The 107,393-nt window shown below is 43.5% G+C and overlaps 1 protein-coding gene and 1 long non-coding RNA gene across 5 annotated transcripts; one reads left to right on the forward strand and one right to left on the reverse strand.

Annotated features, from left to right (window-relative positions):
* Positions 1-4,233: 4,233 nt before the first annotated feature.
* WIPF1 (WAS/WASL interacting protein family member 1) lies at positions 4,234-101,379 on the forward strand. Of its 4 annotated transcripts, XM_072980321.2 has the most exons (9): positions 4,236-4,670; positions 38,279-38,384; positions 75,218-75,305; positions 85,447-85,576; positions 86,097-86,270; positions 89,152-89,931; positions 91,555-91,779; positions 93,643-93,756; positions 96,614-101,379. In XM_072980321.2, the coding sequence occupies exons 3-9, from the start codon at positions 75,255-75,257 to the stop codon at positions 96,667-96,669; spliced, it is 1,530 nt and encodes a 509-aa protein (XP_072836422.2). In that variant the 5' UTR covers positions 4,236-4,670; positions 38,279-38,384; positions 75,218-75,254; the 3' UTR covers positions 96,670-101,379. The 4 variants fall into 4 exon arrangements, with proteins under 4 accessions (XP_072836441.2, XP_072836422.2, XP_020660814.3 ...); XM_072980340.2 differs by lacking the exon at positions 86,097-86,270 and having other exon boundaries at positions 4,234-4,670; XM_020805155.3 differs by lacking the exons at positions 4,236-4,670; positions 38,279-38,384 and adding an exon at positions 69,431-69,629.
* On the reverse strand, positions 60,984-69,339 carry LOC140702107 (uncharacterized). The gene is made up of 2 exons (XR_012081159.2): positions 66,270-69,339; positions 60,984-62,030 (listed from the first exon to the last, which is right to left on the reverse strand). It is a non-coding gene; the product is annotated as an uncharacterized LOC140702107 (long non-coding RNA).
* Positions 101,380-107,393: the final 6,014 nt, after the last annotated feature.

The following is a 107,393-nucleotide window of genomic DNA, read 5'->3' on the forward strand; positions in this document are numbered from 1 at the left end:
TCTGCAGCCTTTGAAGCCATCCACCGCTGTATCTTTCTGTCTTCGGTGGTTCCCATCCTTCCTTGAGGGTCACTCTCAGAGGATAAATCTTGGGGAAGTGATGTTACAAGGTCCCTCTGTTGCAAGGTCCCTCAGGGATCAACTGCTTCCCCAACGCTTTTAAACATCTACATGAAGCCACAGGGAGATGCACCTGGAGATCAGGAGTTCGCTGTCATCAATATGCAGATGACACTCAGCTCTATCTCTCCTTCTCTTCATCTGCAGGTGGTGCAATAAAAGTCCTTGATTGCTGTCTGGTGCCGATATTGCCCTGGATGACGTCCAAAAAAACTCAAACTGAATCCAGACAAGATAGAGATCATACGGTTGGGAGGATTGCCAGACTCATTAGAGGGATTTTTACCTAGTCTTGGTGGGGATACACTTCCCCTGACGGATCAGGTTTGCAGTTTGGGGGGTACTCTTGGATCCAGCCCTCTCCGTGGAGGCACAGATATCTGCGGTGGCCAAAAATGCTTTTTATCAACTTTGGTTGATTGCTCAGTTGCACCAGTATCTGGAGAAGAAGTGCCCAAGTTCATGCATTGGTAAGCTCCAAAATAGACTACTGCTTTCTACACTGGAAGGCCAGATCCTGAAGCTGAGGCTCCAATACTTTGGCCATCTCATGAGGAGAGAAGATTCTTGGAAAAGACCCTGATGTTGGGAAAGTGTGAAGGCAAGAGAAGGGGACGACAGAGGACGAGATGGTTGGACAGTGTCATCGAAGCGACCAACATGAATTTGACCAAACTCCGGGAGGCAGTGGAAGACAGGAGGGCCTGGCATGCTCTGGTCTATGGGGTCAGGAAGAGTCAGACACGACTAAACGACTAAACAACAACAACAATGCTTTCTGCATAGGGCTGCCCATGAACTCAGTACAGAAACTTCAGCCAGTCCAAAATGCAGTGGCCAGAGTGATCACATGTACCAGGAGATATGAACACAGATCTCTTGTCTTGGCATAGCTCCATTATCTTCCTTTTAGTTCCCATGCCCAATTCAAGGAGCTGGTGATCACCTATAAAGCCCTCACCAATTTAAGACAATACCTGTTTTATAGTGGGTTTTTGTATATTGTACAAAAGATGTACAATATATTTTAAAGATGATTTCAAAATGACTATGACATCTTTGTGACTTTCCTCTTTTTTTGCCATTGTGAAACACGTTGTGAAATGAATTGCTCCTTTTCCCTGTGAACCACAACATATCCTTCTGAAACATTATTGGCAGCTCTATTTTTCTACCCTACATCAAGGACAGATAGCCATAAACCTTCTCACACCTATCGGTGTGCAGCGTGCCAAACGTATGCTCCTCTGAAGGGGTCACTGAAGGTGCCTATTTCTTCAAATTCTGACACTGAGGGGAACAAAATTATGGTTATATTTCTTCTCCCAACGATACCCCAGCTCCAGAATTGTAATTCTTGGGCTCCAGTCGCACCTACAGCAAAGGTTACTGTTTTTATTTAACTCATAACATTCCTTAGTGACTCCCAGCCTTGGGTAACCCAAATGTTCTTGGACTACAACTCCCAGAAGCCTTCACCACTAGCTGTGCTGGTCAGGATTCCTGGGAGTTGCAGTCCAAGAACATCTGGGGACCCAAGGTTTGGAACCACTGCTTTAAGATGTTGCTATTAATTTATGGGTGTGTGTTATATTAAAACTGGCTTAAATGAAATGTCCAATTGTTAGCACAATGGAACTTCCCTTCCCTTCCCTCTCTTCCTTGCTACAATGCTACACACCACTCTCCCCACAAATGACTCTAGACGAGTGGTTCCCAACCTTGGGTAACCCAGATGTTCTTGGACTACAACTCCCAGAAATCATGGCCAGCACAGCTAGTGGTGAAGGCTTCTGGGAACAGCAGTCCAGGAATCCCTGAGTTACCCAAGGCTGGGAACCACTTTTTAAAAGACGATTTCCCAGCCCTCCAAAGCCTGTTTGGGGGTACTTGGGTCTTGTCTGGGGAATGGGATACAACCCCCTCCTTCCTCTGCTGATGGAAGCAATTCTGCCCTTAGAACCTCCCCAGTGGATTCTCCTCATCGTTGTGTTGTTAGCTTAAGATGATATCATCATCATCATTATCATCATCATCATAGGAACAGCAAACATACTGCGCTGTATTTAACAGATATTGTACTTAGGTTTTTGTATCTGTTATCTGATATCAACCAGCCAATGTTTTTATAATATTGACTGCATCTGGCGTTTCTTAATAATAATAATAATAATAATAATAATAATAATAATAATAATAATAATAATAATAATAATAATAATAATAATAATGAAGAAGAAGAAGAAGAAGAAGAAGAAGAAGAAGAAGAAGAAGATGATGATGATGATGATGATGATGATGATGATGGCAGCGGTAGCTCCTATGGATCATTGAATCTAGCTCCTCTCAAGGATGCCCAGATGCCTTAAATTACTGAGCTACCCAGCAGTTCTTTTCAGTAACCCTGAAGATGTATTTTGCATATAAAAGTAGGATACGCATTTTAATAAAATTAAAATAAGCCAAGGTGCCATATTCTGACATGAACCAGGGCTAACGGCCCTGCTCTGTTGAGTCAGTCCGTAGCTGACTGAAAACATGGAAGATTCACTTTCCTTATACATATGAACAGCCCCGGGTCAATGCCAGAGACAGCTGGACAGAAACATTGCCCCTCTTTATTTTGACCTCCTGGCAGCCATCTTATCTTTGACAGCTGGGGGAGAAAGGACAAGCCTCCCCCCCACACACACACTTCCTAGCCCCATACCATCCATCTGGGTGTCAGGAGAGGCCTCAGCTGTTATCTTTCCATCCGCCATGCAGCTGCGAAATTCTTCTTCCTGGCTTCTTCTTCTACTTCTTCTTCTACTTGGCGAGCATAATAATAATGCCACCACTAAGGCACATTTTTTTAAAAGTCTGAAAAACACCACATTTCAGGGGGTGATGTACTTTTCCGAGGGCAGATTCGTGACAGTTTTAAGAATTTGCCACAAGGGCAACGACAGTCCCCGCTTTGGACGGAACCCAAGGGGCGCCTCAGTTAAAACCTGGTTCAAGCGAAAAGGTGGCCCTTGGGCTCGCCACGAAGTCCTCCGCCGGCCTCCCTCACGGGGTTGCTGTTAGGATAATGGAAGGGGGGGGGCAGAGGCACCGACCGCCCTGAGATCCCAAGTCAGTCACGAAGGCAGATGCCGGCTGCGACTGACACCAAGGCATGGCTGAGAAGAGCTTGGGCAAGTTCTTTTGACTCCCAGGACTTGAGACCGGGAGTCCAAAGGAAGGAAGGAAGGAAGTTTTGGAAACTGTGGTGCTTGTTTGGAAACACCACCCTCCGTCCATTGGGGGGGGCAACTGAGGGGAGAAAAAGGAGGCCGAGCTGGAGGGGGGGGGCGTAGGAGAGACGGTGTCCCCGGCCCTAATAATTAAAACGCCCCCGCGCTCCAGTCCCGTTACACCCCGGGTTTCAGGCTTTCTCTCGCCCCCCCCGCCGCCACCCCTAAACTGCCTGGCAAGGCGGTCTCAGCCGGAGGGCCCGACGGCCGCTCCGACACTCCCCCCCCCCACGGTCCCTTCTACTCTTCACCCCCCCCGCGTGCGCTTTATCTTGTGGGCGCCTTGCCAAGCGCGCCCCCCCCCGACATCCCTGGCCAAAGCCCTGGGCGCTGCTTTCGCCTGATCCCGGTGCCTGGCAGGGGAGCGCCTGCCCGCCCGTCCTGCTTCGGGGTGCTGGGCGGGGGGGGGGGGGCGCTGGGCCGGCGGGGCGCATGCTCCGTGGGCGGCAAGGAGGGGGTGGCCGAGAGGGAGGGGGGTAGAAGCTGGGCCGGGACGAGGGTCAAACAGTGAAAAGCGGCTAAAGAGTACGTTGGGGGGGGGGCAGGACTCCGACCGCGGAGCAAGCCCCTGCGCGCTGCCAGGGACCTTCCGCTCCTCTTCTTCTATACTTCGCCTTTCTCCTGCTCCTCCGGAGAAGCGAGATGAGGGCAGGCCCTTTAAAGAGCAGGACCCCCGGCCACCAAGCCCCCCCTCCCCCGCTTTCGTCCCAGGAGGAAAAGTCCCATCGCCCCCCCCACCCTCACCCCGACCCCCGTTTTCCCCGCTGCCGTGAGGAGGTAGGGGCGGCGGAGCGAAGGCGGACCCCGGGCCCTTCTCGCTGACTCCGCCTGCCCGGCCAGCCGGCCGGACCGCCCGCCTTTTTCCTGGCTTGACCCCCCCCCCAAGCTGGTCAGCCCGAGCGGCAGGGGGAGGGGCAGGGGGGCGACCGGGGGGGGGCAGGGCAGCTCGCCCGCTCCGGGAGTCCTGGGCCGCCGCCGCGCTTCCCTCCTCCTCCTCCTCCTCCTCTTCCTCCTCGCCGCCCTTCTCTCCTTCCCCCCCCCGCCCGCCCGCCGGCCCGCCTCCGCCCCACAGTCGCGGCAAGAGTGAAGAAGGCAGCGGCCAACGTCGGCAAGCCGTGTCCCTCCACATCTGGATCCGGGGCAGGCTTTGAGGCGCTCCCTCGGCCCGGGGCGAGGGCTCCGGTAGGCGGCGCGGGGAAGGCGAGGCGGCCCCCTGGCGCTCCGGGCGCCCCCCCCCCAGACCCCGAGCGCCGCATTCCGGCTTAGCATGCGGTAAGTGGGGCGGCGGCGGGGGGGAGGGGACGCTGGACTCCAGCCGGTGGCTGAGGGGGCGCCCCCTCTTTGCTCCCTCCCCCGCGGCTTGGCTTCCTCTGCTCGCCCCCCCCCAGGGAAACTCGGAGCGGGAGTGAGGGCTACCCCCCCAACCGCAAACTGGAGGGAGGATTCCCCCCCCCGCCCGATCGCCTGGAGGCAGCCCTTGATGCCCCACTTCGCCGGCCGGGATCCCCCGCGGGTCAAGGGCCGGTTGCCCCCCCCCTCTGGTCCCTACGTGGCTCCCGGCGCGCCCGCGAGCGGCCCACGGGAAAGGCTCTCGGTTGCGAAACTGACCGGGGGGGTCGCCGTCCCGGCCGGGGAAGAGAAGGCGGGACAGGCGCCAGCCTGAATCCCCAGGAGCGAGCAGGCAGAGTCCTTTCCGTTTGCAGATCGATCGGGGTTAGCCTTCTCCTTGCTCCTGCTGTCATTGGCCTCCTCGCTTGAACATCCCTGGCTTGGTCTGAGTGGGGAGTCCTTTGGCAAGGGCCGGCTAATGGCCGGGTTGCCCAACCCCTCTGGGGATGGCACCCCTCTGTACTTCTCAGAGGGCAGGCGTGCTGTTCATCAGGGGGATGCCAAACCGAACCTTCCCTGATTTGGGGGATCCTGCCCAGTGTTGTGGCCTCCGATAACCCTCCATGATGTGGGTACCTCCTTGCCACAGGATAGGACTTGGCCAACGATGATGGCCAACCATCGTTATCATTCTTTAAATCTCATCCAGGGCAGGCTGTCCCAGGGTCCTATTCCATAGTCAAGGAAATGGCCTTCTTTCATCAGCAAAAGTTACCACCACCACCACCAGTTTTGTGCCTATTTAGGAAGATGCTTTTTCTGAGACCTTCTCCAGACTGGCTGCTCTAGATGGAAGAGGACTTGGATGTCTGGAGAGACGTGAGAGAGAAAAAGGAGAAGGAGGGACATGTGAGGGATGGCTAAGACAAAGGCTGCACGTCGCTTGCCCCGTTCAGGGATTCTGTTTCCCTTTCACTTGATCCTGACTGCCCCCTTTCTCCTCTTAGAGCAATGCCATGCTGGAGGTGGGTGTGGGTGGGCCCACAACCCTGCAGCCAGAACCCTGAACTCTGTTCTTTCCCAAGAGCAGGGCAATCTAGCGAGTTCTAAATTGCTTAGAAGGCAAAGGAAAGTGAGCAGATTTCCCAGAAATAGACATTTTGTAGAATTCAACTTCTTGTTGCTTGACTTGTCTGAAAATGCCTTAGATTTTCTCTGTTCAGTAGAAGTCTTTTGAAATTCCTCATTTTCGTTTATTTATTTATTTGTTTGATTTATATCCCGCCCATCTGGTTGAGTAGACCACTGTTGTTGCTCTTCAAACATGCTCTCCTGAATTTTAAGTCTAGGCTTTTCCCCACCCTGCCCTATTCAAATGCCCAAGGTTTTCTGTTGTCTTTCTCTTTTCCTTTTCATGAGCAGAGAGTAGCAACTGTACCCTCAGCTGAAAAAGTAAAAACCTGATGACTGCTGGATGTCTCTCTCAGTTTTGTTCACTTTCAGAGCAAAAGCTAAATATCTTCCTGTTTGTACGGCCATGGGTTTAAATGCCAGGACTCAGCTGGAGGTTTGGTGTGGGAAGGCCCTGAGCATCACCAGCTGAGAGAAGGAGAAGTTCCTGTCTCAAACAGGCAGTCGGGGGGGGGGGGGGGACATCCGTAGCCTTCCAATTGGTGGACTCCCATTTCCCGGTTCAACACCAGCCAACATGATCCTTGGCCAGAGATTATGAACATTGTAATTCAACTACATCTGGGGGCTTCAGGAGGTCTCACTGTTTGTCCTCACCACCAGTGTCTCAGCATGCAGCAACTTCCCCTCTGTAACAAATCTACATATGTTGATGACTATCCATCCAGTGGTGTTATTCCACTAGGACAGGTGCTCATATACTCAGAGACACCTTGTTGGAGGCTAGGGCTAGGCAAAGCCGGCGGGGGGGGAACTAGAGTAGTCTCCAGTTGTGCAGTGCAGCATAACTGACTGATAAACACTAGCATGTTTAATTCAAGTTAGAGGTGGTTTTAAAATACTGTACATATTTTAACAAGTAAATAATAACATTGTGTTGCTGCTTCACACAACTGCAGATACCGGTGGAACTCCATTTGTACCCTGCTTTTGGTGGTGACATAGCTGTTGGATTTAGGACAGTGTGAAGTTTGTGCCGTGAGGTCTCCCAAGGGGTGGGTCTCATTGGCATCGACTGGGAATGGTCCCAAAATGAGAAGGGCAGGCAGGTTACTAGCTGTCTATTGTAACTCTCACCTTTATTCACACTCAAGAGATGAGCCAGGGCCCGGATTCTGACTGGGTGCAAAGCTTTGCTATTTGGGAGAGAGAAAGAGCAAGAGAGCGAGCGAGCGAGCTTGCTCCTAAACCTGAAGTAGCAACGCAGTCTTGGTGGGGCAGAGCATTAACAAGTACCCAGGAGACTTACACTCTTGGTGTGGTGAAAGCAAACCTGATTGAAATAATCGTATGTAGGCATGTGATTTTAAAAATGGATGTGAGATTTAGGGTGTTGTTAAGGAGGAAGTTAGTTGTAATGTGGTTTATACATGTCTGCTCTGAAGTAAGTCCCAGTGTGTTCAGTGTGTTTAGATTTGCTGCCTCCGTTTTAGAGTGCTCAAACAGAGATCTGAGGATTTTTTTAAAATTATACTTCTACTGTTTCTGGCCTTGCTGGGAAGTGTAGTGATAGAAAAGAATTTATTTGAATTCAGCTCATACAAGCTTATGCCTGTAGGAGCACATTGCCTCTTGTGTTCCTCATAAGGATGATTGATTTTCAGGAATAAGATGCAGAGAAGTTCTCTAGTAACACATTTTAGAACAAGAGCATTGTCAGCCTATGTTTTATAGGGACCTCTAGGGACGTGGTGGCGCTGCGGGCTAAACCGCAGAAGCCTCTGTGCTGCAAGGTCAGAAGACCAAGCAAGTCGTAAGATCGAATCCACGCGACAGAGTGCGCGCCCGTCGCTTGTCCCAGCTCCCGCCAACCTAGTGGTTCGAAAGCATGCAAAATGCGAGTAGATCAATAGGGACCACCTCGGTGGGAAGGTAACAGCGTTCCGTGTCTAAATCACACTGGCCATGTGACCACAGAAGATTGTCTTCGGATAAAACGCTGGCTCTATGGCTTGGAAACGGGGATGAGCACCGCCCCCTAGAGGCGAACATGACTGGACAAAAATTGTCAAGGGGAACCGTTACCTTTACATTTTTAGGCCCCTCAGTCTCCAGATTTTCCCCAAACCTCACAAGCCCTTCTGAGTTAGTGACACTATTTGCTCCACCGTACTCTGTCCCCTTGGGATTGAATGGGTTGGAAGAACGGAAATAAATGGGCATAAATGTCTTTGTTCTTAAGGCTTGGAGGAAAAATACTCTCTCTCTCTCTCTCTCTCTCTCTGCACTACAGTTTGTTTGTTTGCTTGTCTGTTTATTCATTTATTTATTAAATGTTTGTACTGGCCATCCAGTGTCATGTCACTACTCTGGGTGTTTTCCAACATAACACATAAACATAAAAACCCACTCCTTACCCAACCCACAGTCATATAAAAATAACTCCGTAAAGAACGCATGGTGGCAACAATGGACCCCAGAATACGATCAATATATCATGTGAATGGCAACAGTTTATAAGGGGAGGATATCCTGAAATGCTTCCCTGAAAAGCACTGCTTTTATATGCTCTCTGAACGTGGTGGCGAGGGAAGGGGCCTGGTGCACCTCCACTGGTAAGGTACTCTACAAGGAGGCGGCCACCACTGAGAAGGCCCGGTTCCTTCCTGGCCTCCCTCGGGGTGGCTGCCCGCAGCATCAAAGCTTGAGAAGTGCGGTGGTATGGGTGCCAGGTCTCAGGGAGAGAGGCCTCTCCCTCTGACAGGCCACAAGGTTGCAAAACATTCAGGGCTTTGCAGATCAACATTAAGATCTTGCATTTGTCATGGGAGCATATTGGCAACCAGTTTCCAGAATCCCACAGTCCACATGTGTGGTGGTGGTTGTGGTTGTGGTTGTGGTTGTGGGGTTGTGTGTGTGTGTGTTTAATAAAAAAGTTACCTTTCCAAACTCAACTTTTTATTTTTGTACGCTGAACAAAGTTGACATTCATATCAACTCTCTCTCTCTCTCTCTCTTTCTCTCTCTCTGTGTATTTGGCCTGGTCCATTTTTTTCCTGGCCTCTCTCTCTCAGTGATAAATGCACAGACAGACACAGTGGCTAGGAGCAGAAAAGACCATATGCTAGTGCTGTTTGTGTACCTGACTTCAAAGCCTCAGCCATTGGGCTCCCTTTGTTTGTGCTTGACGCCTGCTGTTTTTGTACCTGAGTATCTGGGAACAAGCAGCTTCCCTTCCTAATAGTGTTGTGTCTGCCTTAGAGATTGTGTGGCCATCTTTAAGGCTAGCAAACGTATTTTAACATGAACTTGCATGGATCATATAATCTCTTACAATCACCAGATCAAACTGATTTGGGCCACTTTATATGGCAGCATGGATCAAAACAAAATGGCCAGATGTAGTTTCAGGGAGAAGGGAAGTGAATTTATTTGTTTGTTTGTTTGTTTGTTTGTTTCCCGCCTATCTGGTCGATATAACCATTCTTGGCAGCTAGATCTGGATCACAAATTAAACCTGTTGAGCTTTTTTTTTTCTCAAAACAAATTGTGAAGGTATCAAACACACAAGCCCCAGAAGGGTAGCTGTCTGAAATATTGTACTGTATGTTTATTCGCCTCTTTAGGATCTGCTATGTCTTTAAATTTCATGTTTTTCAAAGGCAAGTCAGGCTTTACAAATAGGTTTTGATCTGGGGCACAGATTGTTCTGGATTGAATTGGAATCCATTTTAAAGCTTTGGATTGCCCTCCTGGCTGAATTGTGCATAGCCTTGGTCAAAAATCTTCACTTTTATAAATTTATCAAGGCTTATCCTAGAGCAAATAATAGAAAAAGGGAAAGAAGGAAAATGAACCGCAGAGGACAAATTTGCTCCATTCTCAGTGTGCCAGCCACCTCCAGGTATCTGAAAGGCTATTGTATCACCTGTTGTGGTGGTCCTTTCTTGCTGTGGCTAAACATTCCCAACTCCTTTGACCTTTCCTCCAAGGACCTGTTATCCTGCTCTCTCACCGCAGTAATCACCCTGCTTGAAACAGTCTCTAATTTATCTGTATCCTTGTGCTACCCAGAAATGGAGACCGTATTCCACGCAAGATCTGACCAAAGCAGATCCGGATTATGCAACCCAGGTTTTTCTTGCATTTAAGCCAATGATTCACATTTAGTTTGTAAAATCCTAACTGTCTGGATAGCTCAGTGGTTTAGGCAGAGGTTGGGGTTCAATTTCCCACTGTGCCTGAAAAAGGAGAACCAGCCTGGGTGGCCTTGGGCAAGCTCCGCAATCCCAAGAGGCTCCCAGGAGAAGGGGGTTCAACTTGTATGTTTGTTGGGTAGGGTATTCCTGCAAGACACAAGACCAGGGTTGGGGAACCTGTGGTTTTTCCAACATTGTTGGACTCAGATCTAGCCAGCATAATGAATGGTGAGGGCAGCCGGGCACTGGATTCTTCCAACATTTGAAAGTCTACCCCTTCCCCACCCAGAGGGCACATCACAACCTCCTGGTTTGATCCAGCTGAGGAGGAACATCTGCAGCTCCTCTTCAAATGTCACAGATTATGAAAAACAAAACCCACATTGCACTGGAAACAAAACAAGTCTCAGTGTTGGCGCAGGGCCGATACACACTGTAAGTTCTGGGCAAACACTCGCTTCTTGCGGAAAGCCGTTGGGTGCTTCTCTTCCCTTCCCCCCCCCCAGCTGGTCTTTAGTTTTAAGTTCTTCTGTTGCAACAGCTGTGAAGAGTAGGGTTGCTGTGCAGCGGTAGCGAACAAAAGCACTTTTGCTTCACTTTCCTTCTGGTTAGAGTTGCGTAGGTTTCTTGAGCCAGTGATAAAACTTGCAATGTGGAATAAATCAACTGTGCTGTTGTTGCTTTTTTTAAAAAGGCATCTGGGAACAGCAGGGGCCAGGAAGAAACTGGTAACGAAAGAATATAAAGACAAATGCTTTTATACTTATAGACTGAAAAATGCAAAATCATTTAAAAAGTAGAAAAAGCTTGGGTGACAAGGATGTTCTGAGGGTGGGGAACGCATTAAATAGAACTATTTTCATGCCCTGTTTGCTGTTTTCAGTCATTGTTAATGCTTCTCTGGTGCTTCAAGTTTTGGACAAAAAAAGCAAGCAAATGGAACATTTCCAGGGAAGTAATAATATATTACTACTACTGACTAGCCATTTGGGCCATACTGAAGTTCCTGTACATAATCATTTCAGATAACTAGGAGAGAACCTTTTACTGCTGTTCATGCAGAGCTAGCATGATGCCACAGGAAATAATCAAGAAGGACTGATCCACCAACCTTAATGTCCTTTGGCACTGATGCTCCAGCTCTCCCATTGAAATGCATAGGGCTTAACATTCAAGCATTAAACATTACTTCATTCCTTGGAGTTTAACTTTTTCTCTCAATTTCATTTCTCTTTCTTAAATCTTTTCTACAAAAGTTGTTACAATGCTTGCAAGATTGCTGAATAAATATGAAGAACTAAATTCCAGAAGGATTGCTTAAGGCTCACGTGTAACTCGTATCATTTGAAAGTAAATGAGCAAAATCACAGTGTGGCTCTTCTTGAAGAATGGAACCTTCCCCCCACTAAATATCTGTTGAGTTATTCACCTTTCTCATACTATTTTTCCTGCCATGAGCTCCAGGAAGGGTACATGGCTCTGCTCTCCAGTTTACACTCATCATAACAATTCTGGTAGATCAGGTTGACAGAGGGGAAAAGAAGGAATCAGGCAGAGATGCTTCAGAACAGACCCTGAATAGACATGAAGGCTTCTTCATGTGCTACCTGTATTAATAAACTTCCTCTATTTTACTGGCATGAATAGTTGTCTCCTTTGACAGACTCTTATCTCTCTCCGAGAAACAACTCTTAGTATTTCTGTGACAATCAAATCTACTTGGCTTACAGCTTATCATCCTGCGACCTCAGGTAACAAACAGCTTGATAGTCCCATTCCTGTGTTGTCCCTATGCCTGTTATCTATGATATCTTCACTTGGCCATGACCTTCACCCCCACTGGTCTTCAGACACAAGGAGTGTGTCTGAGGAAGTAGATTTTATTCCATAAAAATTCAAACTGAAACAAATCTGGTAGTCTTTAAGGTGCCACGATATCTGGCCTTTTTCTCAATCTCTCCCCCAGTCCCCGTTTTCTTTTCCCCTTTAACTTTGCTAACATACTGAGACAGACTGACTTGGTTACTTCTTGGGAGATCAGAAATGGGTGACTAGAATGAACATGACTTCAATCTCAGATGTGGATCCCCATCATGTCGTCTCTTTCAGATTAAACATCAGTTGATTTTATGTCAGAATAAATATTAGTCAGGTGTGATGCTAACCAGGAATCCCTCATAAACAGGGTTTATTGCCACTGATTAAGAATGATTGGCTGCTTCTCTTTAAGAAGGCAGACTCTTTAATATTAACTATGACTGAAATATGTCATAATTGAGATAATGGTGTAATGCACTGGTTCCCAGCCTTGGGTCCCCCGATGTTCTTGGACTATAGCTCCCAGGAATCCTGGCCAGCACAAGTGGTGGTGAAGGCTTCTGGGAGTTTTAGTCCAGGAATACCTGGGGACCACTGGTGTAACGGAGGCACTCTGTATGACCATCTCCAAAGCCGTGTCCCTAAAAGACAAGGCCATTCTATAGATCCGTACCAACAAACTACTTCGGGAGGAAGCTTTTTGTAAACCTAATGGTTCTTCATTGCCCGCTCAGGTCCAAGCCGCACCAAAATACTTGACGCCACAGGAGTAGCGTACATGAAACAGAAGGTTGTCCTGAAAGTCCATTCCTCGCCCCATTCCACTCCAACCAGGACACGATGGCAGCTAAGCTTAGAGGGAATGGAGGAGCTTGTGTAAGGTTGCAAGTGGTGTCCTCATCCATGTTGAGTCGAAAGGCCTTGAGTCTTTGACTCCAGTAACCTTAGTTTCACGACAGTGCTGTGCGTACCTCTCCCCCCATGGTGAAGCCCCATGGGGAGAATTGGTAGCAAAGTCAATAAGCAGGCCATCCTGCAGCCCAGTTCTGATCTTTTTTAGGAGGTATTCAGAGCTGGAGGGTATGATGTGGACTTTGGGTCTTGAACTTCTTTGGCCTGAATCACTCGCTGCAGTTAAGCGACAGGGTGGGAGACAGCATTTCTGCTGTTAGCGCTCATGAAGTTGGACTTCTTTTCTTACACACGGCTCTGTCATTGTATAACACTCATTGCATCACGAGGAGGCTTATTGACTGCTAAGGGAGCTATCAACCAGATATTGTTTCATTTCCAAGTGGAAGTAGTAGAATTGAGCTGGATCGTTATGTCAAGATGTTTCTTCCAGAAAACCAGACAATGAGAGAAGTGTTTGGATCACAGAAGTCTTTGTGTCATGTGCTGGGTAATTAAATCATGGAAACCTCTGTAAAAAATTCAGTGGTTAAAAACTTGGCCACTGCTGAGAAGCTTTAAAAAGCAGTACTTCGAACAGGAAGTTGCTGGAGTAAGGAAGCTTTAATGTGTCTAAGGAAGCTAATGAGGGTTTTTTTCTTTTCTTCTTCTCTTGGATAAAAATGTGCTGGATTGCTTTCCCTTCGCCTTGACACCACCGCCTCAGGCCTCAGCCCTATCAGGCTATAGGGTGTAATAATCCTGCTTCTAGCGCTCAGCTTGGGAAAGTGGGTGCTTTTATAAACCGGACCCCAAGACCCACACTCAAAAGTATGTGTGTGTGTGATTTGCATGGCAATGCGACAGTGGGAAACCTTGGCCATTTCAGAAGTTATCCATACCAGACAATATATGCTGATTAATTTTAGAAGTTTATATACCACCCAGCTGGCGAGGTCACTGAGGCAGTTTACAAATGCAGACTTCTTACTTGATTAGTTCACCTGGCATTGGACTCCTGCATCTTCTGGTAGGACTCTGCTTCTGGCCTTCTGCCTGGAATATTTTGGTGAGGGGAGTCCAGGGTAGAGCCTAGATCAGGCACACTGAGTGTCTTTGAAGGCTGGGGGCTCTCCCTTCTGAGGGGTGTGTATTTAGATAATGCTACATCTCTAGAAACTGTGACATTTTGCAGGCTCAGCATCTGCTGGATTATCCTGTAAGATAGAATCAGATTCTAATGTAAATACAGAAACCATGTAGTAGCCAAGGTTCCTCAAAGCATTACACCTACATAATTTTTAGGATTGAAATTCCAGATTCACAGGCATGATTTGTTTCCAGGGAATAAAAACTAGGTCTCTCTCTCTCTCTGTCTCTCTCTTTCTCTCTTATAGAAAGCCTGATCTAGTACTGTTCAGCACTGTCACTTTTTGATGTAGTTGCTTTTCTTCTGCAGTTCTGCTTTTTAACAATTGTTCAGTAAGTAACTTGGCATGCACTTATGCAGATCATCTGCTTAGCTAGCAGTTAGACAATTCAATTATGTTTCATAAGTATGGCTCCAAAGTCTTTATGTTAATAGAATATATATTTAATTTGAGCCTGTACCCTGTCTTGCACTCAATATTTCAGAGCAGCTTATAAAGCAAGTGTAATATTGGCTATGTAGAAGTAATTCATATTTTGTTCAGTGGACATCAGAAAATCTCAAAGGCAGTTTAAGGCAGTCTAAAACATACAGAGTATATTGGAATAAGCAGGTCTAAGTGAATGGCATAAAACAGCTGTTGTGGACAGGGGGAAGTCCAATCTTTTAAACCCTAGAAACTGGATATAACAATGAAATTCCCCAACTGCTACAGTGATAAGAAAACATATTGCAGTGAGAGACTACAGAGAGGGCTCTATGTCTCTGTAGTATTCGCTAACAGCTGTGTGCATCGCAAAAGGCCCCATTGTCTGGATAACCTGGCATGGAAGATGAACCTGGAACTTAAGCCAAATTACTTATAGAAGAGGAAGAACGTGGTTCCTCCCTTGAGGCCAGGCTGGTGGTGTGACAGTGGAGAAATGCACTCATTACAACAACGAGTTGGACAAACAGAGATTAAAAGTTGTAGTTCTTGTTCCATTTCATTGTTCGTTACTTTTGCAGTCTCAATTGTAAAAGCAATGCCAATTCCTCAGATGGAACTACATTTCTTATTTTTAGTTGTTGACTAAACAACTAAAAATAAGAAATCTAATTCTATTTTAATATATATCCTCTTGCTGCTGTATGAAAAATAAACCTTAATAAGGTTTATTTAGCTTAATAAGGTTTATTTTTCATACAGCAGCAAGAAGAAGCAGCACAAGCCAGCATTTGATATTTGTGCTCCTACTTTAGCAAGGCCATAGCCTGTAACTGTAAAACAACTACAGAGTTGGTTTCACTGCAAATTTATCCAGCATTAAGTTACAATCCTCATTTAATATATTATTGAAAAAAAGGAATTCATTGCAAGCAACCTGTGGCCTTGTATATGTCAACAGCCTGCTATTCCTATCGTCCCTTGTTTTTGGTCCAGGTGGCTGCATTTTCCATTCCTGGTTGACCATGGCTGATGGCAGCTCTCCACGGGCTTGGGTTTTCCTGATTAGGTTAACTAAACCAAGAGTCAGCTGAATCACTAATATCCAAGGTGCTGATATTGTATATTTTCAAACATTGAATAAAGACAGCTAGAATAAAGATGACGGTACACCAACCTTTGATTTTTATTTTTTTATTTTTTGCATTCTCTGCAAGAACATGGGCTTGTCCTCCTCCCACCAGTTCCAATTCATTCCCTCTTGCAGCAAACTATTCTCCCTAAATAGGCAAACCATGGTTTACAGTTCCTGCAAAACACTAACAACAAACTATGATTATACATTAGGACCCCGATATCCATGGGGATCTATTCCAAGCCCTGCCATGGATACTGAAAAATGCAGGTTATAGCGAATGCTATACATAGCATGGTATCTGACTCCCTCTAGTAGCTAGTTCTGGTAATCTCAACTTTAGAAATATACTGTATATTTATATTTCTAGGATTTTTCTTTTAATATTTCTAATATTTTCAGACCAAGGATAAGTGAATCAGTGGACACTGACCCCGCTGATAAGGGGGTCCTACTGTACGTATACTGTCATATACTTGCTCAAAAAGGGGGATCATAACAGGGCACACGTCAGCCTGAGGCTCTCATTACACCAAACTATGGCTCAGAGGTTGTTATAGGTTTTCTTGGGCTGTTTGGCCGTGTTCTGGAGACTACGGCTCAGATTTGGAAAAGTTCCTTTTCTTGGATTACAGCCCCAGAATTCTCTAGCTGGCATGGCCACTGGCTGTTTTAAAAATAGGATTTAGATTTTCAAGGAATATATGAGTTGCTTTTTATTCTCTCTCTCTCTCCCCCCAATAAGTAATTTAACATCTTTTAAAGTAGAGTGAGCAACTCTCAGGCATCGGTTGGCTACATAGGTACCTGTCTGGAAACCCCAGGAAGTATACCATATCCTGCCAGTGAATTTGCTGGTGTGAGAGCAGCAGCCTCCTCTATTCCCCCTCCCCTTCCGAATTCTCCTTCAGATTAAGCATATGGGGAGCATGTGCCTGCTTCTGAAGCAGAATCATCCTTCCAGGAGGCTTCTGGGAGTGAAGTCTGGCTAGAAAACAAAGGACGAACTCCTAATGTGAAGCCAACATTATTCTTAAAATCAAAGCATCCCTTTCTGAGTGGGTTCTGATTACTTAAGAACAGTCAGCCTTCTTTCTAATTTGTTTTATGTTTCAAGTATCTGAGTGAGCTTTCCATTCGTGGCTGAGGTCAAAAGCAGCAACAACAATCTCAAATAGCCTTGTCAGTTAAATTTGAAGAAGTATACAAAATAGCTGGAAATTCCCTCTGCTCCCATGTTGTTACGTTGTGCTGTTAGTCACTGGAGGGAAGAAAACAGCCATCTCCAACTCTAGAGAGTCAGTCCCTAAAAACCATAACGTATTCTGAATCTCAGCTCCCTTCTGCTCTTGTGCCTTGTAGCTTTAGACCAGACCTTTAGCATGGATATACGTAAAATTCAGTTGCTCTTGACTTGTAATTCCGATGTGGAAAAAAAAATCAGCTAATTAGAATTATAATTATGTGGCTTCTAAAATGGGAAGTTCTCACAAGCAAGCACATTCCTCTTCCGTGGTTCACATGTCATGTACTTTGCCGTTTTTATGGATATGTGAGTGTGTGGTTGCTTCAGAGCTTTAATTTTATGCAGGTTTTTCTTTGATCAGTGCAGGAGTCCATAAAAAGGATATCCTTCCTGAACTAAGAAAAAGTAAGGCTACGGTCTGGCTTTGAATTGTCTCTCAGCTGTGCCTTCTGCGGATGTCTTGACTACAGTTACCTGTACATAAAAAATTATTAGCGTTTTCTATACTGTATTCTAAGCCATATGGGTGGGGGCTCATCGTACAAGCAAAGCTGGTGTGTCCTCACACCAGAGCAAATTTTCCTCCTTTTAAAATCTCCTAGCAGGTGCAGGCAACCTTGAAAGGTCCAGAGACCCACACACACACACACCCATAGGCTGCAACTCCGAAAACGAGGAAAAAATAGCAGCCGCTGTTTTCTGGAATTCTCCTTCCAGTTTTGTTTAGGGGTCTCGGTTTCTTAGCAAAAGTGTTGTTTCTGGAAACTTGGAGGAGCAGATTTTGGTGCTCCATAATGCCTGTGGGCCGCACTTTATCAGGGTTTGGTACCTTCTCTCTTTAAGAGTGTTAGAACTATTGTAGAGGGTATAGAATTTGCCATAAAACTGCCCTAAAAGTATAGTAATTTTAAACTTGCAGCATCAGAACTTTTCCTGCCCCTAATGTAAAGCCATCCTTCAGTCTCAGACAACTGAGAGACACATGAGGGTGACCTATTTTCTTGTCTAATCGTAAGTCTAAGGACTTATCATAACTAAGGCAACAGGTTTATTTCATGGGCTAAAGACAGGTGCGTTGCTTCCCCAGTTCTGGCCACCAACAGAAAGGAACAAGAAGGAGATCTTCCCTTTGCTCCCTCCAGCACTGCCTTCCTCTGTCCAATGGCAGGGCTGGCCCATCTCAGATGCGAGGGGTGAAGAGCAAATGAGATATAAGATGTGGTAAGAGGATGCCTGAAGGTGACGGGAAAGAAAAATCAAGATGGATCTGTCCCACAACGTTGGATTATATCTCTATTGCTCTTTGCAGAAGTGTAACTAGCAATTTTGGCCCCCCAGAGTTAGAGGCACTGTTTCTCACCACCTCTGCCCTGAAGCATGGGCCCAAGCCCCTCCATAGAAAGATAGGAAGAAAATCATTTGTTCCCCCAAGGAAGAAAATGTTTATCCTTTCAAAGTGAACATTGTTCATAATGGCACCTGGGAGGAGCCAAAGAAGTGAGGATTTTACAAGGCAATTTTATCCATGTCTGTGCAGATGTAAAGTTCACTGGACAGAATCCTATGTGGATTTTTTCCCCAGAGTAAGTGAAACTACATTTGTTACAGTGGTGAATTGCAGCTAATTAGCAAAGATAACCAGTGGAGTGGAGTGGCTTGAGTGGCCAACTAGGGCTCAGGAGGCCTGCGTTTGAATCCTGGCTCTGCCGTAAAAGTTCACTTAAGAAATGGTAAAGCCAATTTTTAATATCTCACTTATCTTGTAAGCTCTATTAGGGTGATTATAAGTCAGTTCCGACTTGTTGGCACATGACAGTGATGACAAGGTGTTGGTCACATGCCTGATCATGCAACTTGTGTGTGACTAGGCATGCAAGCAGCACCTCATTAATTAGCTGCAGTTTGCTGCCATCATTTGATTTACTTCGGCCTACAATCCCAGTTGGATTCTGCCCATTGGCTACAATGAGATTTACTCCCAGATAAGTGGGTATGATGCTTCAAGCCTCACAAATTGCTCTTGTGTAGATTTCTAAATTGGGATTATATCATTCTGGATTATTTAGAAGACTGATGGAGAGGAGACCTAACAGAGACGAGGAAAAAGTAAGTGGGTCTCCCGTGAGATAATCCTCCAGGAAGACCCTTGATGCAGTTAAGTTTTAAAAGCTTCAAGAGCAAAAGATTTCAAAGGAGTAGCTGTGTTAGTCTTTTTCAGCATGTTGGCAAAAGAAAAAGGGTGGGTGTGAGAGGCAAAATATGACAGCACGTAAAAACTAGCAGTTCTGTTTCAGTGCGAGATTTCATAGATGAAAATCCACTTCTTCAAACACAAGAATACAAATGTATGTCCCCTGTATATATTTATTTATTCCATGGTGGTGAGATTTCATGTCCAGGTGAGGAAGCAGGCAACAGACACCATGACAGTGTTTCTCTTTGTCCAATGTGGCTAACCTGTAAAGATAGTCACCCTAAAGACAACAACAGGTGGCAACACAACATGGAGACTAAGACTGAAACAAAACTAGATACCAGTTGTGCCCCATATTTACATTGGAGGCAAACTTCAGACCCCAAAAATGCCAGCCACAACATTGGGGGCTCATTTGCTTGTTTGTCTTCTAATGTTGATTTATGCCCCTCTGCTTTCTGTGGAGAACGAACAAGACAATCCCTGCACAATAGAGTGAACAGATACCAGGAATGGCAGCACAAACAGGCCAGTTTCATAACACTTCGACCTCCCAGGACTGTCTGTTATAGATCTCAAAAAGTGGCCATTCAAAGGCGGGAGAAGGGAGACGAGAGGGAGACAGAATCTGCCTACATTAGTCAAGTCCCAGGGCATCTCTAATGGTCCCAACAGAAATCAAGACTTCTTAGCGCACAATGTGTATTAATGATTCAGATGTCTGCAATATCATATGAGTCGAAAATAGTTGGCTCCCTTGGTGCACAATGACCTCTTTCCTAGTATAAACAACCCTTAGCATTCCTGTGACAGCCACGTCTGCCTAGCTTGCCAGCCCAGCTTGGATCTGCTAAGTAGCAGCTTGCTTTATTTATTTAGTTAGTTAGTTAGTTAGTTAGTTAGTTAGTTAGTTAGTTAGTTATATTCTGGCCACTTTGAAGTCACATTCCTGTGTTAACTGGACCACGATCCCATTGTCTGTTATTTGTTCCCTCATGAATCGTGTCATCACAGAATAAATATAGAGGACATGCTTTTGCACTCCTTGCGTCTGAAGAAGTGGATTTTGATGCATGAAAACTCACACTGAAATAACACTATTAGTCTTTAAAGTACTACAGTATTTTGCCTCCAGGATAAGAAATAGGGAGAGAAATAACGACTTTCCCCCCTTCCCCTAAGGCTGCAGCCACTGAGTACATCATCTGGCTTGCCGCGACTGGGGAAGAGAGTTTAGCCGGGAAGGAAGGAGCTGAGCTCAGCTGAAAATCAATATATGTGGAGAGACAGAGACAAAGCTGAGGTTGTTAGTGAAGACTCGGAGCTTTGGACAGGGAGCTGCTGGCTGTTTGGCCCCGTTATAGATCAATACACTGTCTTCTCAGGACTTTTGAGGCACCTTCTGCATTCAGTGCAAAGACAGTATTGAACCCATGCATGGATAACACAGATACGCGTGCCATCTTAAAGCGGATGCCTGGCTGTAACCGGGGCCAGCAGAGTGAAGAGCCCTTTGATAGCTGCTAACTTGCCCATTGAAGGGCAAACTAACCCGGGGGGCAAACTAAGGAGATAGGTCTGCCTGTAAGCTTCCAGAGGCTGCTACATAAGTGAGAAGAAGGGCCTAATAAACTCTTACTCATTTTGAAAGATGGCTTTTGCACCACAGCTGTGCAGATAGGTGCTTTTGGACTACAGCTCCCAGAATTCCTCAGGCAACAGGGCCAACCAGCCTTTCTTCTCTCCTTACATAAGTGTCCGAAACCAGGACTATGTGCTTTGGGACTGCTTCTCGGAGTGCTGCTTACTGGCTGGGATCCTTTCCGCTCATGTGGTGTTTGCATTGTCCCTACAGTAAAGGATGGAGAATCTTTTCCAGCCTGAGGACCCAATGCCAGTGTGGGAAGCCCCTTGTTATGTTGCAACTGTGGGCATTGCTAAAAGTGTGGGGCAGGGCTGTGCCATAGCTTCATGGACTGCAGACCAGAATTCAGGTCCATGCAGCAGCTTTCCGGGATTTAAATAGCCTCTTATCTCCAATCAAACATCAGGCACAACAGCAGAGGAATCTAGCAATCACGTGAGAAACTGCCATGAGCTGCATCTGGCCATAAGTTCCCCATCCCAGTCAGTCAAAAGTGAGCTAAAAGTTACATTTAATTGTCAACTTAGTTACGGTTGTAATTCTGAAAAATAGCTATTTACAGTTTTGTTGTTATGGGCCGTCAAGTCTCTTCCAACTTATGGCCATTTTATGAATGAGCCATCTCCAAAATGCCCTGTCCTCAACAGCCCTGCTTAGCTCTTGTAGACTCAAAGCTGTGGCTTCCATTAGGGAGTCAGTCCATATCATATTTAATCTTCCTCTTCTCCTGCTGCATTTGATCTTTCCCAGCCTTATTGCCTTTTCCAGAGAATCCTGCCTCTCATGATGTGCCCAAAGTAGCACAGCCTCAGTTGTGGTTATAGTTACAATTTTTAAAGAACAAATCTTTTCTGTTTCTCAGAAGTAATAAAGGTAGTTACCTCTAGTTGCTTTTATAATATCTGAATGCAACAAGGCTAGCAACTGAATCATTTTATATTTCTCCCCACTCCTGTAACTATCAAAATAACAAAAACTGTTCCAGTTAGAACTCTAATGAGGGAAAGTTATCTCTTCACAAGTTGTAACTGTAATAAAGCTTAGTTACACATTCATTATCGTGGTAAGGAATTCATCATGAGTACCATGTTGTATATGTAAGTGCTTCCAAGCTCTGCCTGCAATAAAAGGTACCCCTTAGTTCCAGATGTTGCTTGGCTGTCCTGTGTAATTTGTTAATAAAATCTGTTTCTTTAGATCAGTGTTTTTCAAACTGGGGTCCCCAGATGTTCTTGGACTGCCGTTCCCAGATGCCTTCACCACTTGCTCTGCTGGCCAGGATTTCTGGGAGCTGCAGTCCATCTGGGGACCCCAGTTTGAGAACCACTGGGCATTACTTAGAATTCTGTGTACTGGGACAGAGGAACTTATTTGAAGGCAAGGATCTGGAATGTGGGTCAGGAAAGGCTTTGCAGTTCTTCTTGATCTGTTTGGACCAGTAGACTGACCCTTCCCCCAAGCTGTTTATGCAGTTCTTCCGATGTTCAATGACAACAGTGCTGAGCCTGTTTTTCAGACTGGCGCTATCACATGAGCCCTCGTGCGGCAATAGGCCTTTAAATAGCATCTGTAAAAATTCCCAGGCCTCTTTTTCTGTGAGCCCTAAAGGAAGCTTGGTGACCAAAGAAAAGGAGGTGGGCTGTTTTTCCTAGAAGTACGTTGTTTGGATTCAAGGTTCCCCCTCATCTCTAAGGGGTCACAGCCAACAGTCCTCTTAATAAGTAGAATCAGTGAGACTTTGATCTAAAAGAGCCTTGCATGCATAGGTCATTAAGCTAAACCCCACTCACCTAATTAAGAACATTTTGCATTTCCTCCGTGGGACAGAACTGCCTCTAGTTTTGGCACATTTTCAGAGGAGTAGAAAGCCGGCACTCCAAAGCAGCTATCATAAAGAATGCTGTTTTGAGAACATGCTGGGTTGGAAATGTTGTGAATTGTTGAGCATCATGTACTATGACTTTGTGCAGGAGGATGTGCTGTGTTAAGGTCATGCTAGCTGAACAGAGCTGTACAGCAGGATTGGTCACAAAAGTTTATCGATAGATTAGCAGAGCAATGTGGTTCCACCACTGGGTTGCAGCATTAAAATGGGCTCCATTGTGACCTTCTCATTGTGAGACACACATTATGGAGTGCCTCATTGCACTCAGTTGCTGCCACCTCCTCCTTGAAGGAGGTCCACTCTCTCCACCCATTGCTTAGTAGACTGTCTGGACCACCCTCATGAATACTGTCAAATGCCACCCAGTTTTTAAAAGAGCTATTACTCTTCTCATTTTTCCTCCTCTTTTGTTTTTTGTTTTTTTGGTCCTTTTCACTGAAGCTTCAGGCTCAAAAAAGCAGAAGCGCTCAGTAATGCAAATCTGGAATCTGTTACCTAATGCGTAAGCAAGATGGGTCTCATGAGGATTCTTGATATCCACAAAGGTGGAAGTTATGGGAGCTGAGGCTGTGTGCTCACACTGCCTCAAAGCCCATGGGAGGGTCATCCTTCTGGCCCTCTTCAAAACTCAGTTGGGTAGCCAAGGCACATGGTGGCCATGGGTCAGTCCCCAGGCAGCTCAGTCATCTCCTCCTCTGCCGATGACTCACATCAGGAGCCTGGGCTGGCCAGTTGCCTACTTATGGTGCTTCTTGCAACTTCTCTTGGTAGCAGCTTCCTTTCTCCTTCAGGTGGCCCTTCCCCTGTGGCAGAAAATGCTGGAGCTGCTCAGGGGTAACCTTCCCCTCTTTTGTCCTTTCTCATACTGGCTGGCTGGCTGGCTGTTTATGGTCATGGTCATACCTGGATCAGGTTGCACTTCCTACCCGGGATCTAGTACAGCCTCAGTGGCAGCTGAAGTCTGTAAACCACCCCAGTGTGGGCAAATTCATGAGCTTGCTGATGGTATGGCTTGCATTGACCACTTCCTGGGGACAAGTGCTTCTTTGTCTGCTAGTTATGGCCCCTATCCAAGAAGCCTGATATGCTTCTTTTTTTGGGCAGTGGTGGTGATATTCCACCTCTTTCAGGAAACTTACAAATGATTAGCCGGTGAGCCTTAATTGCTGAGTATTACTCACCTCTTTCATTCTGTCATTGCTGTTGCTGCTGCCATTGTTGTTGTTGTTGTTGTTGTTGTTGTTCTGGACTCCCCCCAAAATCCTTTGCCCTGCTGCATATAAAGTGTGTGCTCCAGCCAGCTAATGATCCTTGGTCAGCTTGGGTCAGGCACAGGCCTGCACCAGGATGCCTGTCTCTGATTTCTGTCTCTGCCAGCTTTTCATGATTACTGACATCAGCACAAGGTTGGTCAGGGAGAACCAGAACAGAGTGACAGAAGTACAGACCTCTTTGGAGAGCTGGCCCGTTTAGCAGGTGGCTACACAGCCCTTCAACCCACCACTCTCCTTTGGAGCTGCCAAAAGGTGCATGCTCAACAGTCTGTAGCCCAGCCCAAATCTGCCTTGGCATTCAGAGCAATGGGACTGACCTCCTTCATGTTCTTGGCACAACCAGTCTAGCCTTCCATTGATTTCAGCTCCTCTTGGGAGAACCTGCCTGCCATGGTTTGGGTCCAGCTGGCTCCAGCAAGATTCCTGCCACAGCAGTAGCTTTCCTGCTGAAGCAGCTTCTCTTAACATTCCTGTGTATTAACACTTGTCTTCTGAGCTGCATCTTCCTTCTCTGTGATTTCTTTGCAACATTCTTTTCCTGCTACTTTTGTCAACTCTATGGAGCTGTGACTACCTCACCACCACCAACCACTTCTTCTGGTCTCTGGTCCTAGTTGTCTTTATCTGAAGAAGGTCAGGCAGAGGCAGGCTGGAGCAGCACAGCCAGTGGGGGTTCAGAACCACCCTAAGTGGACCAGAGAGGAAGCTTCTCCTCCAACAGCTCTTCAGAGTCAGCTCCTGATTGGCCAGAGTGTGGGGAAGGTGACTCATATCTGTACCTGCCGTGGAGGCTCCTGGTACCCCTGCTGGTGTTCTCACACGACTCGCTGCAAACTGAGTGAGATTAATGCCCAGATGCCGGCATGTGTTTTGACCAATAAGTAATGTCATCAAGCTAAGCCCCACATGGCGCTATGAATATTATGCATTTAAGTTCACAGAATTCCCACTGAATTCAATGCCTCTTACTTCCAGATTCATAGGATTGCACCCTCCATTGTTCAGACCAAATAAATATGCCTTACCTTTAAATTCCTAAAGAGGAGTGGTAGGATACTGCTATTTCACTCAGTTAATTCTTTGGCTCTTGAATACCAGAGAATGGTGGTGGCCAATGGTTTCTACGTCAGTAGTGCAATTAATCCACTCCGGGTTTTCTTTGAACTGTAATAGAGCTGTCCAAGGTGCTGAACCTAATTAGAGGGTTGGGTTCAGTCTCTTGGGTGGCTCACATAAAGCTTGTACCAAAACCTGGAACAATTTCACTGCTCTGTTGACACTGGATCCATCATCTTCCACTGCCACAGAACATCTTCAACCATTCATTTGTCCAACTATCTAACTGGATATCATTATACCATGATAGTTTATTAGTTTGAAGTTTAACTATAATCTGATCATTCAGTCTCATTTTAATCATCCGATCCTTCAATCTGGCAACTTTTTTATCCTTAAACAAATCAGCTAAACCCTTCAGGTTTGCTGGGAAATTTTCTATTTCAGTCACTAATTTTAGTGGTGAAGTAAAGGGACATAACTTATTTTTATAACTGTTCCAGACATTTAACATGTTTCTTAAAAAGGGGTTGTTCACCTGATTTATTGTATTTCTTTTTACTACATTAAACAAATATTTTTCAATATTCCCATTTATTTCTGAGGATTCCATATCCCACCAAATTAAACTTCCTTTGTTATATATAATATCTCCAATAAATCTTAGTTGATTCACTATATAATAATTTTTATATTAGGAATACCTAAACCTCAATTTTTTGAGCCTTATACCATTACATTTTATTTATTCTTGATTTTTTTACTTGATTACAAAATCCATTAATTAATCCCTGCCAATACTTAAAATCTTCTTTTAATTGTATTGGGAACATTCTGAATAAAAGGGTAATTTTTGGTAATATTTTCATTTTGATCATAGCAATTCTCCCAAACCACAATAGTTTCAATTTAGAATACCCCTGCAATTTATCTTTAATATCACTTTTTAATTTGTTCAAATTTTGCTCCTTTAATTTTTGTGTCACTTTAACTATATTTATACCTAAATATTTAATATAACTACACATTTTAAAACCATATTTATTTACAAACATTTATTTTCATAATTAAACATCATTATTTATGTTTTAGTTAATCCTGTTATTTCCCCAAATTTTTCTAAATGATTTTTAATTTTATCCATGCTTTCTAATGGGTTTTTTATAGTTAATAATGAATCATCAGCAAATGAATTAATCTTACTTTGTATCATTTTTACCTAATCCTTTAATTAATTCATCATTTCTTATTGCATTAGCTAACAGTTCTATAATCATACAAAACATTATTGATAAAATTGGACAGCTCTGTCTTGTACCTCGGCCTCGAAAAATCCACTCTGTTAAACCATCATTAACTATTACTTCTGAAGTCTTATCTGAATATAATTGATCTATAACCCCAATAAATCTTCTACCAAATCCCCAACCCTTTATAAGCAGCTTTAATGTTGGCCATTCCACACAATCAAAGGCCTTAAATATGTCTGGTGATAAAACAGTTGCCTTTGCTTTTTCCTTTTCTACCTCATATATAATGTTCAAAACTTGCCTGGTTAAATTATCCATTTGTCTTCCCTTTATAAAGCCACATTGATCCTCTTTTATATAATTTGCTATAAATCTATTTAATCTATTTGCTAATATAGCAATAAAAATCTTAGCATCTTGATTTATTAGAGATATAGGTCTATAAGATCCCAGATCTGTTAGATCCTTGTTGGGGTTTGGAATAAGTATCGTTAATGAGTGTTTCCAAGAAAGTGGCGTTGTCTCTCCTTCCAATATTTTATTATAAATGATTTTTAGCTTAGGTATCAAAATGGAACTAAGATCAATAGTGAAAAGAAGAAGAATAAAAGCATTATTGAAGAAAAATAAGGTGGATATTGCCTTTTTTCAAGAGATTCATCAGTCAGAAGATGGAGTCAATGAACTTAAGATGAATAATATAGACATTTATGAAAAAACTTTGGAACGTCTAAATCTAGAGGTGTGGCAATCATGATTTTTAAAAATTGTGAATTTACAGTGAAACAGGTAGCAAAAGATTGTAATGGTAGATTTATAATAATACAGAGTAAAATGAACTTGGGAGAGTATACTTTGGTTAATGTTTATGCACCTAATATTAAACAAGGAGATTTTTATGACACGGTTATTAAAGAAATGGAGAAGGTAAAGAAGGGTTATGCAATTATGGCAGATTTCAATATAGTGATGGATAAGATAAAGGATAAAACTTTTTATGATCACCATGATGTTCTCCAAAGAAACACAGTATTGAGAAAGAAGGTAAAAAATAACCACTTGGAGGGTAATGAACAGTGATGAAAGAAGATATACTGATTTTTCAGCAGTATATAGTAGTTAATCCAGAATAGATTTCATATTCACATCTCAAGATTTAATTCCTAAAATAGTTATACTGAGATTAATTCTATAAAATAACAGATTATGCTTTGATGTCAATGGAGATTGAGATTTTAAAAGATTATAAAGACTCTAAAAGATGGAGAATGGATATTAACATTTTCCAGTACCCAGAGGTAATAGAAAAGATAAAGAAAGAATGGTTAGAATTACGGGCAATAAATGAAGCAGGAGGTATGAAATTAGGCCTGTTGTGGGACACGATGAAAGCAATTTTAAGAGGAATAACAATAAGGAAATCCTGTAAATTAAAAAAATTAAGGAGCTAAACGTGAAAAAACTGGAAGAGGAATTGAGAAATTTGGAAAGCAAGTTTTTTTTAGAAAGAGATAGAAGGATACTGGCAGAAATTCAGGCAAAGAGAAAGGAACTAGAAAATTTAGAGACAGAGAAAGTTCAGAGGGATTTGATGTATATAAAGAGGATTTTTTTGAATTTAGCAATAAAAACTCAAAATTATTAGCTAGAATGTGCTAAATAGAAGATTAAAAACACAATTGGGGTAATTAAAGATAGAACAGGCAAGAAGTGTAATACAATGAAAGATAAATTGAAGATTTTTCAAGAATTTTTATTGGAAATTATATAAGGGAAACAATGTATTGAAAGAGGATATAGAAAATTATATAAATGAGAATTTAAAAACTAAATTATTGGAATGTGATAAAATAATATTAGAAGAAGAGATTAAAGAAGAAGAAATTGCTGAAGTCATTAATAAACTGAGAAATGTTAAAACACCGACAGATTGCATCCAGAATATTATAAACATATTTTCAAAGAATTCTAAAAGGTTTATGAGGCAAGACTTACCCTTACAGAAGCCATGCTGATTTTCCCTCAGCAAGGCTTGTTCTTCTATATGTTTTAAGATTTTATCTTAGATGAGGCTTTCCACCATCTTCCCTGGAACAGACATTAGGCTAACTGGCCTGTAGTTTCCCGGGTCCGCCTCCTATCCTTTTTAAAGCATGGTGTGACATGTGCTATCCTCCAGTCCTCTGGCACTGTGGCCATTTTAAGGGACAAGTTGTATATTTTAGTTAAGAAAGCCCTCTTAAGGTTGCTATAAATCCATTCTGACTTGACAGCACAGAACACAAAGAGCCATTTTTATATGTATGTGTCATGAGTGCAGCCGAAGACCAGAAACCAGAAGGGTTAACTGAGGCTGAAGAGAATGCTGAGAGATCAGAAACACCTGAATCGCCTCCAGATTCTCCTTCCCCAGCAGACAAGCTTCGGTTCAGGCTTCGGGAAAGAGGACAAAAAGGTCAGAGGATCACTCAAAGGCTGTCCACAGAAATATCAGTTCAACTAGCCCTGAGTATTAACAGGATGGAAAGGTTTCCAGCAGCTCAAGGAGCTGCTTTACTATAAAACAGCTCCTAGCCCAGGGGTGTCAAACTCAAATTCATCGGGGGCCGCATCAGCAGTTTGGTCCCCATCAAAGGGCCGGTTGTATCTGTACTGATGGCCTTGCAAGGACCCCATCCGACTTGGTGGGAAAAGGAAGGAAGAGAAAGTGTGTGTGTGTGTGTGTGTGTGTGTGTGTGAAGGAAGAGAAAGTGCCTGTGTGTGTGTGTGTGTGTGTGTGTGTGTGTGAGAAAGAGAGATACAGGAAGAGAATGTGTGTGTGTGTGTGTGTGTGTGTGTGAAGGAAGAGAAAGTGCCGGGGTCTCTGTGTGTGTGTGTGTGTTTCTGTGTGTGAGAGAGATACAGGAAGGAAGAGAGCGTGTGTGTGTGTGTGTTTGTGTGTGTGTGTGTGTGAAGGAAGAGAAAGTGCCGGGTTCTGTGTGTGAGAGAGAGAAAGAGAGAGAGAGAGAGACAGAGAGAGTTACAGGAAGGAAGAGAATGCGTATGTGTGTGTGAAGGAAGGGAAAGTGCCGGGGTCTGTGTGTGTGTGTGTGTGTGTGTGTGTGTGAGAGAGAGAGAGAGAGAGAGAGAGAGAGTGTTATTTAGTATATGCAACTCTGCTTGGATCTCGCAAAAAAAAACGCATTCTTCGGTCCTTTCAAATCCTCAGGCATTCCAATCGAGCAAGAGAGAACGGAACGTCAGGGAAGGGAAGGGAAGCGAGCAACCAGCCAGCCCTCCCTCCCTTCTCTCCGCGGCTGGGTCGAACGGCCGCCTCCGACGTTACCCAACCGGGCCGGCGCATCGCTCCGCGTTCCCTCTTCTCTCCCTCTCCTCAGGGCCGCGCTGGCCGCTGCCTCCCGCGTCCCCCCAGCATCTCCTCCCTCCGCCTCGGAGCCCGGCCAGGAACTCCCACTGCTCCCCTTCCCTTCCCTTCCCCTTGGGGCGACAGAGGCGGCGCGGAGCCCCCTCCTCGCGCGGCCTTGGGAACGGCTCTCGCCTCAGGCCGAGAGTGAGCGAGGAACAGGCACGGGAGGGGGAGCGGGGGGCGGAGGGAGAGGAAAGGAGTGACAGCACCACAGCCAATCGGAAGGAGGATGTAGCCTTGTTAACTTGAGCCATTTTTTCAATGAATTTACTCCGTGCAGGCACGGAGTAAATTCATTGAAAAAAAAGGGGGGGGAGGCTGCAAGGCTGGCGGCGGCTCCGCGGGCCATCAGTCGAGGTCTGGGGGGCCGGATTTGGCCCGCGGGCCTTGCTTTTGACACCTGTGTCCTAGCCAGTCAGAATTTCTGTGGAAGCAACGAGTCAAAACCCCTGGCTTGCATCCACGCTTCCTGAACTGTGTTCCTGACTCTGACCCTGGACTACGCTGTGTATTGGACTCTGGACTCTGACCTTGGACTGCATTCTGTGAGTTGGTTTATGGACTTTGGCTTTGCATTCTTGGTATTCCTGACCTTGGACTGGTTTATCGGACTTTGGCTGTTGTAACCCCTGTGAACGTGACAGTATGTTAGAATTGGGTGAAATCTATATAGCAATCCTTTGGGGTTGGGACATGCTCAAGGTTCCCTCTAAGATGCACATGTGCACAACTCCACCTCCCTCTGTGCAGTGTTTTTCCTTCTCTGTGCAGTGATCATTTTCAACTCCTTTTCTTGTTGCAATGGAAGCCTGCACGCGGGGTGGGGTGGGAGCCCTGGGTGCATGCAGGGCCAAAGTTGCACAAGAGAGAGGCAGAGCCCCACCCAGCAGGGCTGAAAATTAGAGGGTACGTAGAGCATGCCGATCAAATAGCATGCAAATGGCTATGGGTGGGGTTGTCCTGCCTGTTCTTACGTTTTGATTGTTTTTAAAGGAAACCACTGATAGGATCTTCATTTCTCGGGGGAGGGGGGAGAGGATGATAGCCTGAGTCAATTTTTTTCCAAATCCAAAGCACAGTCCTGCTGTTGGTATGCTGTAACCATTTTGATTTGGGGAAATAAGACATATTAACCCCAAATGAGGCTCGGACTCTGGAGTTAATCAGCGAAACAGGGTTGCATCTGATTCAGTGACATTTCTATGTGGTATGTTAGCTTTTTCTAACAAAGAAGTGTTGGAGAGCTTAGCTTCAAATAATAAGACATGAACAAGACTTTCCACTGCTCAAACACAACCAGATGGCTCCGTATCCTACATTAGCTTCATCTTACGTTCTTTCCTCCTGCATTGAGCATCTTGCTCCCACCCCACCCTCCACTTTTTCTTTGCAGATCAGAATACTTGGATATTTAATGGCTGGCAAGCAGAGCCACAGTATTCCACGCAGTGTTGTGCTGGCGATTCCAGATATCCTAATGTTAATTCACTTGAAATAGGAGGCAACCATCTGGCCTTCTTTCAGTTAATCTTGGCCCGTCATCTTTGTGGACTTATTCCTACATGCTGATTGAAACTCCAGCCTTCCTTACTGTCATAGTGCAAGTTAAATCAGGCACTTCAGAAAACTAATGAGAATATTTTACATTTATATAAACAGTCGGAAGGGCTTTAAAAGCCCCCTCTCTGGTATGCCCAGTTTGCAGGAAAGAGGGTGAGGCTGTGAATGAGGGGCTTGCTTAAGGCCAACCAGTGGTAGAAGTGGTTTGGAGAACTCCCTGACCCTGGCGTTAGTTTTCGTTGGTATGCTAAAATGGAATGAAAGTTAAGTCCAGAGCAGCCCAGGCACACCTTGATAGAAGGGACTGGCTTATTGTCCTTGGCTTTACCCCTCCTCACCTTCAATGTGATACAGAGTCTTGCTTGTTTTTAATCTTCATTGTTTTTAAACCAAGTACTGTATATAGGAATTCCTTTCCTGTCACTGGCAGCAGTAAACTCTAACTACTCATGTACACAAGAAAGTTCCAGAATGTTTTGCTTTCTGCCCTGCTCTGCTACTTTGTTGGCTTTTTTGATATTTTTTTTTTCTCTTCACAAGTCCGTTAGAGGTGAATTATAAATTTAGGCCTTGCCTTCCATGGGTTGAAGGACTCAGCTTGTGGAAAGAGGACTCTGACCACTTCTCTAGGATCCCACCCCCAAACTAGGGTTGCTCCATTTGCACTTGAAAATTCTGCCCGGCCTTTTTAGGGGGCTAGAAGGGCTGCCAGAATAGCTAGATAGCTGAGTGACTTGAGTATCTGACTGCAGAGACAGAGTTTGGGAGTCTGATTCCCCATTGGGCACACCGGGATAACAGCCACTCTGGGTGGCTCTGGGCAAACTGCAGTCCAAAGCTGCCCTCAGAAGAAGGGAATGAGAAGCCATTATTGAGTGCTTTATACCTGAAAAAAAAACTTGGAAAGGGCTGCCATAAGTCCAAATGGATTTAAAGGCAGTCACTTATTATTAGAAGAGTTGCTAAGAACAATGAAGATGGCTTCCACTTGTCTAGTTGTAGGCATCTAAATTGGAATCCAACCTGGTAGGTGGGCTATCCTACCTGGAGATGTACCCTGTTTCCCCAAAAATAAGACCTAACCCTGAAAATAACCTGATTTTTTCAGAATGCTCGTAATATAAGTCCTATTCCAAAAATAAGCCGTAGTTAAGTGAAACCCCGCCCTCCACCATCGTGCAGCAACCAGAAGAAGATGACATGACTGTATTTCAATAAATGTAGATTGTTGTACATGAAAAAAATAAAACATCCCTTGAAAATAAGCCCTAATGTGGTTTTTGGAGCAAAAATCAATATAAGACCCTGTCTTATTTTCAGGGAAACACAATAGAAGGGACCTTCTCTTGTACTCCCAACGCTTTATTCATTGTCACCTTCAGTGGGATATGAGATCTTTTTTGCTTTGCTGTTTTCAAGCCAAGTACAGTGGTGCCCCGCATAGCAACGTTAATCCGTTCCGGATTAATTGTCACTATCTGGAAACATCTCTAAACGGAACTAAAAACCCCATAGGAACGCATTAAACTTCGTTTAATGTGTTCCTATGGGGCCCAAATTCACCGTTCAGTGAAGATCCTCCATAGTGCCGCCATTTTCGCCGCCTCAGTAAGCAAGGGCAGCGTGCGAAAATGCTTGCGGTGGCCATTTTGGGTACCCGGTGGCCATTTTGGAACCGCCGATCAGCTGTTCTAAAAACATCGCAATGCGAAGATCGGTAAGCGAAACGCTTACCAATCATCACAATGCAATGTTTGCCCATCCAGAACATTGCAATGCAATTGCATTAGCGATCCCAAAAAATAGATCGCTATGCGGATCCGTCGTTAAACGGTGCGCTCGTTATGCAAGGCACCACTGTATGTATTAGTATTAAAAGATAGGAATGAGCTAGCTGCTCCCATCCCTGACATGTGACAACTAGTCTCTAAATTTGCTTGTAGTGTTGTATCATCTTCATTTCTGTATATCTGAGGAAGCAATAAAGCTGAAATCAAAGTCAGCTGCATCAGTCCAGAACAGCCTAGGCACACCTTACTCTGCATTTCAAATGCTTGAGAAAAGAACTTTGTTGAAGAACTTTGTAACTTTGTTAACATGGCTGCTTTTTTCAGAGTAGCCTAGAGGAGGTTTTTGTGTTGTGAAATCAGGCTTTCTGGTCACTAGTGACACAAGCTTATTTGAAACTTTGCAAAACAGTTCCTTTAGGTATGCATTAAATACGCGTGCCAACGGGAGACCTGACCTATATCACACATGCTCTAGTTCGCCTCTGATAAGTAGCACCCACTGTTTAGTAATTTGCAGCAACCTAAGGCGCTGATAATTAACAAAAGGCAATCGAAAGAGCCACAGGGGTCATGGGGATGGCAACAGCAACCCAGGTCTTGCGATACAGCACATCATGTCTGTACTTCAACATGTGCCTTGGTTGGAAATGTTATTCCTTCCGTGAATTTACCTAGCAGAGGGCATTTTTAAAACTTACACTAAGTATATACAGTATGTCCTAATAACTTGCTTTTCTTTGTAGTGGAAACTTCTTTGTTATTTCTGAATTATGATATCTCTTCTATTCTAGAGGCCAAAATACATAGGTTGTTGTCATTAATCTTCCTTTTAAACACTTTTATTAAAAGAGCAGATACATTTTAAAGAGAAAATAAGTTTTCAACATTGAATTTCAGGAGGGTTATTGTTGTTGTTGTTATTGTTATTGCTACTGTTGTTGTTGTTGTTGTTGTTGTTGCCTAAAGGCCAGATTGCCACATAGGAAATTTCCAGGGGGGGGCATATCAGCTCTCTGCCCTGATGCGGAGCACTATACTGCTGGTCAAACGAGAGAGAGCTTGTCTAACATCTAATTTGATATGTACAGATCAGCTTCCTGTGTGGGCCGCCTGGGGGGGATACCAGATCTGAATAGGACTTCTAGAATGCATCACTCTTTCCACCAATCCTCAGTGTTTAAGGCTCTGTAGAATTACTAATGCCATCCAGTGGACACCATATGGGGAACGACCCTTGGCAGAGCCCTTTGCTGTGTTACTGAGTCATATTTCTCTGAGTAGGGGCACATACCAGTCCTCCTCCCTAAGTGTGTCCGCCCACTCCTCCCATTGCATGATATGCTCAACTCGTATGGACTTGACAATTATGGCCTGTTTGGGTTTGAATACCCCTACTATCCTTGTCCTGCCACTGAAAGAGAGCCGTTTTCTCAGAGAGGCCTTTGCTGGATCTATGGGGTGTTGTAGTTTAGGTTTCTCTCTCCTGAGTAACTCATGTGAGGGCTGTGATGTGGGGGAAGCTATAGGACTTCCAGGAACACCCAGCAATGAACAGTTTCTGAGTATTAAAGCAGGGGTTCTCCGGGTTGAACAGCACATGTGGCAATGAAACTAACTCGCTTTGCCCCAGAAGGCTATATAGTGCAGTGAGGAAACGCCTTCAAATCCTATGTTGCCTAGAACAGAGATTCCCCACGATAAGACTGGGGGGGGCGGGATTTTCTGCCTTCCAGTTGTTGGGCTGTAACACCTATCATCCCTCTTCACTGCAATCTGGAAGACAAGGACATCCACCAGGCCAGGAGATCCACATCAGTTCAGCAGCCTTCAGCCCCTGTTGCTTCCCAGCTGCTTTTTTAGCCTAAGAGTTACAAGTAGCCACGTACGTTAGCACCTGCCCTCCATAAATTTATCCTAACCCCTCTTTCAAGCTGCGTGTCCTGTGTTAATAACTACAGAGAAGTTTGGACATTACAGAGCACATGGGGATAAAGGAAGCACACGGGCTTTGGCGCTTCCTGTTCTCGGCACTTCTGGTTCCCATTCAGAATGGCACTCTCACAGCTCCCCGACACTCTCGTCCCCAACAGTAGGGAGATGACATTTTATGAAGGAGGTGCAAAGGCCTTATTTAGGGCGTGGGGTGGAGCTGCATGAGCCAGGTGTGGTTGCTGCTCCTGCGCCCCCCCCCCACGCTTTGCTCCTGTACTCCTAAGGGGCTGAAGCTACCACACTCATGCTTATTGTGAACAGGCCTGTTGACTTCTCCTCAGAGGAGGTCTGCCTCTGCCTTTTCCTCTACGGTCTTTTAAAGTTAGATCAGTTCTGAGCTGAATGCGGAGACAATGGGGGCAGTGTCTCCTGAGCAAACATCAAGTAATTTCCTGAACTCTTCAACTTCCCCTCTTTTCTTTTCTTTTTTTGCAGTGGGGTCTACCACATAAAGTTTTTTCCTGCTAACTGAAAAAGATCAGTTGTGTGTGTGTGTGTGTGTGTGTGTGTGTGTGTGTATCAATAAAAATAACTGGTACAGTGGACCCTTGACTTAACAGACGGCTTGACTTACAGACTTTTTGAGTTACAGACTTCTCTGGCCACAAAATTTAGGTTTGACTTGCAGCCTGAGAATTGACTTACAGACCAGAAAAAAACCAAAATGGAACAAAAACGGCCTGTTACGGGATTAATCGGTTTTCAATGCACTGTAGGTCAATGGAGACTTGACCTACAGACTTTTTGATTTGAGAACCGCCTTCCAATACTGATTAAGTTCTCAAGTCAAGACCCCACTGTATTTGCATTCTCATATATATTTCAATAAAAATAACTGGTATTTGCATTCTCAGCTTTTGGCACAACTTTCTCATGAGGTTGTGTGTCCTCAGACATGAGTGCACCCTACACAACCGTGGCTGCTTTGGGGTTTTTTTTGGTCTGCTTGAGTGGGGTCCTGGTACAAATAGGAAGGGGTATAGGAAGAAGTAGTCATTTGAAGCAGTGTTACCGGAGGAGGAAGCCCCACCTGGTACTGAATGCAAATCATGACTATGGCTGGCATAACCACTTGGGGAGAATGGTACCAGAAATGGTGCTTTTAAAGAGCAGGGACTCTTTATTTTTCTGATTACTGTATTTCCCTCCCCCAGTGACGGAAAGATATGCTGATGAGATTTTCTACCACATAGACCACAACACCTTGGCTGGCTTTGGCTTCTGTGCTCTTTGAACAGGCGAGTAGGGGAGCCACGGACCAATCTGCCTCAGGCATCAGGGCACCTTGAGCTGGCCCTGGGTGATGATACCTCCAGCTCAACAGCAGATGGCTCCGCCTGTGTTGCAGGTGGCAGTGACCCTAAATTTCTTTGAAGACGTTTTTGTGAGGCTGTCTGTCTTTCTCTCACTGTCCCGGTCAAAGAGAGCCACTTGGCAAACTTGTCTGCAAACACTGCCCACATTTTATGTGTGGTGCTGCTTGGGGAAGCCGCCGCCGCCGCTGCCACAGTTCTCTTGCCCCGTGCATATACGTGGGATGACCTTTAACACGGTACAATTGTGAATAACCCAAAATTATGGCAAGATAGCCAAAACAGTGGTTGTCACTACCTTAGGAAAAAGAAAGATGCTACACTACTGCCAGCTGCTAATGAGATTCCTGGAGACCTTCTTCTGTCCCCTGAATAAATTTGGTTCAATGGTCATCCTAATGTCTCTACTCTCAAGTAGGGTTAAGAAGGTAGAGAGGCCCTTTGCTCCTGCTTCTAGTGGTACTTTTGGGAAAGGTCCTTTTCCTGGATAACTGCTCCCATCAGAGTTGATAATCCTGTACCTAAAGGGGCTGTGATATAGGATAAGCTTAGTGCTAGTTTTGGAAACATGCCAGGAAATGGTCCTCCTCCCTGTATATCTAAGGAAAATAGATTCGTGAAGGCTTTCACGGCCAGGATCTGATGGTTGTTGTGGGTTTTTCGGGCTCTTTGGCCGTGTTCTGAAGGTTGTTCTTCCTGACGTTTCGCCAGCCTCTGTGGCCGGCATCTTCAGAGGACAGCACTCTGTGCTCTGGTGTAGTTGGCTTGGGAATGATAACAGATTCAGATTAAGATGTGTCTGCTTTGGGGGCCAGTTGCAGTAACATGCTACAATAAAAAGTGAGATCTCTTTTCAGGACAGGTTTAAACATGAAGAGGAACCCTGATTTGCCGTATGTTGTGTGTTAGGCGAAGCTGGTGCCGTGGCAAAGCCTCCCACTTTGAATCAAAGTTCTCAGAGCACGAGTTGAGAAGCATGTGGGGGTCTCCTTTTAATTAGCACTTGTTTGGTTGCCTTGTGAATCCAGCATAGCTGAGCAGAGAAAGGTGGTTGGCATTCACGGAGAGAGAGGCACTTGTATTCAATGACGAGGATGAGTTTTGATTGTGAAACTTACATTTGTTGTAGCTGCTACATCTTTGTCATCATCACAGACAGCCTGCTTTTCCATCCAGGAGTGTACAAAACCGCAGATGGTTCTTCGTCCCCAAAATGACCAAAATGAACCTTGGGAATTAGTTCAGACTGAGAATAAGAGGCTGGGCCAAGGTGACCCGGTGACTTTTGTAGCTGAATGGGGATTTGTGTTTCTAATGCAATGTTCTATGCACCGCACACAGAATCTCTAAGTCTCCTCCAGGCCTCGGAAACTGAGAAATGTAAACTAACGGCAAGTCATCTTGAAACTCATATTAAAGCACAGCCCCCCCCCCATCTCTTCTGTTGCAGATGTTCTCATTTGACATTGGCTCCATCCCCTCTGTTTGTCAAAACTGGACTTTGTCTCCATTTCTCCTCTCCCTTGTAAGGTCTGGAACTGTCTCTCTCTCTCTTCTGGAAGAAGTGAGCCTGTTTATGAACATTTTGCTGGTTCTTCCTACTGCACCGGCCCCTTTCAAAACTTCCTGTGGTTTTCAGACTTTCCTGTGGTACCAGAGTTGCTGCCAGATCCATAATACGGTGGTATGGTAGTTGTATTCCTGCGTGTAGAAACCTAGGAGCCAAGCTAATGTGAGTGGGGGGAAAAAAGAAATAAACTCTGTACGTGGTAAAGTTTTGGAGAGAGGATGGAGTTAATAGCGGGAAGGAATGTGTTTTGTGTTCATGCTTATTCACTTTGGTGTAGTTCTGTCCCTGTGGCCCAGGGCTGGCTGAAGCGACAGCACGCTTCATATGAGTCAGCAGTGTAGCATCAATAGGTTTCAACACATGCACAAAAACTCACAGACTAAGCTTTATGGTGGACCTGAACTGGCCTAAGAGACATTCCTATACACTTCTAGTTGCCTCCTTGTATTTACTCTTCAGCTTTTGTGAAACCCAACAAAGCTAAACGAAGTGCAGCGGGTGGCCGTTTGCAAAAAGTGAAATACAGAGATGTATACGTGTCTAAAGCATTAGTATTCTCAGTTAGAAGCAAAATAGATGGAGGAAGATTTTTGAGTTTGATTTCTTTTTTTTTTTAAAGGTGCTGTGCGGAAGTGTGGTGTCGCAGGGTGCTTTCACAGGAAACGAGCAGAAAGCTGAAGTGAACTTCAGAAGGGAGAGACCGCCTGCTGCTGAAGACATCACAGGTCTGTGTTCTTGCTGTAACTCTTTGTATCATTTCCAGACAGGAACATTATGCATGTTTTAGGGTTGACATGGCTGGGCAAGGTTAAGATGGGTGGCATAAGACTTTTGAAAGAGCTGCATAAACCTTCTGAGCTCACGTCCATCCAAATGGAACGTCTGTAGCTACACAGATACATATTATTTTTAGATGTTTCCGGTGAATATGGGAGGAACTGGCATTCAGATTGATTCATTCTACTGTGTTTATGTACGTGTGTTGTGCTGTATCCCGCTCACATGTTTAAAAAAGGTATATGTTATTGTTGAGGTAGAGATACAATAAATAGGCACCTGAACTTTATAATAAATGCCCAATGTACCGTAAATGTTGCACCTTGAACCTAGTCGTTTCTGGAGTAAAGCCCCTTCAGAAACAAAACAGGGCTTCTGAGTGGACATACGTTTGTGCTCGTATAGGGCAGTAAACTTATGCCCTCTTACTGCGAGGAAGCCTCCTTAAATTGAGTGGGATTTATCTCTGGGTAAACATAAAACATCTTCAGCTGCGTGGCTGCAACGTCAAACCATGTCGAATGGTAGGAAATAACCATTGCTGAATATTGTCCGTGGGGTTGGGTAGCCCGATGGGGTACTGCTCGGTCCTTGTTCTGAAATGTAAGACTGCGTAATTTCCCTTTCTTCTTCTTTGTCTCCTCTACTGTCCCCTTCTGAGCCTTCTTTGGCTCAAGGTGTGGTTGCTTTGTTGAGGATGGCAAGAGCTGCTTAGTGTAACATAAGGGAAATCTAACTCTTCCCCCCACCCACCCCCTCACTCACAGCCCTCAGTTTTGAACAGATAGGTCTGACACCTCCCTTCCCCCCCCCCCAGCCACCCGAACACAACCTGTTTGCTAAACTCCGAGCAGCTTGCGTTTCCATTTGCCATGCTGTCATTGGGTAGCCAGGGGTGTCTTGTTTGAGGGAAAACCTGTTTAGAAGACACTGGGGGAGCCACAGAACCAGTTCAAGGGCTATTTGGACTTTTGTGAAGAAACTGCATGTTTGCAAGGTCCAGCTGCAGGTGACATTTTCTACTCTAGAGTAAGCATGGGCAGCCCAGCTTCAGGCTGGAAGCAGCACAAGTGGGAGAGGTTTAAACAGCACACCTCCCACCTGTGACCAGCTTGCAGAAACGTGGGGCCTAAATGTGAACACCCATAAACCAAGACTAGGGACCATCTGAGGGGCACTGAATGCTTTCAGAACTGAATCTGAGCCATGCTCTGCACCATATTCAGCGCCCAGTGTGCTGCTGCCTCTGATATTTTCTACTCTAGAATAAGTCTGTGCAGCCATGATCTGGTCTGGAGCCTGCCACAAATGGGAGAAGTCTAAATTGGTCCACCACCACCACCACCACCACCATCACAAGGCATTTTATTTTGAAAATGTAACCCAAGAGATTTAAAAGAGAGAGGGCTTCATTTGCATTGATGAAGTCCTTTTTTTAACCCCTGCATGGAGGAGGGTTAAATTAAAAAACAGATGGGAATTTTTAAATCCCCAACAAAAGATAGGGTAAATTTAAATCCCCAATACTTAATCCAGATTGGGGTTGTGCACGCTTAGTCTAAAACAGGAAAAGGTCACGGAGAGCTGCATGAACCATACTGAGTGTATCACCAGTTTTGATCCACAGTGTCTCTGCTGCAGATGTACTGAAATCTGTCCCAAATACACAGACATTTGGGTTTGGAATGTTTATTTTGTAATATGCTGACTTTTGTCATTAAAGTTTGGAGAGTGTTTTTTCTCTTGCCTCATCCCAAAACCTCTTATTTCCATAGGACCACCAAAAAAGAGAAAAACACAAATTGTCTTTGAGTTTTGCTCCATGTGACCCAATGAATAACCAGTATTTCCTGCTGTAATACAAAACTGCAATGTCCTCCGGAAAATTATATGAGTAATATGAATAGATGGATGGAAATGCTCTTAGTTATATACAGTGCTCACTTTGTGATGAAAGGAGATAAAATGTCTCTTTTGCATGTTGTATGTAATGAAATTTGTGAGGTTGGATGGAAGAGTTGATGTGATAGCACAGAATGTTCACAAACACTCCTAAGTTCATTGAGAACGAAATAGTCGTGCCCCGCTTAATGATTACCCCGTGTGACAACCCCAGACCTACTGGAGTATACCACCCTTTAACTAAGCTGCCACCAACCATTCCCTATAAGGAGTCACACAGACCAGGAATGGATTTTACTAAACAAAAGAACAAGGTTTATTTAAATAACAAACAGGGTAAATAAAAAGATCAAGTAAATAAGATACTGTAACGTGGCAAAGTCCCAAACATATACATATAACAGTTTGGTTCCCACAGAACCCTTTAAAGTAAAGCACAGACCCTGAACCTATCAGTTCTGGCTACCTATATAGAAACCTGAACCTATCAGGTATGTACTAACTGACACACAGTTGTACCCAGTCTGACACACAGACTCCAACTCCTCACTCTCCACACAAGCTCCAAATATATACACAGTACAGCTCCTCCCCCTGATGTCCCGCCTTCCACTCCCCATAGGATGGAACTTTCCCTCCAAACCCATGACAGACAGGTACCATCAGTGCTGTATGTGACACCTCCCCTCTTTGTAAGTTGTTTTGCAGGGGAAAAGCTAAAGTGCTTTTCTCCAAAAAAACAACCAGGATCAAAACACACAACAACAGTTATACAATAACATACAATCCCATACTTACACTCTAGGTTAAACATATCAATTAGGCATTTAAACATTAACATTTACAATACATTAAGTCACCTTTATTAATACAAACCAAGCATGTTTAATAAACAGGTACATTTAACTTTTGGTCACTAAAATATATACATAGTCCATGGTTTCTTCGCCGTCTTCACTCTTCGGGTCTTCTTGACAAGGCGTCAGCAACACAGTTCATTGACCCTCTGACCACCCTCACTTCAAAGTCATAATCTTGCAGGTTTAAAGCCCACCTCATAAGTTTACTATTGTGGGTTTTCATTGTCTTTAACCACTGCAGTGGTGAGTGGTCAGTGCACAGAACAAAATGTCTTCCCCAGATGTAAGGCTTGGCCTTCTGAATCGCGTATACTATGGCCAGGCACTCCTTTTCCACGGTTGCCAGATGTCTCTCACCTTTCTGGAGTTTCCTACTCAGGTAGGACACTGGATGCTGGTCACCATTTTCATCCTCCTGGCAAAGAACTGCTCCTACCCCGCTGTTAGACGCATCGGTGTAGATGATGAACTCCCAGTCGAAGTCGGGAGCACGCAGCACTGGATAATTGATGAGCGCCTCCTTCAACCTCCGGAACGCCTCCTCACAGTCGCTGGTCCACGGGATGCGGTCATCAGTCTTCTTCCGCGTCAGATCGGTCAGCGGAGTCGCCATCTCGCTAAACCTCGGGATGAACTTTCTGTAGTAGCCCACCAACCCAAGAAATGATTTGACTTTTTTCTTGGTGTTGGGTCTGGGCCAATCACGAACGGCTTCTATCTTGGCCTCTAGGGGTTTGATCACTCCTCCCCCTACTATGTGACCCAAGTATTTTATTTCTGGGCTACCCAGCTGACACTTGCTGGCCTTTACTGTTAGCCCTGCTGCACTTAACCTCTGCAGCACTAACTCCAGGTGTTTCAGGTGATCTTCCCAGGTATTGCTGAAGATCCCTATATCGTCAATGTAGGCCACAGTAAAGTCACTGAGCCCTGCTAAGGTCTGGTCCATCAGCCTTTGGAATGTGGCTGGTGCATTTCTGAGACCAAAACTCAGGACTCTAAACTCATAGAGACCGTAAGGGCTGCAAAATGCGGTCTTTTCTTGATCCCTGGGATCAATCCTTAATTGCCAGTATCCCTTTACTAGGTCAAACGATGAAATGAACCGACAACCCCCTATGGTTTCAATCAGGTTGTCTAGCCTGGGCATTGGGTAGGCATCAGGAGTGGTTACGCGGTTTAATTTCTGGTAATCTACACAAAACCTAATGCTCCCATCAGGCTTGTCCACCAGGACTATCGGAGAGGACCAAGGACTAGAAGAGGGGACGATTATATTCTCCCTAAGCATCTCGTCCAGCTCCTTCCGCACCTTGTCCCTATAGGGTCCCGTTACTCGGTATGGGGATACTGCTTGCGGGGTTGCATCCCCTGTGTGGATCCGATGCATCACTCCCTTCACTATCCCCGGCTTATTTGAAAACACCTTTTGATATTTGGTGAGCAGCACTTTTAGTTCTTGCTGCTGGTCTTGGGTGAGTGCAGGACTGATATTTACCTCATCTGGGTTGTATTTTACTTCCCCTCTACCCTCCCAGAAGGGTAATTCAGCTTCCTCACTCTCAGCTGCTTTTATTGCAAATAAAACCCTCTGTTCCCCTCTGTAGTAGGGTTTCAGGGCATTCACATGTACCACCCTCCGTGCTTGGTGTTCCTCCTGCTCTATAAGGTAGTTCAGGTCCGACATCTTGGAAATGACCCTATATGGTCCTGCCCATTTGAGCTGCAGTTTGTTCTCTTTGCAGGGCCTAAGCCAAAGCACTTCCTCCCCTGGGTTAAAGTGCCGCTCCCTGGCTTTCTGGTCATACCAGGTTTTCTGTCTAACCTTCTGAGCTTGCAGGTTCTCTGCTGCTAGCTCTAAGTTTCTCTTTAAGTCATTCATTAAAGAGTCTATATATGTCACAACATCTTGTGGGTCATCCTGGGTGATCTGTTCCCAATTTTGTTTGATTAAATCAAGTGGCCCTTTCACCCTTCTCCCAAACAAAAGTTCAAACGGACTGAACCCGGTACTGGCTTGTGGCACTGATCGATAAGCAAACAAAAGGGATTGCAGCTTCTGGTCCCAATTGTTTGGATTCTCTGCCAAGTAAGCCCTAGTCATGCGCATCAGAGTCCCATTGAACTTCTCCGTTAACCCATTACTTTCGGGGTGATAGGCAGTGGTTTCCTTGTGTTTAATTCCACAGATTTGCCATAACCGTTTCATGAGCTTTGATGTAAACGATGTGCCCAAATCTGTGATTATTTCTGAGGCAAATCCCATCCTGGACATATACCCCACCAAGGCATCTGCCACTGTGTTAGTTTCGATGTTAGTCAAGGGAATGGCTTCGGGGTACCTCGTGGCATGGTCCACAATGGTGAGAATGAACCTGTTCCCCCTCTTTGTGGCCTTGGGCAAAGGTCCCACAATATCCACTCCTATACATTTGAACGGGGTGTCAATCACAGGCAAAGGGCACAACTTCGCTTTGGTCCTGTCACGGTTATTCCCCTGCCTCTGACACACATCACATTGTTTACAGAACTCCTTGATCTGCTTCCCTATTTCAGGCCAGTAAAAATTTTGTGTGATTCTCTGCTGTGTTTTGTTCACCCCTAAGTGCGCAGCAAACATGTCAGAGTGCCCCCTTTGTAAGATCATGGGGCGATACTTTTCAGGTACCACTAGCTGACTTCTGATCCCATCTCCCCCTTTTGAGATATTCATCAGGGTCTCTCTATATAAAATTCCCTTTTTCTCACGAAATCTCGCTGGGGTTTCAGGTGTTAGCGGGGTGTCTGTCACCTTTTCAAAACACTTTCGGAGAGTGGCGTCCGCCTTTTGCTCTTGGCCAAATTTGCTGTCTGTGGTTAAGGTTTCCACCACAGCTTCGGAACTACCCTCATCTGCTTCCGCCTCGGGCCCTTCAGTACCCCCCTGAACTGTCCCCGTGGTAGCTTGTGAGCGTGTAATCACTAGCACCCATTTCACATGTTCAGCCAGGTCATTTCCCACGAGCACGGCTGCTGGCAGAGTCGATGAAATCGCTAGCCGCCAAACTCCCCTCCAGCCTTGAAAGCTCACAGGTACCTCAGCTACTGGCAGTGAGATCACCTGCCCCTCAATCCCTGCCACCTTCAGGCTCTTATTTGGGATTATATACTTCCTAGGAATAATGTCTGGATGGCACAGGGTCACCTGGGAACACGTATCCCTTAGCCCCCTATACTGATGGTCAAGTATTCCTACGTCCACCCCTGCGGTCTCAACCAATTGTGAATCTGTTCTCACTAGTAAGCAGCGCTTGACCTCCACAAGAGGACCATTTTCCCCAGCCTGATCAGCAGATGTATCTGTTCCAGATTGAGTAGCCATGGCAACAGGCTCCCTCAGTGGCAAGGAGCTTTGCTCTTTCTGGACACATAACACAGCTTTTGGCTTGGTTCCACTCAAATCATGAGGCAAATTTCCCTTTAGCTGCTTCCATTTCTCACACCCTGAGATTAGATGGCCCTTTCCCTGACAGAAATAACATTTTCTGCTGTACTTGGAGTCTTTCTCCTCTGGTTTTGGTTTTCCCTCCAAAATCTGAGGTCTTTGTGGTTTCATGTCTGAGGGCTTCCCTTCACCATTATTGTTATTCCTATTTCTACTCATTATTTCCATCTTCTTCAGCTCAAACACCATTTTGTCTACTTCCAACAGTCTCTGTTTCACTTCCCTTTCAAACGCCAGTTCCCTCACCCTCAGTTCATGCAGTTGGGCTCGGAGCATTTTTCTGAGTTCTGGGGTCAGTTCTCCCGTGCTCTCATCCCCCATTTCTGCCATTTGGCTTCGAGTCAAGGGCATAATCTCCCCAGAACAGGCTGCCTTCAAAAGTCAAGCCTCAAAATAAAGCAACGACTTTTTTTCTTTTGCCTCAGAAACAGCCTTCTATAGATTGCTGCTGTTCCTTCAGCACCAACTTGCAACTGTTGCCAGGCAGAATCCACCCCCTCTGCTAGGCCTCTCAGCAGACAGGCTAGATCACTGTTACTTCACACAGCTTTGCCTCAGCCCTTTCCTGCCAAAACTGGTTGCCTCAGAGCTCCCTAATCTAGTCCCCAATCTGAGTGTGCACGTTCTTCCACTAGCCTACCTCCCCGTGAGGTAAGCCTAGAAGATTACCTACGCGCTCTCAGATTTTCCCTGACTAGACCCCCCTTGCTCTGGGCACACTTGCCAAGGCTTTGCTGGACCAGTCGTATCCCACACGCTGGACACCAATCAATGTGACAACCCCAGACCTACTGGAGTATACCACCCTTTAATTAAGCTGCCACCAACCATTCCCTATAAGGAGTCACACAGACCAGGAATGGATTTTACTAAACAAAAGAACAAGGTTTATTTAAATAACAAACAGGGTAAATAAAAAGATCAAGTAAATAAGATACTGTAACGTGGCAAAGTCCCAAACATATACATATAACAGTTTGGTTCCCACAGAACCCTTTAAAGTAAAGCACAGACCCTGAACCTATCAGTTCTGGCTACCTATATAGAAACCTGAACCTATCAGGTATGTACTAACTGACACACAGTTGTACCCAGTCTGACACACAGACTCCAACTCCTCACTCTCCACACAAGCTCCAAATATATACACAGTACAGCTCCTCCCCCTGATGTCCCGCCTTCCACTCCCCATAGGATGGAACTTTCCCTCCAAACCCATGACAGACAGGTACCATCAGTGCTGTATGTGACACCCCGCATTACAACAAATCCGCTTCACAACGATGTTTTTGCGATTGCAATTGGTCTAAATGGGTTTTTTTCGCTTTGCAAAGATCGGTTCCCTGCTTCGGGAACTGATTCTTCGCATTACAACGATCAAAACAGCTGATCGTCAGGTTTTCAAAATGGCCACCGGGTGCTCAAACTGGTTCCCCGCTGTGCTTAGGGACGGATTCCTCACTATACAGGCACTGAAAATGGCCGCCATATGGAGGATCTTCGCTGGACAGTGAGTTTTTAGCCCATTGGAATGCTTTAACCGGGTTTTAATACGTTTCAATGGGTTTTTAAATTTTGCTTTACGACGTTTTTGCTCTACAGCGATTTCGCTGGAACGAATTAACGTCGTTAAGCGAGGCACTACTGTAGTTAAAACACAGTGTAGCTCCTATGAGGAGAGTGAAAAATGTCAACTGGGATGCAATTTAAGCCTCTCCCAGACTTAAATAACAACAGCAGCTTTGTCACATTTTTCTTCAAGAGTGGAAGGGTGTTTGACCTCAGAGACAATGTAGCTGAATCAAGGATGCAGAGTAGACAGGATGAAAGTTAGGTGAAGGAGCAAGAGGCAAAGGAGAAAAAGAGTTGAGGCAAAATCTGTCTGTCTATCTATCCATCCATTTAGCCTTTCTCCCAACAGAGAGGCTCAACGTGGCTTAAAAAGAGTTTTCCAAAAAAGTATTAAAACAATTTAAAATGTAACAAATTATAAAATTAAAAAGCAATTAATCATATACAGTATACCATTAACAAGTACGTACAGGGGAAAAACTCATTTAAAACAATCTAAAACCATATTTAAAAGATAAAGAATACATTTCCCCTACTAAAATCCTTTCTTTAGCAGCAATTGACTTACTTAAAGCTGACCTGAAAAGACACATCTTTGCCTACCAGCGGAAAGACAGCAGGAAAAGGGCCAACCTGGTTATCTGTGGAAGGGAGCCATCAAACCGACCTCTCTCATATCTGCATCAACGGTGCCTGTGAGGGTTGTGGAACCAAGATCTTAAAATGTGGGGCAGCTTAGAGGTGGCAATATGGTTCCTTCAATAGCTTGGGCCCAAGTTTTTTAGGGATTTATAGGGGAGCCATTAGAGACAGAACTCTGAATAAACCCCACAGCAGGTATAGCTACACTGCACATTTAGCAATTTGATCCCACTTTAATTGTTATAACTCCATCCTATAGACATCTGGGATGTATAGCTTGATGAGGGACTTAGAAACCTCTGCAGTAGTTCAGGTGGGCTGCAAAGAAGTCTGAGTCCCTCATGAAAGTACATATCCCAGCACTCCATAGGATGGAGCCATGGACTGAAGCTGCTACAACTGTGTGTAGCACCCTTAGACTGAAGGGCTGTGTGCAGTGAGGGGGAGAATCGGGGTGGGCTTATGCAGGTGGTCCAAAAGGCAAGATAGCAAAAGGGAATTGAGCCCAAATAAGCCACTCAGGCATCCATGGACTGCAAGAAGAATAAACGAAGCAGCAAGAGAGATTGTGGCCTAATTTCACAAAGGAGCAGCCGGCCCTGTTGTTTGGCAGAGTGACACAAGCAGTGCAAGGGAGACAGCTGTCATAATCCTTAATCCTCTGAGATCCTGGGCCATTCATTTCCTTCTCTTAAAGGAAAGGGCTGTGTGGCACTGTGAACATATGAGAAGAGTCAGAATCCCAGGCCACTCTGGGCGGCTAACAATGATATCAGCAACAATATTAAAACACAATAAAAAATTAATACATAACCAAATAGGGTAAATTAAAAGAGATGGCAATAAAGACGGTAAAAAGGGGTGATGGAGAGGATGTCAAAAAGGATGGTAAAAGGGAGGCCAAGATCTTAATGCTCTGGGAAAGCCTGGCAGAAGAGCCAGGTCTTCAATGCTCTTTTGAACCCATCCAGTCGAGGGTGCCAGGCGGATCTCAATAGGCAGGTTGTTCCATAGGTGGGGGGGCAACTGCTGAGAAGGCCCTGTTTCTTGTTCTTTCCCTCCAGGCCTCCTTTGGGGTCAAGACCCTCAACTGCCCTGCCTGTGAAGAACAGGTGTTATGGACAGACCTGGCTGGGAGCAGGCATTCTGATAGGTACCGATGTCCTAAACCATTAAAGGCTTTGAATGTTATCATCATAACCTTGAAGTCGATGCAGAAACCAACCGGTAGCCAATAAAGGGCAGACAGAGTGGGGGAAATCTGCTGGAAATTTCTTCACCCCAGTTATTAATCTGGCCACCAGATTCTGGACCAATTGAAGTGTCCTCATCAGCCTCAAGGGTAGCTCCACGTAGAGAGCACTGCAGTAGTCTGTTCTTGAGATTATGAGGGCATGAATCAGCATCATGAGTGCCCACACGTCTAGTTAGGGACGCAGCTGGGCAATCCTCTGAAGATGGAAATGGGCTGCCCGGACCACAGATGCCACCTGGGTTTCCATGGTGAGATCCGGGTCCAGGCAGATGCCCAAGCTGCGAACCTCACTCTTCGTGGGAAGAGTCACTCCTCCAAGGGAGAGGGTTTCCCAACTCACTGATGCCAGGGTCACCCATGTGCAAGATTTCTGTCTTGTCCGGATTCAACCTCAGTCCATTTGCCCTCATCCACTCCAGAATGGTCCCCAAGCAGCGTTCAAGGGTAGGAACAGCATCCACTGCAGTAGGATGACCTCAACCAGCAGCCTCATATAGATATTAAATGTCATTGGAAAGATGGAACCCCACAACTGAGGATCTACAGGGTGGAAGTCATCTCGCCAAGCTGTACTGTCTGGGGACGGTCCCCCAAGAAGGAACAGAGACATGCCAAAGTGAGGCAACCAATCCCCAGCTCGGAGAGCCTCCCCAGGAGGATACTGTGGTCAATGGTATCAAAGGCCAATGAGATATCGAGGAGGATCAACAAGGACATATTGCCCCTGGCGGCCTCACTCAGGAGGTCATCCTGCGGGGTGACTAATGCTGTTTTTCTACCATGCCATGGCCTGAAGCCCGACGGGAACAGACCAAGGGCGTCAGTTTCCTCCAGGAGCTGATCAGCCACCACCCTCTTGACCGCTTTACTCAAGAAAGAAACATTGGCGATGGGCCTATAGTTCCCAATTTCATCTGCTGCCAAATTAGGTTTCTTTCTAATGGGTCTAATGAGTGTCTCCTTGAGGGCAGGGGGAACCATGCCCTCCTAGAGAGACCCGCTAATTATTGTGGTGGCCCATTCTGTTGTTACTGGCTTGGCTGCTTTGATGAGCCAGGCCAGGCAAGAGTTTATAGGTGAGGTGGTGGTGGCAGAACAGCACGCAAGAACCCTGTCCACCTCATTAGACGTCACAGGTTGAAAGCAAGTTAACCTCGCCGGGCAAGACGATGCACTGGACATCTCAGCTCGATCTGCTGTCTGTAAAAAAGGATCAAGGCCCCGGCGGAAGGTCTCCACTTTAGATTTTAATAATGCCACACACTGGTCACAGGAAATAGAAGAGGGAGGCCTCTCACTGTGGCCAACTCCGGATAGATCGCGTACTATACGGAAAAATTCCGCCTGCTGGTTGGGAGTTTCGCTTATCTGGTCAGCGAAGATTGTTCTTCTAGCAAACTTTACTCTAGCTAGGTAAAACTTAGACACGATCCTGGTGGTTGATTTGACGTGACTAACCAGCTGACTCCTTGGCTGCCAACTTTCTCACATTGTTAACAGGCTGCTAATTTGGGGGCAGAGCTGGAATGGGGTCCTGTATGAAGCATAGAAATGAACAGGAAAATTAATTTTTTTTAATGACTTCATTTGAGCATTCAGAACTCATTCAAAGGCAAAACCAGTGCATGAGCAGCTTATTTTGAAACCGAACAATGTTGCCTGATGAGAAAAACGGAGAAGTTAGCTAATAAGAGGAAGTGGGGTGGTCAGGGTATTGTGGCAGAGGCGAAAAGGAAGAAGCAAGAAGAGGATTATGCAGAAATGTTTTTAAAAAACAAAAAGTTATTGGGGGAAAAAGAAGGGGGAATTTATTTCCCAGCTGAAAATGAAGGGAGTCTAGGAAAAGAGCAAAAAATTACATATACTGAGTTCTCTGGACATGGAAGAACAGAGAAATCATTCAGGCTAAGTAGAAGGGAAAGAGAAACTAACATAGGTGGGGATTTTTTTTTAAATTGAATTAGTCATTTTAAAAAAATATCTATGGTTCAGAGATTGTTGCTTCCAAGAATTATGTGACTGACTTGTTCCACGTGAAGCTGCTGCTAGGAGGTAGAGGAACCCCCTTGCCTCCATGCCATCCCCACACAGCTAAAATGCCCTTCTATACCATGTGAGTCCCGAGGATTCCCTGGGATTCACAAAAGCGCAGGGGGGAACATGTTCCGTACAGTGGCTGGCTCTGTCGGTACTCATTCCCCCAGGCACCTTAGTTGCAGGGAATCCTCAGACTTCCACTGTGTGGAGGGGTACTCTTGCAAGGGCATGTGCAAGCATCATGGGAGGTGATGGGAACTCCTCTACCTTGTGGATGCCTGCCCAGCGATAGGACCGGGAGTCCTTTAATTCTGAAAACCCCATCCCTACTGCCTTCTCCCTGAAGGACCAGGTACTTAGCTTGCAGGTAGTTTCCTGGATCCATCTCTGTCACTGCAGGCCTAAGTGAATTTGGTGGCCGGAATACCTGAGGCCAACTTTAGCTGAGTCACCAGCTAACAGCATAACGGATGATATAGTGAAATCTGTTATGCAGTAATAAACAGGTGATTGCCTGCATAGATTACTTAAATGTGCTTTTTGTAGGACTGCTCTAGAAGATGACGTGGAGGCTGGAGCTAGAGAGATACAGAGCAGCTAAGCTTCTGTGAGGAGGTGATGATTTTCAAAGGCCCAGATATCTTGAGACCTAGATTTATTTATATACTTGCCTGGTCACTACGATCTGTTGGGAGGTGGAAGGGTCCTCTGTATCCCCTTCTTTGGACCAGTTAGACTGAGGAGAGGTTTTTCACAGCTATCGGCATTTTAGTTCTGGTGTGGCTAGAGTGCACATTGTCGTGCTTATGGCGCCAACTTAAAACCAGGCTGTTTGTGTGATTTTAAAAGTTTGCAGTGTTTTACATTGTTTTAAGATGATTATTGCATGCCACCTGATAGCTGATGATTTAGGACAAATTAGAAATATTTGCATACATATTTTTTTCAAAAAAAAAAAGTTGTACCAGTGTTTGATACAAGCATCCGATTCCTGATCATCACAGGAACCGTTATTTAACAACAGAGTATCCTGTAGCACCGTATAAATCGACAGGAATATTATAGCCTGAATTTTCATGATCTGTAAAACCTGTTTCATCAGAGTTATGTAATACATGTGGTCATGGCGTGCAGCTGCAGGCAGCAGAAGTGCAGAGAAACTGCACTCAGAAAATACTGGCAGTGGCAACTACATTGTTAAGAACTGCAGGACAGGCTGAGTGGTTTAGGTATCTAGGCTGAGAGTTCAATTCCTCACTCTGCCTCCCTGGACAGAGGATGGACTCAATGATCCACAGGGTCCCTTCCAGCTCTGCAGGTCTAAGATAATGGTGATGATGAGAGAACATTGTCCTTTCCTGTTACTGATCATACAAAAATCCTGAAACTACAGCAGATCAGTTCACACATACTGTGTGATAACAAACCACTACAGAGGTAATTCAATCTCTTTTTTGTTTCAGTAGGTCTCCTGTCCTAAAGTCCCATACAAACATTACTAACATTCATTGTGGATAATACGATGCTTCTCCCAATTGCCTCTTCTAAAAAGTTTTTGCTCTCTAGCATTTGCTCCTAGTTTGGCCATGAGTATGTTTTTCCTGTTGCTGTGCCTACTCTTCCTGGCTGCCTTGCCTCAACAACCACTCTTGGGTTTAAATTTTTCAATCTGCCTTTGAAGGTCGGCAGCTGAATAGGGAAGCAGACGGCACAGAATTATGTGTGAAACAGCGGTGTAAGAGATTCCAGATGGAAACTCATTGGTCGATCCCTGGTTTAAGGCCATGATCCACTTATCCACAGGATTTTAGCCAGGGTTCCTAGAGCTTCTGATTGCTGGGTAAGGCGTCCTCAGCCTTTCTACAGGCGTGGCTGAACAAAAGCTACTTTGAGGACCAAGAACCAAGGAACATTTTCCATCGAGGCATTAAGTGTACACTGTTTTTGTTGACTTTTAAAAGCTTTGGGTTGTGGTTTCTGTTATTTTGGAGTGTCCCCATGAGCACATACCCATTGGTGCTTACCCCCCAAGTGGAGAGTGGCTCTTGGGGCACTCCCCTTTCCTGTCATAGTTTTCACTTTAATAATTTTGTTTACTCCAGAGGGTTTTAATTGTTGTTAAGCAAGAGAGGCTCTTATTCTTGCAACAGGAGCATTCCAGGGGGCTGATCTTCACCATCCCATCCCCAGCTCTTGCCCAGGCTGCCAGAGTACGAGCAAAGGCTTTCAGCCAGTTCAGGGCACATATTAGATTTCTCATCAAAGATAACTGCACTTAAGAGTGTAAAGTAGTACAATGGACCCTCTACTTACGGAAGTAATCAGTATTGGAATGGTGGCTGCAGGTCAAAAAGTCTGTAGGTCGAGTCTGCATTGACCTACAATGCATTGAAAACCGATTAATCCCGTAACCGGCCATTTTTGTTCCATTTTGGTTTTCTTCTGGTCTGTAGGTCGATTCTCTGGCTGCAAGTTGAACCTAAATTTTGTGGCCAGAGTAGTCTGTAACTTGAAAAGTCTGTGAGTCGAGCCGTCTGTAAGTCGAGGGTCCACTGTATCTGACACCAAGAGAGTTTGGTTGTGTTTGGTCAGATACTGTTGATGTATTTTGCATTTCTACATGATTATATCTCTTTTATTATGCACTCTGCAACTCTGTGGGATAGTTTCAGTTGCTAGTAGGCAGGCTCCAAAATCCTTTGGTTTTTTTCTTTCACATAGAAACTTATGTATGGTCTTAGACAACGGGGAAAAAAACCATTTTAAATACTTGGCTAACATTTTAGCTTTTTTGTGCCTGCATGTTACTTACTTGTTTTTTTTCTGCTGACTACTAACTTGGGAAAGTATATTTCCTTTGCTGTATTAATGAAGTAAAAGTTTCATAGGGTATCCCCTCCCACATTACAAAGTCTTTAAAAAATCACAGTTGAGTAATTCTTGACTTTCCACTGAATGAGATGTGTAGAGAATAGCAATTGTGGAAAGGGCTTTATTATCATCTAAACCAGGCTTGTCCAACCTGAGGCCTGAGGGCCGCATGCGGCCCAGATCGGCTCATAATGCGGCCCAGTGCAATTTTTTAAAAAGAAATTCCAAAGTTTCAAGTTACACTGCCGGCGTGCGGCTGGGGCACGTCACGACGATGGGAGGGGAGGAAGGAGTGGGAGGGGAGGGGAGAGGGGGGCTGTGTGACTGCATTGCGCCGTCCCCATCAATAGGTGGACCCCCTCCCAGCCCCATAAAGCCACCGGAGTTGAAGCTGGCAGCCTCTGCTGTCTGAGATTGCAGCTGCCGGTAAGCGCGTTTGGAGCGGGGCTGCAGAGGACGGCTAGGGCTGCCCCCCCCATGCGGCCCAAACCAAATTTTCATCTTCTAATGTAGCTCAGGGAAGGTGAAAGGTTGGACACCCCTGATCTAAACTAAGAATCTGAGAAACAATGGCTGAAATCCTGTTGCTTCTCATAATAAGTTGTTGTAGAGTCAATTCCTCCAGAAATTCCATTGATTCCAATGGGGCCTACTCTAGTTGCTACAGTAAGTTGCAGCTAGAGTAGGCTGATTTGAATCAATGCCACTTCTGGAGGAGTTGACTCACCATTGATCCAGTGGACCTATTCTAGTACGACTTGCTAGGCTAAGCAACAGGATTTCAGCAAAGGTATAAACTGGCACAGATGCATGAGCACAAATCTTGTGAAAGAATCAGGATTCCAGGTTTATTACAGTGAGAAGGAGGCGTTTCCTTCCCCCACCCCCACCCCATGACGTTTGGAATTGCAGTTTTCCAATGTATTAGGGACTGAAATTCAATAAACAGAAAGTTAAGTCAAGTCATGGACAAGCTTCAAACAAATTTGTCCTTTCTTCCTACAGGCAAAATATCCCAACTGGCAGCATTACACATCCACATTATAAGACTTGGCAGTTTAGCTGACATTTGGAATAAAATGTAAAGTTTCGAGAGGAGGGGCTTTTTCATTCTGTGCTTGTGGTTTTTAGCAGGTGCTGAAGCTATACAGGAAACAAGTAATTTTTTTTGCTTGTATTAAACTATTTCTATGCCTATGTTTTCCCAGACTTGTGACTTCTGATGCTCATCTTTTCTCCCCCCCCAAAAAACTCTATTTGAATTAAAATTAGATTCACATGCCTAGGGAACAGAAAAACAGTCTGACAGAGCTTGGAAATGACATGTTATAATTAATGCATTAGCATTAATTGTATTATTTTTGGAGCCAACACCACAAAAAGGCCTCTAAAAATCATGTTTTTTTTAAAAAAAGAAAGACATAATACCCTCCGCAGAGAGCACATGTCAGTCCATACTCCCCAAAGGAAAAATTACATCTACACTGTATTTCTATTTTGAAATTAGAATTATACTAGGTCACTCAACCTCAACCCAATACAGTAAATGTACATGCACTGCAATATTCAGGAGCCAAGAAGTTGTGTGTTTCTCAGGATTTTGGGATTTACAATCCAACACCATCAAGAGGCCCAGGGTGGGAGAAGCACTGCTGTATAAAGAGGTGACTGACCATAACGGTTCTTCTTCTTCAACCTGTTCATTGAAAGTATAGTCTTGATTTCAGTTTTGACTAGAGCCCCTTGATTTCTAACCCCCAGTCAGCTACTGAGATTGTAGTGACTAATTCTTGCTGGAATGAATATTCCAGTTTGGTCATAGAGGCTCTAATCAAAGTTCATGCCAAGGCCTATACTTTTAATCAAGGCATCTTGTAGTGTTTTGCTAAGGAAGTATAACTGGAAGTAGCTCATCGGTTCTTTTTAGAATAATGGTTCCTCATTTTGGGCTTCTTGTTGTGGTCTTTAACTCCCAGAAACCCTGAGAAATTCTACAGACTCTTAGTTGCATGAGGTAAGACTTCTGGGAGTTGTGGTCTAAATATAGTCATGGGACTAAAGTTATACTATCTAGTAACAATCTAGTTTTCAAAGGGAAATATAGCTACTTTCCCCTTTGGAGAGTAGGAGTATGAGCCGACTGAATTCAGTGGGACTGCCTGAGCAAAAGGTTTTAACCTATTCATAATCTGGCAAACTATCCAAACGTATTGTGTGGGATGTCATTTGTCGACCCAGGCCTTGCTATGAGGCAAACAAAAGCTACAGTGGTGCCTCGCTAGATGATGATAATCCGTTCCACTGAAATTGCTGTTTAGCGAAATCATTGTCTAGCAAAAAACATTTCCCTATTGGAATGCATTGAAACCTGTTTAACGCGTTCCAATGGGGAAGAATCGTCGTTGCCTAGCGAAGATCGGCCACAGGAAAGCCGCTTTGTGAACCGCCAATCAGCTGTTTAAATACGTAGCTGTCTTGCGAAGCTTAGGTCCCAAAAACACCCGTTTTGCGAGCATGGAGGGAGCTGTCAAAATCGTTGTCTAGCGAAAATTGGTTTGCGAAGCAGGAACCAAACATTGTCCAGCGAAATTCCCCCATAGGAATCACTGTTTTGTGAATCGCTATAGTGATCGCAAAAAGTCAATGTCTAGTGAAAAAACTGTCATGCGGGGTAACTGTCTAGCGAGGCACCACTGTACTGTGAATTATTTAAATACAGTATTTGAGTTTTTGCTGCCATTGAAGAGTTATTTGTGAACATATCTGCCTTGGGTGCCAAGATAACATGACTGCCATCTGGCACTTGGTCCCAGCCATAGCCCTGTTCTGGCATGCTGTGTGGGAGTAGTCATAGGCCAATATCCTACTGCTCATCCCAACTAAGGCAGACCCATTAAATCAAATGCTGAAAAGTAAGTAAACACTTGTATAAATCCCACTGAGTCAATGGGTCTTGAGACTACCAATAAGCTACTGGCTAGTAGGGTTGTTTTTGTGTGTGTGTGAAAATGTTGGACATGAAATTGGAACTATATTTCAAACAAGTGGAACTTGTTTCTCTGCTGCTGCCTTTTGGGGGTGGAACAGTTCAGAGATGGTGCTCACATTATACAGTGGTACCTCGCAAGACGACGACCCCGCTAAATAACGAATCTGCATAACAATGACTTTTTGCGATTGCTATAGTGATTCGCAAAACAGTCATTCCAATGGGCAATTTTCGCTGAACGATGATTTGGTCTGTGCTTCGCAGACCGTTTCTTCACAAGCCGACAATTTTTACAGCTGATTGGTGGCTTCGCAAAATGGCTTCCCTATGTTTTTGGGACCTGTGCTTCACAAGCCGATGATTTTTACAGCTGATCGGCGCTCGCGAAATGGCTACCCTATGGGCGATCTTCGCAAACCGACAAGGTATTTTTCCCATTGGAATGCATTAAATGGGTTTCAATGCATTCCAATGGGGAAATGGTTTTCGCATGACAATGATTTTGCTAAACAGCGATTTTCATGGAACGGATTATCATAGTCATGCGGGGCACCACTATATATTAAAATCTTGGGTTTTTGAATGGTTTCTGAGGTCACATCTTACTTATGTTCCTGAGGCTGTGTATAATTTCTGGGTGGTTGATATTCTGTTGCTTAGAGAGGTCAGTTGCACCAGACTAAGCCTGTTGACTCCATGGGGTAGGCCAGGCTGACCCCATTTCAGCTGTCCTTCTGCTACCAGGTGATGACATTTCCCTTCAAGCAGGCTTTTCCTTAGTGACTGACTCTCTAAAGCTGACAATAAACAGAACAGTTTATATTTTGTTGCTTCCAAATCTGTTTTCATAATGCCTTTACCTAGCATTTTAATACAATGTTATTAATTCTTCTTTAATATTTGAACAACGCACTGTTTTTAGATTTTAATATTGTGCTTTTAATGATGCAAAGCACCTTGAGTCCTTTTTAAGGAGAAATGTGGAGTAAAAATATTTTTAATAAAATAAGTAAACTCCTCCATAGGTTCCATTGATCCCAGAGTTGTTACTCTACTTGCAACTTGCTACACCACTGATTCCCAACCTTGAATCTCGAGATGTTGTTAGACTGCAACTCCGAGAAGCCTTCACCACTAGCTGTGCTACATAGGGCTTCTGGGAGTTGCAGTCTAAGAACATCTGGGGACCCAAGGTTGGGGACCACTGTGCTATACTAAAACAGTGGTCTCAAACTTGGGTCCCCAGATGTTCTTGGACTGCAACTCCCAGAAATCCTGGCCAGCACAGCTAGTGGTGAAGGCTTCCAAGAACATAAGGGGACTCCAGTTTGAGAACCACTGTGCTATACTAAACAACAGGATTTCAACCACCATGAACTGATAACTCCATAAGTCCCCCTTGTATTCGTGTCTCATCTTTTTCAACCCCTCCATTCCATCACTCCCTCGAGTGCATCTGTTTCCCACCAGTCTCCTTTCTGTAAGTACCGTGCATGCTCAGCCTTCACTGGCATGTTCTTTTTTTTTTTAAGGCTGTCACCCTATTCCTGAAAAGGGCCTCCTCCTAAAAGGCTTTTGCATTTCTACAGGCAGTGGATTTCCCCCCAGACTGCAGTCTGAGAACTGAATCGGAATCAGAGTGGAAAATGACTGGGAGTAAAACCTACAAACAAGGAGATTTGACTTTTTTAAAAAAGTGAAATGTTTTGGAAAAATGACTTAAAATGTGGTTTCAGTTATCCCTAATATTTGGCAAACATTGTGGAATGGGGGGGAGATCTGAAGCTTGCATGATCTTCCTGTGGTCAATAGTCCATAATTGCTGTGAGGGTCAGCTGAGGACATGGCTTCACTCTGAAGTTGGTAAAGGCAGTTTCATTCCTCAGTTGATAGGTACAGTCAAGTTGTTCTAGCACTGCGGCCATAATATCCCACAAGTTCCATTTCCCTGGCAGCAAAGTTCAACAACACAAAAAATGAAGTAATTAACAGCAGAGGCTGTGGCTTCTATGGTGATTTTTCCCTGCATATTACTTTCTTGTTTTTCTGATGTCCACTAGCTAAGGAAAGTATATTTTCCTTGCTGTATTGCTGAATAAAAAGTTTCATAGGGTTCCCCCCCTCCCACATTACAAAGTCATTAAAAAATCACAGTTGAGTAATTCTTGACTGAACAAGATGTATGCAGAAGAGAAATTGTTGAAAGGGCTTCATTATCAAATTTTTTTATCCAAACTAAGAACCTGGAACACAATGTCTGAAATGCTGTTGCTTGTTGTAGTGAGTTGTACTAGAGTAGTGGAGATTTCATGAGACAACTCAATAGGTTTCATTGATTCCAATGGACTTACTCTAGTTGTGCCTTACTGTGCTAAAGTAAGATGCAACTGGAGTTGGGACTTGATATCAAAGACTTGCCAGCATCCCTGCTATCTATCATCTGCTTGCACACTTGCTTTGTATGGGTCCCCATATGTGTACACACACATCTCTGCACACATCAAAACAAAGGGCAAAATCAGAGATTTTTCTTCTGGGCATATGGATTTACATTCAGTCCTGCTGTGTATGAGCAAGACAAGGCAGGCACACAGGAGGGGATAGGCATTCCCAAGCATATTGTCAGATGCAATCTGAGCAGCCCAGGAGTGGGGAGTCTTTGGCCCTTTATCTGTTTGCCTACAGTTCCCATCAAATTGACTCAGCATGGCCAACGACAATGGACCGTGGGACTGGCAGCCCAAAACATCTGGACAGCTTAAGGGTTCCCATCCCGGGTGTGAATAGTTGGCTTACAATGGGTCCATGCCTTTGTTCTGAGCCCTTCTTGATTTTATTTCTTGCTCTTTAGAAAGGTGATTTTTCTCTCTTAGAGCAGCACCCATAATCCCTTTATCATTGGTCATGTTGGACGAGGACAGTGGTTCCCAACCTTGGGTAACCCAGGTATTCTCAGACTGCAACTCTCAGAAGCCTTCACTGCAGGCTGTGCAGGCTGAGGTTTCTGGGAGTTGCAGTCCAAGAACACCTGGGTCATCCAAGGTTGGGAACCAATGGGAGGTGCAGGCTGAAACCTCTTGAGGAGCACAGATTCCCTATCTCTGATAGAGTGGCTGGAGAACGTGAATAGTTTGGCTGGAGTCCGCAACTTCCCATGTGTCGTCTGGGACTGCAGTGAGTGCTTCCTTCCTGCCTTGTGTTAAATTGGAACTGAGCTTGAAAAAAATACTTTTTTGGCCTGACATTCCCTGAATACTCCAACTAGCATACTGGCTGGAGGATTCTGATGTTGCAATAATAGAATAAGTCATTTCCCCACCCTGCAAACTCAGGATTAGGGCCAGTAAGCACACAGCCTGGGCTCTATGGGAACCAATTCTAGAATACCCAGAAGTGGCATTTTACATGCAATATAGGCTGCAGAGCTCCTATTTGTATGAACGTTGTCAAAAGAGCAAACTGAGACTAGATGTCACTGACGTGGGGGCCCAAGGCCATAGGTTCTCCCTTTAAATTTTAGCCCTATATTGCATGGGAAGTAGTAACTTGTGCTTCAATTTGAGCTCCCCAATACAAGGTCACAGCTGGAGCATATCTGGGGAGAAGGTTGGTCTGTTTTGCTTCGCCTGCTATAGCATTCTTGCAGGAGAGCAAAAGTGTGCTCTTGATACTAATAAAGAACAGGATCTGCTGTTTCTTATATTCCCTAGTCATCGTATCTGTTGGAGTTTTAATTGTGCATGTAAATAGGTAGTTATATCGTTTACTAGCATGCTGTGTGTGCCGCTGTGGGCTTTAACAACCCAACGAGTGCTAATTTTGCAGTGCATTAAACATCTATGGACTCGTTGAGCTTGCCATTTCATAGAACTATAGAGTTGAAGAAGGCCTGTTGGGCTGTCTGTCCAACCACCTGCTCAATGCAGGACATCCAGAGCTGGAGCATCCCTAATAGAGGGCTGTCCATCCTCTGTTTGGAGACCTCTGTGGAACAGGAAGCTGCCTCCGCTTGTAGATTATGTTCAGCCAACATCTCTTCTCCTGCAACATGAATGTGTGTTTTGGGGATCTCCTCTACACCATTGTGAAGGCATATGATAGACTTCCCACATGCGAAACATTGCCCCTTAATGGAAACTTGAGGCTATTTATTGGTGGTGGTGAATGTGTGGCCAACCAGATGTTGTTGGTGTGACAACCCCAGACCTACTGGGATATGCCACAGTTTCACTAAGCTGCCACCAACCATTCCCTGTAAGGAGTCACACAGACCAGGAATGGATTTTTAACAAATAAAGGAATAAGGTTTATTTAAATAACACACAGGGAAAATAAAATGATCAAGTGAATAAGATACAGTAACGTGGCTTAGTCTCAATCATACATACACCAGTTTGGTTCACACAGAACACCTTTCAAATAAAGCCCAGACCCTGAACCTATCAGTTCTGGCTCCCCATACAGACACCTGAACCTATCAGGTTGGTACTGACTGACACACAGTAGTACCCTGTCTGACACACAGACTCCCACTCAAGCTTCTTCTCTCAGCTCTTCTCCAGCTTCTAAACTCCTCCACACAGGATCCCCATATATATACAGTACAGCCCCTCCTCCTGATGTCCCGCCTTCCACTCCCCATAGGATGGAACTTTCCCTCCAAACCCATGACAGACAGGTAACATCAGTGCTGTATGTAACAGTTGGATGACAACGTACATGAGTCCTAGCCAACTTAGTCTGTGGTGAAAGATAATGGGAGGTGAGGTCAACCAACAGTTGAGAGCCAAAGGCTCATTGCCCTTGCTGTAGGGCAGTAGTTCCCAATCCTGAATAACCCAGGTGTTCTTGCGCTACAACTCCCAGAAACCCCAACCAGCAAAGCTAGTGGAGAAGGTTTCTGGGAACTGCAGTCGAAGAGCACTTGCGTTACCAAAGATTGGGAACCACTGCTCTAGGAGCATCAAATTAAAACAGATTTTGGGCTAAAGTCTATGTATATTTTAGCATTTTACGTGTGTTACCCACATATAGTATTTTGAAATAATAATGTTACCCGGCACAACAACAGTATTATATATTTGATGTTGTACATACAGTTTCTGTGGAATTTTATACTGATTCTCAGCCTGGATCTAAACATTATGTTGTGAAGTAGCCTTTATTTCATGTTTTCTGCTCCACCAAAATCAAAGTGCTTTTCCAATGGCCAAGGAGAAAATGATGAGTTGTGCTTAGAAATGGAAATGTAATGTTTCCATCTTTATATTTGTATTCTTTTTTTTCCCCTCTGCACCCTGGCTTCTCATTGGTCAGCACAGGATTTCTTCATTTACGCTGAGGAGGAGCGGCTCAACATTTACCTGTTTGATTAAGCTACTGACAGTGCTTTCTACAGTTCACTATTTTTTTAGCAGGCACATTCAATCTGCAAAGGCAAAATACTTTAAAAATGAGTACTTGTTGCAATACTGCCATATCTCAGGTGCATCACTTTGATCTGTGTGGAAATAATGCAGTCAGTATTAAGGTCTCTTCAGAACGCTTCTGGGAGAAGCCAGAGCTCGCTGGCTGCACAAATATAGGCTGGCATCTCCACTTATAAGGATCTTGGTGCAGAGTATTTGAAGAGCTGTTACCACTAGGAGCTTGATTAAAGAGCTGAACAAGATGTCACCCTGGGCACGAGACAGCTGTCCAAGTTTCCATGCCCACTTCACGAAGAGTCGGACATGACTAAACAACAAGTGTTTGCTAATGTATGTACAGTAGTTACAATAGCCAAGACAGTTTTATCTAAAATGAAGGCATGCTCAACTGCCTGTACCTTATTAAAATCCAAGCATTTCAGAACTTAATTTGCTACTTCAGGAGCTCCACGGTAGTGGAATAGGGCTGTGCATATGGATCTGAAGCAGGAATACTGGCAAGTCTTTGGATCCAGCTTTTTGGTATCAACTCCCAAGTCCCAAGTCCAAGCCCCTATTTTAAAACAGAAAAAAGGGAGGGGTGGATGGGTTCTGAGTCACAAGTTGAGTCCAAATCATTGAAAATGAAAACAAAATCCCCGAGTCAAGTCCTAGTCGAGTCACTAGTGCGACTTAAGTCCGACTTGACAGCAAGTCCCTCGACTCTATTCCCCATCCCTCATCTGAAGCCATTATACTATGTTCTGTGCCCCAAAGAAAATGGATTGCACGCTACAAAACCTCATGCTACAATGAATATATTAGTCTTGCAGGTGCCACAACAGGGTCTTTGTAGATTAGCCACTGCCTCCATTTACCAGTGCTGGTGAAAGAATATGTGGCTGCCATATCCTCTGTTCTGAGCTGGTCCACATTTTTCCAGAGTGTTTCTCTAGCTACCTGCCTTTACTGCACTGCTTTATATACAGCACTCTAGGCTAAAATAATGGAAAGATGGCTATGAAATGGCCCCATGAATTTCACATTAGGATACCTCAGTGACAGAAACAAAAGAGGATAAGGAATAGGTATTGTTAAGTAGCATGTTATCAAATAACAAGGTTACTTTATAGTACATTACCTTTTGTATAGTAAATGGGGGGAGGAATGGTATTCTCCCCAAAACACAAAAAAGTACTTTTTAGTCCTAAATCATGGCTTCCAGGGAATCCTTTTGAAGAATATTTGGTCATTTTTTAATGTTTGCCTGCATTTTTAAATATTAAAATAGCTAAGAAGTAACATATTAGTAGCATGTACTCTTTAAATGAAATTTAAAAACAGGGGCTAATAAATTAGTTCTTAAAAACAGCATTATATTCTCGAGCAATTGGTGTTCATGGATGATTAGGAAAATAGGAAGCTGACCAAGGGCATAGCTACACTAGGAAAATAAATTGGGAGATGGATTGAGTGTTCTGAAGTTGGTTTAAAGCCATGTGATAGTCACGTGGTTTTGGGATCAGTATGCATATATTCTTGGGAAAACATTTAATCTGTTGTTAAACTGTATTATATATTGTCAGAGGGTCCTACACAGATTTTAGAGTAATTTCATTTGAGCAGTGCCTGCTCTCGCACTGATTGCCTCCCACAGCCACTAAGCAGCTGCTGGTGTGATGTTTTAATTTTTTTTAAAAAGTTTATTTCTTGCAATCTGGCATATTGCTAGTTCAGTATAATAGATGGGGGTGGGAAAGTTAAAACAGAGTTTCCTTGCAACTTGACACACGTGCATGGAGACAAACAGGCACAGTCACCCACAGGGTTGGAGAAGGAGAGGTTGCAGACGGAACTCACAACTGGGCTGGGAAGGCACACGAGTGAGAGGCAAAGAGAAACTGACCAGTGAAATTAACACAATTGGCATTTTCTAGGCTTATGAAGGAGGGAGTGCTTCCCCCCACCCAACCTTTCTTTCTCTGCTGGCTCACTCTTTTTAAGATCGGACTGCAAGATTTTCCTGCAGCCTGAAACCCTGACACCCATTCCTTGACAAACCCCATAGGCACAATTTACACTGGCAGAGGAGTTCACGTATGCTAAAATGATTCAAAATAAATCAATTTCACAAGCAATTAAAAATAAATGACCCTCTCGTGGCTGAGTAAAATTAACTTGGTTTCCAACCATATAACGCACTTCCTGGGGTGGGGTGGGTGAGTCTGAATTCTAAAAATCAATTTCAAACATGCTAAACCTGATTCAGAAATAGTGTCCCTCCCCACACACATGTCACCGAGCCCTTAGAGAGCAAGGATCACTGTAGCCCATTAGCATCGGCACTGACTGGCAGCAGGTAGTGGTTCTTTGGGATGCGCACGCCCATGTTGTCTCTTGAATGGTCAAGTGTGTACTTTTGGAGCAAAGGAGGCAACAAAGGATTTCCTCTCTCTCCCCCACCCCTTGTAAAAGAGATAAACAACTTATCCTTTTCCCCCATTGGGCTTTTTCTTCTCAAACCCTTTAGTTATGTAGGTTTAAGGTCAACGTTCTTATTTTCCCCTTATTTCTGTTTCTTCTCCCTGTCACAGTTGCCTCTGCATTCCTTCTTATACCCGGAAGCAACAATAGTGGGTGGTAAAATGGCAACCCTGAAACTATTGACTTAATTTTATCCCCTGCTAGGTTGTATTAGCTTTATGGGGTTTGGTTAAACCTCCGCCTTCTTCCTCTTTCTCTGCTTAGAGATTAATCATGCAGGAAATTAGTAACCCTAGTGAGCTGTCTGTTTTTGACTTCCGTGCTCCATCTATAGATCAGGATCTCCAGAATGACTGCTTTAAAATGGCTGATTAGGTACATGCTGATCACTTTGTCTGCCATTCTTGAAGGATAAAAATTTGAGACACCTATTGAACACAAGGGGATTTATGTGTGTGTTAATAATGTAGGTATGGAAGTATTTCGGATGTTTGAAGTTTGAATTATTAAGTGTTGGGAAAGTATAAAGGAAACACTCTTGTCATCTTTGTGATCTCTCTCACACACACATCCCACCGTAATAGGCACCTGCAACTGTGCCGTTAATGTCAAGATACATTGATTTCCAGTGAGAAGCCAGACAGTCTGAACTTTTTTTTAATTGCATAGTGTGTATGCACACAGGCACGGCGCACATGTGCACTACTGTTGGCACCTAGATGAGAAGAGAGACATAGTTTATTGGAAATGGGCTTTTTCTGAATGTGTCCTTTTTGGGCCCAGGTTGTCATGCCTTGGCATTTTCTCGATTCTTGTCACTTTGCCAAGGCTTTTCTCTTCTGGTAGGCTTCCAAGCTTCCTGGCTGAAGAGTTTTCAGAGAACTGGTCTCTATTCCACACCTCTGGTTTGAGGTTTTATTTTTGTATTTAATTGTGTAAAGTGCCTTACATAATTTTTCCCCTAGAGTTTGTTTGTGTGTGTGTGTTTAATTGGGGATGAAGGTAATGTCTAATTCTTGTACCTTGCCCAGAGGTTTTTTTTTTTTGGTTTGGTTTTTTTTTTTTTTTTTTTTTTTTTTTTTGACTTGTATACCGCCCCATAGCGCTACAAGCACTCTCCGGGCGGTTTACAATTTAATTATACAGGCTACACATTGCCCCCCCCCGCGAGCTGGGTACTCATTTTACCGACCTCGGAAGGATAGAAGGCTGAGTCAACCTTGAGCCGGCTACCTGGGATTTGAACCCCAGGTCGTGAGCACAGCTTTAGCTGCAGTTACAGCGTATTAACCACTGCGCCACGAGGCTCTTTCATTTATGTGTAGACATGGTCTAGAGGGGCGAGGTAAAAATCAAATAATAAATAAATAAATAAATAAATAAATAAATAAATAAATAAATAAATAAATAAATAAATAAATAAATAAATAAATAAATAAATAATTAATGTGGCAACAGATCTGCTAAGTAGCTGGACATGAATGAATCATGCAATATGTGTGACATTTCTGTTGCAAGTGGGAGAAGTTACTTCCTTCAAATGTTGGATTACAAGAGATGGGCACAAATTGATTCATGCCACTTTGTAAGAAGTGGTCCACACAGCACCAGAGGTGCCACATGTTCTGTTCCCCTGACCAGCTGGCCCACTCACACTCCATCATGCTCTGCCAGGGTCCTTCTCCAGTGTTGGTCCAATCAAGGCTGTTCTTCCCTGCCTCCTCTGGCAGCTGACCACTCAGATGAGGAGGCAGGACAGGGATTCTTCCTGCACAACCATTGAGTGATTGGCTGCTAGAGGAGCAGGAAAAGGCAGCATGATCTCCTGCCTGGTCTGGTCCACCACCAGGGAGGAAGGACCCCAGCACAATTCAGTTTGTGGCCATCTCTAATTGCAACCTGTATTAATACTCTACTTGGCTGAGGCTGGTAGAAGTTTTTATCCAATCCATCTGGAGAGCAGCCACATTGTAATTGTGTCACATTTTGCCCTAGGTAGTACATGCATTGGCCTGAGTTAAGTTGCAGCCATTCCAATCGGTGACATGGTGATGTTTTAAAAAGGGGCTGGGTTCCCATCCCAAATAAGAAAGGTTGAACCAAATTCACTATTTGTTATCCTGCAGTACAGAATATTACACACTGTGCTATGCATGCAGGATAACAGTTGGCTGGATAGCTCAGTGAGTTAAGTATGTTAGATGTTGGGAGTTTGATTCTTCACTGTGCATCCCAGGATAAGAGCCAGCCCGTGCATCCTTGGGCAGTCTGCACAGCCCATGGTACTCCCAGGAGAAGGAACTGTACATCTAAGTACTCTGTACTGTACCTAGAATGCCCTGGAGAGGGTCATCATGTTGGATAGCTTTCTTCTTCTTCTTCTTCTTCTTCTTCTTCTTCTTCTTCTTCTTCTTCTTCTTCTTCTTGTTATATGACGGACAAACATACAAAAGATATCAAACATAAACAATACAGGGAGGTGTTTTCCATACTATCATATCTAATATATAGTCTTGACTAATAACCACATTATCCTACTAAAATCTTTAAATCGTATTATATTCTCCACTCTGTGTGTGTGTGTGTGTGTGTGTGTGTATGTGTGTGTATATATATACACATACACATATACATATACATATACACATATACATATACATATACATATATATGTATATATATATATAGTTCAGATAAAAACTTATAATGTTAAATTCAGCAAAAGCATTTCTAGTTTGACGTGATTACCATAATACACTAATATATAATCTAACTACATAACTACATTATAATACACTGCTACATATCTATATTATAATAATCATATGTTTACTCTATGTATATATGTATCTTTCAATCAACAATTTGAAGAACTGTCCAGTCTCAGTATTATTTAAGATAAACAATTGGACATTTCTAGTTTAAAAGTTATCTATACTTTTCTACCACCTATACCAATAGAGCATCCAAAGTTACTAACAAATTTTGACCTAAATTAATCTCTAACACCCTTTTACCATAATAGACTATCTAATACATAATCTTAACTACATGCTATATTACAGTGCACATATATTTGCTTTGTATATATGTGTATCCTTCAATCAACAATTTCTGTTGTTATATTCGACATAAGCATTTATGTATTTATTTATTTATTTATTTATTTATTTATTTGTACCCCGGCCATCTAGACCGAAGTCTACTCTGGGGGGCTAACAATAACAGATAAAATAAAAACATATAATAGAATAAAAAAAGTAGTAGTAAGGTTCAAGATGGTGAAAAAATTCAAGTGATGATAGGAGGGAAAGCCTGCCTAAAGAGCCAGGTCTTAAGTTTGCTATTAAAAACACCCAGCAAGGGAGCCAGGCAGATCTCTGGGGGTAGACTGTTCCAAAGGCGAGGGGTCACTGCCGAGAAGACCCGGTTTCTTGTTCTTTCTCTCCAGGCCTCCCTCGGCGTCAGGCCCCTCAGCCGCCCTTCTTGGCTAGAATGAGTGATTCAGGTAGATCTAGGTGGGAGGAGGCGTTCCGCTAGATATTGAGGTCCTAAACCATTTGGGGATTTTTGGATTTCTAGTTTAAAAGTTATATATACTTATCTACCACTCATACACAAGAGAGTCCAAAGCTGCTGACAATATTTTAACCAGAATTAATCTCTAACACCCTTTTTGCCAGTTTTAAGGTGCCATCTATAGAACATCTTTAAAACGTTTTGTCTCACATTTACTGATTTAACCCACCTGTAATTATCATTCCACCTTCTAATCCAGTCATATATGTCTGACATCGCTGACATTTTGTACCCCTTCCATCCTCACTGCCTTCACATTTTCCTTCTTTAAATTCTCTTCTATCAAGCAAATATACATAAAATTGGATAGCTTACTTGTTGAGGTATCTGGCTGTGGAGCTAAAGGTTGGGATTCCCCACTGTGCCTCTTTACAGGGGCTGGACTTAATGATCCAGAGGGTCCCTTCCAGCTCTGCAGTTCTAAGATTATCATCATCACCAGCATAAGTTAGAATCAACTTGGAGGCATGCAGTTATTATTATATATGCCCTATATCAGTGGTTCTCAACATTAGCTTCTCTCTCAGTGTTTTGGATTTAGTTCACAGAAACCAACTAGCACAGCCAGTGGTCAAGAATGCTGGGGTTTGGCATCCAAAAAGTAAAAAATTGAAACAAAACACCAGCCAGTTCAGTGCAGTTAGCAGGGTTTTTTTCATGGATCTTTAGGGGGACAGAAATGTACATCCTGGATTGTATCATCCATGCAAATCCAGTATCTCCTCCCCTGTCTTTAAATCCCTGACATATTAAACAAAACACCAGATACCAAACTCAAGAGGAAAAACTTGAAGTGATAAGTTAGCGGTCTGCAGAAGTCTGTGCATAAAATTATGAAAATTTCAAGCTGTATCCATCTAAGGTTTAGGAATTTCAGGGAACATTTGGAGATTCCTGTTACCACCACCATACAGTGGTGCCTCGCAAGACGAGAGCTTTGTTTAACGAAGAAATCACATAATGAAGAACAATGTTTCCTATGGGTTTTTTTTGCTTTGCGATGATCGGTTACCTGCTTTGCTAACCAATTATCACAAAACGAAGATTTTCGCACAGCTGATCGGCGGTTTCAAAATGGCCGGGCAAAAAAAATGGCCGCCCGCTGTTTTCTGGGACGGATTCCTCACTGCACGGGCAGCGAAAATGGCCGCGCTATGGAGGATCTTCGCTGGACTGTGAGTTTGGACCCCATAGGAACGCATTAATCGGGTTTTAATGCATTCCTATGGGCTTTTTAAAATTGCTTTACGATGTTTTTGTTCTACAGCGATTTCGCTAGAACGAATTAACATCGTAATGCAAGGCACCACTGTACTATGTACCCTCACCAATCACTGCATGACTCCACTGGTAATCCTCCCGTGTATAATGAATGCAGTGGTGGAAGACCTCTGGGAGACCCGGCTTCAAAATGTAATATAACATTATCTCACTTTGACCTACCTCACAGACTTGTTGTGAGGGAAAAGAGGAGGAAGAGAGCAATGTTTACTGCCTTGAGCTCATGTCACAGGAGGAAAAGGTGGGACATCGATCTAATTTGTCATGATCATCATCGAAGAAACCCAAAAAATTACATGCCTCATCCTCAGCTTTAAATTTCTTCTTTCCAAAGTGGATCTTCAGAAAACAAAATCTAATTACTCTCTAATGCTCGTTCTGGTTCAAGTTTAGTCTTTGTGTGAATTCATATAGCCATCATCGATGTAATCACTCGGCTATGTTTCTGCTTATTGCATTTCAATAAGAAGCCTTTTATTGGTGTAACTGGAGCAATTAAGCGTGGGTAAAAGAGCTAATCAAAATGGAGAGGAATTCTTTGGTCTACAAGAAGAGGTTCCGTATTGACACAAAACTCCACAAGCCGTTGAAGTCGTGGAAAAAGACACATTTTTAAACAGGATGGTTGTGGTTTGTTCTGAGAGCTAATTTTCCTGTTGACCATTTTGAACAGGAAGCTGAACAAATTCTGCTTAATGTGCAGCAGATTTGTTTTTTAGGTGTAAAATGGTTGCTGGATGGGTCATGCCTTTTCTGGTTTGGTGAAGATAGTGCTGGGGACAGGCACAACTCCAGAATATTCAAAACCTCAGCAGCTATTATGATCTAAGTATCTACATAGTTTTCTCTGTCATTGTTGTTATTCATTTTTGAAGTCTTCGTTGTAAGATGGAGGGGAGGAATAGTACTGAGGAAACTGATTAAACTTTCACCAGCACTGAAGCTGCCTTTGTCTTAGCTTCTCTTAAGGACATTCTGTGGACATGTTATTTCTTTATCCTGTGGATGCTGTCCTATTGTGGGGTGGGGGGGGGGCTGCCCTTGCTGGTAATTGTAGGCATGGTGCAGCTATTCAAAACTCTTCCTCTTAACACAGTAAGGAAACAGACAGAGGAAGCAGTGCAAAAACATGAGAGGATTACCAGCGAAGGGTTTCTTCTGAAGAAACGAGTGAGACTGCTAAAAGTCTTGTGTGATACCTCTCTCTCTCTCTCTCTCTCTCTCTCTCTCTCTCTCTCTCTCTCTCTCTCTCTCTCTGTGTGTGTGTGTGTGTGTGTGTGTGAGAGAGAGAGAGAGAGAGAGAGAGATCTGTGTTTATATGGGAGACAGAGACCGATCAACAAAGCTGTAGTCACTAGGTATCACCTATATTTATTACAACATTACAAGGTATTGTTGAGCATAGATAGTTAGGGGGAAATGTCTGAAACCATATGTTTGTCTCCCCTACCCTCCATGTTTTCTAGCAGTTGCATTCCCCTGCCCTCCTCCAGAAAACGGATTGCCATCTGACAGTTACAAGAGCCGAGGGAGGGGGGAATGTAATAGAACAAGCAGACCTAAGTTGGAACGGGAGGAAGTGATTCATTCATTTCCAGTACCACCCTTCCAAAGAATGGAATACAAAACATAGTTGTATTTTGTTGATTATTTTCCCCTGCTCTTTCCTGTCCACCATTCCCCGAAGTAATGAGTGGGCATGGATATCATCTTTGCCCTATTTTATTTCTATCAGTTTTATTGATATCCCCACCTCCATTCCCCTCCCAGCCGTCTGTGTCTCAAGCTGCAATTCCCAAGCCCTAGTTTAAAGATTTGGCATAAAAGCAGAGCTCGCTATAGATTTAGTGTTGCTGAAATCAGGACAGCATATGCCTCTCTCTCTGCCATCGAGCACCATAACCAAGAGACATAGTACTAGAACATAGTCAAGATACATAGTGTTCAAGGGTTCCTAATTCGGTTTGGGACCTGATTTGGTGATCTGGATCTGATTCATTTTGAACCAATTTGGACCCAAATAAATATTCAGAAATTTGAATACCCACCCTTCCTATTGATTTGCAATTTTAACATGTTTTTAGTTAATATTCATTAAGTTTGGAGACACCGTAGAAACCTCAGAGAAGATTATTCTTGCCACATTTATAATATGTCAAAGAAGGGGCTTTGTGCTAGACACTTCACTGTGTGCCTGCTTCATTAATTCTATATTAGGAGAGGAGACAGGAAGGGTTGGGGCAGGGAAGCTGGCTGAAATAAATGGGAAGCATTTTCTTACCTGGGAGTAAGCCTCTTTTAACTCTGGGAGATTGATATAGTGGATGTGTTATAGGTGTACTGAGCTGCACTTGTTATTGTTATTGTCTGAAGACAAAGGGGCAGGGCAGGGCGGGAATTTGCTGACCTGCATGCATTCTTTTGCTCCAAAATCCTGAGTGGACAGGGAGGTGTAACTAGGATTCCCATTAAGTTAAATGTGCCATGCTTCAAGGTAAGTGGGCATAAGATTGCTGCATATATTTCTGATACGTCTGTTTCCAAATGACCCAGGAAATGTATATTGATTCACATCGTTTTCATTCTGAATAGAATAAAGCACATTAAGAAAGTGTGGTTGATTTCTCTTCACCAAGTACTGTATTTCAGCTCAAATCCTTGTAACTTCTACAAAAACATCATACATGTACACACCAGGTAAAGTTAACACAGTAGCCTCTCCCAATCTGGATTTTCTTGTCAAATGTCAGCCGAATGTGCTAAATCAAATGGCAATCAATTTAGGGCTTCAGATTCCCCCTCCCACCCAGAAGTCTCAGATCCCTGCCTGGTTCATGGCAAAACTGGTGGCATGTGTAACCACATACTGTATATATAAACACACGAGAGAGTAGAAAGTCTGCTATCAGAATTTGCACTGCAAAAAAAAAAAAAAAACCACCAAAAACCGCAGAAACAGTCGCAGCAGTACGTGTTCATGTTGGGGGATGGGGAAGAGCTAGAATCTGATCCAGACTGCCGGTGGTAGTGCTAAGAATATTCCCCCCCCCCAACGTGCTGTGCCATTTCCCCAGAACAAAATATCCTCTGACCAGTAAGTGCTCGTTTGTTCCAAATGATGAAAAAATACTCACCAAGGAAAGCAGGGGATTTTGACTGAGAAAGGAGTGGACTTAAAATCATCCTTCCCTGGAGCTGCCTGTTTCTTTGGAAAACTGCAGAAGCTCCAGTCACATCTCTCTGTGTAAGTCTTAGGCAGCAACGTGTTTTACCAATTTTAAGCCCTCTGTGTGCTGCCTTTAGTTGATTTAACAGCAAGTCAGACAGCTAAGAACCCACCGGAGGCAAATGAAAGATCCTTTTCAGGCCAGACGTGTCCTCCGTCCCACCACTTAAAACCACACAGCTGCTTTGTATAGTAAATTTGTTTGGCTAAAGATTGCACAGAGGCTGGGCAGAATTTTCAATAGTGGCCAAAATGGAAAACGGACACAAAAGGCGAGAGTTTAGTTTCCTGTGTTTGTTGGTCGAACGGTAGTCCTGCCTGCAGAGCTCCTCCTTGTGTGAACAATTATTTGTGTTTTCTAGTTCATTAAATATTAATGAAATATTTAATATTTCATTTTGTGTTTGTTTTATTCAAATGGGCAGTTTTGCAATCACCCATGGATGAACTGAGCCTTCAACAATCAGCTGAGCTTTCTGTATAGAGAGGCCTTTTGGAGAGGGGCCATACAAATCACCTAGCTTCACCTTGCTCAGAAAATGCTGAGTTTGTGGCTTGCTCCAAAAACATGATCAAAGAACTGAAAAATAGGGGATGATGCCCTTTGAAATTCAGGCCTGTTAGTTTGTGTCTGCTTTTAGTTTGTGCCCAGGAAGAGCAAGCCAGGAGGGGTGGGGATTAAAATGTCCATTAATTGTTAGGTCATATCTTCTATGCCTTATCTCTGTGAGAAAGGAATTTTCAAGATCATAACTCACTGCTTGGTACTGAGTTAATTAGCAAAACTTTTTTCAGGAGAAGAGAACAGAAGTGAAAGAGAGAGGTTACTTTAGAGAAGTTACTTTGTTCTTTGAGAAGGTTCAAGGTAATTTGATGCCTGTTCTGTGCACCCCTTTAAAGGGTCTAGAAGGTGGAATGATGGTTATGAAAAGGGAAAACAAAGTTTGCTTGGTTTAGCCTAGTCTCTCTAAGGAGAATGCTGTGCCTTGCTACCTGATTTGTTCTCTTCACTTGCTCTAGAACCATGCTGAAGTTCTACTTGCATGCATTAGCTTAGGATAGCTAGCTTTCTTGTTTTCTTGTGGGAGCTGTTCCAGAAGTGTTTTTGCCTCAAAATCTTTTTAAATGTTTATTTACTCCTCAGATTTTTGACCGCTTTCTCAAGTTTGGAAATGATTTTTTGTATGTGTGAAATTGTCTGGAACTGTACTCCTTTTGACTGTTTTCATATTTAATAAAATATAAAATTTTACAGCTGTTTGGTTATTATAGAAATAAGAGGATTGTTGGTACTAAAGACAGGTCTTGCCTTTATCACCTATTGGATACCTGTGCATTTGTGGATATTTTGGAATTCATACCTTGCATGGTGAGTGTGGCAGTCAAAAGCATTCAACCTTGAGTATTTTGGCAACTCCCTGGAACCCTGGGCAGTCACTGAACATGTTAGGGAAGGTATCAGGTGGGAAGATTTCCTCTAGTCTTCAGGACAGCTGGCCCACGTGGAATTTATCCACATCAGGAAAGCTTTGGCAATGTGGCTGAGTGGTTCATGTGGGCCTCTCTGGCTGGCATAATCTTGACAATTATTTAGTCCAAAATCCTCTCAGGTAGCTACACAAATGGTACAACTTCTAGAGGCCTATTACCCCAAGTTAAGAAATCACTACAAATATCACTTGCATTCTGAGACACTCATCTCGTTTATGAAACAGATTAATATCTAAAGTGATTTCTTAATTCACCTCCGAAAGTTAGGCTGTTTGTGTTATGCCAGAATATTTAGTCAAGAGGATTTGGGCCTTAGTGTCCCATGATCTGTGAGACACTGAAACCAAGTGTTTATTGGACCTTTGTGTTGAACTTGGCTACAAGAGGAATTGGTTGCCATGACCTCAGTAACTGCTTGGGATGATTGCATGGGAAAGCTGCATATTATATTCTTAATGAGTATATACTTCTAGGCAAAACTTTTTATAGCACTGTAATGGGGAAATATACCTGAGTATGGTTAATTGGCTGTTTGTAGAGTAATGATTTCAAATGTTGGGTTCCTGTAGATTTTATGCTCCTTCTTTCACAAGCTTTAAAAAGTGTTATGCGCTCTCATCTTTCTAAATAGAGGCTTAGTTCTGTTATATTTTAAATGCATTTCTAAGATCAAACTTAAACTGTTATTTCCTTGGTTTGGAAAAGAGATATAACCTGCTTCAAGGAATGGGAGCGTCAAATGGTACGAGCAGGACTGTTAACGATAAGCCCTTTCGGAAGTCACTAATCTGTCCTGTCTCTTTAAATTGGGAGCATCTTGAGGGCACACAAGTGCCCTCTGGAGAGGGAACACCCAAACCAATGGGTCTGCTTGTTGTTTCTGGTCGGAACTTGCTTCGTGAATCTTGACCTGCCTATGTCTTCATTGAGAAATTCGATGGCATGCATCTAGATGTTTTGAATTTGGGCATCTGCTTTTGTATCAGCTCTGAGCAACAGACTGTCAAACTATTACAAGCATTGATATAGTAGGTACCCTAGAACAGTGCTTCCCGACCTTGGATCCCCAGATGTTCTTGGACTACAACTCCCAGAAATCATGGCCAGCATAGGTAGCAGTGAAGGCTTCTGGGAGTTGTCGTCCAAGAACATCTGGGGACCCAAGGTTGGGAACCATTGCTGTAAAACAAAGTCTGTAGTTATTGTTACATATCTCCCTCTTTGTAAAATAACTCATTTAGCCCATTTCATTCATGTTTTTATCTGACCCTTCTTCCAAGGAGTTTGTTGGGGGGGGGGAGGCAGTTTTACTCCCAAAAGAGCCCTGTCCCTGCTTATCACTATATTTGACTTGCCTAACTGGATATCAGATAACAGGTGTTTCAGCAGTTCTCCCTAGGCCCAAGGTTATAAGAGAAGTGTAATATTAATTGTTTTGAAAACTCCTCCCCCACCCTCTTAGTGGTGTTTTACCACTCAAAGGGATGATGCATCTGCTTCTTATAACTTTCCTGTGTGCTTGTTCTAACTTTAATTATAATTCCATTTAATTTCTTCTTAGTAGTGGAGGTACTAGCAGTCGAAAAGGTATTTCGTTACCTGTAGTTGAATAGTATGAGTCTGGAGCAAGTAAACCCTTCCTCTTTGTGCACAGTACTGGCTTGAATTTTTGAAAATTTACATTTCATATTTTTTGACAGGTTTCACAGCGACAGAAGAGAGATTTGGGTGTAGACCATGCCTGTCCCACCTCCTCCAGCTCCTCCACCGCCACCAACGTTACCTGTGGTAAAGTTCACCTTTTGATTTTTATGTGCTCCTGACAATTGTACAGGTAGTCCGTGATTTGACATAAGGACATGAAGCATGTTGTCGATTCCTTGTGCTTGGACCTCAGTGGTTCAAGAGTTTAGTAGTTTTGTTCGGAGGCATAGAACCTGGTTGGCAGGCAGAAGGTCCTGGAGTCCATCACCGGCATTTCTAGAAGGAGCTGGGAAGGATTCCTGCGCAGAACCTTGGGAGCGGTGGGATGGGGTGGCAGTCAGTGTTGACAGTAATGAGCTAGCTCCATGGCTCCCCACCTTGGGTAGACCTTGTGTCCTTGGACTGCAGTTCCCAGAAGCCTTCACCACTAACTGTGCTGGCTGTGGTTTCTGGGAGTTGCAGTCCAAGAACACCTGGATCACCCAAGGTTGGGAACCACAGAGCTAGATAGACCAGTGGCCTGGCTCAGGAGAAGGCAGCTTCTTAAGTTCCTCTCGTCTCCAGAAATTGGCTGGGGAAGATGAGATACTCCACATTATGGGGTTCAGCACAACTTTCCTACTCTGAAATCATATTCCTTCCTTTTGCTTGCATCAAAACATGCACAGAGAGGCAAGATATGTCAAGGAAAGTGATTAGTATTTCCTCACAGCTGGTAGATGGGCTGCTTCTATGCCATTATATACCTCTTCCCTCTGAACTATGAGGAATACTAAGGAAAATGGTATATACTAGTGCAAAGATGGATGACTGTGATCTTCCAGATGTTTTTGAAATCCAATCCGTGATTTCCCCCCAGTGACTATGCCGGTTAGGGGTGATGAAAGTTGCTAGGGAAAAATACTTGCCTGTGTCTGCTATAATGTATTCTTTACCTAGAACTACTTTGAGGTGTCATCATGGTAGAGATGCCAGTATGATCACACTAGCAGCAAACCTAGAGTGCTGAGTGTTGAGAGAGCTGAGGAGCAACTGAGGAGTGTGAAAAAGCAGGAGTATCACCATTCTCTGAGGTCTGCAGAGGTACCCAAACAACACTCTGGAAAGAACAGAGTGGAACTAAAGCAGCTCAGCGTTTGAGACCTGAATTCCAATCAAGAGACAGATAAGAGAATGGGAAGGATTAGCTGGAACTCAGATCTGGGGGACTTATTTTTAGAGGAGAGAGGATAAATGAGTTTGTCACCCTTTTCACTTGCACTTGGTTTTCAGGTCTGTCCTGTCCTGTTCTCTTTTATTTCTTCAGCAAAGAAATAAAAAAAAATACATAACATCTAGAGATCCTGTTCATCTTTTTTACATACATCGTGGCCCTTGTCTTTGTCTAGGACATCTAGTTTCCACAAGATTCACATGCATATGGGAACTACTTTGCAGATCTCTGATCACCTGTGCTCCATTTCCTTGTCAGAAAACCTAAGGATGCATCTAAGCATCATTACATTAACATGGGGACTGTGGCCTCAAACACTGAATTCTTGTGTTTTGATATTCCATAAATGCTGGAATTTTCCTGCTTGCGACAGCAATGATGTACGAAGTGAAGTGGAAGAATTCATCATACTGAGCCGTCATGTCAAATAATGTACCAAAAATGTTACAAAAGGACAGGTGGAACTGAATTTGTTGTCGTCCCCCCCTCCAGCTGCTGGGGGCTCCCAAATGCTGCTCTGTGTTCCTGCTGTGTAAGTTAATATAGAAGAGATCTCAGAACTGAAACTAGGAACAGGACCTGGTGTTCTACTTGCCATTAGGACTTAAGTTCCATCTCTGTTACAGCTGTCCCTACCCGTCAAAGGACTCTGTTCGCCAAAGGACTCTTATCTTTAATCCAGTTGAAACAAAGGATTGCACAATGTGTTCTCGGAGGCTTTCATGGCTGGGATCCGATGGCTGTTGTGGGTTTTCAGGGCTATTTGGCCATGTTCTCAAGGTTTTTCTTCCTAACATTTCACCAGTCTCTGTGGCCGGCATCTTCAGAGGACAGAAGCTAGAACTCTGTGTTCTGGTATTCACAGCCAAACAGCCTGAAAAAACCTACAACAACCAAAGGATTGCACACTTTGTCATCTGCCTCAGTTTGCTGAGCAGTACTAAACATGGTTTTCCAAGGTGTTTAAACTGGCCATCAGCTGTTAGCATTTGAATTCCAAACCAGAATCTAAGACACTACTTCAAATTATGGTTTATGGCAGTGGTGGACAAAATGTGGCCTGTATGCTGCATGCAACCCCCATGGGCCCATGTGTGGATCCCAACTCCTTCAAAACATTTCCATTTTTTTTAATTTTAAAAATAAATTATGGCTCTGAAAAGTCCCTGGTATCTTCTAGAGGTCATGGTGGCACTTTTGCAATCTTTTGAGGGGCCCTCACCACTCTAGGACACCCCTCCCAACACCTCTAAACATATAAGTTAAGCTCTTTTGGCCCCCAGAAACTGCAAGAAGACATTCTCTTGGAGGTGCCCTACTCCGGCTTTATAATTTTAATATGAACAGCCAGGATTAACAATAATCAGCCAATTTGGATATGCCAGTGAATGATGGCTAGCCCTGCCCTGAGGCAGAGTGGAGCAGCCATGTCAGAGAATAAATAGATCCTATAAGGCAGAAAATGGCAGTGTGGTGCCAGAACTATGTGGGTATTGCATGACCTACACCGTACCCCTAAACTAAGCTAAGAAGTCAGCATTAAAGGAAGATTAATCTCTCAGCCCAATCAGTTTTGGTACAAGAAATGGCAAAAGAGTTGTAGCTCTTCACCTCAGACTGCAAAACATCAGCCTTAGGTGAGAAATTAAATTTGTGTATTCTTTCCTATTTATTTGTTCCTTATGTAGTAGTAGTAGTAGTAGTAGTAGTAGTAGTAGTAGTAGTAGTAGTAGTAGTAGTAGTAGTAATAACAACAATAACAATAACAATAACAATAACAATAACAACAACAACAACAACAACAACAACAACAACAACAACAACAACAATAATAATAATAATAATAATAATAATAATAATAATAATAATAATAATAATAATAATAATAATAATAATAATAATAATAATAATAATAATAATAATAATAATAATAATAATAATAATAATAATGTGCCGTCAAGTCAGTTCTGACTTAAGATAGCCCTTTCCAGCTAGAGACTACTTGGAAGTGGTTTACCCTTTCCTTCTTCTGGAGGGTGCCCTGGGATTGTGCAGCTAACCGAAAACTACAAAAGCTCCCTCTCCTCACAGGTGGCAGAGTGGGGAATTGAACTCTCAACCTCTGACTCCACAGCCAGATACCTTAACCACTGAGCTAATCACCCAGCTCCTTATTTATTTACTATTGCATTATGCCTTTTTTGAACAAAATGAAATAACTAGGGGGATCTGGACATCACAAGGACTAATTTTTCCCCCTCCAATCCTTTCCCCTTGAGCTCCAACACTAATGGAAGATCCCTCCTGCTCCTATTTCTCCAGCAGCAAGACTCATGATGATGACTGTATTTGGAGCCCCTAACTCCACAATAATGGCTCTGTTTGAAGCAGGCTATGATCTCTTATCACTTGCTCTTGCTCACTGGGCTTCATATACATTGTAAGCCAAAAACTGGGGTGGCACAATTGTCCATCCTGATTTTTTTTAAAGGGATGCCATTAAAGGGATTTAATGTACCACCTAACTTAGAGGGAAACCCTACCTGAATATGTGGTGAGTAATCATACCAAACATAGTTTGATGGATCTCCTCAGTTTCTCCTTGTCATGTGATCCTAAATCAAGCCAAATCATACATTTACTTATAAAATAATCTTAAATATCAAAAATTGGATTGTTTATATAGCATCTACCTAACTAGCAGTGCTCTCAGATTTGTTGTTGTTACAGGCCATCAAGTCACCTCTGTCCTATGGTGACCCTTTGAATGAATGATGTCCAAAATGTCCTGTCCTCAACAGTCCTGCTCAGGTCTTGTAAACTCAAGACTGTGTATTGCTTGACGGACTCAGTTCATCTCGTATTTGGTCTTCCTCTTTTCCTTCTGTCTTCATGTTTTCCTAGCATTATTGTCTTTTCCAGAGAATCTTGCCTTCTCATGATGTGCCCGAAGTACGAGCACCTTCAGTTTTATCATTTTTTCCTCCAGAGAAAGTTCAGGCTTGTTTTGAAATAGGAACCACTTGTTTATCTTTCTGGCAGTGCAAGGTATCCAAAAAGCTCTCCTCCAGCACCATATTTCAAATGAATCAATTTTTCCTGTCAGCTTTTTTTACTGTCCAACGTTCACACCTGTGCATAGTAATCAGGAATACAATACTGTAGTGTGGATTGTCTTGGCCTCGGTCTCCAGTAATACATCTTTACACTTGATGATCTTTTCTGATTCCTTCATTGCTGCCCTTCTGATTCTTAATCTTTTTCTGATTTCTTGGCTGCATTCTCCATTTGGATTGATGACTGAACCAAGATGTACAAAATCTTTAACAATTTCAGTGTCTTCATTGACAACGTTAAAGTTGTGTACTTCTTCTTTAGTGATTTTTGTCTTCTTAATTTTCACACAGTGAAATTTCATGCCGTCCTGCTTTGGCACTTTCTTCATCTTAGGATTCCTCCTCAAAGTGGTCTACAATCCTTTTATCTCTTCTGTATAGGTCTTCCGTATATTGTTTCCACCTTCTCGTTATTTGAATCTGGTCAGATAGTGTGCTTCTCTGCTGGCCATTCAACATTCCTAATCTAAGCTTTAATTTCCCTTTGATTTCTTGGATCTTCTGGAAGAGATCTCTTGTTTTTTCCTCTTTTGTTGTTCTCCTCTATTTCTTTGCACTGGCTATTGTAATAATTCTCTTTGTCTCTATATAATAGTTGCTGAAACACTGCATTCAGGATTCTGACCCTTTTTCTGTCACCTTTTACTTTTACTTCTCATCTGTCCTTTAAAATTGTGTTTCTTCTGTCATCCATCTAGATTTTTTGTTTTTGTTTTTCACTATAGGAATTGGGTTTTTTGCATTTTTCCCTAGTAATACGAGTAACTCTGGTTTCATTCCATAGTTCTTCTGGTTCATGGTCAACTGAGTTTAGTAATACAAAACTGTTCCTTATGTGGGCTATAAATTCATCAGGAATCTTATTTAAATTATATTTTAGCACTACAATTCTTTTAATGTTCTTCTTCAGCTTTATTCTGATGTTAATAACAGTTCATGAACAGTACCTCAATCTGCTCCTGGTCTTGTTTTGGCAGAGAGGATACAGCTTCTTCATCGCCTGTTTCCAGTTACATAGACTATTTAATTTCTATATTAGCCATCTGATTGTCCACATGTACAGTAATCTGTTTGGTTGCTTGAAGCGTGTATTTGCAATAAACAGATTTCTGTGAGTTGTTCTCCTTCGTTTCTGACCCCCTAAACCAATTTTTTCCAGCAACATCTGGCTCTTCTCTGTTTTCCACTTTTGCATTCCAGTCACCCATGATTATGAGCATGTCTTGTTTTGGAGTGTGATTAGTTTCCTCTAGATACTTGCAAAAATGCTTTCAAATTCATCTTCTTCACCATCTGAAGTTGGCACATAGACTTGAATAATTGTTATGTTGATAGCTTGGTTGATGTAAAGAGTCCTCAGCAATGCTTGGGGGCAGCTTTTCATGGTGTCTCCAAAGTTAAAAACAAAACACCAAAGGAAGCTGTTGTAAGCATTACGTAACAAATTCTGGTGAGCTTAACAGAAAATAAATTCAGTGTTTGAAATGGTTCATTCTCCCTAATCATAATCTGAATGATGATACCTGCAAAATTTAGAAAAGTTGTAAATATCTAGCACAGGAACCACACTGTGAGAACATACTTATTTAGTGGAATCTTGAACAAGCGTGAGCCAGCATTCAGAACATCTGGGAAAATTTAAGCTGTTTCATGTTTCTCATTTTATGTGTGTGTGTTAAACGTGTTGTTTCTGTTGAAGGTCTGTGGGTTGCTAGCGTTTATAAAGCTGGAAGCGGCTCTTCTCTGTTTGAAATGGTAGATTAAATTCCTTCCCAAGTGGTTTTAATAAAAGGTGCTGTAATCAAGTATTTTGTTCCCTTGCAAATAAAACTAGGAGAACTTGTGTTTGGACAGTGCATGTCTTCGTATCTACAAAATGAAACTCCCTGAGCAAATTGTGTGTCTAATTTCAAAATAGCAAATTAGAAGAAGTATCTGTTTCTTCTGTTTCCTGTAAACAAACTTTTAGAAAAATGAAGCGGGCGTCCAAATATTTAAGAGTCTGGAAGTGACCTGTCTGGATGTCCTGATTTACTTTCCCTTTTGGAACATGCTTATTCAGGTTGCCATATTCCAGTTCTCCAAATCTAGGTAGTCACATTTGCAATATATGCAAATTAAATATATTAATTGTTATCGTGTTTTTCTACCAATGTGTTTTAGCTTCCACGTCATTTATATAGTAATTACTGAGTACACTGTACTATTCTTGTGCAGTGCAATGGTTTGCATGCTGGAGTTGGACAGAGAAGCCAGATTTCAAATTATACAGATCCATAAGAACCCCACAGGAACCCACACACACACACATGACACAGTGCCGCTAGCTTGCTGAGGAGCTCTGCTGGTGCAACAGATGTCCTCAGCTATGACTAGTTGTTACTAATTAAAGAGTTCCTTTTTCAGTTTCAAGCTGCAGACAACTTTGTATCAGCATACAACCCAAAACTGGAACAAGGAACTCTTCAATTAGTGGCAATCTGTGGCAGCCAGTGATGTCACTCCCATTGCAGAGGCAGAGTTGTGCAATAGGATACTGGCCAGTGTCTTCTTATTTCAGGAAAAAATGAAGGGGAAAGTGAGAGCAAACTGCAGCTATGAAGGTACCATTTCCTTCAGCAATACAGAGTGAATATGTAAAAGCAAGTGATTTCCTGTTAAAGCAATTAACTTTGTTAATCTCCGTTTCCTAATAAACAGAAGCATACAATTTCTTCTGCACATTTATAGAGATGTAAGATCCATTTAATTTAATAGGTTACATACCTGAGTCAATAATTCAACAAGCTATATGAAAACAAATACATGTCGAATGATTTATTCAGAAAGGACTGTATAATTTTCATATCATTGTTTGACTTCTCTTTGAAAAAAAATTTGATTCACAGCAACTGTTAGATCAGTAACAAGATTACCAACCATCATAAGTTTTTAACATTTATACTGTACTCGTCCTCTTCCCTGGCTCCTCCATTGTTTATGCCAACTCTTCCTTTCCTTGGTGCAGCACTTAGAAACCCATGGAAGATAAAATGGAACTTAATTCTGTATTTCTGGAAGACCATAGAATCATAGATTTATATAATTATAGAAGTGGAAGGGACTCCAAGGCTTATCAAGTCAGCCCTTGCCAAAGCAGGAAATGCAATATAGCACATAACGTCAGAGCTTGGAGAAATTCCATTTTTGGACTACAGCTCTCATAATTGGGATAGCTCAGTGGTTTAGGTATATGGCTGTGGAGCCAGAGGTTGGGAGTTTGATTCCTCCACTGTGCCTCCTTGATAGGAGCTGGACTCAATGATCCATAAAGTCCTATCCAACTCTGTAGTTCTCAGATTAATAATAATAATATCCTCAACTGACAATCATTGCTGTGGCTTCATTGCTTTTTATCTCGCATTCAGAGACAGCTCTGCGGACAGATTTCACTGTTTGCAGGCCAGCTGTGGACAGATGTTCCTACAATTATAATATTTACCCGGAGTCTTCAGTCTCAGCGAAATCCTGTCAAAGTATGGGTGGTTAATCACATGGAAAGGCTTGCTTTTCACCAAACAATTGGTCAAAACTGTGATGGAATGTTTTGCCTTTTATCTTCAGTTTTGTATGGATTAGAGCAATGGTCCCCAACCTTGGGCCTCCTGATGTTTTTGGACTACAACTCCCAGAAGCCTTCACCACCACGTCTGCTGGCCAGGATTTCTGGGAGTTGAAATCTAAGAACATCTGGAGGCCCAAGGTTGGGGACCACTGGATTAGAGAGCAACCTTTAAAAAAAAAAAAAAGGAAGGCTTGGAATTAGGACCAGGTGATAGGCACTGGGTGACATGCCTAAAACCTGGGTTAAACCCAGTCAGTCCAGTAGCAATGGCAACCCTAATGCTAACCACATGTTTAGGTTGCACATCTGCCTTCCAAACCTCAAGGCTTTTGCTGCATGAAACTTATTTGAACTTCTAACTGCAGCAAACATAGCTCCTATGTAAGTACACAGATTTGTCAGGGATGTGTAAGAAGGGTGATGTGCAACAAGGATGACGGCACACGGCTGATCCTTGGTTTTAGGAAGGATTTGTCTCTCCAAGGCATTTGTTTAGGACACTGCCAGAGCCCAGGTAGCCATGCCAGGGCCATTCCTACCCTTTGGCACAGCAAATGGTAATGAGAAGCAGTGGGAGTGGCCATCTCTTTTTCTTTGCTGTTTCCTGGGCTGCAGAACATTCTAGGCCAGTGGTGGCGAACCTACGGCACACGTGCCACAGCTGGTACGCAGAGCCCGCTCTGTGAGCACGCAATCCATAAGTTGCCAGATCACTACTCCCCTCCTCCCTGCAGCCAAACCTGAGGAGGCAGCTGCAGCTGTGGTGCTGGTGCTTTGACAGGCGGCGAGCCAGGACCCGGAGCAGCTGGCGCTGGCAGCGGATCTGCAGTGGAGTCTTGAGGCGCCTCCGTGCCCAGAATTCCCCCTTCTACTGCCACTTCCAGTTCTGCCACCGCCACTTCTGGTTCCACCGTCCGCTGGGTTTTGTTTTGTTTTTGTTTTTTCAGTTTGGGCACTGTTCTAGGTCAACATAGATGGCAGGCAACCTCACCAGACATTTTCTTCTCAATATAAAAGTGAATGCCAACCCCTTTGTTGTCCTATAAATATGTCTGGGGCAGAGAGAGATGCTGAGAACCACAATCAACTCTGTGGGTTACAGAGTTTGCTCCGGCATGCTGTCAGCCTACTACTGGTCCACGTATACTCCTTACTCGTCTAGGTGCAAGTGGGGACTCTGAGCTGAATGGACCGGCGGCAGCAGCGACACAGAACAGTGTTGATATCAACATCCATATCTGAGAATACTTGGAAACGTTTAATTTTTCTTATGTTAAAACCAACAAAAATGTGTTCATCTCCCACTTTTTTGAAACCAATTTGGCTTACAAAATTTCTCTATAAAGCTCTGAAGTCTTATTGCCAGTATCCTCGAGCTGAGCAAGAGAAAAGATCCATGCTGTGTTTATGAGTCTTTCCATTATGTATCATTAACGTGTTGCATTGGAATTAGTGTGTGTGGAAGTATGTGAAAGCATTCTCCAGTTCCCTTGAATAGCCATTTCTGATATTAAATGCTGAAAATACTTTGAAAATTAGGAAAAGACTAAACAATACTCGCTTTGCACTTAGGACTGATCAGAGAACAGCATAGTGCTTGAAAATCCTCAACAAATTTCTGCAAAAATGGCTTTAAAAATGTCCTTTAAAAGTAATTTTTGAAAGTCAATAGAAAAATGTGTCTTGTCGCACCAAAAATCAACTTTGTAATTACTTGTTGCATTTCTTTTTAACTGTAGCTTACTTGCATTCTTGTTATCCAAAAGCTTCCAGACTCTGACCCAGAGGACCAAAGTTTTCCTACTTCTGCCATGGGTGGTTTTCAGAGAGTAGTTGGTGTTAGTCTGTTTCAGCATGGAAAGCAGAAAAGCAGGGGGGAAACCAAAAGAAAAAAGAAAAAACCCCACAAAGTAAATAAGTAAACAGGAGGGCACCATTAGGACTAACAGATTTATTTGTTGAAAGCTCATGCTGAAATAAAACTGTTAGGTGCGACCATGCTTTTGGTTTTGTTATACGTGCTTGAAATAGATTGTCTGCCTTGCCAGAAGACGGAGTTCATCAGAACACATAGAGCCAAGGATGTACTTAATCCTGATGTTGGATTAAGGGTCTCAGGATTCCTGTAATTCCTCTCAACACCCTATTTGAAGGAAACAGGGGAAAAGACATTGGGGAAAGTCATGTGACTCTGGGGTGAAATGGAAAGTCAATTCCCATATCATGCTTTAGAGAGAAACTGTCATTTAAGTGCATTGATGCTTGTACTACATAACATCTAATTTCTTGCAGGCAAATACAGAAAAGCCTTCCTTAAGCAGATCGGAGCAGGCAGGACGAAATGCTCTTTTGTCAGATATTACCAAAGGGAAAAAACTCAAGAAGACTGTTACCAATGACAGGAGTGGTCCAATCCTTGATAGTGAGTATATATAATTTATATGGTCAATGGTATATATCATTTATATCGTCACCACAACATTTAAGTGGAAGAATTCTGGTACAACTAACTAGAATTCTTGAAATTGTGAAATATGTTGTACTGCGAAGTTTAGAAATGAGCTCATGTAAATGTATTTATTTATTTGTTATATTACTATACCACTCCATCTAGTGGCCTGACCTCTACTCTGGGTGTAAAGACCTCCCAATAGTCATGACTTATTTTAGACCAGAAATGGGGAACCTGCAACTTTGCAGACATAAACGGAATGTTGCTCCCAGTGTTCCTCACCGTTTGTTAGTTTTCCTGGGGCTCACGGAAATCGAATTCCAACCATATTAACAAAGCCAAGATTCCTCTGGTCCTTTTCTAAATCGAACTGTTGTTTGGGGGCCAGAATAGTGATGGTTCCATTTCAGACAGGTAAAAATAGACTGCAAGCTCTGTTGTGGTTTAAGAATGATGAAGGTCTTAACCTTCTTCCTTCTTGTTTCTACAGAACCCAAAGGATCTGGTGGTGGCGGTGGTGGCGGTGGTGGTGGCGGTGGCTTCACCAGTGGTGGCGGCAGCGGTGGTGGCGGTAATAACTATGGTGGTGGTGGAGGACCTCCTGGTTTAGGGGGTTTGTTCCAGGCAGGGATGCCAAAGCTTAGATCTACAAACAGGGAAAATGGTAAGGAAGGTATCTTTTTTTTTTTTAAATCAAGAGCGGTTCTGTTCAGTGAAGTAGAGTACATTGCATTTTGGCATTTCACATTTCCACCAACTAACAAATAATGAAGTGAACCCTGGAGACACTACGGGCTGCCTCTCTTTCAAAGGAACATTTGCCTTAGGCTGCTCTCTGGGCTCTTTTTGTCCGCATGAGGGCTACCGGGTGTTCCATTAGAGTGAAGCCAGACCAGAGGCTTCATTGTAATGCCTATCCCAGAATACACATACAGTGGGGTCTCTACTTAAGAACGTCTCTATTTAAGAACAATCCAACTTAAGAACAGCTCCATTTGCTAAATTTTGCTTCTACTTGAGAACAGAAATCCAAGATAAGAACAGGAAAAAAAAACCTTTCCTGCTCATTTTTTAACCTTAGGTCATCTTAGGTTAAAAAAAATTCTCCCCCTAGTGGTAGAGTACGTATTAACCAGCTTTGCATTAGTTCCTATGGGAACTAATGCTTCAATGTACGAACACACCTCTACGTAACAAAAAAACAGCCAGAACGGATTAATTGGTTTTCAGTCCATTCCTATGGGAAATTTTGCTTCAACTTAAGAACGTTTCAACTTAAGAACACCATTCCAAAATGGATTAAGTTCTTAAGTAGAGGTTCCACTGTAGTTTCTATGGACGGAAAAGAGCAGATACAGATTAAATGGTTTTCAATGCATTCCTATGGGAAATGCAGATTCAACATAAGAACTTTTCAACTTGAGAACCACCTTCCAATACGGATTAAGTTCTTAAGTAGAGACCCCACTGTATAATTTAGGAGTGAGCACCTTGCAGCCCTCCAGTCTGAGATGTTCTCAAACTGCAGCCCATGTCATTTCCTCGCCCTTAGTTGCACTAGGGACCATCAATGAGACGTGCATATCAGCCATATGAGAGGAGGCACAGCGGCCCACCGGTGACTTTGCATTTACTCAGAGATCATTTGTGTGTCCATCCCATATGCAAATCTCTTTCTTACCTCATCCTGTTTTAACACCATCACCACACTTCCTTGCCGTTAGCGGCATGCACGTCAAAGGAATGGGTGATATCCTGCCTCAGCTGAGCACATTGATCAAGTCCTTCCAGGCATCCACGGTTAAGGCCAACCTATGTAGCATGTCTTCTTCTGCCTCCAAAGTTCTCCAAGTGTTTTTCTGCTTCCCAGACCCCCAAACATTATATCCTGGTTTCATGTCTGTTTGGCTGTGTTTCCTTCAGCTTGTTGTAGGCATCCTTCAGTCTCGAGACACTATGGTATCGTGCTCTGTATGGAGGTCTTGGAACAGCATCTAGTGTGGCTGAGAAGGGCAATTCGAGAGTGACAATAATCCCTTCCACAATGAAGGCAAATCCAATCTGTCCCCTGTCCAGCTCCCTGGTTTTGCTCGTTTCGGGACTGCCTCTTTGCCTCGGCCTGCTGGACAAGGGTCTCTTCCTCCAGCAGCTCTAATCTATTTATTTTATTTAGTCATCAAATTTGTATCCTAGCCTTTATTCATAGGGCTGAGTATGCCAGGCATACTCAAAATTCCCTTTTTGTTATGGAATTACACTGTGAGATACAGAAGGTTGACATGCCCAAGGCCAGCCAGTGAGCTGAGCAGAAATTCAAATGCAGCTTCCCACAGTCTCAAGTTCAGCACTTCCAGCCATTACACTCTGTTGATTCTCTGAACTACGGTGTTTTGTGTAGAGCTTAAAGAATTTTTATGTATTTATCTAGTGAATAGTATGTGTGTTAGTGTTAGTACATACCATTGTAATCCACCTCTGTATTGTGTTTTCCCGTAACACCTTTTACTGTGTTGGAATCAAATATGTTCTTTTTGTAGAGGCGGCCCAGAATGGACACAGTTTTATTTTATTTATAATAATAACACACTTGCTTACCACCCATCATACATAAAAATAAAATCTTCGTTCATGTCATAATTTAAAATCTCAGTCACCAACAGCAAAAATATACAGAAATCATGGTGGAACATAATAAAGGGCACATTATGAGTATACTGTATATTCTTCCCATGAACTAAAAGGTTGGAAGTGCATTTATGGGCCAGAGAATAAGCTAGACCAGACTTTCCCAGTATTTCAGAGGAGCTGGATTACATGTTCCACCATCCCCATCCAGCAAAGTCCAGAAGGCATGCAGGTTGGAGATGATGGAGATAAGAGACTGTCACACCAGGAAGATCTCAGGTTGGAGAACATTGGGCTAGGCAGTTGGAGGCTGGCCAGCCATGTACATTCCCAGCTGCAAAGATCTACCATCATGCCTTGAATGTAATGGTGCTTTTAAAATACATGCAGTGATCTTTCAGCCTGTGTTGATGCAACACAGACCTTCAGAGCTGGTATTATCTGTTGTGTCACCGGCTATTTATGGATCTCCCTTTAATCTCCCTGCACTAGACATGCCAGAGTTTCTCTGTGAAGCTGCCTCTTCTAGGGAAATTCTGGTGCCAGCTTGCATATACATTCTTGCAGCTTCTCCAGGTACATTGTATTAACGCCTGAGCTTGCTTTCCCCCCACCCACCCAGCCACCACTGAGAATATTCAACAGAGAAGGCTGTGCTTTATCAAAATCTAACCCATGAGGGGAGGTGGCATGAAGGCAGACCTCACCAGCATGCTTAAAACTCTTGCAGATCATCCCTTGCAGATTTCCTAAAGAGGCCAGCAGTCTCTTTAGGCTTCCTGGAGTGAAGAGATTCACCCTGTCATAAATTTTCAGACATGCCGGTCACCATCCCTGTAGTTTACAAATAGGCTTTTCAGAACTCCCCAACCCCAACCCCACCACTGCACTATAACCAAACCATTTCTTTTCTTTCTCAGATTCTCCAGGAAGCAGAGCGCCAGTATTTCCACCCGGAGGACGAGCAACGTCTGCTAAGCCTTTCTCCCCCTCCGGCAGCCCAGGGCGGGTTCCGGGCCCTTCTCTCGGACAAAGAACACCAGCTCCAGAACTCCAGAGAAGTCGTATGCCTCCCCCAAGACCGGATGCTGGCTCCAGGCCGGACACTGGCGCGCCTCCTGTGCCGAATACTCCAAGACCTATCCCTTCCAGTCTGCACAATCGGGGAGCTCCCCCTATGCCAGGAGCAAGCAGACAAGCCAGCTTAGGGCTTACGCCTTCACCTTTCCCAGGAAGCAGAAATCCAGGGTTTGGAGGATCCGTTCGCCAGTCGTCCCCCAGCAATCCTGCCTCCACGTCCCCTTTCTCAAACAGGCCTCCTCTTCCTCCTGCACCAGGCAGGCTGACAGAAGAGAAGCCGCCTCCACCACCACCTCCAATGGGATACAGGCCCTCTCTCAACAGGGAGCCTTCTCTGCCACCTCCTCCGCCTCAGAACAGCAAACCTCCAGTTCCCTCAACACCTCGACCATCTTTTGGGGCTGCGGTTCCTCCTCCCCCTCCCCCGAGCAGGCCGGGGCCACCCCCGGTTCCTCCCACACCGGGTGGCAACGATGACATGCCGCGGCTGCCTCAGAGGAATATATCGCTTGCGCCTCCCGCTCCACCCGGTCTGTCCGGCGGTGGTCGCACAGGGCCTCTCCCTCCCCCGCCAGGCGAGAGGCCACCACCACCTGTGAGAGACCCCCCCAGCCGGTCAGGTAAGGCTCTCCAGCAAAAAGAGACCCTGAGATCTTGTAAGGTGCCTAGAGCAAGGTTGCAAAGGTCCGGCCCCAGTTCATGGGCTGGAGCATCCCTCCAGCAAAATCACTTTGGTGCCATAGGCAAACAAGCAGAATTGTGTAGGCCACCATCATCACCTGAACACACCCTGTCTCACCTGAGCTTGGAGGTGAAGCAAGGTTGGGCTTGGTTAGTACTGAGATGGGAGACCCCTAGGGAATGCCAGGCTAGGAAAGAATCCCGTCTGAAACCCTAGAGAACTGTTGTCAATCACAGCTGACCATGCTGCGGTAGGTGAACCCAGGGTATGGATTCAGCATCGGGCACCTTCCTACATCCCTGTGAGCTGTGGTCTCCACTTTCATTCCTGGTTCCCCAAAATATCCTGTCCATTGTGATGCAGTTCAGCCCTCTCCATTTAGAGAGAGAAATCGTTGTCATCTTTGTGGTTTTGCCCCACTACATTGCATTATAAATATACGTAGCTGCCGTCAGAGGCTTCTGTCTTTTATGCCCCGTTTTGGATGCCAGGTAAGGAGGCTGTTCAGGAGAGTCTGAGTCTTGGTGCATCCTGGTGACAACTCCTTAAGGCCCTGTAGTGTGTCCCTGACATTACTGCTCCCCCTCCTGCTGTAAAAAAGTATGTACAACATGTATGTGTAAATATATAATTGGGTTTATATGCAATGGAACATCATGGTTTCCCTTAATGGAAATAAATAGAGTATGTTTGAGATCCAATTTGTAGGCAAAGCTGTTTGACAATTGCATTGGATCTAGATGTGGTACATTGCCATTTATACCAACAAACTGATGCTGGGAAATGGGATGCTCTCAGTCGGTACTTGTTTCCTGTTCATTCAGAAAAAATCCAGTAGAATGTGGCATGGGAAAATAATTTGTTAAGTAGGAAAACTCTCTCTGTGTGCATGAATAATATTAGCACTGGCTTAATTTTAGTAGTTTTCTACTAAGATAATATAATTGCAGGCCAGGTTTCCTATTGCGGGTAGAACTGCCGTACATTTGAAACCAATAGCTCTTGGTATGTTTTGTGCAAGATAATTCTGTCTAAATCAAGCATGGGCAACATGTGGCCTTTCAGATGTTTTTGGATTGCAACCCCGGCCACCATTGTTGATGGACTACAACTCTCATCTTCCAACATCTAGACAACCACTCAGTCCTGTCATTATTTGGTAAATTGTGCAGAGAAATAGTCGGGTCCGGAAAAGCTGGGTATCAGTGGCTTTCCCTGGCGTTGCTGCAGGAGAGGTCCACTCAGCATCTGGTTACTTCCCAAACAGAATAAGATAGCAAACTCTATTTGCTTTAAGATAATGAAGAGAGAAGTGAAAAAGTAACATACAGGGACAGGGAATGGTTACTACCTTTCTCCTTGCTTGCAAATGGATCTTGTGTTCCTTTCGTGCATGGCATTCTTTGGTCTGCCTGCCCAACGAGATGAGATAACTGCTTTCAGAATAAGAAAAAAATATACTGTATCCTGTGTTGGGAATGTAAATATGGAGGGTGCTGTGCTCAATATAAAATATAACCAACAGTTGTTCCTTTCCCCCCCCCCCCTTTCTTGCATTCAGGATCCCTTCCTCCACCCCCACCCCCAATAAGCAGAAATGGCAGCACTTCCCGGGCTTTGCCAGCCACCCCACAGCTTCCTTCCAGAGGAGGCTTTGATAAGCACAGAGGCGGACCTGTGCCGCCGCCGCCTCCTCCGCCTGACAGACCTGGCTCCGGAGCCCCACCACCACCTCCTCCACCCTCCTCTGCCATGAGAAACGGCTTCCAGGATTCGTCGTGCGATGGTACGTCAGGGCAGTTGTGTTTGGCCGCTATCTGGCACTTGCTGTGGAAGACATGGGGTTGTATGCTCCCAACCAACATGCCTTCAAGAGTCTTTGTGTGTCGGGCTTCCTCCCCCCCCCCCCCAGAAGGGGAAAACACCATCTCCGCTGCCAGAGCAGCAGCATGGATCTTTGGAGCCTCTTGGTGTTTTGGCCTACAAGTCCTATCAGCCCCATCCAGAATGACTAAAAGTGAGGGATTGTGGGCATTGTAATCCAGAAATACCCAAAGAGCCAGAGATTTCCCACCCTTGACAGAGGGAACTATTAATATAGGAAACTGTACAGTACGTGCAAGGGCTTACAGTCCCATTGTGGAACCACCAGTATCCCATACAGATCAGTTTCCAAACAGGATTGATTACTTTCAGATACAGAAAACAAGTGCAGTGGGTGGTAATAATTTTTTTTAATAGTAAGCTCATATAGTTTTAAAAAATTAGCAAAACAATCTTCTTAATGCTTAATGCCTCAGTACAAACACTTTAGAATTTGGTTACAAATGGAGCTGGTTCTTAAAAATATTTCAGTCCACAAACAGATAAGAATGAGCCAGCTCATTAGTGTGCCAGTTCAAAACCACAAACTGCTTGTATTATCATTCATGTTTTTCCAAGCAGTTGCCTGCAGTTCGCTAGGAACAGTGCACAGGTAACAATTGTAAGTAGAGGCCTTCCTACTTGGAATCAATGCAGGTCTGTACAAGGAAGCTGCAAGGGTATTACAACAACACTGTAAGCTGATACGCTAAGAGTAATGTGGTTGTTTGATTCTATGGAGAAAGCCGGATGATCTGCTTTGTGGTTGAGTGGATGGGATTAGAAAGAAAAGCAAGAGGAGGAGAAGGGGATTTGACAATGCTTGCAGCCAGACATGGGGCTGTAACAATATAAATGGTGCTGCTTAATGCAAACCAAGTGTCTTGTGTTTCCCCAGTGTTAAAAGCAATAGACTTCCTCTGCCTTGAAATGAGACCCCAAGCCGTATTTAAAAAATATAAGTAACATCACCATCTCATGTGTTGTTTGCTGAGAAGTAAGCACACTGAATTGAAGAGGGTGTACACCTCAGCTGATAATATCTGCTTATGGGAAATGTACTCCCATAGGAATAGGACTGCTGGGCAAAAGGCAGAGTACAGTGGACCCTTGACTTAAGGAATTAATCCGTATTGGAACGGTGGCTGCAGGTCAAAAAGTCTGTAGGTCAAGTCTCCATTGACCTACAGTGCATTGAAAACTGATTAATCCCGTAACAGGCCGTTTTTGTTCCATTTTGGTTTTTTTCTGGTCTGTAAGTCAATTCTCAGGCTGCAAGTCAAACCTACATTTTGCGGCCAGAGAAGTCTGTAACTCAAAAAGTCTGTAAGTCAAGCCGTCTGTAAGTCAAGGGTCCACTCTATGTTTGACTGTAAATAGCCTAGCATTGCTTAAATCCACTGACCAAACATAGAGGGGGATTCCATTCCTGGCATTCTCTCCCTACCTCTACAAGGAACAGGAAGAGCAAAGCTGTCTGCATGGTCATGTGTTTGCAAGTAGTGTGTGGAAAAATTCAACCCAGTCCGACCATGCCCTCTAACTCCATCCAATCTTTAGAAGACTTGTGGAGGGGAAGAGGATTCATCCCCTATAGCTATAGTTCCACACACCTTGTCTTATACTGTAGAGGTAGTTTTTAGATTAGCAGTACAAATTATAGCGAAATGGCCTTGAATGTATGGGTGGGATACCATATCAGAGTGGCACACACAGTCTGTCTATAATAGTGTTGGAGACAATTCTGCAAAAAAAAAAATGGTTGTTACTGTTGTGTGTTCCTTAGATGAGTGGGAAAGCCGATTCTCCTTCCATCCTCTGTCTGACTTACCACCTCCAGAGCCATATGTGCCCATGAACAAAAGCTACCCCAGTAAACTGGCAAGGAATGACAATAGAAGTAAGTATTTTCTCTTGAAGCCTGCTTGAAAACAGCACGTTTGGTTAATGATTGCTGAGATGTAAATAAATGAAGCACTTTGAACACTCAGGTAGTTTTTAAATAAATGCAGTAGGTGGTAATAATTTAAGTGGGAAGTCGAAGCGGTGGAACTGGAGAAAAGTATTTATGGGTTCTGCGCAAATAACGTTTGTCGAGATATGGCCACCTATCCTGGCAGGTCATCCCAGTGATCTCGTTGGTCATGGGTTATGAAAGAAGGAACCTACCACCACCTCCTTAGTCACAATATGGAAAAAATAATCCTGTGCAAGCCCAGTTCTTAGTGAATGAAGGATAAAGAAGTCCCCTGCTCTGTGATAGGCAGAGGGAACTGGGGGATCAAAGTCTCCGGGAATCGGGAGCAACTGGCTGGCTTTCTGCAGCAGCGTCAGACTGCGAATACCTACAAAAGGGTCTCTCGCTCATGTAGTTCAAGTATGCTTTGTGTCAAGGCAAATCAAGGAGACTTCTAGGTTGTGGCACCCCACCTGTGGAACACCCCACAGATATGCAACTGACACCACCACTTGCAAAGTTTTGACACCAGTTTAAAATCCTTTCTGGTTGCCAAGGCATTTTAATTGATAGATTTGGCCTACTTGTTTTGCTTTTGCTTCTTTTCTGTGTTTTGATTATTTCCTTTAGACTTTATTGTTTTAATTATGTTTTACTGTTTTGACTCTCTTTGTACATTACTCTGGTGTCTGTGTTAGAGAGTTCTTTAAATGCTTCTCAAAAGGAAACATGCAATAAAAATAAATGTGCAGCTTATCTCCACCTATTGCCTCCTTCCCTGTGGGCTAGGCTGCAGTGGAGAGATAAGCAGGAGGAAAGAATCAATAGACACGGAGAAATGCCAGTAACTTCTCCTTTTCTGCACTTCTGAGGCCGCAGTTCCCTCCAGCTTCACTGCTTGTTTTAGAGAGAAGCTCCTGAATTGTCATCAGCTGAAACCTGACTTACCCATAGCTAGCTTTATGTAATGTAGCCAGCAGGGATACACTGCTTGGATTTTTGGATTCTAACTTGCAGAATATTCCAAGAATTCCCTGAAGATACATAAAGACTTCTGACCCTTCCCTTCTCTAGTTGCCATCCAGTGGAAGAGCTACTTTAGCTGCCAAAAAAAATGCAGAGGCTTCTTTTTCATGATTCCCTTTTGTGTGGGGGGGGGGGGGGGGAAGACAGGGAAAACGTCTTATACATGTACATTTTGTTGCTTTGCTGTTTCTCTCTATTATTTTTGTTGTGTCTGTTTTGTTTAGATTGTGCTATTTTTATAGATCCCTTATGCATGTGCATTTTCTGTTTTCTAATTTCTCTTGAAATTAATGTGAATGAGAACTATTAAATAAATAAATAGTTTATTTATTTAATAAACTATTTATTTATTTAATAACTCCTGGGGCCAAGGTTTCATGATTAAGTCAAAGAGGAAGTTTAGGTGTGAAATAATAGCTAAATAATAATCATTTGGGAGGCAATTGTTCAAAATAAGAATGAAATTGAAAGGCAGACTTCTTGCTCACACAGGGCTTAAAATTTTAATTGAGACTTAAAAAGGGTAAAAGTTTGCTTTAAAAGTGACATAAATGACACAAAGGCAAAAGGCATATGGCATACTCTGGACTCAGGTCAAAGAACATCAGTGTTGCAGTATAAATTATATTTTCATTATAATTTGATTGAAAGAAAGCAGTAACTTCTCTAAGAATTAAAGCCAGCATGACAGTGTAATTCCTCATTAGTGCAAATGTCCTTCCACCTCTTTCTTTCTTGTCTACAATCTCTGCTCTGGTTAACATGGGTGGATGGGGATGTAATGCATTCAAAACCTGCACAACGCACTGTGATAGCGGTATGAAAAAATTCATGGCTGTATTGGTTGAGAAATAGTAATTATTTTCTCCTTTCAAGTCTCAAACAGAACAACTCTCACTAATATTAAGAACCTCACAGGCATGACAAATCATCATAGCTCTATATTTTTATGTCACATATAAGACATAAAATATTCCTGCATTTTTCATATCCACTCAATGAATAATAGACATGTGTTAAAACTGAGGACTCATCTGCACTGATCATTTTGGACCAGGCTGGTGTGAGCTAAAAAAAGGGTCACCTGGGTTCAGGTATAGATATAATATGCCATTTGGTGTGAATCCCACACTCAAATGGCACATTGGAGCTCAAGCAACTGTATTTGGTCAGGCTCCATCTGTTTTGAATTTCCAATATTGCAAAGTGGTTTAATAAGCAAGTCACCTCTGGATATTGGCAAATTGAACACTTCCTCTGCTCCTCAGCAGAGGGGTGGGGGGAGTGATTTTTTTTTTTAAAGACTCTGGTAGACCACTGCTGATGTGCCATATGTGATTTAAAAAAACAAAACAAAAACAAAACACCTTGTCTAAAGGGCCAGTTGAGAAACAGGGGCAGTTTCTCAACTCATATCAGGAGTTCAAAATGGAAGGGGTCTTGACAATTAGAAGGCTTGCTTTTGGTCCATTCCCAACACTCACATGTGCTGAAAATGGACCAAACCAGAACTATCCTACACAAAAAAGGATAGAAACCCCTGACAGGGGCTAGAATGGTGTTGGTAGGAACACTCTGGGGATTATTTGGTTTATTTCAGCAATTACATCATGTGATCACTGTCAAAAAGATTTAAGCTATCCATCCCTGCAGTAGTCGAAACAGTGGGCGAAACTCTCACCCATTAAGGCATTTTAGATGGATAGCTTGGGCATAAACATCTGAGAATAAAAATATATTAGAGGATTGATATGTCTCCTCTTTTTTTCTTTAGGTGGATCCAGTCGCAGAGAAAGAGGTGCTCCGCCACTGCCACCTATTCCAAGGTGAAACGTGATCCTAATATTTCTCAGGATGACAGCTTTTTAAAACGTCTCTTGAACCTCACCACACATTTGGTATCGTGAAAAGCCTCCTCCTTTCTGGCAGTTCTGAACACCATCTCAGCCCCGGCTGAATTTTCCGATCAGGCTGGTAGAATCCTGATCAAATAATTTCCTCTAAATTCCCATTTAATTCAATGAGGATTGAAGTGGTCCACATTAGAAATACACTTTAGTTTATAAACTATAGATATGTAGACTATCCTCTTACTCCCTGCTTTGTGGAATTAAGCTGCAGTGAAATCAGTGGAACCTGCTTCCAATAAGGTGCTTTGGACCCAGGTGGTATGTATTATTCTTACCTAGAAAGCTGTCTTGAAAAGCTGATTAGGGACCATATCAGTCACATTAGAAAGTCCAATCCTGTTCGTAGACTTGCCCTCACTATCAATGAGACCAAGCATACTAGCTGCTGCTGTATTGTGGGAGCAGGTAATATTTTATCAAGTTTCAGTCTGAAACATACATTTTCAAAGCATCTGTTCCATCCAGGTATACCCTTTAAACCGAAGTCTGAGACATTATAGATCAAATTGATCTGATCAGTTTTACTGCTGAAAAAAATGATGTGGCACAAGTGTCAATAACTTCCTTCTCCGGAAATAGGTGGAGGTAATTTAGTGACAATCTACATGATATTTGTAATTAATTTAATGCCATCATGTACAAAACAAAAAGGCCTCTTATTGTTTATAATGGAGTAGCAGTTTTCACAAAGCCACAGAAATACTCCATGCTACATTCTAGAGCAGCATGTGGACAGAAGCAGCCTTCCAAGCCAAACTGGATAGGGGAAATCACATATACAACTAGATACTGTTAGCAGTGTTTGGCAGTGTGTGCATTGTAGAACCACCACTAAAAAAATATTAATATCTCACTGACAGACATTTCAGGAGCAGAGGCTCAGATTCATTCCCCCCCTGCCCCCCTTTCCCCTTCTGCTAAACAGAATGGATTTCTTCCTTCCTCTCTGTTCTTTAAATAGGATGAGCAAAGTCCTGCGAGCTATGCACACATGCCATAGGACCGGGGTGCTAGAATACAACAGTATTAAAGTATCATGGTCTTCCGGGTGGCAAATGCTCATTTTGCTAACAGTTACATTTTTAGACTTTTCCTCTGAAACATTTATTATGCCATAATTCCCAATTCATTCAATAAATTAGATTACTGTGAACCACTCTACTTTGGATAACAAGCTATACACAAACACACATCCTGCAAGACCTAAGGTGGCTCACAATCCCCAAAAATGAGCTGCTGTGCTTAAGCAACAAGGGATGTTGTTAAGATTTTCTGCATCTTTTTGCTTATAACTTTGCCCACATTTCCTTTCCTTTTATGGTTCAGTTGAAACTGCTTTAACAATGGACTCCTTTTTATTTGGCTCTTGGTTGCTCAAGACACTTTCTTCCTCCACTTTTGTAGCAGTTATTTAATCAAGCATCCAGATACAAGCAGGAGATCTCTGACGGCAGGACACATTCCATTGCCCTGTTACAAGCTTTTACTGTACTTAGTTTTCCATTGGGATGCAAAATATCTGCCCAGCATTTGAGTTGATTTTGCTGCAACATTTAATTACTTGCAAAAGATTTTCACACATGAAAAGCTGTAAGAAAGATCTTCTAGGTTTTGCTGTGAGATGAGATAATATATTTTTGGAATCATGGCAGGTAGTAACTTCACTGTATCATTTTGCAACCAATTCACTTTTCTGACTATTGAGAAATATGGGGCCATCAGGAAAACAATGATGCTAGCCTGGAACACACATGATTAAAAGAACTAACTCTGAAGATGGATCTCCCCTGCATCACCTGCCATGTTAGTATGCATGACTGAGACAACAGAACAAGTTTTTGGTCAGGTCTTCAAGGCAGGAAGAAGGGAGGGGGCTGAAAACTCCAGATGTGTACTTTTATCCAAAGTTTTGGTTGTAGAGGGACAGTTGTTAGTGTTAGGCATCTTTAGAGATATAAATGAAGTTGGTTTCTGTTTTAGGGAAATTCTAAAAAGGAATGGAGAAATATTCACAATGGTGCTTTGTGTAAGTGGCCTTATTAGCCTAGATTGCATCTTGTTTTAAACTATGTGCAGTCAATCTCATTGATGATAATCCAAGCAGGATGGAGGTTAGAATGTAGAGAATGCAAGAAATAATTCCTCATTTTCCCTGTTTATGTAAAAAAATCATGTGTGACTTTTTTGTAGTGACTTTAGGGTTACCAAAAATATTGTATGACTTTGGTCTTAATGGTGAGGTGCATTCCATGAGCCCACTCTCATGATAAAATCCTCACAGGTAAATACTTTCAGGGATCCAAATATTCCATGTATGCAAATCTTGTTGCAAGATTGATTTGAAGAGCTTTCGGACACACATTGGTCAAGCAAGATGGTCAAGCAGTATGTTTCAGGTTCATGCCTAATAATCCGTTTTTCCATGACTATTGTTCTTTTCCTATGCACTTAGCAATCCTGACCTATATGCCAGTATTAAGAGTTCCAGTTTCAATCCATTCACCTTTTTGTGTACATGCGGAGGGTATTTTATAAAAACTTATCAGTATGTGAAAGGTGGTATTATGTTCATTTGCTGAAATTGGAACAGTTAAGGTTTCTAATGAACAAATGATGAAGTGTTACACAGTGCAGACCTTTTTAAAAAGTGCTCCAGAAGCTGGGCATTTTGCATTAAGTAGCTTAATGTCCAACGTCATTTTTCAGTATGTCAAGTGAAGTTAGCAAAGATAGCAAGACCAGGGTATTTTCTGACACTCCTGCTTTTATTTACTAGAGTAGGGGTGTGTAACTTCCAGAGGCTCAAGGATCAACACCTTCAGCTCCCAAGATCTTGGAGAGCTGTACATTCCCCTCCTGAGGCCCTCTGTGCCAGTGGAAGTAGCCAAAACATCACTTCTGGATTCCAAAAAGACCTCTTTGAGCCTAAATAAGTTTTGGGCCCTTTGATGTGTCCCCCCCCCAAAAAAAAGGCAAATCATATCCCAGAAAAGATGAAATCAATGATTTTGTAGAAATAAAATGGGTGGAGGTGGGGGGAACTAGGTGTTCAGAAGAACTGCACACCCAGGCAACATACCTTTTGCCCACTCCTTGACTGGAGCAAGTGTGGGTAAAGTTTGACCCTCAAAGATGTTACTGGATTTCAGTTCTATCAGCTTCTGAGAGCCTGGACAATAGACAGGAGTAATGGGGTGCAGTAAATATATGAAGAGCTGTATGTTTTTTTATCACTGGACCTGACTGACAAGGAACATCAATATGAAGTAGAGCCTCAGCAACATAAATACTAGATAGATCTGAACATATTTTATCAGCTAAAGCTGGCTCAAGCATTATTCTTTCAATGTTACTATGAAGAAATTAGTGAATAACATTACGAGGAGGCATTTTTAGCCACTTTGACATGAAAAAGTAGACTATGTGGAATGAAGCGATGTGAAAAATAAGGTGTATGGAAGATAAATAACAGAAAGAAAGTACATACACGGTTAAAACCTGATGATTTTTATAAACACTGCTCATTCCTATGGTATTCAGACATTCTGAGATTCAGGTTGTTTTACTCATCAGTTTACTGTGTATTGACAAATTAAGTCCAGTGCAATAAAATCTGAAATTTCAACCAAAGCCTTAGCATTTAGAATGTAATGTGGCCTTCAGGGAGTGAAGCAATGAAACCACAGCTTCTCCCTTCCTCAGAGCACAGCATTTCAGCACTTTCTCTTCTACAGGAATATTCCTCAGTGTATATGTTAAATATTGTCAAAATAAAATACTGTCCATGCAAAGTAATAATAGGAATTATTGGGGTGGTTTAAAAAATACCTCTTTGCATTTCACCAGATGTATTAAACAAAAGCACAGCTTTTTAAAGTTTTAGATATCCTTGTAGTCTAACTACTTGAGAGTACTTATTTATTTTATTATGCACACAGATAAAACAACAGAAAGAAAAATTGATTCATTCTAGTAGTGCCTTACTACATTTTAAAACCACTTCTAAAATAGCCAAGCATGTGTTGCTTTTAATAAAAAACAAAAAACATCTGCAATCATTTTTTCACTTCTTCCAAAAATTTCAAATATAAAATAGTGCTTGCTGCATGAACTGTGGTATTTGGGCCATGTTTCTCAGATAATTTACTTTCTAACTTCTGGTCCTAAATCCCTTTGTACAGAAATTATAGATTTCGATAAAGTGGGACTCCAGTTTTAATGTATTTATTGAGGCAGGTTCTGTGGCTCAGTTAATGAAATATGTGGATGAAGGAACTTAGGACCAAGGTCTTGGACAGAGCAAAACCTGAAAATGCTACAGAAAATGCTTCCTATGCACAACTAAATGAATCAGATGGATTGTGAACTTAGAGGGCAAGCGTTTCTAACATGTAATGCATATCTTCCACCTTTTAAAAAAAAAAGAATGTTGCACAGGTATATTAGAGTAAAACATACCAATATTGTAAATAAGAGTATTTCTTTATAATTTACAGTACTTTGCTTTTGGCTTATTAACGTGCATATCTTAAAAGTATCTTTGTGTTATCCTTGTGATTTGTTGGAGACTAGATGGCAAATGAATCTCATATTTGTCCAAAGCAACAATAAAAATTAAAATTGGATCAAACCTTTGTCAGAAGGAACTGTATTTGCATTTGTAATGTGTATAATGAATATACAATGTTGGCTTGATAACTCTTTTGTCTTGGATTTACTAACATTACTTATCTATTTACAGTCTTTGTTAACTGCTTTTCTGTTCACCAAGGCTCCCAAAGCAATATATCATGAAAGATTGTTTTAAAATAAGTTTTAAAAACCAAAGATTGCATTTTAAAAATTACAGTTCTGGCTGTTCCACAACAACTCAACAAGGATATAATGGACCTGACTTCTCCTGGGAAAGAAATCTACAAAAGGGATACTATTTTATCTTAACCTATAATAATGATTCATGTGCAGGAGCCTGTTCCCAGAGCTTCTAGGCGTGTTCATTCGTTCGTTATATGCTCTCTTTCTCCAAAAGCCTGAGCTGGCTTACAATTCAATTAAAAAAACAGTAAAATTAAAGTACAAAAAGTTAAAAATGTTAAAATAGAATTGTACGTAGACATCCTTCAGTCTCGAGAGATTATGGTAATGTGTTCTGTATGGAGGATGTGGAACAGCGTCTAGTATGGCTGAGAAAGCCAATTCAAGAGTGACAATCCCTTCCACACTGAAGACAAATACAGTGGTGCCTCGCATAACAATCACTCAGTTGAGCGACGAAATCGCTTAGCGACGGAGTTTTTGCGATTGCAAAAGCTATCACTTTGCGATGGTCCCTACGGGGTTTTTTCACTTTGCGATGATCGCAGGGAAGCGATCATGGCAAAGCGACCCTTTTTTAACAGCTGATCGGCAGTTTCAAAATGGCCGCTGGGAAAACAAAATGGCCACCCGCTGTTTTTCCTCACTTAAGAGGCAGCAAAAATGGTGGCGCTATGGAGGATTTTCGCTTAAAGGTGAGGTTTTAAGCCCATAGGAATGCGTTAATCGCATTTTAATGCGTTTCTATGGGCTTTTAAATTTCGCTTAGCGATGTTTTCGCTTAGCAACGTTTTTTCCGGAACGGATTAATGTCGCTAAGCGAGGCACCACTGTACAATCTGTCCACCATCCAGCTCCCTGATTTTGCTCCGTTTGGGACTGCCTCTTTGCCTCAGCCTGCTGGACAAATGTCTCTTCAAATTGGGAGAGGCCATGCTGTACTGCCTACTTCCAGAATTAAGAGTTTAATTAGAATTAAACTCATGTTATTAAAATACAATTAAAATTAAAACTCTCTGAAACCAAAAAGGGAAGAATTAGCACACCAGCTAAAATCCAGTGGTTTGAGGCTATTAATGGCTGAAGTCCCACCTAAAGAAAAAAAGCCTTTGCCTGCCAGCAGAAGAACAGCAAGGAATGGGCAAACAATAGTGTCTCTTTGCAAAGAGTTCTAAAGCCTGAGAATGGCCATAAGGAAGGTCCTCTGATACCAGAAGGTTAGTATATGGGCCCACGTATTTGCCTTGCAGTTAATAAAGTTACTTGTAACATATTTTATTTGGAGGGATAATTAAGAGAAACAAAAAATTTTTTTCTCAAAAAATAACAGCCACTGGTAGTGTCACGTTTCCATAGAGTTTCAACAGGCAAAAGTCCAATAAGCCAGTCCAATATCAGAAGTCCAGAAGATGCAAAGCAGATACCAAAATGCCAAAGCCAAAACACAAACCATAGTCAGAAGTCAGAGTCCAAACCCAACGATCCAGAGACCAAGGTCCGAGATAAGCAGGAGCATGGATGCAAGCCAGAGTGTTGACTTGTTGATTCCACAAATTTCCAAGTCTCTGGGTGCAGATTTTATAGCAGCAGCAGTCATCTAAACCACTGGTTCTTAACCTATGGTTACTCAGGAGTTTTGGACTGCAACTCCCAGAAGCCTTCACCACCAGCTGTCCTGACTGGGGTTTCTGGGAGTTGCAGTTCAAAAGCATCCGAGTAACAAAGGTTAAGAACCACTGATCTAAACACTTCATCCTGCTAAAATTCAGGGCTGGTTGACCTGATGTTCCTCTGGGAAGCATTCATGCGAGCCTCTGATCTTCACATCATGAATCCTTGCCGAAGCTTATTCCTCACTCTGGCTACTGGGGGAGGAGAATGTGGTGGTGATTCAGCTGTCTGCGATTCTGATTGCCCAGCATTTTCCTTAGCTGTAGTTAACCCTTCAGATTCCAGATCTTCTTTGGCTGAACTCACAACAGGTAGTTCTATTCCCCTCCCCCGCATAAAGAGTAAAACTTATCGCATTTGCCGGCGTACAAGACAGGGCATTTAAGACGACCCCACAACTTTTCCACTCAAAATATAGAGTGGATGGCTCTGCTGAGAGAAGCAGCTCTCTGGTGGTGCACCGGTGAGCAGACGGCTGGCTCGGCTACAAGGAAGGTGAGGAGGGAAAGCGGCCGGGCAGGCGGCGGAGTAGGGGAAGCAGCTCTCCGGCGGTGCGTGTTCGAGCGGGCGGCTGGCTCAGCTGCGAGGAGGGCGAGAAGGAGGGAAAGCGGGCGGGCAGGCGGCGGCAGAGGAGGAGGAAGAGGGGAAGCGGCTATCCAGCGGTGGGCAGGCGAGCCGGCAGCTGGCTCAGTGGCATGGGACAGCAGGCAGCCCGGTGGCGGGCTCTGGCCGCTCAGGCATGGCTGGCTCTGCTTCCCTCCGTCCGGACCAACCACCTGTCTGCCCACCCGCCTTTCTCCCCTGCCGGTGCGGCCCCGCGTCACTCAACAGCAGCGGCTCCTTACTGGTCCAACTGAAGTGCACCCGGTGTATAAGACGACCTCCCCACTTGGAGGCATGTTTTTGGGGCCAAAAAAGTCATCTTGTATGCCGGCAAATATGGTACCTTTTCTTGTTTTGGGGAGCAAAGATAGCATGGAGGCACTTACAACATGGAATTTAACAAGAGCTATGGTCTGATTCCCACTTAATGGGTGCCTCTATACTATAATTTAAATAAATGATCTCTTAAATTTAGATGGTTAGAAAAGAATTTTAGATACTGTATTCCTACCAGCTCCTACTTAGGGGTTTCTTCTGTAATCAGTAGATTAAATGTTGAAATACAATTGAGGAGACATTAATTTAAATATGAATATGAGGGTTCCTGTATACTCAAGAATACTCTAGAGTTGGGAGGTCCATTTAAACCTTTATTGAGAAATTAAGAATGGTGTTTGCTAGCTGAACACTAGATGGCATTTCTTACTTAAAACTACACCGGAATTACCAATACTGTACATATGTCTTGAATCACAGGTAGCCCCAATATGGCTCGTGATGAACTCAGAAGATAAAATAGCTGTCCATTTGCTGGAACTCAACATCTGCTCAATGACAAGGTCATCTCTTTCTAATACTATAGAAAGCCTTGGATAGGGGGACTGTGATATTGGGAAATAACTAATATAATAGTGCAAATATAAAGTACTTTACATGTGAATGCTAAATGGCAGACACAAAAGACAATGCTGTATTCATTTTCTCACATTTGTGGTAACTTAGGCTGGGGTGCTACCTCTGAGTGGGCATCCACCAAACCATTGAACAGCTGTGTGGCCATCAGCCAAACTGGTAGTTCATGCCCATCTCTAATTGTAAGCTTTTTGATTTGGGAGAATAGGGTATAGTAACTCAAAATGAGGCATGGTCTCTGGAGTTAGTCAAAGAAATAAGGGTTCTATCTGATTCAACAGTCGTCGTTGTTTAGTCGTTTCCGACTCTTCGTGACCCCATAGACCAGAGCACGCCAAACCCTCCTATCTTCCACTGCCTCCCGGAGTTGCGTCAAATTCATTCTAGTAGCTTCGATGACAATGTCCAACCATCTCATCCTCTGTCGTCCCCTTCTCCTCTTGCCTTCACACTTTCCCAACATCAAGGTATTTTCCAGGGAGGCTTCTCTTCTCATCAGATGGCCAAAGTATTGGAGCCTCAGCTTCAGGATCTGTCCTTCCAGTGAACACTCAGGGTTGATTTCCTTTAGAATTGATAGGTTTGATCTCCTTGCAGTCCAGGGGACTCTCAAGAGCCTCCTCCAGCACCACAATTCAAAAGCATCAATTCTTCGGCGGTCAGCTTTCTTTATGGTCCAGCTCTCACTTCGGTATATCACTACAGGGAAAACCATAGCTTTGACTATTCGGACTTTTGTTGATAAGGTGATGTCTCTGCTTTTTAGGATGCTGTCAAGGTTTGTCATCACTTTCCTCCCAAGAAGCAGGTGTCTTTTAATTTCGTGGCTGCTGTCTTCATCTGCAGTGATCATGGAGCCCAAGAAAGTAAAATCTGTCACTGCCTCCATATCTTCCCCTTCTGTTTGCCAGGAGGTGAAGGGACCAGTGGCCATGAGCCTAGTTTTTTTATGTTGAGCTTCAGACCGTCTTTCACCCTCATTACAAGGTTCCTTAATTCCTCCTCACTTTCTGCCATCAGAGTGGTATCATCTGCATATCGAAGGTTGTTGATATTTCTTCTGGCAATCTTAATTCTGTTATGGGATTCCTCCAGTCTGGCCTTTCCCATGATGTATTTTGCATATAAGTTAAATAAGCCGGGGGACAATATACAGCCTTGTCGTATTCCTTTCCCAATTTTGGACCAATCAGTTGTTCCATATCCAGTTCTAACTGTTGCTTCCTGTCCCATGTATAGGTTTCTCAGTAGATAGATAAGGTGGCCAGGCACTCCTATTTCTTTAAGGACTTGTCATAGTTTGCTGTGGTCCACACAGTCAAAAGCTTTAGCATAGTCAATGAAGCAGATGTTTTTCTGGAACTCTCTGGCTTTCTCCATAATCCAGCGCATGTTAGCAATTTGGTCTCGAGTTCCTCTGCCCCTTCAAAATCTAGCATGTACTTGGGAGTTCTCGGTCCACATACTGCTGAAGCCTACCTTGGAGGATGTTGAGCATAACCAGCAAAATTAGGGAGTGATTTAACTGGCCTAGTTATTAGACAATACATTGACCTCTAGCCCAGGGGTCAGGGAACTTTTTTACCTTTTACACTGCCAGAGTGGTGCTAGCAATGACATGCTTTCTAGAGACAGCCAATGCAGAATTGGGGTGTGTGTGTTTCCCTACCACTTTAATCATTCTATGTGTGGTGTGCAAAAAGGAACAAACCAGGCTAAAGGTCATGTCACCCACCCTGGTGCCACAGCCCAATATCAAAGGACCAGTGTGCTTTTTTTATCATCATCAATGGAAAACTCAGCAGTGGTCAGAAGATTGGAAAAGATCAGTCTACATCCCAATCCCAAAGAAGGGCAGTGCCAAAGAATGCTCTAACTACTGTACAATTGCACTCATTTCACACACTAGCAAGGTTATGCTCAAAATCCTCCAAGGCAGGCTTCAGCAGTACATGGACCGAGAACTCCCACAAGTACAAGGTGGATTTTGAAGGGGCAGAGGAACTAGAGACCAAATTGCTAACATGCGCTGTATTATGGAGAAAGCCAGAGAGTTCCAGAAAAACATCTACTTCTGCTTCATTGACTATGCAAAAGCATGGCAGAAAGTGAGGAGGAATTAAAGAACCTCTTAATGAGGAAGAAAGAGGAGAGTGCAAAAAATGGTCTGAAACTCAACATCAAAAAAAGGAAGAGCATGGCCACTGGTCCCATCACCTCCTGGCAAATAGAAGGGGAAGAGATGGAGGCAGTGACAGATTTCACTTTCTTGGGCTCCATGATCACTGCAGATGGAGACAGCAGCCACAAAATTCAAAGACGCCTGCCTCTTGGGAGGAAAGCGATGATAAACCTAGACAGCACCTTAAAAAGCCACCCTCCCCCTTAATTCAGTTTCACTTTTGTTTGCCTGACACACACACACACACACACACACACACACACACACACACACACACACACACACCTCCCTCCATTTTGTACATTTAAACAAGCTTGATGAAGTCCTAGGTCTCTCACACCTTTCTTTCTTCCCTCCTTCCCTTGCTTGCTCCTTTCCCTCCTGCTGCTTGTTTGCAGTCATTTCTGGAGGAAGCAGTCATTCAGAAGCCCCGGATTGGCTGATTGCCCGGGGCTAATCCC

Source organism: Pogona vitticeps, chromosome 1, assembly GCF_051106095.1.
Source record: "Pogona vitticeps strain Pit_001003342236 chromosome 1, PviZW2.1, whole genome shotgun sequence".
NCBI classification, from domain to species: Eukaryota; Metazoa; Chordata; class Lepidosauria; order Squamata; family Agamidae; genus Pogona; species Pogona vitticeps.

Coding starts and splice junctions, on each gene's coding strand:
- WIPF1 (XM_072980321.2), top strand. CDS start 75,255: ATGCCTGTCCCACCTCCTCCAGCTCCTCCACCGCCACCAACGTTACCT. Junction 75,306..85,446: donor CGCCACCAACGTTACCTGTG/GTAAAGTTCACC, acceptor AATTTCTTGCAG/GCAAATACAGAAAAGCCTTC. Junction 86,271..89,151: donor ATCTACAAACAGGGAAAATG/GTAAGGAAGGTA, acceptor TTTCTTTCTCAG/ATTCTCCAGGAAGCAGAGCG.